We start from the raw sequence: 144179 nt of genomic DNA, 5'->3' as shown, positions 1-144179 counted from the left end.
AGTTGAATTTTTCTTTATCCAGCATTCACCAAATTAGGGCGTTACCTTTCCTTTTTTTTCTTTTCCTTCTCGCTATGCCTTGTTCTTTTTCAAAGTTCTAGCGAGAATTAGCTCGACATCTTGTGTAAGTAAAACCCTAGGGTTAAATCTTTTGGTTGTTGCACCATGCTGGACCATGCATTTATTTTGTTTGTTGGGTGAATTTGAGAAATCATGCATTTAGAAAATAGGTTAAAATGGGAAAAGAAACCATTTTCCCTTCTCTTCCCCCCCCTTCTCTCTCTTGGGCCGGTGTCCCCCTCTAGCGGCCCATTTGGCGCGCCCCCCTTCTCCCGTGGCCCCTCGCGCCTCCCCCTCTCCTGGGCCATCTGGCCGGCTAGCGGCCCAGCTCGGCACCATGGTGCGGCCCAGCCGAGCCCCCCCCCCCCCCCGTCCTGGGTCAGCCTCGCGGCACGTGGCCCAGCCGCCCCAGCGCCCCGCCCCTCCTCGCGTTCCCCGCGCGTAGGGTGCGGGCGGTTACAGCCGCCGCCGCTGCCCCTGGTGGGGCCCACCCATCAGTGCCCCGGTCGCCCCCTGTTCATCCTCCTCTAACCCCCATGACGCGTGTCTCTCTCTCCCTCCTCTCCACGATGCTCTCGCCGCCCGGAATCACCGCCCTCGTTCCCCGCGGTGAGCTTCCCCGTCTCCCTTCTCCCCCGCCTCCCTCTTCCCCAACCTCCCTCCTCCCCGTGCTCGCAGCTCGTGCGGCCATGGCGCCCCGGCTCAGCGCGGCCTCCCCTCGCGCGGCACGGCCCCTGCCCCTGCCCCGACCCGGCGTGGCCCCGCCCCTTGCCTCGTGCGGCGGCGCTCGGTTTGGCGTGGCCCGCTCGCGGCCATGGCGCGGCTGTGGCACCCCACGGCGCACGCGGTGCGGCCCGGCGCGCTCGCCCTCCCCTCCCAGAGCCCCCTCGCCGCGTGGCACGCCCACAACCTCCCCGCTCTCGGCCATGGCGCGGCGTGGCGCGCTCTCGCCTCGGCGCGGTCCCCGCCCTGCGCGCGGCGCAGCCCTGGCCCGACGCGGCCATGGTGCCTCTGCGTGGCCGTGGTTCCCCCTCGGCGCGCGGCCATGGCGCAGCGCGGTGTGTGCGCGACTCGGCCCCGACGTGCCCTCTCGCGGCCGTGGCTCCCGCGGCGCAGCTCGCGGCATGGCGCGCTGCCCCCTGCCCTAGCGCACGTGCCCGTGGGCAGCTCATCGTGGCCCCCTGTACCGGCGCGGCCGTGGTGCCCCTGCGCGCATGGCCCCTGTGTAGCGTCGCCCCGGCGCGGCCGTGGCACCCCTACACGGCGTGGCCCCTGCGTAGCACGACCTCGGCCCGGCGTGGCTTCGGCTCACGTGGTCGCGGTGCCCCTGCGTGGCGCGGCCCCCTGCCCACAACTTGGCCCCAGCACACAGCCTGCTCGCCCGGTGCGACGCGTAGTGCCCCGCCGTGCATGTGACGTGCCCGTCTACCCCCTAGACTACCCCCGTCTAACATTAGTAACCCGCTTCACTTAGAACTGTTTACGCTAATTATTTTACATAGTAAATGACGACTAACCGAGTAGCGAACCAATCAAGACTATGTATAACCTTATTAGTGTTTGTGATTAATACCTGTTAGTATGGTTAAGTAGAGTTAGATGAGGTAATGATTAATCGCACGCCTACACGCGATACGTTTCGACTATAGCTTTAGTCGTTGCGAGTCCCTTCTTTTTTCTCTTTCTAGTAATTACGAATGCAAATCATATGTCATATGCATGTTCAATTGACCTGCTCTCTTGTATGGTGTACTGTTTATTTCCTAATTCAAAGATATGGATGTATGTTTGCACTCGCATAGATAACGGTCTGGTTGGGGAATCCAAAGAACTCGCAGCAGAAGACCCTGAGCAGCAGCTGCTTGGTGGAGGCAAGTGTCCCTTGACCCATCTATGTCCTATATATTTTATAATTCACTTTCCGCATTTACACAGTTTATACCTAAGGATTAACTAGCTTTTGTTATCATGTCCTTGCTTACCTATTTGGGTTGGGTTATTTTGGTTTAGCTTCATGCTAGTGCTTTACATTAATCAATGAACATGATGAGATCTATCTATGATACGTTGTTTTCCTTTTTTATGATGATATACTTGTGGCATTATAAGGGGACTCGAGCGGTTTCTCGAGTGCCTCTCCGTAAGGACCTGTACATTGGATGACCGCCCGGGAAAACAGTGCAACCATGAGGGTGGAATGGGACGCCCTTAGCTTAATAATTAGAGGAACTGGGGTGTAGTTCGCTTCGCCGTCGTGCCGTCATTGGGGCTCGGTGTATGCGGCTCGCTCTGCCAAGGTTGGTTCGCCCCTTGGGGAGGAGTGCGGTGCATTTAGGAAACCTAACGGGCGGCTACAGCCTCGGTGAATCTTTGTAAAGGCTACGTAGTGATACCCTGCTAGGCCACCTAGGTAGTGGTCAATGGGGAGTAGCTCTCTCCAGGCAGAAAGGGAATCACGGCTTGTGGGTAAAGTGCGCAACCTCTGCACAGTGTTATGAAACTGATATATCAGTCGTGCTCGTGGTTATGAGCGGCCAAGGGAGCTCCATTGATTAGAGATACTTGATCAGAGATATATGGTTTATAGGTGGTGACGAGGATGATGTTTATGACTATGGTAATGGTAAGTGGTATTCCTTCCGTTAGGAAAGGGTATTTTTGGGTTAACAACTTGGGTTAATACTAAAAACTGGCTCTCTCTACTAGTAATAATAATCTGACCAACTAAAAGCAACTGCTTGACTTAACCCCACATAAAGCTAGTCCACTACAGCCAAACAGGACATTTGCTGAGTATGTTGATGTGTACTCACCCTTGCTCTACACACCAACCCCCCCTTCCCCAGGTTGTCCACGTTGAAACCACTGCTCAGGAGAAGATGAAGCCGTGGAGGAAGATTTCCAGGAGTTCCAAGAGTACGATGAGTTCTAGGCGTGGGTTAGCGGCAACCCCCAGTCGGCTACCTATGAAGTCCACGTGTATCTACGTTTCGTTTTCGCACTTTGATTATTGTTAAATACTATGTGGATGTCTTAGACATATGATGTAATCGACTATTATTACCCTTTTATGTTATTATTTGAGCACTGTGTTATGATGTCCAGTTATGTAACTGCTGTGTACGTGAATTGTTGATCCTGGCAAGTACATGGTTCGCATTCGGTTTGCCTTCTAAAACTGGGTGTGACACTTTCCATTAGCTCTCCAAAAAGTACAAGATCATTAGAGTTTGGAGCCAAAAGTTATGCTCAAAATACAAGAAGGGTCGTGTTGTGAACAGGACAAGTTCAGTGCGCCATCAGACAGGTTTGGTGTGTCACTAGATAGTAGAGCCTCTAATGGATAGTTTCCAATGGCTAGTCCACGTGGAAGGCCCTGGGTCGGTCTAGTGCAGCACAAGTGGCACACAGGTCCGGTGCATACGCAGAAAGCATAAGCTTTTTGGCAACAACTATTTTGGGCTTCGAGGGCTATAAATTCAACCAAATCAAACATTTTCAAGGGTGGAGAGCTGAGAAATATAGTATATGTGTTGAGACACAATTCTATAGCTCAAAACACCTAAGTTCTCAATAGAATCATTTGGTGAATATTGTAGATGCTTTACGAAGTGTATAGGTTAGGTAGACTGTTGCATAGCGCTTACTTTAGGTTTATTCCTAGTTGATCAGAGTGAGGTTAGATAACCCACAAACCCCTCGACTCTTGCATGAGTCATTGTAATTGTACAGAGTGGGGCGAGAGTCTTGCAAGACCGCACTAACCATGTTTGTGGTATGCCCGTTACTGTGTACTAAAGGGAACAAGGCCAATGACATTTCAACTAGAAACACAATAGTGAAGAAGGTGGGGAGCATTTGAGAGAGTCCGGAAGCAAAGCACCACTAGCACATGGAGAAGGCTGTCACACCCGGTTTTGGAAGGCAAACCGAATGCGAACCATGTACGTGCCAGGATCAAAAACTCACGTACACAGTGATTACATAATTGGACATCATCACACATTGCTCATAGTAAATAGCGAAAAGGTACTTTAATTACATAAAGATGTCCAAGACATCCACAGAGTTTAATACATAGCCATAGTCTTCAGCATTAATATCAAAGTGCGGAATTACGAAACGTAGAGGATAAGCCTACACAGGCAGCTGACTGGGGGTTTGCCACTAAGAAAAACTAGAACTCGTTGTAGTCCTAGAACTCTGCAAAGTCCTCCATGTTGTCAGCATCACCTCCTGAGCATTGAGTACAGTGGGGACAACCTAGGGTGGGGGTGGTTTGTAAAGCAAGGGTGAGTACACATCAACGTACTCAACAAATGTCCCGTTTGGCTAAAGTGGACTAGTTGTATGTGGGGTTGACGTTAAGCAGTTGCTTTTAGTTGGTCAAACATTTATTACTATTAGTAGAGCCAAGTTTTAGTAATAAATCCAGTTATTACCCAAAAGCACTCCCTCCAAGAGGAAATACCAGAGATCAGAACTATAACCAACATCCTTAACCATCATCCTAAAGTAATCAAAGTTCTTCTAATCAAAGAGGATCCCAAGGCTGCTCTTAACCGTGAGCTCGGCTGGTATACCAGTTTCTAACACTCTACAGAGGTCGCACACTTTACCCACGAGTCGTGATCCCTTTTTGCCTCGGGTCGATCAAACCCTCAAACACTACCAAGGTGAGTGGGTAAGGTTTCACTATGTAGCTTTTACAAAGACTCCCCTGGTGCATAGCTACTCGTTAGGTTTCACCAGTCGTACAAACGCAGTACACCTCCCCAAGGTGGGTGACTAACAAAACCAAATCGAATGAACCTCTGCACCCCCTTGGCAGAGCGAGCACTACGCCCCGGCCCCCATTGATGGCCCTCAGGCAAATCCAACTACACCCCTAGGTTCATCTAATTAATCAGCTAAGGGCGTCCCATTCCACCCTCATGATTGCACTGTTATCCGGGGTGGTCACTCCATGAACAGGTCCTTACAGAGAGGTACTCAGGAAAATGGCCTGAGCCCCCTAGAATATCACAATATCATCATCGGGATAACATCATCGTATCATAAATAATCACATCATGTTCATTGATTAAGTTAAAGCAATAGCATAAAGCTAACCATGATAACCCAAAAGGTAAACAAGGATAAGATAAATACAGACTAGTCAACCCTTAGGTTTAAATAATGTAATGCGGGACAGTGAATTAAAAATGGATGGGACATAATGGGTTAGAGAACACTTGCCTTCACCAGGTTGTTGCTCAGGAAGATCTTCAACAACACACTCGGGAACCACGGACTGCTCGTTGCCTAAATAAAGCGATCATGCATTCAATACATTTGGTAAATGATAAATAAATAGCACATCAATCATGTACAAACATGGGAACACATCTCAAAAAGAAAAGTATAAACTCAAAAGGGACTTTAAATTAGAGGGTGAACTAATCTCATTTAATAGTTGATTATTCTTTCAATGATGTCTATCTCCATGGTTACATAATCTGATTCTATTCATTTTAATGAGACATAAAAGTTAAACCAGAGATAAATTCATGTAATACACATTATTAATCTCACAATATTAAATATTCTTTAACCACTAGGGTTTTCTTTTTACCTATTTTATTAAGTGAACAATTCAACACATACACTAACCTATAGTCTAGGTATAAAATTAGAGTGTGCAGACTATGAATGAACATAATTTATTTAAACAGAGAATATTCCTATGAACATTTTGCAATTTGAATCACTAAATTTGGAGTTCATATGCAAAAGATATGAAATAAACAAGTTTGGGAGTTTAAAAATATGAAAATAGGTCTAATTCTGTAATTATTTAAAAGCCTAGGGTTCGATCTGTAAGATTACAGGGGCATGCACGCAAAAACCAGGAACGGCGAGTTGATTCCCAACAAAGCGAGGGTCTCTTTAACAAAACTACCGCTCGAAGGGGTATCGGGTCCGCTCAACCGTTAGATCTAAAATCAACGGTCGAGATTAGATCCGCGGGCGAGCGCGTGGGCGCGGGCGCGCACTGACTAGCAGGCTAGGGCGGTCTGCGACCGAGGCGGGGAGGGCGGACTGACCGGTCAGGCCCGGTGCCAGGGGCACAGGCGACCGACAGGTGGGTCCGAACGCAGGGCGCGCGTGCGCGAAGCAGTATCCCGCGATCTCGACCGTGTGATCGGGATCAGACGGTGGAGATCAACACCGGGAGGGGTTAACGGTTGCGGGCGGTGCTGCTCCTTCTCGCGACGGTGAGGTCGCCGGAGTTGGGGCGGGTGCATGCTACGGCGGTTCCGGGGTCGCCGGGGTTGGCCAGAACTGAAGAGGAAGACTCGGCGAACTCGTTGGTGGGGTTGTGGTCATGAGACCGGTGTCAGAGAGGGGAGAACCGCGGAGGAAAGGCTCCGGGTGGGTCGAGGCAATCAACCGCGACAGGGCTCAGCTAGAAACGGCGGAGGTGGGGAAGTACTATGGATCTACACCGGGACACGGGACGGGGCTGGGTTGGCCGGACACCGTGCTGGGCGTGGCGAGCAAACGCGGCCGCACACCGGCGAGACCAAATTGGCCACGGTGAGGCGTGAATAAGGGAAACCAAGCACGGGAACGGACTTCTCACCTCGAGGCGGAGCTCGGGGTGGCTTGGCATGGCTTTCGGCGGGCTTTCGGCGGGTCTCCGGCGAGGTCGAGCGGCGTGGGCAGAGTGCGAGAGAGAGAGCGAGCTTGGGCGAAATGAAACGGGGAAGCGAGTGCGGATGCGGGCGGTGCTCAAAAAGTAGCTGGGGTGCATGGGCGGGCGACGTGGCGGGGGATCTCTTCGTGCGCGCGCGAGTGCGCACGTGTTGGTCCACGGCGGGCCGCGGGGAAGGCGGAGCTGACAAGGCGGTCCCACGGCGCAGCGAGGGGGAGCGAGCGCGCGGAGGGAACCGCTCGGTGTGCTGACGAAGCGGGCCCGCGAGGCAGAGACAAAAGGGCGCATGAGCGAGGGCAATCGGTGCCGACAACCCGGTCCCACTGGGCAGAGAGAGGGAGAGAGAGCACGCGGGGAAGGAAACTGTCGCTGACAGGTGGAACCCACCTGTCAGGCGACGCGGGCGCGCGGGCGCACGGCTTGGCTGGGCTGAGCTGGGCCGGTTGGGCTGCTTTGGCTTTTTCTATTTCCCTAGAATTTCTAATTGCTTTTCCATTTCTTTTTCTCTAGGGTTTTCAATTCAAACTGTGGCGGAACCGCCCAGATTATTCTAGCTTAAGTGCCCGAGTCACGCCTTGGAGGTAGTAACACAATTAAATTAGAATAACCCGTCAGTCCCTCGGATCTAGTCCGATGAAGCCACTTACCAAGGATCGAATACCACTAGCTCACTCGAAGGTGAGATACAAAGAAATACAATAAAGTATATTACCACAAATTTAATAAGTATCAATAGTGATTACATTATCGGAGTTTCATAAATAGTAACCATAGTTTTTAATGCAGCGAAAATAACTAACGGAGAAAACCGAGTAACATGGCAAAGCCTGGCCACGCTACTCCTCCTGGTCCTCTCCTGCGGAAGCAGTAACCCACTCGACTGTGTATACCGGTGGCGGGGATGGAGGCCAAGTCACACCATCAACCAAATTAAGGAGGTACATGCAAAAATTATGCCACAAGCAAGGCTGAGTATACTAATACTCAGCTAGACTTACCCGGTGTGAGGAGTCTACTCCTCTACCTCTAGACCATGAAGTTGTTTGGCTGAGGGGTTTGGTTTGCCAAAAGCACTAGCTGAGTCTAAAATCAAGTTTTAGCTTTTCAAGTTCTATAATAATAATTTAGATTAGATGAGTACCTAGCTATCCATCCATGGTAGCAAGCAATTTAGTCAACCAACATCTTTTGCCAGTATCCTCATTTCCACTTATTACTCAATGTAGTACAATGGATCAAGCAGTCTCATTAGCTGCGAGAAGCAGACGATTCGAATCGAGTTTTAACCTTGCAAGGTAAACCTAAACACACGACATGTAGGGGCACTCTGTCCCCACACACGACAACCGTCCCCATCGATCCCCCGTTCGCGGCCAAGGCTCACCGCCTTGGCATACAATGCTCCACTGACCCAGGTTGCCGCCGTGCGATGACCGCACTTGTACCCACCATATCCGGAATGGGAGACCATGTCTCAGGACAAGTGAGGAGGAAAGTCTGCGCCCGGCTTCACTCAGGTACTAGGCTTACCGGTTACCATATTTCCCGACATGTGTTTAGTACGTTCAAACGCTTGACACAGGTATCTGCACGTTAATCCTTATTCCAATTTTGTCTCATAGACAACGCATCCCCATGGATCTGTGTCCACAGACCATCATCATTCTGTTATCAAAATGGATACAACCAATTCCTGACCTCACGCGAGTGCTAGAAAAATCACTCGACTTCTACCGAGATCCTGATTTAGCATAGCAGCTACTCGACCTAGCATACTAGTATCCATCTCAAAAGGAATCCTGAGTTCATGCAAACAGGGTTTCAAGCAACTCCTACACTTAAGTGCACATTACAAACTTACAAACATTAAGTGTAGTGAAATAGCATATATATAACAGTTATGCATAAAACCGGGGCTTGCCTGGAATTCAACACTTAGATAGTGTTTGCTAGATGACACTCGCTTGGCGAGCATCCACTGGTTAAGTCCATCATTCTTCAGGTCGTCCACCAACTGCATCTTGTGGTTGGCACCACATCACTTGCACGATCATCATCTCTTGGTCCTAAATGAGATGCAGGATGCATATGTATGAATATGATGAAATAGCACAAGATACTCCAAGTACATGACAGCGAACTAACATTAACTAGTAAGACACATAAACATTCATACGTTAACGCTAGCTATCTATACGTCATTGGGCACAACAAGTCAACATTACTGGAAAGACGATGGATATTTCCTATATTTGACCCACCAAACACGACATCACGAGTACAAGCATTTACCATGTTCACTTTAATCGTTCATTGGCTACTTATGATTAAACTAGTTAAGTACACATAATTTACGATGACTTACACATAGACTGACTTAGTTAAAAAGTAATAGTTACTTAATCGGGTTTTACAATTGTTCGCAATACTCTAATGCAAGCATACATCCAAAGGCACACAAGAAGTGATAGCCTAATCACACTGCTTATTATACTAATCTATTGAGGTTGGTTATTTTGTAATACTCAGATTAGCAGCACAATTATTAGAAATGGTAACATCTCATTAATTTTGTTTCTCGTCCATATAGTGACACTTGCTAAATTGACGCTAATCGAAGCTAATTTCTTACTAGACATCAACCATTTAATTTACTACTGCACTAGTTACTTGTATATCTCCAATTATATAATCTACTGATATATGGATCATGAGATAATAATATCAATCATACTCAAGCAAGACAAGAGAGTAGAGCAATCAACCACAATCAACAAGATTAGGACAGCAGCACAACATTTACTTGTTTCAGTCGTAACTCACAAGATATTCATCTAAAATAGTGATCAAATACTTTTTGGAAAGTCTAAGAAGTTTTCTACAACTTTGGTATTGTCATCTCAAGGTGATTAGACACTTAACAAGGTTAAATAGTGATAAACGACAACTTTATTCAGATTTGGACAGATTCAGACTTGCGACTTCAAAAATTCACTACTAGAGATTCAGGCATCCAAACAAAATGATCCTAGACTTTCTAGAAAGATAATGAAATTGTCTACAAATAATTTATGAACATCTCTGATTGATTTAACATGTATCAAGAGTAAAAGACACTAGAAGGCTTTGCTGTCCAGAACTGGACAGATTTAGTCTTCACACTTTAAACACCTATAACTTAATCTTCAGACCACAAAGGAAAGCTTAGCAAAAGTTCTACATAACTTTTATAATCACCAAGAAGTGATTCTATGTTTAACTAAATCAAACAATACATTTTTAAAATCTATTCTGATAGTGGACAGAATACAACAACCATCTTATAAAATTCATAACTCTCAAACTATCAGATTTATTGTCATGAAAATTTAGCACAAGTAATATAAGGAAATTATCTACAACTTTCTTAGAGTGGATAGGGACTGATTCTAAACTAAACTTAAGCAAACAATGCGATCTCTGAAATCTGTATAGAAATTGGACAGATTTAGTTACTGAACTTATGAAAAGCATAACTTCTAAATGATCTGGTTTATGGCTGTCACATTTTAATACATGTAAGGTAATAAAGTTATCTACAACTTTATTATAATCATCTTAAGGTTATTTGGTGATTAACTGGCTTGAACATCTCAAGGAAACATTGCTATTTATGTTTGGACAGATTTAAACATGCAACTTTAAATAGTCATGAATAGAGTTCTATATATCCAATAAATATGGTTCTAAACTTTTTAGAAAGCTTAGGAACATTACTTAAACTCTTATAATACCCCTAAGAAGTGATTCTAAGTCTAACCCAGTCAAACAACACAACATTCAGATCTGCGCAAAAACATCCAAAAACCTTACAACGAACTTGCTACAAGCATGACTTCTAGACCATTAGTCCTAAGCCCATGAAGTTTTAGGACAAGCTAGACATCTAAGTTAACTATAACTTTTCATATAGCACATGTCTATAGAAAACACAATTTACTTTACTAGATTAACCGCACAACAAAAAATGTACGTGCAGGAATTTCAGTTTGCTATCATAAGAACACTTAACTAAATTACCAAGCCAACTCATATAGAGAAACTACCATCAATTTCTCAAGTTCAAATCATTATGACCTAGTTGTAAAGTTTCAATTTATACGAAGACGCTTAAACAATTCAAGAAACATGCACGCTTTTGGTTACTTCTAATTCGTCACTAAGTCTTCTTATAATTATAAAATGTGTGTCATTTTAGCACCATATGAAACTATCTAATTTAGGGCTAGAATTTTTATGAGGCATAGGTAATAACAAATTATGACTAATGTATAAATTTCACATGCTCAGGTTTTATATTTTATTTAATGCAAAAATAACAAATTGTTAATCCAATAAAGCATGTGAGAGCAAGTTAAATCTAAAACTATATATTTTCTGTGAATGCATGACCATGTTGAGTTTTCTTAGGCTACTATAATATCATGCAAGGACAGTGGAACACCATTTTCTATTTTTACATTCATATATTATTTATACACCATTTTAAACTACTTAATATGCATCAAAAAAGTTAAATCACTAACTTAATCATACATGCACCACAATTCATTAAATTTGTACCGGTCACCAAGCATCACACCAAGAGTCTACTGTAAAAAGTTTAATCCATTTGGAGCACTAGAGCTACAGATCCAAAAAAAACAAGCAAATCAATCTTATTTTCTCTATTTAACATGTTTTAATTAACACACCAAGAAAACAGTGAATAACCTATAAGTTTTATATTTTTCTTAGATGGAGTATGACAACATCTAACTAACAAAACAAGTTTCATCATTTTTGGATTTTTATAATTAAAACTATGGAGAGAAGCAAGTTCATTTGTTTTGTAAACCAGTTTTTAAATAAGAATTTCTACAGAAAAACTTTTCTACTAAAATATACCGACATATAGATCTAACAGATAAAACATTTCATAAGGAAGGCAACAAAATAAGTTTCGTGATTTTTGGAGCTCTAAAACTTGAGATATGAATTTTAGAACACAACACAAAAATATACAACTTTGTGTACTCACATCTCGCCTTGGGCCCACCTGTAATAGTCTCAAGGGGGGTCTTCTTCAACCTCCATGCTTCTTGTACGCGCGCAGGGAGGACAGTAGCTAGCCGACGACCGACCATGGAGCTGTGCAGGGGCGAGCAGCGGCTGAGAGGGGGAGGGATGCCTGCTGTCCATGGACAAAGAGGAGGGCGAGCCAGAGAGGGGCGCTCGCTGCTGTATGCCATGAGGAGCTCCTTGCTGCTACTTGGGCGCCATGGGAAAACAGAAAGAAGGAGCGAGCTCATGGGGAAGATGTCGAGAGAGGAGCTGCTGCTGCTCCATGCGCCCAAGAACAGAGAGGAGTGGCTGTGCATGGTGAAGGCAGGAAGAGAGAAGGGCTGGTGCTACCATTTATAGAGCAGAGCTCTCGACATGTCAGGTGGCAGTGAGCAGTGGCAGGTGGAAAATTGTTGACATTGGGCGGCCATTTTTGGCGTTTTCTGCTTGTTTTGAATTTTGGTCACATACAAAATATCTTCCTTGATCTACACTATACAATTTTTGTACATAATTGGGGTGATTCAGGCACTGGTTAGAGAGTTATAGACCCACGAAAATTGGTTTGTTAGTGGGTTAGAAATCAGTGGAAACTTGTGAAAATTGAGTATCAAAGCATGTCAAACGAAATCGGATGAATGTCATCTTTTAATATGTTGTGCCCCTATTAATTATTAACAACTTTTATATTTGGGTAAACTTGAGTTGTTCAACAAAAAATTGGGAACACGAGACGTCAATCCGAACGACACTGATTCCAGACTTAGAAGAATTTGAATCCTGAAATCAGATTTTTATTCTGTCTTGATGGCACAGTTTGAGATACTTAGATATTGAATCAAGGCTTGGTTTAAATATAATATTTGTTGTATAATACAAGTTCTACAATTTTTATTAAAGGTCAGACCTTATATCTTGAATATAATTTAAAGTTTTACTTTGGTCAAGGTAGCATCATTATAAAGCTTCAAATTATATTTTAAGGCAATCGGGGTATTTTCTCGACATTTTCTTGGCATTTTCTCTACATGAACCCTTAATAACTTTTGTTGTAGAGTTGACTGTTGGGGCGAAGGCAAAGACGCTACCCTTCGCTCTAGGCCCTCGTCACCTCGACGCAATGGAAGCTAGATGACCGGCGCAGGTCACCCTTCGTCCTTCTCACCGCAAGACGAAGGCCCACGACAAAGTCCTGCCATCCCACGTCCTCACCCAACCAGGAGGCCCACGTGGCATGGCGGCCCATCGTGACAGGCCCCGCAGGGAGAAGCGTGTTACGGGCCCGATTTGTAAAGACTTTTCTGTAATGATAGTCTGTAACCCTCCATTATGGGAATATTCTAGAGATAATTTAGGTGCCTGAGGGAATAAACGTCCTTACATGAGGACGTTGGGCACCCGGGAACCTATAAATACCCCCGTACAGTGCCCTTGAGAGGCTGGATGAACAGAGCTATTGCCATCTCGAGTTGAACCTTGTTTGCATCCTTTTCACTCCCCCGTTGGATCATCTTACCCGGGAGAGCAAGTTCCAACATTTGGCGCCCACCATTCGTGTTACGAACAAACCACCCGCGATGGCACCCAAGAGAGCTAGCTCGAAGGCAGCCCCATCCATTGACGAAGCAGCGAAGGCAGTGCTGCTAGCCGAGAAAAAGGACAAGGCCCTTGCAGACACCACCCACCAAGAAGCCTGCGAAGACGACGCCGTCAGCAAGAGACAGCACAACGATCAACCAACTCCCGAGGGTAGCCTCCGCACCTGCAGCTCTGGAGGACAGCCACAGGAACCACCCCCAGGCTTCGCTCTGCTAGAGGGCGAGGACGCCACAGAGGACGGCGAAGTCATCAGCGTTTCAGCAGAAGAACAACTACAATTGTGGGCCCTACGCATCAAGAATCGCAACCTCCAGAAGCAGAAAGAAATCCTCGAGGCCAAGCGCCAACGTGTCTCCGCGCAGGCCAATGTGCGCCAGATGATACGAGACGAGTAGCAGAGGACTCAGGAACTCGAGCAAGAAATTGCGCTCATGCAGCGCGAAGGCCAACATGATCTGCAACATGGCCCGCCCCTCCAACAGCGCGCGCCAGTCGGAGACCTATTCGTCCCTCAGCGCGGACCCTTCATCCCGCACGCCGCAGCATTCCAAGGCGTCAACTACCTTGATGAGCGGAGTCCCCTGGCGCCGCAACTGCAAGTGTCACCATGGCCCGCCAACTTCAGGGCAGGGACCTACCCCAAGTACAACGACAGCACTGACCCAGCATAGTACATCATGAGCTATCAAGTCGTTGTCGCATCATCCGGAGGGGATGACGCCACGATGGCCAAGTCCTTCATCATCGCCCTCGAGGGTCCGGCCTTGACCTGGTACACCAGGTTGCCCCCATTGTCCATCGACTCCTGGAGAAGCCTCCGGGATAAATTTCTGCTCAACTTCCAAGGGTACCGCCCAGACACCGATGCCTTGGCCGAACAGTCACTCTGCAAGAAGCAGGAGAAAGAAACCCTGCGGGAGTACTACCGCAAGTTCTTGACTCTCAAGTCACAACTGCCCTCGGTCGACGACCAAATTGCCATACACTACGCCATCAGTGGCCTTCGGGCTGGCGTCCTATACAGTCACTGCATCAGGGACCCACCCAAAAACCTCTAAGAACTCTATCAGTTTTTCGAAAAGTACGCCAGATCTAAAGAGCTCCACCAGCGCAAGGTTGAGTCTCAAAGAAAACCCAAGGACCCTCCGCAGTCCAGCCGAACGTGGACAAGACCTTCTCAGTCAGACTTCGGTCGGGACAGTCGCAGTCAGCAGCAGGTGCATAATATGCCAACCAGCACCCCACCGGCGAGACCCCTCGCCGTCAAGATTATCCCCCCTAGGGCTGCGGCAATGGCACGCGTGGTCGGGGCCGAGGACGGGCGCAGCAGTCGCGCAGATTTTACTGCCTATTTCACGACGAAGACTACACGCACCCAACGAGGGATTGCCCGGAAACTAAGGCCACCAGGGACAGGATGTCCCGGGCACAACCCGCCGACAACCCAAGAGTTGTCAACCACACATATCAACACCACCTCCCACAACCATACAACCATGGCCCCGCCCAACATCCACCTAACCACGCATACCAACACCACCAGGAGGTACAAGTTGTACCACCCCCACTTCCGCCTCCACACCCGCATCAGCCAAACATCCACCACTCAAATCACCCCCAAGCACCAAAACAGGAAGACTTTGCTGATCAGCCGTATCGCGGAGTCATTCACATGATCACTGGGGGGTCCAGCGTTGACTTCGACACGAAGCGACAGAAGAGGGACCACTACCGAAGCATCAACCATGTCGCCGTCACCGGCCCAGTCGTGCAAACGAAGTGGTCCCATGTGCCACTGACCTTCGACGCCAGAGATGTCAACCTGCGCAGCGCACCCCACATTGACGCCATGGTAATCAACTGCAGTGTGGCAGGCTGGGACCTACACAAAGTCTTAGTTGACAACGGCAGCCAGGCGGACATCATCTTCCTCCACGCCTTCGACCGCATGGGCATCAGCCACAGTTTACTTAAGCCTTCGGACAATCCCCTATATGGCTTCGGTGGCAAGGGCACCTTTCCTGTGGGCAAGATAGAGCTACCCTTGTCCTTCGGTGTAGAACCCAATGCACGAAGTGAGCACGTCACCTTCGACATCATCGACATGGTATACCCGTACAACGCCATAATGGGTCGGGGCTCCATCAACAAGTTTGAAGCGGCCATTCATGGACTTTACTTGTGCATGAAAATCCTGGGTCCGCAAGGCGTGATCACAGTCTATGGCAACCAGCAGACTGCGCGCAACATCGAAAGAGACTTCGTTCCAGGGCAACGGAACGTACACTGCCTTACGACGCAGCGCGAGGTCCCCGAGGCTACCCGCCCAACCGCCAATGGGCTTGAAAAGGCACAGCTGCAGAGCAACGATGGAACAAAGACGGTCCCCCTTGACCCGGCAACGCCCAAGCAAACGATCATCATAAGCGAAGACCTGACTTCGCAAGATGAGGAGAAACTCATCTCCTGTCTTTCCAGAAATAAGGACGTCTTTGCCTGGTCTGCCCTCGACCTGGTCGGAGTCAGTCGCACTATCATCGAACACAGTCTGCGCATCGACCCTTCAGTGCGGCCGAAGAAGCAGAGGCTGCGCAAAATGTCTGATGAAAAAACAGAAGCCGCCAAAGCCGAGGTACACCGCCTGCTTGAGGCCAATTTCATCGAACCAGTCGCCTACCCTACGTGGCTCGCTAACGTAGTCATGGTGCAAAAGAAAAGCGGCAAGTGGCGGATGTGCATCGATTTCACAAGCCTCAATAAAGCCTGCCCCAAGGATAATTTTCCGCTCCCACGGATCGACAAGATAGTCGATAGTGCAGCCGGATGCGAAGTCATGTCGCTCCTCGACTGTTTCTCCGGCTACCACCAAATATACATGAAGGAGGAAGATAAGGCCAGTACCAGTTTCATCACGCCCTTCGACATGTATTGCTTCGTCAGAATGTCGGATGGACTAAAGAACACTGGGTCCACCTTCTCTCGCCTCACCAAGACGGTGCTCGAGAGCCAAGTAGGTCGGAACATTTTCACGTATGTGGACGACATCGTCGTCGCCAGCAAAAACAAATAGGATCATCTGGCCAACCTCGCGGAGACATTCGCGAACATGCGGGATGCATGACTCGCCTAAACCCCGAGAAGTGTGTCTTCGGAGTTCGCCAGGGGAAGATATAGGGCTACCTGGTGTCGCACCGCGGGATCGAGGCCAACCCGACCAAGATCCAGGCTATCATCAACATGACGCCTCCGCAGTCAGCCAGAGACGTCCAACGTCTGATAGGCAGATTGGCTGCCCTCAACAGATTCATTTCCAAGTCCGCAGAGCGAAGCCTACCTTTCCTCAAGACGCTACGCGGCGCAAAAGACTTTGCATGGGGATCAAAGCAAGCGGCAGCCTTCGCATCACTCAAGCAGCACCTGTCAGAGTTGGCAACCCTTACAAGCCCCGACCCCTCGCTACCTCCGTTGCTCTACGTCGCAGCTTCGCCACACGTAGTCAGCACAGCGTTGGTCCAAGAGCAGGACAGAGAGGGCACAACTCGGCAGTGTCCAGTTTATTACGTCTCTGAAGTCCTCACGACTTCCAAATGCAACATGACAGAGTTGGAAAAAATTGCCTACGCAGTCGTCATGGCATCTCGCAAGTTGCGCCACTACTTCGAAGCGTTCAAGGTGCGGGTCACCTCGGACAGGGGACTCGGCAAATTATTCAGAAATCCGGAGGCGTCCGTCTATATCGCCAAATGGGCAGCCGAACTCTCCGAATACCACATCACCTTCGAGCCCAGGACAGCAATCAAGTCGCAAGTCCTCGCAGATTTCATCGTCGACTGGACAGGGCCAGCACGGCAGCAAGAAGAGCCCTTAGAGAAGGTGTGGACCATCCACTGTGACGGCGCATGGTGCCATGCGGGGGCAGGCGCGGCTGTAATTATCACATCACCCACCGGCGTCAAGCACAGATACGCAGCACGCCTCAGCTTCGCTCTGGAATCCGACAGGTGCACAAACAACATAGAAGAGTACAAAGCCGTTATCCTGGGCCTTCGCAAGCTGACAGCACTCGGCGTGACCACCTGCATAATCAAGACATACTCCAAAGTCGTTGCTGGCCAGGTCGAGAAAGACTATTCAGCAAAAGACCCCGCACTTATGCAGTATCTTACGGCCATTCACAGTCTTGAGAAACAATTCAAGGGTTTCACCCTGCACCATGTGTACTGCGCAAGGAACGAAGAGGCCGACGCGTTAGCCAAAGCAGCAGCCAGAGGCGAAACCCTGCCCTCCGACGTGTTCTACCATGTCATCGGCACACCAGCCGTCCGCAATCCAGAGGGTCTGCAAATAACCACCAACGCCAAGGGCCATCGCATCGTCAACCTCATCATGACCAAAGACTGGCGGCCCCAATAACCCTGTTCTTGCAAGGGTATTACCATCCAGGTGATGTCAACGAGGCCAAGCGCCTCAAACACCGAAGCCGAGATTTCACACTTATTGAGGGCCATCTATACAAGAAAGGGATCAGTCAACCCATGCTCAAATGTGTCACAGAGACCAAAGGCCTCCAGATCCTGTGTGAAGTCCACATCAGAACATGCGGCTCTCACTCGGGGCCTAGGGCCCTCGCTGCCAAGGTGATCTGTCAAGGTTTCTACTGGCCCGCTATAATCTGCGCTGCGAATCGAGTCACGAGGTCGTGCGAAGCCTGCCAGAAGTTTCCCCCCCCCCCCCCCCCGTTCAGGCAACCCTTCGCAATTCACAAAGCTGATCGCCCACACATGGCCACTTCAATGCTGGGGGCTAGACATTGCCGGGCCACTACCCATGGCCCAAGGGAACCTCAAGTTCACCTTCGTCACCGTCGAGTATTTTACCAAGTGGATCGAGGCAAGGGCAGTATCCACAATAACGTCGAAGACTGCCCAGAAATTCTTCTGGCAAAACATTGTTTGCCGATTCGGAGTCCCGTCCGAGCTCACAGTCGATAATGGCAAATAGTTTGACAGCCAGGACTTCAGGGACTTATGCTTCTCCATTGGCACCAAGCTTGCCTTCGCCTTAGTATATCACCCACAATCTAACGACGTCGTGGAGTGTGCCAACGGCAAGATTTTCACTGCCATCAAGAAAATGCTCCTCGACGACAAGAAGGGTAAATGGGCCGACCTGCCACTTGAAGCAGTCTGGGCGCTGAACATGACCGAGTGTCGGGCGACTGGATTCACTCCCTTTCGCCTGCTATACAGATCGGAGGCCATGACCCCGCAGGAAATAAAACATGGGTCACCACGGACAAGCGCTTCAGCCGTCCCCGACGTAGACGAACCAACCTCCAAAGACCTCATCGACGGAGACCGTGTCTTTGCCCTGCAGGCCCTCAACAAATACCAAGCTCAAACGAAGGCCTGGCGCGACCACGCAGTCGCCCCAAGAGAATTCGACGAAGGGGACCTCGTACTCGTCCGAACAACCCGGACAGAGTCACGGGGCAAGCTGGAGCCAAAGTGGGAGGGCCCATTCATCGTCAAGACGAAGGCGTCCCCAAGCGCGTACAGGGTAACAACGCCATCTGGCGAGGACCTAGAGCATTCCTGGAATATCGATAATCTCCGCAAATTTTTTGTTTGAATCCTCAGGGCCAACATGCCCTTGTAATTCACCAAACAGTATCATTCCGGCCCGCACTCTTTTCCTCCCAGGGGGTGAGGTTTTTAACGAGGCGGAGCCATGTAATATACCTGCGAAAATCCCCCGCAAAAACTAAGACACAATATGTCGAAAAAGACCGCATCGACGGTCTTCGGCATTCGACCACACCGAAGTCACCGCGAGAGGCAGCGCTGACTACCCTCGCGTGCGACACTCCGCACAAAACTCGCCTAAGGGTGCAGCCGGAACAGCACAACAAGTGCGCAAAATCGAAATCTTTTCCAAAAGACTCTCCGTGCAAAAGTCGCCTAAGGGTGCAGCCAGAATAGCACAACAAGTGCGATAATCGATGTCTTTGTAAAAGACACTCCACGCAAAAGTTGCCTAAGGGTGCAGCCGGAACAGCACAATAAGTGCGCAAAATCGAAGTCTTTTCCAAAAGACTCTTCGTGCAAAAGTCGCATAAGGGTGCAGCCGGAATAATAAGTGTGCAAAATCGAAGTCTCTTCCAAAAAACTCTCCGTGCAAAAGTCGCCTAAGGGTGCAGCCGGAACAGCACAATAAGTACGTAAAGATCGAAGTCTTTCACAAAAGACTCCATGCAGAAGTCGCCTACGGGTGCGGCCGGGTCAACGAAGGCGCGCAGCCTTATCATACAAATTACGGTTACATACACACAGCGAGGGCATCATATCTTACATTGGCTCAACCTTCGGGATGATACCCATCTCCCTGTAGTTGAATAGCATTATCCTCAATTCCTCACCCTCAAAAAGATTTCGCAGCTCCCCTTCACCTACACTCGCCCCAATCGAGGAGGACAACAATTCTCGTTTACCAGTCCCGTCCACGCGAAGACGACCACTCTCCATCTCACTACGCTGACGCCTACCACTTCGCGACAATTCACTCACTCTCTGTTTTGCCACCGCCCTTCGCCGCCTATACCCAGTACTCGCACCCGGGAGCCCCTTGGATCCCTCCACGCATGGCGAAGGCTCCGCTGCAGCCACATCTAACGCTGCAAAATAATCCAAGTCCTCATCTGAAGACTCCTCCGTCCACGCAATCGAACTCCCAAAATCATCAGACTCAAAACACTTAGACACAGAGCCAAACGAATCATCATCGGCAGCCACGGTCGAAGCCGCCACAAAAATAGTATTATCAGTGGCGGTTGCGTGCGCAGACCCAAACCTCAGAACCTGCGCAGCAACCGAGGTTCAGTATCACACAGACAAAATTTACAAACTCCTCAACACCTATTCAGCCACCTGCGACGGCCCGGCCAAGGCCGTGGGGTCTTCAGCAGCCGGCTCGGCCACCGCCTTCAAGGCGTCCTCGCCTGTCGGCGCGGGGTCTTCGCTGGCTCCAGTTGGCACTGTCGGTGCAGGGACCGTTGAGGGGCCCTCGCTGGCATCGGTTGGCGGCGCCACCTCCACCCCCGATGTCACGGGCAGCGCACTGTCTAGATCACCAAGGTCTTCGACCTCCTCGGCATGTGCCATCTGCAGAAATAGCAGAGTCAGCAAAACCACCACACTCACACATATAACCGCGCAAAATGAGCCCTCACCTGATCAATTGCCCGGTCAGACCTCTCCCGGACCACCTCCCGGCCGTGTGAACCCCACATCCTGTCGAAGAGCGCCCCCGCCGACTGCTTAAGCACCGGGTCTTCGACCTGGAAGATTTCGCGTTCGAAATTCTCGTCCGATTGGTCGGAGACCTCGAAATGCCCGCACCCCTCGCGGGACAAAGCATTCACGGCACCCTCGCAGGTGACGAGGGAGGCAAAAGACATGAGGCCCGTCACGATGGTCGGAAGCACCGCCAGCTCCTCCTGTAACCACTCGAGGAAGCGAAGGCCCACCTCTTGGTTGGGCGTTTCGAAAGCGGCGGTACGCGCACCCAGCTCCCGGTACGTGTCCACGAACTGTGCATGCGTCCGCGCGACCTCCGCGCGCGTCGAGGCCTCGGCTTTATCCACGCGATTGCGCAGGCTGTTGAGCCTTGCCTCCAGATCCTCAGCGCGTTGGCAGGCGAGACTGCCCTCCGCCCGAGCAAGCTTGGCATCGACCTGCGCAGCATGCGCATCGGCAATGGCCTTGTTCGCCTCCCGCCTCTCCTCCACCAGCTGGCGCCGGAGTTCCCCCTTCTCGACCTCCATAGCGGCCAACTTCTCCGTCAGCCTTCGGCTTTTGCTTTCCGCAGCCGACTTCTCCTGGACAGCATCCGCATGCTACACCCGGAGACGCTCGACTTCGGCAGCAAACTCTGCAGTCAGGGCACCCGACGCGAAGTCGGCAAAGTTGGCCGCCTGACACAAAAACCATGAGACTCACAACCTCATAAAACAAACGAAACATCGAAGTCCACCACAACTTACATGATTCAGCTGCTGCGACGCCCGCCTCAGCTGCTGGGACACGGAGCCTGCCACATCCTTAGCGGCGGCGGCCGACGAAATCGTGCCACTCGCGCAGAAGGCAGACCACGGGTCCCGCGAAGCCCCCTTCACCCCAATCGCTGCCGTAGGCGAAGGGGCCGCCACCGGAGTCGGGACAAGAGGCAGTTGCCCCGCATCCGAGCCTACACCATAATATTGGTTAACGACCTAAAAAACTTACCAACAAGATAATCCGACACATTGATGTCCGTGTCGAAGTCGGCGACATGGGCCCCCACCTCATCAACACGCGCCGGGGAGGGCACCCTCTGCCCCTTGACGGGCTCGCCCGAGGGTGGTTTGCCCGCGCCAGAAGAGGTAGCCTTCGCACCCGTCGAAGACTTCTTGGGCCCAGGGGCGGCCGGCTTCACAGTCGGTGCTGGCTTGCTACTGCCGGGGGCGGCAGGCTTCGCGCCCCCCCCCCCGAACCCTCTTGGCCTCGCGGAAAGGATCCCTGATCCTAACGACCGCCCGGCGCTTCTGTGCAGCGTCTTGACGATCCTTCTCCATCACTGCCGACACAACAGCAGAAACATTTTGTCCGTAAGGGAAAATCTTCAAGTCACGAGCCATACGAGACGTAAATATGTCTTCGCCAGCCGCGCGGGGGATAGGAACATTCTTTGGCCATCGACCCCCGGTAACCTTCAGCATTCGCGTCGAAGACTCCAGGAGCTCGGGCGAAGACATCCTTCCCCCGAGGGCCGCGCATGTCCCCATCAACTCCACAGCAAAACTATTAGAGACCCCCACTCCCCCCACTGCAGTACCTATTTTTCTCTTCTTAGTGGCCGGGGCAGCCTCCTGCGAAGGCCCTTCCTCGGTCACGTCCACCGGTTTCTTCTCGCGGCAAGGCAGCGTCATCCCCAGGATAGCCACCGTATGGCAAGCAGTTTAATTCGAAGACCCGATTCAATCTAACATTGGACCCCCGGATATCCCAACTCCACAGACCCTCTGTTCTCGGCACATAGCGCCCCACAATCCTCGCTGCACCGTCCTCCACTTCGCGAACGAATGCGGCTGGATCCCGTCCACGCAGATCCAACGCGAAGGCTGGACTTCGCACTCGCCGCCCGCCCAAGGAGGGCATCTCGCGAGGGCATACTTCGCCCAACGCCCAGCCATGTGCCAAGGGCCACACCCCATAACCGATGAATTCCTCAACTAAATCGCGCCCTCTACTCATGCGGACAGCGCACCGAAGGGCTCCTTCATTTTCATCATCCTCCGCCACCTCAAATTGCGGGTACGCCACATAATAATGGGAGGACATCACGGCCACGGGGAGCCCTGGGTGGTTTTTGACTTCGCTCTCAGAAACATAAAACCAGAAATCCCACCAGTTGCCCCACTTATTGCGGGCACAGGGAACTAACTCCACAACTTCCATCAAAGTCTTTCCGGTCCTCGGCGTAAACGTGCACGATCCAAACTATGCAATCTTGTGTCCAATTTTTCTTTTTTGCTAATGCAGACAGTAATGTTTGGCGAAGACCTCCATAGAAGGCTGACCGCCATACGAAGTCGCCGCCCATACATACTTCGCCAAGGCCACCACAGCGTTAAGTGTCAGCTGGTGGACCTGGACCTCAAATCTCTGCAGGACCTCCGCCACAAAGCGATGTGCAGGCAGGCGGAGGCCAGCGGTGAAAAACGCCTCAAACACGATTAACTCGCCTTCGGGCTTGGGAACCTCCTCCGCCCCCGGGACACGCCCAACTCTGCTGCCAAAATACCCTAGATGCTACATATCCTGCACGCGGTCCGAGGAAATCATCGAAACGCCGAACTCCACCGTATCACCCAGATGTAGCTCCGTTGTCGCCACATTGCTCAAGGTATCCTCAGACAATGAATTGTCCGGCGGCATGTTTGCAGCAGACAAGGAAGAAGACGGCATGGCTACGTACCGTCGGTGGCGGCGCGCGCTCTGCTTGCCATGGGCCAGATCTTCGACGAACAGGAGCAAGGAGGGTAGGCGAGCGGGCGAACGGTTTCAAAAGGAGGCTAGGGTTTTGTGGTGCACAGAAAGGTAAGAGAACCTGACCCGCACCGCCCCCCTTTTATACACAGGACGTGACGCTTCCGAAAACCCGCAGTCCAACAGTACTACGTCCGTCAACGGTCACATCAAAAACCCCTGCGAAACCACTTCGAGCGAGGGCAGCGTCTCCACCATCTAGCAACGTCTTCGGCACCAGATGACTTAGTCGAACTGGTCCCTCGAAGGGCAAATGTTGGGGCGAAGGCAAAGACGCTACCCTTCGCTCCAGGCCCTCGTCATCTTGACGCACCAACGGAAGCTAGATGACTGGCGCAGGTCACCCTTCGTCCTTCTCACTGCAAGATGAAGGCCCACGACGAAGTCCCGCCATCCCACGTCCTCACCCAACCTGGAGGCCCACGTGGCATGGTGGCCCATCGTGACAGGCCCCGCATGGAGAAGCGTGTTACGGGCCCGATTTGTAATGGCTTTTCTGTAATGACAGTCTGTAACCCTCCATTATGGGAATATTCTAGGGATAACCCAGGTGCCTGAGGGCATAAACGTCCTTACATCAGGACGTTGGGCACCCGGGCACCTATAAATACCCCCGTACAGTGCCCTTGAGAGGCTGGATGAACAGAGCTATTGCCATCTTGAGTTGAACCTTGTTTGCATCCTTTACACTCCCCCGTTGGATCATCTTGCCCGGGAGAGCAAATTCCAACATTGACATAGAGTTGTTTGAGCAAGATGACAAGGTTTGGTTGAATTTCAAAATTTGCGTTTGTTCAGACAAGCAGTTTCAAGCATGTATAGATTTATCTTTCCTGTGAGTATTTGCCTTAAACTTCTAGAATTCTTTAGAATACACTTGATAGATAGAGATGAATTATGATATACAGAAAACAAGTCGATTTGCATAAGAATTAATTAGAGGTTGACACAAAGAGATTCTGCGGGAGAATGTGGATTTAGATTAAGTATTTGGACGTAGACCGACTATCGAGAAAGCGGATTCGGACACTGATTGGATAACATAACAACTATCGAGAGTCCGAATAAATGAGTTTGGACAGGAGTTGTGAGACGATATTGACTTTCGAATTTGCATTTGCTCCAAGAAATAAAAGTTTTAACAGGCTCCAAATTTGGTTGTTCTTGAGATCGAATAATTCCAAATTTGGTGAAACATTCATAAGTAACTTGATAAATGGAGATAAATGTGATAAGGAAATAGAAATTTTCACTAAGCATCCGAGATTAGGACAAATCTCCCCACATAACACGAAATAGACACCTGGGGTGTCACACAAACTCAAACCAAGTTTCAAATTCAAACTAATTCAAACATGTGCTACAATTTAAGGAATATCTAAGCTCGGCATGATGCAACATTTCATGACTCATAATGTTTTGGTAAAAAAAATTTAATCCTTCCCTACTTAAGCTAAATCTACTCAAAAGGAAAACGAGAGAGAGAATCTAGAGAGAGATAGAAACTAGAGGAAGAGAGAGAGAAGAGTAACACCTGAATTTGGATGATAATAAGAAAGAAATTTTATACCCCAAAATTTAGGGTGTTACAGACCTATCCCCCTTAAAAAGAATCTCGCCCTCAAGATTCAAGGTTGGCTAGAAAAGAGCTCGGGGTACTTGGCTTTCAAATCATCTTCTCTTTCCCAGGTTGGTTCTTCTTCTGAGTGATGGCCCCATTTGACTTTGCACATCTTGATGGTGCTTCTCCGAGTGACCCGATCTATTGTCTCCAGAATTTGAGTTTGCTTCTCAATATATGTCAGATCTTCTTGAACTTCAAGATACTTTGTTAGCAACTGCTCTTCTGGCACTCTCAAAGATTTCTTCAGTTGAGACACATGGAACACATCATGCACAGCTGACAGATTCTCTGGTAAACTGAGTTGATATGCCACTTCTCCACGCCTCGCCTGAATCTGGTACGGTTCGATGTATCGAGGTGCTAGCTTGCCTTTGACTCCGAATCTTTTGATTCCTCTGATTGGTGACACCTTTAAGTAGACATAGTCTCCTACTTCAAAGCTCAGTTCTCTTCTTCGTGTGTCAGCATAGCTTTGCTGTCTCGACTGTGCTGCCTTCAGATTCTCTCAGACCATTCTGATGTTCTCTTCGGCTTCAAGCAAAATATCTGGACCGAACACCTGTCCTTCGCCGGGTTGGTCCCAATGCAATGGAGTTCTGCAATTCCTCCCATAAAGCGCTTCAAATGGTGACATCTTCAGACTGTCTTGATAGCTGTTGTTGTAAGAGAATTATGCGTACGGTAGCCTCTTGTCCCAACCTATCTTGTCCTGCAAGGCACAAGCTCTCAACATGTCTTCAAGAATCTGGTTGGTTCTCTCTGTTTGACCATCTGTTTGTGGGTGATAAGCTAAGATGAACTTCAAGTGTGTGCCCCAAGCTTCATGCAACTGCTGCCAAAAATGAGAGGTGAACTGAGTGCCTCTATCTGATACTATCTTCTTTGGTTAGCCATGCAAGCACACAACCCGAGACATGTATAGTTCGGCCAACACTGCACTGTTGTAGGTGGTCTTGACTAGTATGAAATGGGCCGCCTTTGTTAAACGGTCCACTACTACCCAGATGGAGTCATAACAAGTACGAGTGCGAGGCAAACCGACTATAAAGTCCATCCCGATCTCATCCCATTTCCACTGAGGGATCTGCAATGGCTGTAACAAACCTGCAGGTCTCTGATGTTTTGCCTTAATCCTCTGACAACTATCACATATAGCTACATACTCTGCTATCTCCCTTTTCATACCATACCACCAGAATCGTTTCTTCAGGTCTTGGTACATCTTCTCGCTACTAGGATGTATAGAATATGTTGTCTCATGAGCTTCCTTGAGAATCAGTTCTCGGATCGATTTGATGTCGGGAACACACAGTCTATCCTTGAACCATACCACTCCTTCTGCATCTTCATGGAAATCTTAGCCTTTTCCATCTATGATCAGCTGTCGGATCTCATTGATCTTCTCATCATCTTTCTGACCCTTTCTGATGTCTTGCTCTAGAGTGGGTTCCAACTCAATTGTCACCTTGGGTGTTGTTCAGAAATCCGAGACTCAATCTATCGAATTCCTTCGCTAGCTCATGCGGCATGGGGTGAGCGGCCAACATATCAACTTGACTCTTTCTACTCATAGCATCTGCAACCACATTTGCTTTGCCTGGGTGATAATGAATCTCCAGCTCATAATCTTTGATCAACTCAAACCATCTTCGCTGCCTCATGTTTAGCTCTGACTGAGTGAATATATACTTGAGACTCTTGTGATTTGTGTAGAAATCACACTTCTGCCCATACAAATAGTGCCTCTAGGTCTTCATCGCATGAACCACTGCTGCTAACTCCAGAACATGAGTAGGATAATTCTTCTCATGAATCTTCAACTGGCGGGACGAGTATGCCACTACTCTCCCTTCCTGCATTAACACACATCTCAGTCCGGTGTACGAAGCGTCACAATATACTGAGAATGACTTGTGGACATCTGGCAGAATTAATACTGGCGTTGTTGTCAATTTCTCCTTCAATGTCTCAAAGGACTTTTGGCATGCTGGGGTCCACTTGAACTCAACCTTCTTTGCTAACAAGGCTGTCATTGGCCTGGCAATCTTGGAGAAACCTTTAATGAAACACCGACAATAACCGGTCATTCCAATGAAACTCTTGATTCCTCAGGCGTCTTTCGGTGCTTTCCAATCCAAAATAGTTGCTACCTTCTTCGGATCCACAGCCAATCCCTCTTGGTTTATGATGTGACCCAAGAACAGGACTTCACTGATCCAAAACTTGCACTTGCTAAGCTTGGCATACAACTGGCAATCTCGTAACCTCTGCAGTACTTTTCTCAAGTGCTCTTCATGCTCTTGCTCATTCTGGGAATATACAAGGATATCATCAATGAACACCACTACGAACTTGTCAAGATAGTCCATGAACACACTGTTCATCAAGTACATGAAATAAGTTGGCGCATTCATCAAACCGAATGACATGGTCGTGAACTCATATAGCCCATACTTGGTGGTAAAGGTTGTCTTCGGTATGTCCGAAGGCTGGATTCTGAGCTGATGGTAACCTAACCTCAGATCTATCTTTGAGAACATCTCGGCTCCTCTCAACTGATCGAATAAGTCTTCAATTCTTGGCAGGGGGTACTTATTCTTGACAGTGACTTCATTCAAGGATCTGTAGTCAATGCACATCCTCTTTGTTCCATCCTTCTTCTCCACAAATAGCACTGGGGCTGCCCAAGGCGAGGTACTTGGTTTGATGTAGCCTTTCTCTAACAACTCATCAATCTGCTTCTTGAGTTCCACCAATTCTGGTACGGACACTCGATAGGCTCTCTTGAAAATAGGGGTGGTACCTAGTATAAGCTCTATGGCAAATTCAACTTTCCTTTCAGGTGGCATACCTGGCAACTCCTCAGGAAACACATCTGGGAATTATGATACTAAATTGATAGCTTCTGATGGTTCAATCTCCTCAATATGGGCGGTGACTTGGTGACAGCTTCCTTTCCTTGGTCCAGACAAGACCAACTCCACCAACACTTCTTCTCCTGATAAGGACACTAACTTCACCGTTCTCTTGTCACAGCTAAGACTAGCTTGATACTTGGTTAGCCAATTCATCCCTAGGATGACATCTATAGTCACATCCTGGTTACCCATAACTATTAGATCAGCAGGGAACTCTATCCCCCTTATTTGAACTCTTGCACTAGGACAAAATCTATCTGTTTGGATTCTTCCACCGATTGAACTAACCCTCATAGGTGGATACATGGGTGCTACTGATATATTATGTGATTCTACCCATGATGCAGTCACAAAAGAATGTGTTGCTTCAATATCAAATAACACATTTGCAGAATGGTACTCAACTAAGAACGTACCTAGTGCCACTCCTGGGGTCTCCTAGATTATGTCGGCTTCCAGGTGGTTCACCTTTCTGTACTAGACACGAGGCTGCCCACGGTTGTTGCCTCCATTTTGCAATGTAGTCTTCTTCACTGGGGCATTGGGAGCTGGCTGCTGCTGAGCTGCTTTCTTTGGTAATGATTCACCCAATGGCCTTGTTCCCCACAGTGGAAACATGCACGGCCTCCTCCTTGCGCTGGAGCTGCTTGGTTGTTCTGGTTGGCTGCTGGGGCAGGAAGGCGAGGTGCCTGGTTGCTCTGACGCTGATACTTATTTCCTCCCTGCTGGTTGTTCTGACGATACTTCTGCTACTGCTGAGGAAACTGCCTCTGGTACTGCTGCTGCTGGTTCTGACGCTGATGCTGGTGGTGGTGACCTTGCTTGAATTGCTGAGGTGCGTTACCTGAGTAGCGGGGACGACTGCTACTCCCGACCTGAGATCCACCAATCTTGTGTTTCCTATCCTCCATATCTCGACGCTTCCATTCAGTCATGATTGCTCTGTCGATCAAATGCTGGAAGGTAGGGAAAGTGTGATTCATCAGCTGGTAGTGGAGGGGATCAACCAATCCTCTCAGGAAACGGTACTGCCTCTTGGCATCCATATTGACATCTTCCGTGGCATAATGTGACAGCTGTAGAAACTTGTCCATGTACTCACTGATAGACAGGGGACCTTGCTTCAAGGCGAGAAACTCTTCCTTCCTCACTATCATCAGTCCCTCGGGCACATGGTAGCGATGGAAGTTATCCTTGAATTCCTCCCAGGTGATGGCTTCAGGGTTGGCATGGGTGGCGAGGTAAGTTCCCACCAAGACTGTGCTACTCCTCTTAGCTGACGGGGTCCATACAACACCTTCTCACGATCGTTGCACTGGGCAGTGTGCAACTCACGTTCCACGGTATGCAGCCAATCTTCGGCGTCCATGGGATCAGCTGAGTGGGCAAAGACAGGGGGATGGCCCCTCATGAATTCTGCCCGCTTGTCCCTGGGCACCTGTGGCATCTGGAATTGCACCTGAGGTTGAGGTGGGGGTGGCTTCTGCTACACCTACAGCATCGCTGCTAAGGTTTGACCAATTGCTTGGACTGCTTGGGTCTGCATCAGGAACATCTTCTCAATGGTCATCGGGGGTGGCGGTGGCAACTGCTGCTGAGCTGCATCTTCCTAGGGTGCCTGCTGCTCTGGCTGAGCATGCCTTGCACCTCTACTCCTATTCTCAGACATCTGTAAAAAGCATACACACACACATCAGATCTGACTCTGCAGTCTTTCAGCATAAGAAAAGATGTATAGAAAATCTTCATAACACTGAACACTTGATCATCCTCACTAATAGCTTCTCAGATAAAGAGGAAAGTGGAAATAAAGGGATTACCCAACTAAATAACTGACATTATTAATAACTACACCAAGTTGCAGGGGATACCCACACCTTGGTGACAATCATTACAAAGATCTGACTTCATTACAAGTTCATCATGACAAACATTCCAACATAAGATAAGCAAACTAACTCTAACTAAGAGTGACTAAGACTAAGATACTAAATTAAGCATTATTACAGACTCCGATTCCGTCGATCTATGGATCCAAATCTGGGTCCTGCAGTCAGGGGTACCATACTTGAAGCGACCACGGGGCAGTGAACGGTAAGGGTGTTGAATCCCGATAGGGGAGGGAGAACCACTATCCAAATAGTGGCGTGCTGCGCACTCCGCACGCAATTCCTCAACCTCCACCCGAACTTTGCCCGACTCGTCAAGGGCGTGGTCCAGCTCGGTGTTGAGCACAGCGGCCAGGTTGACCATATTGTTCAGCCTGGGATTGCCCTCACCAATAGGCGAGACAATCACACCTCCACCATTGTCGGTCGAACGACGAGGGTAGTACTTCAGGTCAAGGCCATCAGCTACCCCGCTGAACAACGAGCAATACTGAGAAAGTGTCCGTCGTGCTGCAACTTGCATGGCTGCCTCGGTAGTATCCCTCTCAATAATAGAATAGTGCTTTGAGAAGGCCTCTGCACCTCGGAGATCATCGTCCAAACGGCGCACCAAGCAAGTAGCCTCACACTGGTCCGGGTATAACTCACGACGGTGTTGGTAGACTACACAACGGTACTCGATAGACCAAGTGTGTCGGTCGAAGGCCCGACGCAGCAAGGTGTCGAGAGCGTCGTGGAAGTGACCCCCACGAATGGCATCACGAGTGATGGGTCTAGCAATCCACCCCTACAGCTCCGGCTCCTTCGAGAGCTCTGTGTCGTGGCTCGAACCGCCACCGGCGTCGTCGTTGTCTCCATCAGGGTCTCCTCCAGCAGCCGGGATGCCCTGTGGTGGTGCATGGGGCATCTCTGGCTGAGGTGCAGGGGAAGGCTGCTTCCCAAACTCCACCTCCTGCTGAGGCGAAGGGGAAGAGTCCTATTGCTCGTGCTCCTGCTCCTGGCATCGGCGCTCCTGCTCCTTGTGCAGGCGACGATGCAGTCTCTCTAGGTGACTGGACTGACCTGGCACCGTGCGACGCAGTGGACGCTCCGCCAGGCGAAAAGGCAAAAAGGGGATCATTGACTTACGTGCAGTGCATCTAAGACGAGCCATCTACAAAAGACATCGTAAGCACAAGAGTGAGAGTAGAACTATAAGACCAGAAAGTAACTAGAAAGAAAAGTGAGACGAAATTTTGTGAGATAAGTAAGTAACATAGAGTTGGTCAAGGTGACAACCTTTTGAAATGACTCTAAACATCAAGCTGAGAGTAGGGGTCTATAATCCTTAGAGCGACCATTCTAGTCTAGGTTAGCGGTCCTACAGTCAGCAAGGCTTTGATACCACTTAGTCACACCCGGTTTTGGAAGGCAAACCGAATGCGAACCATGTACGTGCCAGGATCAGAAACTCACGTACACAATGATTACATAATTGGACATCATCACACGTTGCTCAAAGTAAATAGCAGAAAGGTACTTTAATTACATCAAGATGTCCAAGACATCCACAAAGTTTAATACATAGCCATAGTCTTCAGCATTAATATCAAAGTGCGGAATTATGAAACGTAGAGGATAAGCCTACACAGGCAGCTGACTGGGGGTTTGCCACTAAGAAAAACTAGAACTCGTCGTAGTCCTGGAACTCCTCAAAGTCCTCCATGTTGCCAGCATCACCACCTGAGCACTGAGTATAGTGGGGACAACCTGAGGTGGGGGTGGTTTGTAAAGCAAGGATGAGTACACATCAACGTACTCAGCAAATGTCCCGTTTGGCTAAAGTGGACTAGCTGTATGTGGGGTTGAGGTTAAGCAGTTGCTTTTAGTTGGTCAAACATTTATTACTATTAGTAGAGCCATGTTTTAGTAATAAATCCAGTTATTACTCAAAAGCACTCCCTCCAAGAGGAAATACCAGAGATCAGAATTATAACCAACATTCTTAACCATCATCATAAAGTAATCAAAGTTCTTCTAATTAAAGACGATCCCAAGGCTGCTCTTAACCGTGAGCTCAGCTGGTATACCAGTTTCTAACACTCTGCAGAGGTCGCACACTTTACCCACGAGTCATGATCCTTTTTTGCCTCGGGTCGATCAAACCCTCAAACACAACCAAGGTGAGTCGGCAAGGTTTCACTACATAGCTTTTACAAAGACTCCCCTGGTGCATAGTTGCTCGTTAGGTTTCGCCAGTCGTACAAACACGGTACACCTCCCCAAGGTGGGTGACTAACAAAACCAAATCGAATGAACCTCTGCACTCCCCCTAGCAGAGCGAGCACTATGCCCCGGCCTCCATTGACGGTCCTCAAGCAAAGTCAACTACACCCTCAGGTTCATCTAATAAATCAGCTAAGGTTGTCCCATTCCACCCTCATGGTTGCACTGTTATCCCGGGTGGTCACTCCACGAACAGGTCCTTACGGAGAGGTACTCAGGAAAATGGCCTGAGCCCCCTAGAGTATCACAATATCATCATCGGGATAACATCATCGTATCATAAATAATCACATCATGTTCATTGATTAAGTTAAAGCAATATCATAAAGCTAACCATGATAACCCAAAAGGTAAACAAGGATAAGGTAAATACAGACTAGTCAATCCTTAGGTTTAAATAATGTAATGCGGGACAGTGAATTAAAAATGAATGGGACATAATGGGTCAGAGAACACTTATCTTCACCAGGTTGTTGCTCAGGAAGGTCTTCAGCAACACACTCAGGAACCACGGACTGCTCGTTGTCTAAATAAAGCGATCATGCATTCAATACATTTGGTAAATGATAAATAAACAGCACATCAATCATGTACTAACATTGGAACACATCTTAAAAAGAAAAGTATAAACTCAAAAGGGAGTTTAAATTAAAGGGTGAACTAATCTCATTTAATAGTTGATTATTCTTTAAGTGATGTCTATCTCCATGGTTACATAACATGATTCTATTCATTTTAATGAGACATAAAAGTTAAACCAGAGATAAATTCATGTAATACACATTATTAATCTCACAAGATTAAATATTCTTTAACCACTAGGGTTTTCTTTTTACCTATTTTATTAAAATTCAACACATACACTAACCTATAGTCTAGGTATAAAATTAGAGTGTGCAGACTGTGAATGAACATAATTTATTTAAACAGAGAATATTACTATGAACATTTTGCAATTTGAATCACTAAATTTGGAGTTCATATGCAAAAGATATGAAATAAACAAGTTTGGGAGTTTAAAATATGAAAATAGGTCTAATTCTGTAATTATTTAAAAGCCTAGGGTTCAATCTGCAAGATTACAGGGGGCCTGCGCGCGAAAACCAGGGACCGCGGGTTGATTCCCAACAAACTAAGGGTCTCTTTAACAAAACTACCACGCAAAGGGGTATCGGGTCCGCTCAACCGTTAGATCTAAAATCAACGGTCGAGATTAGATCCGCGGGCGAGCGCGCGGACACGGGCGCGGGCGCGCACTGACCAGCGGGCCAGAGCGGTCAGCGACCGAGGCGGGGAGGGCAGACTGACCGGTCGGGCCCGGTGCCAGGGGCATAGGCGACCGACAGGTGGGTCTGGATGCAGGGCGCACGTGCGCGAAGCGGTATCCCGTGATCTCGGTCGTGCGATCGGGATCGGACGGTGGAGATCAACACCGGGAGGGTTTAACAGTTGCGGGCGATGCCGCTCCTTCTCGCGGCGTTGAGGTTGCCGGAATTGGGGCGGGTGCGTCCTACAGCGGTTCCGGGGTCGCTAGGGTTGGCCAGAACTGAAGAGCAAGACTCGGCGAACTCCCTGGTGGGGTTGTGGCCACGAGACCGGGGTTAGAGAGGGGAGAACGGTGGAGGAAAGGCTCCGGGCGGGTCAGGGCAATTCCGGTGAGGAATTCCGACCACGGGGAGGGCAATCGACCGTGACAGGGCTGGGCTAGAACCGGCGGAGGTGGGGAAGTACTATGGATCTACACCGAGACACGGGACAGGGCTAGGTTGGCCGGACACCGCGCGGGGCGCGGCGAGCAAACGCGGCCGCACACCGGCGAGACCGAATTGGCCACGGTGAGGCGTGAATAAGGGAAACCACGCACGGGAACAGACGTCTCACCTCGGGGTGGCTTGGCACGGCTTCCGGCGGGCTAGATGACCGGCACGGCGAGCGCGGGTCTTCGGCGAGGTCGAGCGGCGTGGGCAGAGCGCGAGAGAGAGCGAGCTTGCGTGAAATAGAACGGGGAAGCGAGTGCGGGTGTGGACGATGCTCAAAAAGGAGCTGGGGTGCGTGGGTGGGCGACATGACCGATGATCTCGGCGTGCGTGCGTGAGTGCGCACATGTTGGTCCACGGCGGGGCGCAGGGAAGGCGGAGCTGACAGGGCGGTCCCACGGCGCAGCAAGAGGGAGCAGGCGCGCGGAGGGAACGACTCGGTGTGATGACGAAGCGGGCCCGCGAGGCAGAGACAGAAAAGGGCGCGCGAGCGAGGGCAACCGGTGCCGACAACCCGGCCCCACTAGGCAGAGAGGGAGAGAGAGAGAGCGGGGATGGAAACCGCCGCTGACAGGTGGAACCCACCTGTCAGGCGGCGCGGGCGCGCGGCCTGGCTGGACCGAGCTGGGCCAGTTGGACTGCTTTGGCTTTTTCTATTTCCCTGGAATTTCTAATTGCTTTTCCATTTCTTTTTCTCTAGTGTTTTCAATTCAAACTCAAACCAAGTTTCAAATTCAAACTAATTCAAACATGTGCAACAATTCAAGGAATATCTGAGCTCAACATGATGCAACATTTCATGACTCATAATGTTTTGGTAAAAAAATAAATGATTAATCCTTCCCTACTTAAGCTAAATCTACTCAAACGGAAAAGAGAGAGAGAATCTAGAGAGAGAGAAACTAGAGTGAGAGAGAGAAGAGTAACACCTGAATTTGGATGATAATAAGAAAGAAATTTTATACCCCCCAAATTCAGGGTGTTACAAAGGCCCACAACAATCTATGAAGTATTGGAGTGCTTGTCCCTCACATGGTCTTCCCTTGCGTAGGGGCACCAACAAGGATTAGTAAGAAACATGCGTGATTCTTTCTACCCTCCATTATGGGAACAACACAACAACAACACATTCAAGTCTTCCATTCCCATTTCACCTCAATACAATGAACCAGTTCATACAAAACCAATGGAGACCAGCAACCTCTCAACAATCCAATTTCCAGTCACCTCAACAAGAAGCCTCAGGGGCGACCAATCATCATCAAAGCAATCAAGAAAACAAATCCCCCACATATTCAAAGTAGACAGTGCCAATATAATAATACCAAGCAGAGGCAAAATATTAACAACCATGGTGGGAACAACATGGAACGTGAAAATAAAAACAAAGAAAAAAATACTTCTAAAGAGTAAATACCGTATTAACATATGGTTCATATAAGAAGATAAGATGATATCACTTGCCAATTACCTACTCCAAAGAAGAACTTCAACTAAAAGATTACCCACACATGGATGCAATGTTAATCAATGCAAACATAGAAGGATGGATAGTCTCTAAAGTATTAATTGACGGATAAAGCTCCACGAACACCATCTTCACATCAACGCTTATGCAATGAAAATTGACAAAAGGTATAACAACGAGTAGACAAACCTCTGTATGGCTTTAGAGAAAAAAGAATTCATGCCATAGGAAGGATAATACTGCTTATATGATTTTGAATAGTGAACAATGCAAGGACTGAGCAAAATGGCCTTCAACGTCGTGGAAATGCATTATCTTTACAATGCCATTTTTGGTGATGTCGAGAAATAGTTGGCAGTGAATTTATAGGGTGGATCGTGAGATCAAGAACTCAAGGTAAATACACAGGAGACTCGAGGATTTAGATAGGTTTAGACTCTTAATGTGAGGTGATACCCTACATCATGTGCGTTGTGGTGTCTATTGCATATGCAATATGATCAGATGATTTGACCTTTTAGAGCGCCTTATCCCTTTTGGAGCGCCTCATCCCTTCTTTTACATGGGGTCAAGTCCCTAGGCTGCGACTGAGCCCTCGAACCCACTTATCAGGGTCTTATACGTTGAAGTGCTCTTGGATATCACTAGTATATATCTTTAACAGTAGCCCTCTAGTTTGATTCAGTCAATTTATCGGCTCACGCAGATTTGACTTTTATATTGATCTTTGTCTACAAAGCTTTGTATTTGATTGTCTGGGGTGTTTGTTTTGATAGTCGAGTCCTTAGCTTCATGTTGTAGCCCCTGAGTCCATGGACTCAGCCATTTATTATTAAGGACTCGATCAAAACTCTGGACTAGCACTCTAGATTCTTCAAATTCATGTCTCTTCAGCTTCCTAACTTCTCGGTAAAGAAGATCCAGGACGCTTGGTCTTCTACTACACCATGACCCTTAGGCTTCCACAGGCCTATCACTTCTAGCACACTCATTTCCAATGCCGATTCATCTTCTCAAGCATTTCAGAAACCCTAGATTGCACAATTGTCGCCAAGTGTCGAGTTTTAGCCATGGATGCTTCGAATTCACGTGAGTTCAAGGCCTCCATTGTCGAGGGCTAACCTGATCTCTAGTGGTCATTAGAGAGCTTTAGTAAGGGTAAAAACCCTCCGTTGAGCTTCTTTTGTCAAGCTCTTTCAAATGGCTAACTCCAATAGAAATCTCAATGTGATGACCATCACCTTTAGCCTTAATATTGTCTAAACACTTTTCAAAGGTTTTTACTTGCGTCTAACCATGCAAACCAATCCCAATGCATATGAAATGTAATATCTCACCAAACGACACTAGATAAGCACAATAACAACTCATTTCATCATCTATATAATATGTCTACCGTATAAACCTAGCCATTTAGCTTACCTAATCACATGACTAGTGAAAAACAAAGTCCTATGCATATACATTTGACTTCTCTTTGATTTTCCTATTTGCACTGGTAACATTCATCAACTTTGACTCTTGAGCTTATTGAGTGTCTGCACCTTAGTTGCCTTTGGTTGGGCTTTTGAACCTCCTTTTGCTTTTGCAAAAGCCAAAATCTAACTAAGGGGTGAAAAGCAACATTTGATTTGCGACAAAAAATGATTTTACTTAGTACAAAAATGAAAATGGCTCCCTCATGGGAAGATGGACAAATTCAACAAAACTATTTATCACCAAGACACCATGTATGTATTCATATGACATGTGCAAGCTCCCACAAGACAATTGAGCACATTGGAGAAAACTAGAAAGGGATGGATTAATAGTGAGGCTAGTAACTACTCCCTCCCCTAAAAACGGGACAGTAAGCACATTTTAGTACAAAAAAAGCGAGCTTGGCGATAAACACGCCCACCAGCATTAGTTTTTTGTCTGAGCCCACCACACTTATTCATGCCGAGTCAGCATAGGCCCGTAAAAATGTGTAGGCCAAACCAAGCTCGTACCAAGCCAAAAAAATGTGCTTCAGGTTAGACTTTCAGGCTTCGGACTCATGTACATCTATAGACACAGCCTACTACAGATATTTAATATCCATACAAAATATAATATATCCCAATTGAAAATTTAATATCAATATCATATTCGCATCCAAATACTAAAATATAGATATACAAGATGTCGATACTCGGTTCCATCTTATGAACACCAGCCACTCACCTTCTGTGACATGATGATCGCTTAAAAATTAGAATAACATAAGGACCTTTTTGAAAAAGAAAACCCGGTTGCTCAGCACATCTAAGTTCTTAAAACCTGACCCCTTTTGGACGCCTCTCCGCGCTTCATGGGTCATTTGCCTATCGCGAGCCGACGCGCGTCAGATTCCTTGCTCCGGCCTCGCGCGTCATCGACTGCACGCCGCGTCTGATTCTCTTCTCTGCCTCACGTGGTGGGACCCAACGACATGGGCGAACTGCTTACAGCTTCTCGTTTTTGCACTCTTTCTCACGCGGCCACCATTATCTCCATTCTCCTCCTTTTGCACCCCCTTTCTAAAAATCCCAAACCCTAAACGACAGTGATTCCTCCTCCTCCAACCCCCGCGGTGGCGACTTGGGCGGAGGTGTCGTCCGATTCTTGTGGACGCCCTGGCATCGTCTCGCACCTGGCGGATGGCGCGGGCGACAGGATCACAACACCACCACGACCTCCTACATCGTCGAGGTTGCCGGCACGCGCATCATCCTGCTCATCTACGACGGACCCCAAGACCGCCTTCTCGAGGTGCACGTCTTTCGCACGCTCGCCTCCATTGATTTCTATCCTCTCCTCTTTTCCCTGTCCGCGTCTTGGACTCCTGGATAGGCAATGCGTCGTCAAGTTCTTGCAGGAGGGACATTAGCTTCTTCGATGTGTTCGCAAGTACGACGCACATATTCATACATGTTTTGTCGCTGACCGCGAGGAAGCCCAGGCCGAGGCCGCTGTTGCGGCGAGGGGGCTGGGCCGGCGGAAGGTCGGGCCGCGGCCGATCCGACGGCGAGACTGCGCTAGCGGCCACCGGGGGAGGCGGAGAGGCGGACGACGGGGACGGTGACGGCGAGGTGGTGGGACTGCATGGGGACGGCGAAAGAGAAGCCGCGGCGGCGGCGGCGCGCCTCCCGCGCTTGGAGGACGGGGAGGGCTGCTTCTTGAGGCGGCCATGGTTCTTGACGATGAGGGAGGTGGGGAAGCCGGTCTGGACGGGGAGGGGCCCGGCGCGGGAGGGGCAGAGCGCGGCGAGGAGGCGGCCGACGCGGCCAGAGGGGCGGTCCTTCGGCGGACTGGGCATCGGTGGCCGCGCCGTCGCCGGCGGGCATAGGAGGGATGGTGTATTTTCTTACTGGCGTATTTTCTTATCTGAATCTTCTTTATTAAAACCTGGCTCCCTTTGCAGCTCTCCCCGCGTTTCACGGCTTCGGCGCCGATCACGAGTACGGAGGCGAACTTTTCCACACAGACATGAACTTTCTAGCCTTGCCCTCAACGGCGGCCACACGAACACGACGCCCAGTCGCCCACTTCGATCTCTTCACTGCCACCATCCCTCTGCTCGTCTCCATGCTGTTCTTCCCTCGACGTAGCCGCAAGCGCTGCCCTCCTCCGGGCTCGCCTCCATGGCCGCGCGTAGGTGGGTCGCTCTCGCTCCCCACCCCGTCGCCTTCCTCCTCGTACAATACAGACAGAGGGCAGAGAGCAATTTTTTTGGATTTAGTTAGCCACTTTACTCTGGCAGAATGGGTAGTATTTCACCATTTCGAACATTTGATTGATGTTTTCCTTATTGTCCCTACTGGGCACCGTCTGCTGATTGAATTTCGTTGCTACATTATGCGGTCAACACTGTCGCAAGGGTCAGCTTAGTTGTTTAACCAGCTAAATGTAGCCACTTATGTCAAGCAAGTATGGTTTGATGATGACTGGTGATGCAAAAGGAAAAAACAAATGATCCAAGCCACTCGTTTCTCCATACTGAATGCTAGCTGATTTGTTTGTGGATTGAGGTATACATTGCCAAATGGAATGCATATTTTAAAATGTGAGGAGATACTAATTACTACAACTTTGAATAGTAATTTAGGTATTTAGCTTTACTCAACTAGAAATATAACTAAACAAACGTCAATGTCATATCCTTGCCTTCGTTTTTGGCCTTTTGGGATAAATAGTACTGTGGCTTCTGCGTCCATAGATGCATAGAGCTGCAATTATTACGTTGTTTTACAGCCAGTGTTGGCTGAATAAAAGTTAACAAGTAGTAGCACCGTCCACCACACATCCATAAGTTGATAAGCTCATGCACATGCACAAAGTCGACCCAGTTCCTCTGAGCGCCTTGATTTTACGCATTCTATTTCAAGAACTTCTAGAATTTGTTAGGTTGTTTGGTGTAAGTGGATGGTGGAAATCTGCTACTGACGTTGTACCATTTCAGATCATGATAATTGACTACAAATTAACTTACCCAAGTGGTACTGCAACAGCTGTTCTTATAAATGGATTCCACACAACTCATGGAGATGCAACGGCAAAGTATGTCGTTCTCTCGCATAACTCAACCTGCAGATTCAGATAAAATTTCAATCTATTGAATAGTTTTTTGTGTATGTTCAAAATAGGCAGCAAGTGAATTGGTTCACAAAATACTTTGCAATCAGCTTCTTTTGGAGCTTCTTCCAGTGGTTTTACTCAGGTGGAGACAACTGTGGGTTTTCACAGTTTCCCACTTTTGGACTTAGAGCTTGGAAACAAACGTAACACAAGACTTTTGGTTCATTAGTGGTTCAAATTAGTATGTACTATGTTAGATGGTTCTATGAAATCGCTATCCCTGTTAGGTCTTCATTGCTTTTTAACCTTCCATGTGACTGCCTTCAAAGCAGATGCTGCCATGGTCTCACTGCTGCATGTTTTATGACATATGTTTTTATGAGTTATTATATTACTTAACATGGAGAAGAAAGTTATTTTAACTACCTATTCCAGTGTGTGCATCTATAATCATCTGTGACATCTGCTTATTTTTAGCGTAATTATGATTGATTTCCACGAGAAGTGCAATCATGATGGAATTAAAGTGCTTATCTTTGATAATATTTGCTATATTCTTTATGTATAAGTATAACATACTATAGTAGTTAGTCTGTGGAATTCGGAAAGAAAACACGATTACTTGAAATATGTGTTATAGATTTGCTCCATGGAGTAGAGGTTGCAGTCAGTAGTAACCGAGACAAAAAAATTCACCAATGAGCTAGACCAGTGGGAATATGGGGAAGATACTATATTCTGGTTTCTATATTTTCATTCCAAATGTTTTGATTCAGCATATGACAATATATTTGAGAATCTAAATCTGTTGGCAACCATTCCCTTATGCAAATTATTGGGTTTGATGGTATGTCAATTATTCTGGAATGCTTTATATTAGTATTTGTGAATTTCTGCTAATATATCAACTAGGTTTACCCCTCCTGCTCCTGTGTCAGTCTCAGTTCCTAGCTCTGCATCTCAAGGCAGCAACATTTTCAAGACCAGGATTGAAGGTGCAAACAACGTTGATGCAGGTAATGTGAAAATATAGAGTAATGTACCAAAGTAGATCGTAAGTACCTTTATTAGTTCCTAATTCATATCTAGTTAGTGTTGGGTTGACTAGTTTTTGTTTCCTGATTCTGTGTATCAAACTAAAAAATTTTCCTCATTGTTCCAAAGTGCAGATGCTGGCGCTGCAACAGCCCAAGCGGACAAAAAGAAATCTTCAACAGCAAGAACGAAGCGGACAAAAAGAAATCTTCAACAGCAAGAACGAAACATACGGTGGTTGTTCCAAAGTCTAGGTCTTAGTTTCCTTAATCAAAGAAATGAGCATGTTTTTGTTGTGTATAGGACAAATGTTAATTTCTCTTTATCATTGGGCCTTTGTCTTTGGCAACGCGAGCAAGAGCAAGGATCCTCTTGCCTTCACAGGAAATGGACTCTCTTGCCTTCACAGGAAATGGACTGGCTCCCCACCAGCAAGTATCCTCTTTGCCCCTTTTGTAATGATGACACTAAACATGTCCTATATCCTTGTGATTGTTGGATTTGCAGTATAATGTGGCAACATATTATTTGTGTACATGGGGGAAAATTCTCATTAATACCGAACCAGTCTATTTTGTGATTGTGTATATTCTCGACTTTGAATCGCACTAAATTATGTTTGTTAATACATGCGGCTAATGGAGTAGGGCGCCGCGAAGCGCGCTTCCTTTTCTAGTTACATCTAAGGGCAACAACAACAACAACAACAACAACAAAGCCTTTTTTGTCCCAAGCACGTTGGGGTAGGCTAGAGATGAAACCCCGTATGAAAACCTCAGAGCTCAACCCCCAAAGAACAGAAAAGGGAAACAAAGGCAAAGGAGAACCGAAAACAACGAAACGGGGAAACACATAAAAGAGATAAAACCCACAAGGACCAGCAAGATCTAAAATGGACACAAGAAAAGGTCAAACGATTAAGGAGGAAAAGCGAAACTATCAATCAGGGTTCTGGCACGTGAATTGCACACTTCCACCCCTTCCTATCTGCGGCGAGCTCTTTGTCAATATTCCACTCCTTCAGGTCTCTCTTCACAGCCTCTGTCCACGTCAAAGTTGGTCGACCTCTACCTCTCTTCACATTTTCGGGACGCCTAATTATTCCGATATGCACTGGTGCCTCTTCAGGTCTTCGTTGGATATGTCCAAACCATCTCAAGCGATGTTGCATAAGCTTCTCCTCAATTGGCGCCACTCCTACTCTCTCTCGTATATCATCATTCCGGACTCGATCTCTCCTTGTGTGGCCACATATCCAGCGCAACATACGCATCTCTGCCACACTTAGTTGTTGGACATGTCGTCTTTTAGTGGGCCAACATTCTGCTCCATACAACATAGCCGGCCGGATTGCTGTCCTGTAGAATTTGCCTTTTAGTTTGCGTGGCACCCGGTGGTCGCATAAGACACCCGCAGCTTGTCGCCACTTCAACCATCCGGCTTTAATTCTATGACTGACATCCTCATCGATGTCTCCCTCCTTTTGAAGCATTGATCCTAAGTAACGAAAAGTGTCTTTCTTGGGTACCACTTGCCCATCAAGACTAACATCGCCATCCTCATACCCCATGGCACTGAAATCACACTTCATATACTCTGTTTTAGACCTACTAAGCCTAAAACCTTTTGCTTCCAGCGTCTGCCTCCACAATTCCAACTTTTGAGAAACACCACTCCTACTCTCCTCAATAAGTACCACATCATCGGCAAAAAGCATACACCACGGTAAAACTCCTTGTATGTCCCTTGTGACCTCATCTATCACCAAAGCGAAAAGATAAGGGCTCAAAGCCGACCCTTGATGTAGTCCTATGTTAATTGGAAAGTCATCGGTGTCTCCATCACTTGTTCGGACACTTGTCACAACATTAGTGTACATATCTTTAATAAGATTAATGTACTTTGTTGCTACTTTGTGTTTTTCTAAGGCCCACCACATTACACTCCTAGGTACTTTGTCATAAGCCTTCTCCAAGTCTATGAAGACCATATGCAGGTCTTTCTTTTGTTCTCTGAATCTCTCCATAAGTTGTCTTAGTAAGAAAATGGCCTCCATAGTTGATCTCCCGGGCATGAAACCAAACTGATTTTGGGTCACGCTCGTCATCTTTCGCAGGCGGTGTTCAATGACTCTCTCCCATAGCTTCATTGTATGGCTCATGAGCTTAATTCCACGGTAATTAGTACAACTTTGAACATCTCCTTTGTTCTTGAAGATTGGTACTAATGTACTCCGCCGCCACTCGTCGGGCATTCTGTTTGCCCGAAAGATGGTGTTGAAAAGCTTAGTCAGCCATACTATCACTATGTCTCCAAGACATCTCCATACCTCGATAGGGATACCATCAGGGCCCATCGCCTTTCCTACCTTCATCCTTTTTAGCGCCTCCTTAACTTCATATTCTTGTATCCTTCGTACAAAACCCCTGTTGTTGTCATCGAATGGTTCGTCCAATTCTATTGTAGCACTCTCATTCCCTCCATTGAACAATTTGTTGAAGTACTCCTTCCATCTGTTCTTGATCTCTTCACTCTTCACTAATAGTTGGTTTGCTTCGTCCTTGATGCATTTGACTTGGTTGACATCCCTTGTCTTCCTTTCACGAATCTTGGCCATCCTATAGATATCCTTTTCTCCCTGCTTTGTGTCCTATAGACATCTAAGGGCAAAACAAAAAAAGTAATATCTCCAGTGAAAGTTTATAGGCCAAAAAAATACAGTTTAAATGTTAATGTTCCTAGATGGAAACCCCTCAAAAATCACATTTTACTCTTAAAACATGACATACAGCTCATTGCCTCAGGGCAAAAGTGTGTATATATATATATGAGAGCTTACACAACAATGTTTTACATCTGCAAATCTAGCGAGGTGTACTATCCTAATAAACATGTACATTGTACAGGCTGCGGCCTTCAGATGGTTATGGTTCTGATGGTCATCTCCTTTAGTGTAGTAATGGATCTGTGGAACAACTTCAGACTACGTCCAACTTTGTCCTGCAGGTCCAATAAAAAGGTTTTAATACTCCAGATCGAATTAATAAACATAATCTATGTGAAAGCATCTGCTCTTTTAAATTTATGTTTAGCTATTGTACAACCAAAAGAATATACATAGATTTCTTGTCAAACAATGCAGCAGCATATCCCAGCATTAAACGTCTAATTTATAGGTGCCAAGAGTATGAAAGCAGAGTGAACCCCATGGGTCATGGCAGCCACCTAAAGCCCTAGTATATAGTACATATATGTGTTTTACCTCTTTCAAATGCTCTAGTCTCTCCAGCACAGGAAGGAGTTCATCAGAAAATGAAGAAAGACCTTTTGCAGAAGCACTACAAATACAGAGAAAATTATTGACTTTCTAATGTAAGAACTGAATAGTAAGCTATAGAACCTTTAGTTAAACTGATAAACATTCTTACTCGTCCTGAAAATGAATGAGGAGAATAGTAACGGCACATTCCGTTATTTGGAGTAGAAGGGTAATGAGTTGGTCTCGGTTGCCAGCCATGCAACACAAATCTATCATTGCAATGTACCTCCTGCAAACAAATAAAAAAAACTGTTACAGAACATATTGTTGAAGGATTAGCTAGACAAAATCAGTCAGCGTCAGAACCAAAGATTTCGAGAAAATTAAGAGCTTACCTTTTACGGATGTTATCGTTAGGAGATATGCAATCTTGCTTCATGCACACTTTTATTATCTCATCAACCTCCTTTCTGGACAACTCATTTAAGTCACGGATCTAGATAACAAATGCAGACAAAGTCATTGCAGAAAAAGTATGAACTGCTACAGAATTCCAGATAATAGTAAACATTTCACTCAATTCCATATCTGTATTTCTGACTTTCGAGCTTATTTTGCCAAGTACAACGTATTTTCTCCATACTTTAACCCATTAAAACAAAATTGACTAAGTAAATTTGTGACCATGCAGGTGAGAAACAGCAATACCTTGTTTAAAAGCATATATTTTTCTTCACCAACTCTTTCTAGGGCAAGTGTTGCTGAATTCAGAAGATCAGAAACCATTTGTAGTGTTGGGTGCTGCTGATCACTGTTACGGCCATATGAAACCTGCAAATTCAAGGTGTTGCAAATACTGTCAGTGTCAAAGATTTGGACATAAGAAAAACTGGACTTGCAACAACCACATTTTTATTAGCAGAGGAAAGGTTTCAAGTATTACTCACTTGAAATCGCATGTTTTTCCTTGTAGCGAGAACATAAAGGTAAGAGACAAGGCTGAAGCAAAGACCAAATGCTATCAATTCTGACTTCTGATTCTGAATAGAAGCATGCAGAAGTATTGAAAAAGTTATATGGGTCCATAAGGCCATCATTACAATATAATATTATGAAGAGGACTAAGCTCACCTCAATCATGTTTGGTGATTGCATAAAATTTAGAATCCCAAAGTCAACGCTAAAAAGAGAATGCATCAAGGAAAATAGATCTTGAATGTAGCTGCATTCCTCATTTTCCTCATACGCCCAAACCTAAAAAGTTGTTAGCACCTCTACAACAGATTACAGGTGGCCAAAATCAAATATGAAGTGAATAGCAAACCTTGCTGAGAATAGAAACCGCCATGCTAAGCTGCTCCAACGTGAGCAAATTAGTTCCAGTCATGTTCTCCCTTAAAATGCTATTAAAAACTGACTGATGCTGCTTTGCGAAGTCCACTATCTCTCGTACAATCTTGTTCTTCACCTGAATCAAGAGTTAAAACTTTATAAGGGACATTAATGAGGAAAATTCACAGAACTAAAGGACAGATACATCGTGTAAAATTCATTACCAAACAAGGTAACAACGGTGATGTGATTCCTAAGGCCAGAATCTCAAAACTTCAAATTACACAGCAGCTAAATTATTAGCATCCAGCTACCAAAACTCCTCCATATATATACTAAGATCTTAGTTGACAGAACACCGTAAAGTTAAATTACAAAACTGAGATATTAGCATCCAGCTACCAAAACTGACCCAGTAATGGACCACAGATCATAGTTATCAAGGTGTCGCCTAAGCGCTAAGGCGAGGCTCAAGCCCAAGGCCTCCTGCTCACCATACTATCTTGGCTGAGGTGTCACTTTGGGGTTCAGGGCGTCGCGCTAGCGCCTCATAGGAAGACAAGGCATCGCCCTGCAGACGCCTTGGACCGGATTGTAAAGTTTTCCACTCCCCAAACCCTTCTGTTCGCTGTCCACGTACCAGAGAAGGACGCGGTTAGGGCTTCACGTGAGGTCCAGGTGACGGCAGCTCTCAGTTCACCAACGGCGGCGGCCCCATACCGTGAGCCCGCGACCTCTCCCTCCCTGGTGAAGTCCCCTTCCCCTGCTCCCTGGTGAGGCTCCACCCCCTCCCCCTTCCGCGGCGAGCTCCCCCTCCCCCTCGGCTGATCTGCTCTCTGCCTCTCTATTCAGATTTAATTCAATTGTTCAGTTGTTCCCTGTTATATATAATATAAGTGAATTTCCCACCTACTCCTATCAGCTTAACCTTTTAGGTTGAACTGGTTGGTGCATGCAACTTAATATGGTATCAAAGCCAAAGGTCTCGAGTTCGAATCCTGGTTAGCAATGTTTACAAGTCGGGCGACCAGCTGGTCGAGTGAGAGGGACGACCAGGCGACTAATCGCGATTAGGGCGACGATTAGTCGACCTAATCGGTCCTGGTCGACCTCTGGTCGTCCGTTAGTCGTCCTATAGATTTAAGGACATAAGTATATGTATATAACTATATATTAACTATATAAACATTGTATTTCTGCAATAATATAGGCATAATTAGTAGCAGACTAGCAGTAATTCAGTAAAAGTGTAAAACAGAATCCATCCAAAGTCCAAAGTCCAAACTGAAAGTAATATTGGCATAATTACTTGCAGTAATTCAGTAAAAAGTACAGCAGGAACCTGCTGGCTGCTACCTAGAGCAGATCAGCATCCAAACAAATCGCGCTAGAGCATCCAAACTGCATTACCTGCTGGCTGGAGCACTTGGAGGCTGGAGCAGAGACGTCGGCAGAAACCAGAGAGGACAGAGGAGAGGAGTAGGGTTTCTGGCGGCTGGGAAGGGTTCTGGCGGGTTTCTGGCGGCTGGGAGGGGTCCTGGTGGCTGGGAGGGTTTTTGAAGGGGCGGGCTACTGTAGATGGGCCAAAAACCAGAGTGAAGCCCAGTACCAAAACTGCAACGACCAAAAACGGCCAGGAAGTGTTCGACCAGACGACTAATCGCCCAGGTCGACGACTAGTCGGACGACTAGAAACCCTAATCGCGTCGTCCTCCTAATCGCCCTCTTCCAGGCGACCAGCCCAACTAATCGCGATTAATCACGATTAGTCGGACGACTTGTAAACACTGCTGGTTAGCACAATTTAATAAAATAATTGTTGTTTGCTCCTATATTCCACGTCAGAGACCCAAAAGAGGCTCGACGTGAGGGAGAGTGTTAGAATATAATATAAGTGAATTGCCCACCTACTCCTATCGGCTTAAGCTTTTTGGTTGAACTGGTTGGTGCATGCAACTTAATATTTCCAATTACCTTTGTAGGTCAATGATGGAGAGCGCAGGCTCTGCTCCCGCCTCTGTGCCTGTGGATTCAAACACTGGCCCTATGGCAGATCCAAAGAGCAGAGCAAAGTCTAATGATCCTGGATGGAACTATGGATATTGCACGGAGGTTGAGAATCGAGATAAGGTCGCATGCAACCTTTGCAAGACCGTGACAATGAGAGGAATCAAGAGGTTAAAAGAACATGAAGGCATATTTGGACATATTGCATTAATGTGTTCTAAGACTATAACTGAGATTAGAAAAGAAATGAAGGCATATTTGGACAAGAACAAGAGGTCTAGGCCTATTTTCCTTGATGATCATCATCATGATGGTCAGGGGCAGCAAGGCGAAGAGGATTCCACCACATCTATGCAATAAAATAGCTCGGGGACAGCTGCCAAAAGGAAGAGAGCTGCATTTCAGTTTAGAACAGCTGCACAGCCACAGACATCAAACAAGGAAAAAGAAAAAGGGAAAATTGCATCCATGCTTCGAAGATCTCCTAAACAAGTTGTGGATGAGAGGCGCTCCTCAGGGTCACACAATCAAACCACCATGGAAACATGCACTAAGTCTAAGGCTGACAGAGATTATGTCAGCAAGCAATGGGCTATGTGTTTCTATGAGTGTGGTGTACCTTTTAACGCCATTAATTCTAGACAGTTTCACATTGCTTGTGAGGCCACTTCTCAATATGTTACTGGATATGTTCCTCCTAGTATTCATGAGATTAAAGAGTCTTTACTTGCTGAATGTGTCAAAGATGTGACTAACTTGAGAGCTCATCATGAGTTAGCTTGGAAGACTTATGGTTGCACACTTATGTCAGATGGATGGACTGACAGGAGGGGATATCAGTTGATCAACTTTCTTGTGAACAGTCATGAGGGGACTTACTTCTTAGAGTCTGTTGGTGCTTCAAGTGAAGCACACAGTGCTATTATGCTTGTTGATTTGCTTGAGAAGAGGATTGATAATATTGGCAGAGACAAAGTGGTTCAAGTAGTGACAGATAATGGCGCCAATTATAAGGCTGTAGGCAAGATTCTCATGGATCGAATTCCAACATTGTTTTGGAGTCCTTGTCTCATTGGTTGGATATAATGCTAAAAGATATTGGAAAGTCGAAAGATTTCAAGAAAACAATTGCTCTAGCCAAACGAGTCATCACTTTTATTTATAGGCATGGAAGGATCCTTAGTGCAATGAGGAAGCAAACAGGTGGCATGGACCTAGTTAGACCTGGAGCCACTAGGTTTGCCACTTGCTTCCTTACTTTGAAGAGCCTACATAAGCATAGAGATCCTTTGAAGGGTCCAAGTTTGAGTGATGCATGGAAGTCAAACAAGTTGTCAAAAACAGAGGCTGGGAAGGGAGTTTATGACATTGTTCTGGCATCAACGTTTTGGAGCACAGTTGAAGATAGCCTTAGAGCTTCAGCACCACTTCTTATTGTCCTTAGGGCGGCCGATGGTGATGAGAAGCCTGCCATGGCAGAAGTTACAGCACTAATGGATAGGGCAAAAGAGAGGATAAAGCTTAGCTTTACATCACAAAACAAGCAACATTTGCTAAAAAGAGTCTTGGGTATTGTTGAGCGTCGATGGGTGTCGCAAATGGATCATCCATTGTATGGAGCTGCATTGTAAAATCTGGGAAAATTCTTTGCCATTAAGAACAAAGCAGATGATAGGTATGTTGCAGAGCTAAGAAGCTGCTTTAATGATGTGCTTGAAAGAATGGAACCGGATGATGCTATCCGATCTAAGATTGATGAATTTGCAATGCATTATGAGGAACAACGTGGCCCTATCTTCTCAAGCAAATTGGCACTTGCAAACATTGAAACAAAAAGCCCTCATAAGTCTATGTGATTTTGTTAATTTCAGCATGCTACATGTTTCAATGTCCCTAATATGTATGTGACATGTTATTGTAGTTGATTGGTGGCATTCGTATGGTGGTCGTGCCTTCGAATTGCAAAGGTTTGCAAAGCGTGTGGTTAGTCTATGTGCTTCATCATCCAGTTGTGAAAGGATTTGGAGTACCTTTGAATTTGTGAGTATAAGTTGACTTGTGTTCATAAATTAATATTCATGTATGGTATGGCTATCATTTACTCTTCTCGTTTTTTTAGATGCACACAAAAAGGAGGAACCGATTGCTACACAAAAGGCTAAATGACTTAGTCTTTGTATCATACAATCGGAAGATGCAAAATAGGTTCCAAAAGAGGAGGGAGACAGGTGGCACAAGTTATGACCCATTAGTGCTTGGCGATTTTGATTGGGACAATGAGTGGATACACTCATCGGCTGTACACACTGGTAGGGATGATGATGAGCATAACTTGACATGGGAACAAGTTGATGATGCCATTGGAGCATCTGAGTCCCTTCGAGGCCGCAACTTTCCAAGACAAGCTCGTATGTATTCAAACACCAACCAAAGGCATAGTACAATGAGGGCGTAGGAAGATGAACAAGGTGAGGAGGATGATGGAAAAGATTCAAGCAATGAAGTGGTGGATCCACAAAATGACATTGGTATGAGTGATAGTGATGAGGCAAATAAGGCGGAAGATGATGAAGAGAATCCTACACCCCATGATAAGTTTGATGATGACCTTTGAGATTGGGCCATTGAGGCTTGAGAGATGAGTGTTATCTACTCTACTAGACTATTACTACTAGACTATTACTACTATTATCTATTACTTATGTTGAACTTTATGTCTATGATGTTGAACTTGCCCTCCTATTTGCTACTTCAATACTATTATCCCTATCTATTTGAGATATATTCGTATATATTCTGTTTTTATTGCCTATTTTTTATATATTAGTAAGCAGACACCTTACATATGTGAGGCAAAAAAATCTGGATATCTAAAATAAGCAAACCTCGAGAAAATCAGCCGAGTCCACTAGCGATGTAAAAGAGGTGACTATTCGCAGTACAGGTGTAATAAGTGACCTCTTGTCAATTTCACCAGTCCGTTCTTTTACAATTTTAGAGATTGCCCTTGGATTTACCTAACAATATACAAAACTGTTAGTGTGAATTCATAAACCATATATAGTTATATTTGGGAGCAAGTGGCACCTTTTTCTGGCCACCCATGAGGTTGCATGCTGAAAGATTTTGTAAAGCACCCATGGACAATAGAATCTGAGAGCCATGTTTGCCATAATGATGGCTTAATCTCAGCAGTAATGAAAACTGAGCATCCACAGTGCAAAACCGCTGTGAAGATTCTGATGCCAATGACGAATCCTGGAAAATACAGAGAAAACTGATGACACAACATATCTGGGTAAAATTCCAGACACGAAGAGGGGCAAGACGAATAGATTATCACAAAAACCTGCATAAGGCATTTTCTAGAGAAGCCATTTTCATTTTCAGAGTGATACATAGCTCATCTTTAGCATATATAATGTCTACTAAAAGAGGAAAATAATACAGTGTTCAGGCTTCATAAAACAACACATGTTTTTGCACCATACAACAACAACAACAACAACAACAAAGCCTTTTTGTCCCAAGCACGTTGGGGTAGGCTAGAGATGAAACCCCGTATGAAAACCTCAGAGCTCAACCCCCAAAGAACAGAAAAGGGAAACAAAGGCAAAGGAGAACCGAAAACAACGAAACGGGGAAACACATAAAAGAGATAAAACCCACAAGGACCAGCAAGATCTAAAATGGACACAAGAAAAGGTCAAACGATTAAGGAGGAAAAGCGAAACTATCAATCAGGGTTCTGGCACGTGAATTGCACACTTCCACCCCTTCCTATCTGCGGCGAGCTCTTTGTCAATATTCCACTCCTTCAGGTCTCTCTTCACAGCCTCTGTCCACGTCAAAGTTGGTCGACCTCTACCTCTCTTCACATTTTCGGGACGCCTAATTATTCCGATATGCACTGGTGCCTCTTCAGGTCTTCGTTGGATATGTCCAAACCATCTCAAGCGATGTTGCATAAGCTTCTCCTCAATTGGCGCCACTCCTACTCTCTCTCGTATATCATCATTCCGGACTCGATCTCTCCTTGTGTGGCCACATATCCAGCGCAACATACGCATCTCTGCCACACTTAGTTGTTGGACATGTCGTCTTTTAGTGGGCCAACATTCTGCTCCATACAACATAGCCGGCCGGATTGCTGTCCTGTAGAATTTGCCTTTTAGTTTGCGTGGCACCCGGTGGTCGCATAAGACACCCGCAGCTTGTCGCCACTTCAACCATCCGGCTTTAATTCTATGACTGACATCCTCATCGATGTCTCCCTCCTTTTGAAGCATTGATCCTAAGTAACGAAAAGTGTCTTTCTTGGGTACCACTTGCCCATCAAGACTAACATCGCCATCCTCATACCCCATGGCACTGAAATCACACTTCATATACTCTGTTTTAGACCTACTAAGCCTAAAACCTTTTGCTTCCAGCGTCTGCCTCCACAATTCCAACTTTTGAGAAACACCACTCCTACTCTCCTCAATAAGTACCACATCATCGGCAAAAAGCATACACCACGGTAAAACTCCTTGTATGTCCCTTGTGACCTCATCTATCACCAAAGCGAAAAGATAAGGGCTCAAAGCCGACCCTTGATGTAGTCCTATGTTAATTGGAAAGTCATCGGTGTCTCCATCACTTGTTCGGACACTTGTCACAACATTAGTGTACATATCTTTAATAAGATTAATGTACTTTGTTGCTACTTTGTGTTTTTCCAAGGCCCACCACATTACACTCCTAGGTACTTTGTCATAAGCCTTCTCCAAGTCTATGAAGACCATATGCAGGTCTTTCTTTTGTTCTCTGAATCTCTCCATAAGTTGTCTTAGTAAGAAAATGGCCTCCATAGTTGATCTCCCGGGCATGAAACCAAACTGATTTTGGGTCACGCTCGTCATCTTTCGCAGGCGGTGTTCAATGACTCTCTCCCATAGCTTCATTGTATGGCTCATGAGCTTAATTCCACGGTAATTAGTACAACTTTGAACATCTCCTTTGTTCTTGAAGATTGGTACTAATGTACTCCGCCGCCACTCGTCGGGCATTCTGTTTGCCCGAAAGATGGTGTTGAAAAGCTTAGTCAGCCATACTATCGCTATGTCTCCAAGACATCTCCATACCTCGATAGGGATACCATCAGGGCCCATCGCCTTTCCTACCTTCATCCTTTTTAGCGCCTCCTTAACTTCATATTCTTGTATCCTTCGTACAAAACCCCTGTTGTTGTCATCGAATGGTTCGTCCAATTCTATTGTAGCACTCTCATTCCCTCCATTGAACAATTTGTTGAAGTACTCCTTCCATCTGTTCTTGATCTCTTCACTCTTCACTAATAGTTGGTTTGCTTCATCCTTGATGCATTTGACTTGGTTGACATCCCTTGTCTTCCTTTCACGAATCTTGGCCATCCTATAGATATCCTTTTCTCCCTGCTTTGTGTCCAGCCGTTGATAAAGGTCGTCATAGGCTGGACCCCGGGCTCTACTAACCGCTCGCTTTGCAGACTTCTTCGCTATCCTGTACTTCTCTATGTTTTCTGCACACTTGTCATGATGTAAGCGTTTGTAGCAATCTTTCTTCTCCTTGATAGCCTTTTGGACATCTTCGTTCCACCACCAAGTGTCTTTAACTTCCCTTCTGTTCCCTTGACTCAACCCAAACTCTTCTGAAGCTATCTTTCGGATGCATGTCGCCATCTTCCTCCACATGATATTTGTGTCTTCCTCTCCTGCCCAAGGGCCCTCCACATGATAAAGGTCGTCATGTTTTTGCACCATCTTTCAGAAAAAAACAGAGAATAACTAGAGTTCCGAAAATTATGAATATTCTCTAATACAGTTACAAAACAAATATCAATCTGTTTCAAGCAAGTCCAAATATCAAAAAAACTTTGTATAGCGGCAAAATGTTAGTGTAACTTTAGCCTCATATATCCAACTAAACTTAAACATTACAACTCATTGTTCAACATATAAAGAAATAAAAGATTCATTGTTCAACAGATAAATGCCTTGAAAATCCTTAATTTTCAAAGAACGTCCTACCCTCGCTTCCCATCTAAATGATTGGCACTTCCCCCTGCGACACCTTAGCATGCACTATCCAACTTTACCAGGTCACCAATGTAAGGTATAGTTCTATTTTCACATTACCCACCGGGCATGCATAAAAAGAAAAAAAAAAGGTGATGGATTGGCAGTTCCCACTGAGACACCTTAGCATGTGTTAGACTACCCGTTTAGGGTTTGGGGTTTTTCCCATGTAATTACTATCTCAACCATCTGTAATGGGCCTGGCCCAGTTTACTCAAGTCTATTAATACATCACCCAACCCTAGTTAGGGTTAGGGTTTCCAATATGGTATAGAGCCAGTTTTTTTCTCCTCCCTCCACCCACAGCCGCCGCCACCACTCTCCTCTCCCTCCCTTCCTAGCCGTCGGCGGCCAACTCCTCCCTGCGCCGGTCGTCTCCCTCTCCTCCCACCGGGCGACGCAGACTGGACCCCCGCGCCGCCAAAGTTCTCCCGTCGCGCCCGCGCCGCCGGTTGTCTCCACCCGCCCTCGTCACGACGCGCCGCCGAATCCAACTGCGCCGCCGGCCCTCCTCCACCGCACGCGCCCTCGACGGCCATGGACCACATCCACACCGCCTCCCTTCAGAACATCGGATCCGGCGCGCCTAACACGGCCGCCCACGCCAGAGCCGACGTAGGTCTGACCCCTGTTGGCGTGCCGCAGGTCCCCGCTGCTGGCGCAGCCACCGCCGGCGTCGACGCGCGCCTGGCCGCCAGCCTCTCCTCGCCTAGTGCCACTGTTGCGGTCAGCGCAAGCGCCGCCGACCTCGTCCCCATCGGGCTTGGCCTACCGGGCTACCCGGCGTGTACAGGCGCCCTTACCGGTCTTCTATCGCCGACCCGCCTCCCCAGGCAGCCGCCCCCTAGGTTCTCCACCACTCGTCCGCTCGTTGCCGATGCCACCTGGTCTTCCACGACGCTCTCCACCGACTCCACCATGTCATCGGCCATTGCGGCTATCCAGGCTGTCGTGGCCGCCTCTCAAGAGCGCGAGCGCACCGCGTCCCTCGCACTGGCCGCCACACTGACCGCCCAGATGGCCACTGCGCAGCGTCTCATCATCCGCCCTCCTCCGGTCGACCAGGAGACACCCCCGCCCACCTCAGAGGCTCCCCACGCCCAAGCGGCCAGACTACAGAACATCTGGTCCCTTTTGTCCGTCGTTCTAGACCCGGCGTCCTCCCACTACCCTCGCTGGAGGGGGCAGGTCCTCCTCATCTTGCGGCGCTACGCCCTCGATGGCCATGTCCTCGACGACGTCGCCACCTCGCCGACCCCAGCCTGGTCACTGATGGATTTCGTGGTCCTCTCCTGGCTCCACGGAACCATCATCGTCGAGCTCCAGGACATCATCCGCGACCAGGAGGACACGGGCTGTCAGGCGTGGCTCGCCCTCGAAGAACAGTTCCTCGGGAACCGGGACGCTCGCGCCCTGCACCTCGACGCCCAGTTCCACCTGTTCTCTCAAGGGGACCTCTCCGTGCACGAGTACTGCCGCCAGATGAAGGGCATGGCGGACTCTCTCCGCGACCTCGGCGAGCCTGTCGCCGACCGGACCTTGGTGTTGAACCTTCTGCGTGGCCTCAGCCCCCGCTATGGCCACCTGAACTCCTGAAGGCTCTCATCAAGAGGACTGTTCCCTTTTCCACATTCCATGTCGTCAGGAACGAGCTTCTCCTCAAGGAGCTCACCATGGCGTCTGAGGCCCTGCTCTGGCGCTCTAAAGAGCTCCTCCCGGCGGTCAGGCACTTTCAGGGGGCCAGGCCCCTCGACCTCCGTCGACCGGGGCCCTACCCGCCCCACACCGTCCCTGCGGCCCCTCGTCAAGCGTCCGCCGCCGACGGAGGTCGTCGTTCCCGCAAGGGCGGCCGTGGGGGTGGCGGCTCCTCTCGTGGTGGTCCCCCCGGCCGGGGTGGCGGCCAGGCGTGGCCGTCATTCTATAACCCCTGGACCGGGGCCATCGCCATGTGGCCGGGCTAGGTCCCGCGTGCCTCCCGTCCCCCGGAGCCAGCCCTCCTAACTGTGCCACCCTACGGCGTGCCTCCCACGCCTCCCTATGGCGTGCCTGCATCGCATCCGGCTCCGCCCAACTCCTGCCCCCGGGGACACCCACGACGACTTGGTCCCCGCTGTCTGAAGGCTGTGACAACGCCTTCCTCGCCGCCGCTTTCAGCACCATGGCGATGACCCCTCCTTCTTCCGACTGGATGATCGACTCTGGTGCCTCCTACCACACCACTCCCACTACAAGCACGCTCTCTCGCTCCCATCCCCCCCCATTCCTCTCATCCTTCATCGATCGTCGTCGGAAACGGTTTCACTCTGCTCGTCACCTCAGTAGGTGCCTCAGTTCTCCCTGGACCGTTCTACCTCAACGACGTTCTCGTAGCCCCCCACCACTCATAATCGCCTTTTTGTTCGTCGTTTCACCACTGACAACTCCAATTCCATTGAGTTTGACCCCTCTGGTTTCTCTGTGAAGGATCTGGTGACTCCCCTCGCCCGCTGTGACAGCTCGGGGCCACTCTACACGCTCCAGTCATCCACCTCCGGCGCGTCTCCGCCTCCTGCCCTGGTCTCCACCACCTCCTCCACCACTTGGCATCTTCGTCTCGGACATCCCGAACCTGACGTCATGACCACGATTACCAGTAGCCTAGATCTTTCATGTAGTAGGGGACATTTTGAGGGCCTCTGTCATGCTTGTGAGTTAGGCTGGCATACTTGTCTCCCATTCACCACTTCTTCTCGGGCTGAGCAGGCTTTTGATCTGGTTCATTGTGATCTCTGGACCTCTCCTGTACTCAGTCTTTCTGGTTATAAATACTATTTGGTGATTTTGGATGACTTTTCCCATTTTCTTTGGACTTTTCCTCTTCGATTGAAGTCCGACACATTCACCACCCTCACACTTCTTCGCATGGGTGTCCACCCAGTTTCACCGCCCGTTCCGTGCCCTGCAGTGTGACAACGGCCACGAGTTTGACAACCACGCCTCCCGCTCTTTCTTTCTCACTCATGGCGTCCAGTTGCGTCTCTCGTGCCCTTACACTTCTGCCCAAAACGGCCATGTTGAACGCATGATTCGCACCACCACCAATATGATATGTTGCCTTCTCTTCTAGGCGTCTCTCCCTGCCAGCTACTAGGCAGAGGCCCTGCACACCGCCACACACCTTCTCAACCGTCTTCCCTCCAAGGCGGTGAGCCACCCTACTTCGCCCTGTACGGCACAGCCCCCACCTACGACCACCTTTGCGTGTTCGACTGTACCTGCTACCCTAACACTTCCGCTACTTCCCCTCATAAGCTTTCTCCTCGCTCCACCCACTGCCTCTTCCTTGGCTACTCCTCTGACCACAAGGGGCATCAGTGTCTGGACCTCGCTTCCCACCGCATCATCATCTCTCGTCACGTCGTCTTCGACGAGGATGTGTTTCCCCTTGCTGGCCCCTCCCCACCCACCGATCTTGACTCCCTCCTCGAGTCCGATCTAGTCTCCCCCTCCTCCCAGGCGCCCTGCCTTGCACTGTTACCCGCACCCCGTGCGGACTCGACGCCGCGGCTCGCGCCTATTCCCGCGCCACGCGCGGACCCGTCGATCACGCCAGCGCCACGCGCGGCCCCGTCGACCACGCCTACGCCTATTCCCGCGCCACACGCGGCCCCATCGACCACGCCTGCGCCACGCGCGGCCCCGCCGACCCCTCCCGCACCATGCGCGGCCCCGTCGACGCCCACGGCTCGCTTCGCCAACCCCGCACTCGTCTACCACCGCTGCTACCACGTCACTACCTCGGCACCTGCCGACCCGGGGCTCGTCAACGAGCCCGGTGCGCTTCGCTGACCCCGCTGTCGTCTATCACCACCGCGAGTCGGCCACGCCCGCGGCCCCCGATGTCCCGGCAGACCGCCCTGAGCCACCGGTGTACCACCCGGTCGCCATCCACCGCGACCCCGGGCACGTCCACCCGATGGTGACCCGGCGCGCCGCCGGCATTCTTCAACCTGTCGACCAGCTGATCTTGGCAGCTGATACGACTACCACTCCACCGGACGCCTCCACGGTCCCCTCCTCTGTTCGCACCGCTCTCGTCGACCAACACTGGTGATGCGCTATGGAGGACGAGTACGCGGCCCTCCTGGCCAACCACACTAGGACCTGGTGCCGTGTCCACCAGGCACCAACATGGTCACCGGCAAGTGGCTATTTCGCCACAAACTTACCTCGGACGGCTCCCTCGACCGCTACAAGGCCCGTTGGGTCCTTCGAGGCTTCACCCAACGTCGAGACTCAAATTGACTACGACGAGACCTTCAGCCCCATCGTCAAGTTCGCCATTGTTCGCACCGTCCTCTCCCTCGCCCTCTCCCTGGACTGGGCGATCCATCAACTCGACGTCAAGAATGCCTTCCTCCACGGCACTCTGACGAAGACTGTCTACTGCAGCCAGCCCACCGGCTTCGTCGATGAAGCTCGTCCGGATCTAGTCTGCCGGCTGAACCGCTCCCTCTACGGCCTCAAGCAGGCGCCGCGGGCCTAGTACAGTCGCTTCGCTTCCTACTTGGCCTCCATCGGCTTCGTCGAGGCCAAGTCGGACATGTCCCTCTTCATCTACCGCCGCGGCGACGACGACGTCTTCCTTCTACTCTACGTCGACGACATTGTGCTCACGGCATCCACCGCCGACCTTCTACAGCGCACGATCGTCGCCCTGCAGCGGGAGTTCGCGATGAAGGACCTGGGGCCCCTCCACCACTTCCTCGGCATCACCACCGAGTGTCGGCCCCAAGGTCTTCCTCCATCAGTGCCAGTACGCCATCGACATAATGGAGCGGGCTGGCATGTCCGACTGCAAGCCCTGCTCCACGCCTGTCGACACTCAGGCGAAGCTCTCAGAGGACGACGGGCCCCCGGTCGCCGATGCGACGTCCTACCGGAGCCTGACCGGCGCGCTCCAGTACCTCACCTTCTCCAGACCTGACATCGCCTACGTCGTCCAGCAGGTGTGCCTGCATATGCACACCTCGCGGGAGCCTCATCTCACCGCTCTCAAGCGGATCCTGCGCTACCTCCGCGGCTCCCTCGACTACGGCCTCCTACTCCGACCATCCCCGACGTCGGAACTCGTGGTCTACACCGACGCCGACTGGGCTGGCTGTCCAGACACGCGTCGATCCACCTCCGGTTATGTCATGTTCCTGGGCGCCAACCTCGTCTCCTGGGCCGCCAAGCGGCAGCCCGTCGTCTCTCGCTCCAGTGCTGAGGCCGAGTACCGCGTCGTGGCCAACGGCGTGGCAAAGGCCTCCAAGCTGCGACAGCTCCTCCACGAGCTCCACAGTCCCCTCCAACGCACCACCCTCGTCTACTGCGACAACGTCAACGCAATCTACCTCTCCACCAATCCCGTGCAGCATCAGCGCACGAAGCACGTGGAGATCGACCTACACTTCGTCCGCGATCGTGTCGCCGCCGGTAACGTTCGGGTTCTCAGCGTCCCCACCACGCTGCAGTTCGCCGACATCTTCACCAAGGGGTTACCGCCGAGTGTATTTTTAGACTTTCGCTCCAGTCTCAACATCTGTACAGGATAGAGTTGTGACTGCGGGAGGGGTGTTAGAATACCTGTTTAGGGTTTGGGGTTTTCCCCGTGTAATTACTATCTCACCCCTCTGTAATGGGCCTGGCCCAGTTTACTCAAGTCTATTAATACATCACCCAACCCTTGTTAGGGTTAGAGTTTCCAATAGCATGCACTATCCAACTTTACCAGGTCACCAATGTAAGTTATAATTATCCTATTTTTACATTACCCACCGGGCATGCATGAAAAGAAAAAAAGGGTCCAAGTCATTTGTTTTCAGGAAAATCCGTAATATGAAAATGGCATGAATGTGTGATAGCTAAAGCCTCCAATTAGGACAGCAGATCTCAAATTGAAAAAACAAAACAAGATAGTAGTGGCAATACATACCTTTGACAAATAGTTTGCAACATCACTCAGGCATGATCTAAGGATCCCTCGACTTTGAAGTTGATTTAGAAAATACTTTTCATGGTCAATACTAATTAATGCATCAAGAACATAAAAGGAAAGTGCTTTCCCAGCTTCACTACCATGGAAAGCATCCTTAGTAACCTGTAACAAGAATACAAAGAATGAACATAGTATCAAATTACATGTATCCTCACAACAGGTTCGTTTAATCATCTTCAAACCTCAACAAGATGTGATGTAATAGTCATAAAGTGTTAAGTTGCACGCACCTATCAGTTCAACCCAAAAGCTTAATCTATTAGAAAGAGGTCGAAAATGCACTTATACAGACTTCAACACACATTTATTTTCACGTTTAAGTTGCACAAACCAACCAGTTCAACCCAAAGCATAAGCTATTAGAATGAGGCGGGCAACGCACTTATATACATTTCAACAAAAGCAAGAGATATTGATTAGGCTATCTCCAGTGGGACTCCATATCCCACCTATCACACCTCTTATTTCAAACTCCACTCTACAATGTAAAAATAGTGATTTGCACAGTCATATGCATGATCTGCTGAGCATGGCCATAGGAAACAGATTGGATCACTTAGTTGGTTCTTATGACAATTATTATTATTAGCTGACCATTGCCCGCGCTATATATACAGAGGCATGACGCCATAGCAGCAGTCTATTCTTCCTCCAAGCCAACCCTTGCCCACCTATCTTCCTGGCAGAGTTTATCCCTAAATATCTTATACTTTGCCTTTGGATCTCAGAAATTATAATTGTGAATGTTTGATGATTAAGAACTACCTAGCTGCTAGAATCCAGGGTCAGTCAATTACAAATTAAAAAATGTAATTTGGAAAAAATAAACACAATAACATTGGAACTACTGCGACAAAACAGCTACAAATCTCGCATGCAAACATACACAGATGTCTTTGAGTTCCCTTAGCAGTTAGCACCATATCCAAACAAAATTATCAAATTGCCTATTATAGTTCTACTTTTTTTCTCGAATGCGGAGGGGAGATGTGCATCATTATATTAAGAAAGGAAGGTAGGATGATGTATATTATAGTTCTACTTTAACAATACTGTTAAGAGTATATTTGGTAGGTAGGATGTTGTAACCTAGTTCTACCATATGTGTCGGGGGAGGTGTCTTGTCTCCCAAGTCTCTGTACTCTATGGGGATGTTTGGTTCGCTCTTCGCTGCCTAACCTGTCACAGTTTGCCACGCCTAAGGTTAGATAGATTTGACCGGCTTAGGAGTGTGTTTGGTTTGTAGCCACAATTGTTAGGCTTTGCCAAGATGTGGTGTAGAATTAGAGCGCCTAATCTTAGGCAAGTGTGACAAAAAAATATATGGCAATATGTGATACCTTAGTCATACAACCAAACAGACCCTATATATAGTGCTTGAGAGGATCAATGCAATAGATCAATGCATTATACCAAATCCTTCCTGCTTTCAGATATGATACACAGCTCTTATGTGTATTCAAGTTTTTTTACTATCACAGTACGGCAGGTATTTAGAATAATCATAAACTGGACTAAAGTGTGTCAACAAAGTAGGCGGTAACTCCATTCCTGGACTAAGTGTCTACAGTTAAACAGATAAATGTACTGGAATCGGCAGTGATGTAAAATAAACTGATAGGGACCAGGAGTTATCTTTAGTACATTGTTCAGAATTGTATTGCACTACAGAATAAAAAAAATGTGATGTAACACACAGTCACACATATTTTATTTACCGATTTGTTAACAGGAAACAGCTACGGTTTTGTTCTAGGAATGCACAGCTTTCATATCCTTAATTTATATACTTGTCAAGAGACATGAAACCTTTTAAGTCTACATGAATGCCTTTTGTTGTTCATCTCATATTGTTACTTTATTAGTGCAAATTGCTGTTAAAATTTGGGGAAAATTATGGTAGTTGCATACTGTAACCAGTGTTAGGTTAGAGTGTCACATGTGATGACAGGCTGAATTTCTGATATCATCAATGCATGGTGCAGCGGTACAGCCTACCGTCTGTAACCGGAAGGTCCAGGGTTCGAGCCTCATCCTCTGCAAATTATGCAGGTAAGGGTTGGCGCTTAAAAATACCCTTCCCCAGACCGCGCACAGTGCGGTAAGCCTACGGCACTAGATACGCCCCTTTTTTTTATCAATGCATGACATCAGGCAGACATGCTAAATATTTACAGTAAGTTATGTTTCGCTTGCACAAACATATTAAAAATGTGAGTGTCACATGAACAGAATGGTATACCAAATCAACGATAGCTTGAGCTTCCTTCCTTATGATGGAAAAGTTGGCATGTGCTAATTCATTGTGCTCCTTGAGAACCTTTAGAAGGACAAAGAACTATCAAGCAATAGTCACTACATAAAAGAAAGTAAGGTAATGCAACAGAGAAGGACCTTTTGAAGAGTGATGTCCTCATCATCACCATCTTGCTCCTCCAGTAGCAAGAACCGAAGAACAGATGGAGGGACATCAGAGTCCAGAATGCTGCTACAATACTGAAAATAACTCAGTAATAATGCATATTGCCTGCAGAGGGCAACCGAAGGTCAGCATTCACAGAAGGTGAAGAACATTGAGTCATTGACACAAGGACTCAATTAGTGGAGCTAACAGTCACAAACTACATCTACATTACCGTCTTCTCAAGATTTCAGATGATTCATTTCTTAATGTTGCCATCACAAGCTTGAATAACAATGAGTTACAAGCTGCATTTGGTAGCTGCTTTGACGAAATAATGTCAAGGCAAGTAACCGCATCAGAATCTGTACCAGCTGGGCATATGAATCTTTCATCCCGCAGTTTCGCCATACAGGTCAACGATACCTTAAAATGACCACCCAAATAAGTTAAGAACAAGCATTTGATGTGGTACAAGACTAGGAGAATGGAATTTACCAAATAAGAACAAGCTTCTTACATTAGTTAAAACATATGCCATTTTCACTGAACAATCTGGAGATGTTGTGGCATTCAACGAAGCATCAAGCAGTCTGCATAAAACAATATCAGTACAATTATCAAAACAATAGTTTTTCATTTTGCATCAAGGCAGGCATCACTCACTCAAACAATAGCTGAGAACAGTCCTCGAATAATGACATCCTTCTTGATACAGCAACCTGGTTCTCATAAACAGAAATCAGTGCATCAAATAAAATTTTATAACCTACACAAATGATAAGCAAATGAGCATAAACCCAACTCACCTCAACAATCTGTGACCAGCCAGTCAACATGTGAAGTTGGGCAGCCTGCTCTTCAAGATTTTTGTTATATCGCCACGCCCATTTGAGCAAATGATGAACTGATTCTTTTAGTCCAGCTTTCTCAGGCTCGGTTAATTGTGAGTTCAATTCTTGTGAAATCTAAGTAACAAAAATAATTCATTAAACACGAGATCAATTTTGGAAAAAAAAAATGAACAGAACAAGGACACATAAGAATGAACACAGAACCTGGAGAAGTTTTTCACGGAAAGCATCAAGATCAATCAGTCGGTCACCTCTCTCTGAATAATAATATACACCACCATTTTCGAAAGTGGCAGAGTTCCTTAGGATCTCTTCAATCTGTGCACCAAGATGTAGTGAGAACTAAAAAATCTATGGAACTGGAAGTTTAAAGGCCATACCTTCGATTCGATTCCCAAGCTGGAAAGCAGCTGTGGATACTTCGTTGAAGTATCCGGACATCTAAACTGTAGAACCTCAAGCAAGTCCAAAACCTAAGTGCAACGTTTCAAGTGATATAAGGATCTTGATAATGGCTATGTAGATCAAATATCATACTTGGCTAGCAAATGAATGAGGTTTTAAACTCTCGTCATGTAACTAGTTTTTAGAAAATATATATGTTGTGCAACTAATTTTTAGAAACATATATGGTGTGCATGTCACTGCATATTACACTGCCCACATGAAAGCAAGCTTAATAAGGACCACGAAAGTATACAGACAGACCTTTGCACAAATAAAACATTAAAAGGTTAGAAAATCATTAAAAATGGTATATATAAAGACACGATTTATTAATCACCAAGATAAAAACATCATACTATTAAGTGATTAAGTCCCAAGCAATTTGGGGCAGGTTAGAGATGAAAACCAACAAGAGACGGCACTGACAAGTAACAAATGTCTAAAAGAAAAAACATAGAAAGGAGAGTGATTAGCTAGGTTATGGATGCTGGTTTCCATTCAACAACCTCCTATCCAAGGAGTCGCCACCTTGGAAAAAAGAAGAAAATGAGGGGGTGGGGGATAACAGATGGCTAATGTTACCTTGTTCCTCTTTGCTGGTACATCGCTAATGCTAGTCAAAGCATCATGTGAATGGATCAAGCTTGTGCTCTGGAAGTTCTCAGCACACTGACCAAAAGTATGATAAAGAATAGCCATGCAGGCTTCCCTGTATACAGATGATGATATATCGGATATATGTAATGCCAGTGCTAACATCTTTAGCAACCATGCCCTCTGAAAATAAACAAATCAATGTTTACACAGAATGAAAATTACCCAACAACCAACATAGTTAAATATGACAGGAGACCATCATAAGCAATAGAGCCTAAAAACAGCCATGCATCAAAAAATGCTGTACAAATGCAATTTATAATAGCAGAATTTCGATGTATCCTAAGCGATTAGGACTTTGACGAAAGAAGAAAACTCGATGTATACCTCATGGAGCATGCTGATTCGAAGAGATTGGTTACTGTTCCTTTTTGGAAGCGGTGTCACTCCAATGGTTCCAACATGCTGACATTAGTGGGCAAGGAAAATATGAGTTCCAAATAAATGTAGTTATAATGATGCAAAAGAACACAGAAGAAATTAAACCTTAGAAAAGAACTGGTACTTCTTTGTACTCAAGAGATCCATAACAGGTCCGCAAGTTAAAGGATCAAGACATAACTCATAGAGAAGCTGAATTAAGATGGAGAAACTCCAATTATACCATAAAATAAGATGAAAAGTCTCCCATGTGAGTACTAAGACAAAGAAAAAACAAACCTGAAAACTGAATTCGTGCAGTAAGGAATTTATATCCGGCTTTGTCGCTTTTTCAAGATTGTCCAAGATTATCTTCAAACAACTGAGATACAACGAGGTGAGTCAAATAATAAAATATATTACTACACATAAAGGGTTTGTGTTTTCTTCTATCTTAATGAAATGACACGCAGCTCTTCTACGTAGTTCGAGAAAAAAAAATCACTACACATAAAGGCAGTGTCTGGAGTTAACCTGTATTGAGATTTTGGTTTTAGAACTGTTTGCTCAATGGACCCATTGACATCGAATCCCAAGAGCAAATGTGTAATGTTTGGAGCTGGACGACAAATATTGTCAACAAGCAACTGCATATATATAACTGATTAGCATAATTAAAACACAGCATGTTAAATGGATCTCCAAGATCAAAGGAAATACAAATCACAACCTGCAGTGTTAGAACCCCAACATCATCTTTCGTGTCTTCTATGACCTGAAAATCATCAAACCGGAACTCCAAGCAAGCAGCATAATCTTCTATTACCATTTTTCCAACATCAGCTTTCAAAAGCAACTGTACCAAACCAACTATTCTAGAACTGCCAGACATAATAACACAAATAAGCAAACTAGCATACTACAATTTGTTACAGAAATTTCACGTGTGGAATTAAAAGTAGACATTTAATAGCAAAGTGACAGTCAGCACTAAGGAAAAAAACATAAATAATTTGAATATACCTTAGGATGCCCATAATTTTGATAGAACACTGTTGAATTTGGGGAAGATAATCATATCGTACAAACTCTAGCAATGCTACAATCTGTCTATGACTTTGAGCCAATATAACATCCAATGGCTGCATAATCACAAATGAAAGCAGATAAGCAGTTAAATGAAATTTCAACCAGGAACAACCCCACAATTGAGATAGAAGTGCAAAACCTGGTAGAGCGGCCGAAAAACATCAGCAAGAGCAAGATCTCTCTCCATGACAAGAATAAATATTTCAAGAGATAGAAGGACAGTTCTCTCCAAAATGATACCGTATGTTTGGGTAGTTCGCTCATTGATAATAGAGTCAACACCCACTAATATGATGTTCATAATATTCCGGAAAGCAACTTTCCCACTCATGAAATCCTGTGTCAGAATTCACAACCACAAATTATACATAATGTACAAATAGAGGTGGAACAGAAGTTAATGCAAAACTTCAGTATCTTTGAACAGACAATCGTACATGGGACAAAACATATGCCACAAAGAAAAGGCAAACAAGCAAGCACTTATCTACCAAAGCAAAAGATATTAATTCAGGTGATCTGAAGGACAAACATATATTTCTATGCTAAAGATAAAGAAAAACTTTTGAAACAAGAACATCACCATAAATATTGTGATTTGCATACATGAAATATCAAATCGACAGTACGTTCTAGAAACAACATTTGTTTAGCTAATACTGCTGCTGTGAAGTATACGTGGAAAGAACCTCACAGCTCACTATTTGACTGGTGACTAGTGCTCTCTGGCCTACTACTCTGAATACAGCAGATAATATGTATCCGTCTATGTTTGTTAGCAATATTCAGATAAATAGCCTTCCAAGTTCATACATAATCCTAACCATAGCTCCGCCTCTACTATGTGATCCTGCAAACACACTAAATGCCTGTCAACACTAGCAAGGCACATCAACGAGGGAATCTTCAGTAAGGAGTGTGCAACATTTGCAATGAAAAGTGTTCCAGTAGCAACATGATTTCCATTCGACATCCAAGTGGTGTACATAATCCCAGACTGAGCATCAGTAATATGTTAACAATTAGGGCGTCTAAAAATCAGTACATGGCCATACTTTGAGTAGTTCTAGCAGAGGGAGTTGTCTCTCAAGAGAGGAAGGAGCTAATGTGTTCACAGAAGCATAAATATCATCATCCTTTATATCATACATGCTCAAAACCCTGCATAAATAATCAAGTAGTTACCATTGGACAGCTGCATTTTTACGGAAAAACAAGAGGGATTGGAAGATCAAAGAAGTTATCCTGTTATAAGGGTTGAGTCATCAGGGTTCGTGTTGCATGGTTCCCCGTCCACAATAAAAAAGATAAGCAATCAAATTTTCAAACAAAATCATTCTACTCACATGCGAAAATGCTCCAAGCAAGCAAGAGCAAGCTCCCATTTTTCCAGGGGGTCAGCATAAGCTCTTTGAGGAAAAGGACCAAAGACATCCTCATAAACAAACTTAAAGATACCCATGAACCTGTTAGAAAAAGTATCTTACTCTCAAATATGTTGAAGGTGAGGATATGAAACAACACAATCAGTTAAAAGTATGCACCTCCGGCCTTTGTCACTTATGTTTCTTTCTTCCACAATAAGTGCATTGATCAATTTGAGGAAAGATATGGTCGAGGGGTAACTCTCCCTTCTCGCTTCTACTTCATTCAACTCAAACCTCATATCATAGACCTACCACCAACATAGAATAAACACAATGTTCATTAGAGATTAAAGTTTTCTCAAATAGATTAGAGATTATATTAGTATTTTTTATATGAATATTAGTAGACCTCATATAAGATTCCGCTGCTAGTTGATTTTACACCAAAGATCAAACAAAATAAAGATGACCACATATCATTTAAGGGTTTGGCCAGAATAGATTAAATTTAAGTATTCCATGTATTAATTGACTTATAGATTGAACAAAAAAATAGTAAAAACGAATTGGGTTGATACGAGTATGAATTGCACTATATTCAATAGAAGGGTACTAGGCCCGAATATATACACTGATACAAGATAGAAACCGTGCAGAACAAAGACTATATATGAGACCAAATACAACAAGGACACATGCAAAGGATCTCAAACATATGTTGAGATCTAGTATGCGCCTTCATGAAGAAACCATCCAACTGAAGCTCTAAAGGCACATAGCAAAAATCAATCATATTGTCCTAAACATGTGCATGCGTGTAGTAGGCATCAACAACTATATGCTTAGTAAGCTCATGGTTGACAGGATAACAAGCAACACCAATAGCACATGTATCGTCAGACAAAAGAGGCATCGTAGAAATAGAAACACCAAAATCCTCAAGCAACCATTGTAACCAAGTTACCTCTGTAGTCACAAGAGGCATAACACGCAACTCAACCTCTACACTCAGAACAGCAAGCTACTACCTGGTTCTTAGTCTTCCAAGCAACGAGAGAACCACCAAGAAAAAACACAATAGACAAAAAAATCGGTGATCAGAAGAATCACTAGCCAAGGTAGCATCACAATAAGCCTGAAGTTGGCATCTAGATCTCACCATGAAGATATCGTAGGGCACAAAGCAAGTGGCTATAATGGAGTTGGGTGGGAACGAAAACAAATTGACTCAAAATATATATAGAATATGAAATGTCAGGGCAAGTGACACCAAGGCAAACAAGACTACCTACAATGTGTCGATAATGATTAGGATCCGCAAGAGGTTCACCACCCATGACAAACATTGAGTTGACTCCATAGAAACATTGTTTTCAAGTCGACTGATTAATCGCGATTAGTCATGATAAATTGTCTAAGTCGGTTTGCACCAATCACGACTAATCGCTCAAGTAGTCCGATTAATCATGATTAATCGCGATTAATCGTCCAAGTCGGTCAGCCAGAACGACCAGCAAGTCGTCCCATTTGAAAACAATGAGTAGAAGTCAATTGTTCTTTGTCCAGTAAGAAAAGCCCGATTGTTAGAACCTCGTTAGGGTTTTAGGCTAGTCCCCTTGTAATTACCTACATACTGCTGTGTAATGGGTCAGGCCCATCAACTCTTGGTTTATTTAATACAACACCCAGCCCTGATTAGGCCAAGGGTTTACCACATGGTATAGAGCTAGGTTCCACTTCTCTCTTCTTCCTCCCCCCACAGCCTTCGACCCTCCTCCGCAGCCAATGGCCTCCCTCCCCTCCCCCGCCGCCCCCATGGACACTCCAACTGCCACTGCCACCACGAATTGCTCGTACCCTACAATGTCGTCGTCGCCGCATCCGCGTGCAGCCTCCTCCCCGCCACTACCGCCTAGAGCGCAGGGAGCCTCCTACCCTCCTCCCGCACCAGCGAGCACGCCAGAAACAGGGCCCCTTCATCGCCGGCCTCGGCCCTCACCATAGAGCCCTCCCTGTTGGCTCTGTTACACAGCAGCGCATCCGATGTTCCCCTGGGCTTCGAAGCCCACCACAATGCCCTCGCTGAGCCCACATGGGCCGACATCGTCGTGTCCTCGTCGGCCTCTCCACCCATCTCCTCCGAGTTGGTTGCGACCATCGCCACCATAAAGGCGGTCATCGCCACCTCTTAGGAGCGCGAGCGACTCACGTCCCTTGCCTTGGAGTAAGAGCGCACCATGGGCGCCGCCTTGACCACTCATATGGTCGTCGCGCAGGGCCTTCTCTCCGGTCGTAGCCCTACCCCCCCCCCACTGGTCCCAACGCTCCGGGTTCGACGCCGACACCATCGCCGCCATCCACGCTCAGGTCACTGACTTTCACAACATCTAGTCCCTCATGTCAGTCGTGTTGGACCTGACGTCGCCTCACTACCCTCATTGGCGCACTCAGGTGGTCCTCACGCTCCTGCAGTTTGCGCTCGTCAACCACGTCCTCGACGACGCCGTCACCCCGCTATCCCCATCCTGGTACCAGATGGACAGCGTGGTTCTCTCGTGGCTCAGCGGCACCATCACCGTCGAGCTCCAGCCTCCAGGACATCGTAGGCGACCAGGATGGCACCGCTCGCCAGGCTTGGATCGCCCTCGAGGAGCAATTCCACGCTCAAGAGGATGGGCTTCATGCCAAGCCCGTACGAGGCGGCCATCTATCGGCGGGGAAATGGAGAAAATGTCCTGCTGGTGGGTGTCTACGTTGACGACTTGGTGATCATCGGCGCCAAGGATGCAGAGGTGGCAGCGTTCAAGGAAGAGATGAAGGCCACCTTCCAAATGAGTGACCTAGGGCATCTCTCCTTCTACCTGGGGATTGAGGTGCACTAGGGAGACTCCGGAATCACACTTCGCCAGACCGCCTACGCCAAGCGCATTGTTGAGCTGGCTGAGCTCACCGACTGCAACCCAGCTCTCACTCCGATGGAGGAGAGGCTGAAGCTAAGTCGCGACAGCACGACGGAGGAGGTGGATGCTACACAGTACCGGTGTCTTGTGGGGAGCCTTCGCTACCTCGTCCACACACGGCCTGACTTGGCATACTCAGTTGGCTACGTTAGTCAGTTTCTACAGCGACCGACGACGGAGCATGAGCAGGCTGTGAAGAGGATCATCCGCTATGTTGTGGGGACTCTCGACCATGGTCTCTACTACCCGATGTGCCCTGGGGAGGCACACCTTGTCGGGTACAGCGACAGCGACCACGCCGGTGACATCGACACTAGCAAGAGCACAAGAGGGATCCTCTTCTTCCTTGGCAAGTGCCTCATTAGCTAGCAGTCGGTCAAGCAGCAGGTGGTGGCCATGTTCAGCTGCGAGGCCGAGTACATAGCGGCCTCCACTGCTTCGACTCAGGCGCTCTAGTTGGCTCGACTGCTCGGTGATCTCCTCGGGGGAGACACTGGAGCGGTGGAACTCAGGGTAGACAGCCAGTCCGCTCTGGCATTGGCCAAGAACCCCGTGTTCCATGAACGGAGCAAGCACATCCGGATGAGATACCACTTCATCCGAGACTGCTTGGCAGAAGGGAGCATCAAGGCGCGCTACATCAGCACCAAGGATCAGCTTGCAGACCTGCTCACCAAGCCCCTTGGGAAGATCAAGTTTCTTGAGCTTTGCTCCAGGTCCGGGATGGCCCAACTTTCCCACAAGACAACGCCCAAGACTTAGGGGGAGAATGATGGAATAAGTCTTGAGCATCTAGAGGACAACAATCGCTTTTGACTGTCCTCTGTAGTCTCTTTAGCATCTAGAGGACAGCAGTCGCCTTTTTGACTGTCCTCTGTAGTCTCTTTAGCATCTAGAGGACAATCTTGTTGTGTAGTGTGTGTGAGAAGGTGTGGTAGTGCAGCCTCTAGGGCTATAAATATGTGTCTCCAACCCTTAGATGGGTATGGCATTGTGTAGTGTTTGAGGAAATAAACAGAAAAATTGTCCCAACTCATAGTGGCATCCTCTTGATGAGAGTTAGAGTCCCTCTACTTACAATTGGTATCAGAGACAAACTATCCTGCAGCCTAAACATCTCTTGCTCATCTCCTTCCCACGCCTCTCCCCACACTCAGTCGGCAGCAAGAGCTCCAACTGTTCCTTCCTCTCCTGCTCAGACGAGCAGCCTTTCGTCTGAGACAGCATCTTCCACACGCAGCGACCCCTCACTAGCGCACCATGTCCCTACGCTCGGTCACTTCGAGTGCACGGCGCCAGCAGAAGGCCGTAGTACAAATGGCATTTTGACATAGTTCATGTCCGAGATCATTTTCATTGTCCTGACAATTCGCGCTCAAGGACCAGACAGTCCCCGATATGCTGATTTGAGATAAGATCTATGAAGTATTTTCTGAGTACCTGAATTCATAACTTAGCAAACAGATTAGCTCAATTGGTTGTGATGGTCGTCAATTACCAAAACAAGTGAGAAAATGGTTTTTAAGCCTATTTCCCTTTCAACATCAAAGCTCAAGTGAAGCCTTCTTACCCTGGCAAGACTGACAGGTATCTAATGATAGTTGGAAACCAAGAGTATCAAGCTGACGCCAAATAGCAAACATCTATATTTTAATTTTTAACCTTTTTCAATTAATATTCCAACAATAAGAGTAACAACAACAAAGCCTTTTAGTCTCAAGCAAGTTGGGGTAGGCTAGGGTTAAAAAACCAACAAAACCCACAAGGTTCGAGCACATGGATAGTTGTTTTCCATGCACTCCTATTCAATACTAAATCTTTGAGTATATCCCATCCTTTCAAGTCTCCTTTTACTACCTCTTCTCATGCCAACTTCGGCCTTCCTCTCTCTCTCTCTTCGTGTTGCTATCGCGTCTTAGGATCCTATTACGCATTGGCGCCTCTGGAGATCTCTGTCGAACATTTGCAAATATTAATATTTTTAAAATAACTCACCTAAAAATACATTTGCAAATCTAACCCTTTTGACTATGCCAAGCGACTAACATGGCACCGATCTTATCGCGTTGAAGGCTTTGATGCAACAGCGTTGTAGTGCTAGTATGCAACCACGGTTAAAATGCTTCTCTCCACGCGATGCTCATCTACCACTTCATCTCTTTTTCCTGCTATTCACGTTGCTCGCCAATGAATAGACCAAAAGACTTAGCCTTGAATAGGAGTGCATATTCCCTCCCCGACCGAGTTTTTGAATAGGAGTGCATGGAAAACAACTATCCAACTTTCCATGTGCCTGAATCTTGACTTGTGGTTTCTATTGGGTTTTAACTCGAGCCTATATCAACTTGCTTGGACTAAAAGGCTTTGTTGTTGTTGTTGCCACGCCAGGTGGACTGGCACGATAGCGCTAACCCTCCAATGTGTTTGACACGACAAGCCAGGCACCATGTCACCTAGTTGCACCAAAGTGGGAAATTGCCGCACCAATGCCTGTGGAGTAGCAGCATAATCCTCTCGCACCAGGACGCTTGGCACGGCCAAACATGTTAGATTTGCAAATATTTTTCGTGGGGTTATTTTTAAAATATTGATTTAAAATAAGGTTACAAAAAAACACTTCGTCCCTAGTGCGAAAACAAAGATCGAAGACTCTATCCTCACTTTGATATTGTTTTCATATTGAGGGGGTCGAAGGCCCAGGAACATCACTCCTGACTAGGGTCATTTTCAACCTTGCCATGTAAAAACCTCTTCTGAGTAGTATATCATGTATTCATGTGCCCCAACCTCATTGACGGGAGAAGTGGGGAATTTTGTGACTAGGCTCTAGGTATAAACAAACTTTAATTGATGCTTCCATTGTATCAAGCGATGGGTACCAAGCCTTTCCTTAGAAGAAGACAAGAAACTGACCAGCCAAGAACCAGAATTTACATTACCTAACCTAAGTGCTTGCTAGTTGTCACAAATAATTGGCATTCTAAGAAAGTCGTTTCAGAGATAAGGTATTAAGGCAACCAAAACAAGATAGAACAAGAGACTAAACATCAAATAGTACAATCATATAAACTGAGAAATAGCTCAGTCCCAACTAAAAAATATAAGCCATAATCAAACATAGTAGCGTCCAGATGAGAGCACCAAGGGAGTAAGGCAAATGATAGACTAGAGACTAAGATGCAAGGTTGAGAGCTATATGAAAGACTAAATGTGTTAATATGAATATTATGCACAGATTCATTGTTTGTGACAACAGAAGAAAAAAAACTGCACAGTAGTTTAATTTCCTTATATCATTTATTAATGAAGTATGTGAAAAAAAAAGAAGAAAATAAGATTTTTTTAAAAAAAATACTCTGTCCAGCCAGAAAATAGTGTCATTTGGGGTGACATTCGGTGAACATGTTTCAACTTTGACCACAAACGTTGCTTTTGAACCTATCGGTTTAGATTTTTTTAGAAAAAATGTATAACTAGATTTTATGTTGAAATAATGTTCAAAAAAAATGACATTACAGATTTAATATTATCGAGATGTATGTTTTACATAATAAATTAGTGGTCCAGGTAGTAGGTTGATGGTTATGTCAATGCCAAAAACGACACTTTTATGACAAGGAATTATGTTGCTTTGCTTGAGAACCAAAATGAGTTTGAAAGTAGCCAGCAGAATTAGGGGGTGTTTGGTTTCTAGGGACTAATTTTTAGTCCCTCCATTTTATTCCATTCAGTACCTAAATTACCAAATACGGAAACTACGTATTTAGCCATTTAGAGACTAAAATAGAATAAAATGGAGGGACTAAAAATTAGTCACTAGAAACCAAACACCCCCTTAGAAAATTAGTGAAATGATCAACATTAAGGGTACCTGTGTTGCTGTATGGTGACCTAATGGAGCTGTAACCACCGGAAGATCATATTGCTCAAGATAATTCCAAATTGCATCCTTTAGTATGGGTGACACTTTTATAAATGCAGTTATTGAATTTCGCAAAGCCCCCTGCACATATTATGATAAAACATAACTGCCACCCAACCAAAAAAAAGAAAAAGATGCCTGATGTACAGATGCACTCAAAACTTATACCTTCAAGTATGGAGGCACATTTTCATAGCTGAGAAGCTTGAATAAAGGTTCAATGTCAGGGAACCACTTCCTGCGTTCCGTAAGATTCCCATTTTCCACCACCTACAGCATGTACACGAATTTAATGATTTATCTAATCATGTAGACAACTCAAAGCAGCTTCCTTTGAGAAAACACAGTAGCAACAGAATCATTATGCATGATGGAGAGAACACTTTATTAGACACAGTGTATCTGGCACAACAAGCAACTTAGTAGTAGTGGTGGCTGTGGTACTCATTTATGGCCAGTACAGGCGTACAGATGAGAGATCAGAAGTGTATTGATTCATTAAAAATTCTACTAAGCCTCCAAAATCTAGATGCAGCTGTAAGCCAGTAACGAACCTCTCAATGGGTATAAAATAAGCAAGAGTGATATGGTGAGACAAAGGCTGATTAAATTTTCTGATTTTTCAAAGAAACTTGCATAGCTGATGATGTGCAGTCACAACTACAGAATTGAAGTGTAAAAGGGATGGAGGAACAAAATCATGAAATCGACAACGTAGGATAGGTGCCACACCTTCAGAATGATGAGATAGTCATGGAAAGTGGAGGGTAATGCTAAAGGTAAAATATAGTGATTCCAAAACCATCATCGTCAGAGATGGAAATCCAGTTTACTGTGAACAAAGCTGACCAAGACAAGCAAAACAAATGAATAAGTACAAGAAATCTCACACCTTCTGAAGAACAGCTAAATATGCAACAAGCGCTTGTGCATCCCCCTCAGGAAAATCAGGCAGTATGTTTGCAGAAGATTGAATTGATTTTTTGAACTTCTCCTCATAGATAGATAAGCAATCAAACAAAGTGCTCCAACCAACTGAACGGTAAGTTTTTCCCTGGAGCAGCTCATAGACTTTGGCAGCACCAACTTCAGTGGAAGCCTGACAAGTCCAGTTGTTCAGTCGGCGCAAAAGCAAACAATGAAAAACTGAAAAGAGCAGTAACAATAATGCATACCAAAGTACTAAGAAGTCCAAGAAAGGCCACAAGAGTTTGTGTGTTTGTGTGGTCTTCTCCTGCATATATAACAAAAGTCCACAATTCCTCATTTCCATTCCCTAGCTCAGGCACTTTCTGAATAGAAGAGACACATGCAAACAAAAAAAATGTTATTGCCATGTAAACTTCTCAAACAAACAAAAAACACAGTAAAGAACATTTGAGAGATCATACAAAATAGTAGACTGAAAAAGGCTAATCAAATAGTATGTGTTCAAAACAAATGTAGTAACCATACGGACATCAAATGCGCTTTCATAATATCATTACTGCTTCATGAACATTTATAAGATCAAATCACGGGCTTCAAAGTGATGATGAAACAATACTTAAATTCCACTAATGAAAATCCATGATCGTACTTCTGATGGTCACAATCACGACAGATGGAAGCAGTTACTAGACTAGAGGAAGAAAATCTTAACCTTGAATTGGAAACGAGCCAAGAATCTACAAAACAGTCAAACTAAAAGGTGCATTACACTACAAGGACCAACAGTGGTTGAAATGGATGCATCAATTACATTTCATAATGTATCATGATTGCATAGAACCTTCAACATGAACACAGTTGTCTGGTTGCCTCAGGAGTTGAGAGAAAACCACCATATTAGTTAAGTGTATATCCTCCAGAGGAGGCCGTATGATGTATATTTATATGAGCAGAAACTGCCAATAAGTTGAAGTCCAACTCAGTTACAATAGTGGTAACCCATCAAGATTCTATATCTAGTCCTGTTCGGTTACAACTCTATCTATAATTAAAATACATCTCCATCTATACAGAACAAGGCATGCAGGCCTGAATAATTAATCCTTCTGTATTCTAACGGGGGTATCGAACTAAATAAAAGAAATATCGATCATAAGAAAAAAACAACAGTCAAGCTTGGGACACATGTTGCCAGAATCTGACTGGGGCTCAAGTTCACAAAGCAGCAAAAAAATGAACAGTGTGTCCTAGTAAGCATTTGATAAAGGGCGTACCCAGTGCCGTAGGCTTCCCGCACTGTGCGGGGTCTAGGGAAGGGTATCTTTAAACGCCAAGCCTTACCCGCATAATATGCAGAGGCTGGAGCTCGAACCCGGGACCTTCCGGTTACAGACGGTAGGCTCTACCGCTGCACCAGGCCCGCCCTTCAAAAATATGTAGTTGTGAGGGTTTGAACACACAACCTAGTGTATGAAAGACACCCATCTAGCCATTGATACCCAAAATGACTCGTATGAGTGCAGAATGTTGTGTGCACATGCAGAAAGTTTTTAAAAAATCCATTTTACCGAGGACAGAGAAGCAAAAAGAAAGTTTTACTTTTTGCTTTGGAACACTGCATTTGCATCTATTGTCTGGGAAGTAGTAGCCATTACCAAGTGGTCACAGAAGATGGCATAGATAATATCGTTATAAAAACAAAACAAGACTAAAACATGGGAGGACGCAAGACTCATGTCAACCTAAATCATAGGTGCTTTCAGGTCCATAAATTTGATTTGACTATATAAATGACAGAAGCATTACCTGATAGATTTCTCTAACCAGTTCCAGCAGGGATACAAAAGGCTCCTTAGTAGGCTGATCAGCTTGTTCCCCATTTCTACCAAGATCTTCTCGTTGACCTCGTGGTGGCTCATATGGACTGAGGGCAGTCATTGCTTTCTCCTTGATTTCCTTTATCTGTTACACAGAATTAAGGAAGTTACTTGGCATGTTATCCTCATCGTAGGACACTAATCATATAGTGACCATCAGAGGCTGCAAGACAGGAAAACTGGATAATCCCTCCTTGTTCAAATATATGACAGCACTAACTTTTGCACATAATGGAACTATTATTTATTTTGTTGTGACTTGTTATATCATTAAAGATACTGACAGCATGACTTATATTCTTGCATATTTGCATTAAATATTTGAATAAGACGAGTGGACAAAGTTTGTGTGCAAAAGTAATAGTGTCATACATGTACGGAGGGAGTATTTTACTTTTTTCTCGGGAAAGACTATTCTACTAGGTTATTATATGTTTTAATGAAGTATTCCTCTAACCTTATCTCTGGAAGTTGGGTGGGAAATAAAGCACATCATTAGCTTGTGAGTGTAGCCAGTGTACATGTAGACAATGTCCTCATCATCATTCTGCATTAGACGAGAAGAAATAATAATCCAGGTTAGAAAAGGCGCTAGGCGGTGTCCCATCACCTATAGCCTAAGCAAACCTAGGCCTTTTAAAGTGATTTTCCTAGGCAGTGGCTAATACTACCTCCGTTTTCGAATATTTGTCGTCCGCTAGTTTATTTTTTAACTAAAACGCGACAAATAAAAAAGAACGGAGGGAGTGCATGCATATGTACTTTAAAGAAAAAAAATAGGAGATCAGTGATTATGGAATGGGGAGACCCTCCCTCCCTCACGTCTGCTGCCGCTAGTTCTTCTCCCTCTCCCGCAATACTCCCTTAGAGTCTCAATCCGCACCCACCGTTGGCGATTCCTCTCCCTCTCCCACATTCCTCTCAGTCCATGCTCACGCCGTCGGCTCCTCTCCATCTCCCTTTCTCTCAGTCCATGCCGCCGTCCAACTCCACCCAAGGCTGCTCCTCCCCCACCAGTGACCTCCATGTGATGTCCCTTCCTCCTCCACTGCCTAGGGTACTGCCTACCCCCTAGGCAAGGCGGTACCCAACCGCCCAGCACAGAGGTGTGCCTAGGCGAGCGCGAAACACCACCTTTTTTAACACTGATAATGATAGCCAAGAAAAACATTACTCGGAAACCAACTTTGACCGCTAAGGCACTGACACATGGGAATTATCAAGATCAACCACAAAAAATACTAACACATCTTTGGGTGGGACCAATTTATGACTCTACATATGTTGGTGAACAAGCTTTGATAGGGAGGTAAATACAATGGAAATGGACATGAGAATGTTCTGTTGCCATTACAAAGGGTCGGGATCAATGATTGTAAGTCGTTCAACTAATCGCGATTAATCGTTATTAGTCAGGTTGGTCGCCTATTAACGCCTGATTAGCCGAACGACTTGATCTGGGTGTCTGGTTGTCTAGATCGTCCAATTAGTCATCAATCAGGGCGATTAGTCGTCCAAACCCCCCCCCCCCCTTCTCTGTAGTCTGTAGTTATGTCTGTGAATCTGTGATGATAGAGAGATGAAGAAATGGAGATTAATGGGATGCCAGGTTCAGGTCAGTCACAACTCACAACAAAGCAATCTGTTATTTTGTATATCCTGGTTGTTTGTTCTAATATACATACATATAGATAGATATATATTTATATTTACCTATATAAGTATAACTACTAGTTTAAAAGGCCTAGGACGACCAGGGACCGACTAGTCGCCTGGTCGGTCCCAGGGATCGACCAGGCGACTTGAAATCATTGGTCAGGAAGCAATGAAACATTTTTGGGGGTTAACTGGATGAGACTGCATTGAAATCCAGATTTGGTATAAGACTGCATTTAACCCCAGATTTGCTATACCTGGTATGCAGCTGTTTTCAAAACTTGCTCCCGCAAAAACTCAAAAGAATTTTGACGACAGATAATTTCCAGGCATGACCAAATATCTGACGTTTCTCTTGAATTACTTCGATCTTGAGTTAGCATCAAATGAACAGACCATGCAAGCCGCACAACACCAACAAACCCTTCAATAGTCATATTGTTACCTGTCCTCATCACCTTAAAGAAATCATAGTGTGTCATGATAAAACATTTATATGTCCAATCAAAGTATTAAACAGTGATCAGTGAAAATGCACATATCAAAGCTTACAAGTTCATGAAATTCACGTCTAAATGAGGAATCAGACGATGACAATGATGCTTTCTCAAGAGAAGTACTTAGGGCATCAGAAATAAAAGTTGCTACAAGAAAGAACAGAAGTCCATAGGTGATCTGCAATGATAAAGTTAGTAACTTTGTGTATCAAAATCAGATTATACAGATGCACACAAACAACATGTCAACAACCATCATGTCATTCCAGAGTAATTTGTTCAAACTTCAAACCTGGAGCTCCACACTGCTATTTTGATTTGCTTCAGCTGCACAGTCTTTCAATATTGAAAATACATCCTTAACCTCTTTGGGGCCTAAATGAAATTGAATAAAGCATTAGTGCTTGCTTCCCATAAATTGGAATGTCCAAAAGGTTAAACAAGCACAGTATGAAGGCTCATGCCACTGAACAATTAACATTACCTGGCAAGCGCTAGGAAAAAAAGGCCAATTTGATAGAGGCAATTTAACACAAGGTTTAACTTACTCGTTAGTTTAATAAGTGCAGAAAGGGCAAGGCAGTGGCTCAAACTTAATCTCTCTCTCGAGACAATTGCCCTTCTTTCCACAAGAGCCCCTCTGAAATCAAGCACATAACGCTCAGAGCTTGGACTGCCAATTCCAGCTGGTTCTTCCCTGTTCAGCTCCTTTATGGAAAGTTAAATATACCTCAGTCATCATTACTCACAAAGAAAAAGGACTAAACCTTTGAAGGTGCATTTTTAAAATGGTTTTTAAGCCATACTAAATAGCTGGAATTAACTAGCTTCAGATATAACTGCAAAGAAAATGATGGAACAGGAGACCAGGGAGAAGCCAACACAAAAGCAACTTAAGCCCACCTAATTTAGTGCAAAAGGTCGACCCCTGCCCATGTACACTACTCTACATGTTGTTAAGCGTTTAAAGTTCAAACTTGAGCCCAAAAGGTTAGCTTAGAACCGCTCTTTGAGTGCTGAGTTTACAGGATGTGGCCTTAACATCACCATGATTTTTAAAAAAAAAATGCCCAATTAAATTCGTTGAACCAAAAAAATGAAAAGGCATACAAATGGTGTATTCAAGTTTCATCAGGTCCAACCTTTACAAGAGTAATTATCCGTTGTCGGAGACCATCATTGAATAAAGGTTGGATTTGATCCTCGATTTCAGACATCAGATCGGCATCAAGACCTTGGTCAAGTGCAACAGACTACAAAAGACATGGAAAACATATCAAAATCATCGTTCAAGCAAAGTTATTCCACAATTGGAACGAAAATGATTAGTATATTACTCGCAACAGAATGTACAGAGCGGTTATAAGATCCCTTCTCTCCATGTACCAAAGGCCAGCTGCGAGTCTATATATTTCCAATGGCTCTCGCCCATAGAGAACCCACTGAAAAATCACCACATGGATACATGTAAGAAGATCAAGTAACAGTTCAAACTTGGTTGATAACAACAGAGCACTACATTTGAATCCTGCAAATGTTACCTCTCTGTTAGCATCAACTAGCAAACGAACACACTCAATCTCATTAAGATTGAGTTCATCACTCAGCTTAAGCGCCTGAAAAACACATAGATACAAATTTGAAGTCTTTAAAAACAGAAGTGACACTGCTAAATACTGCTGCCATACATCAAAGGCATAAGTAGATCAATAGATAAAAGTACAAATCATGCTCTTGTGGGGATTCGTAGGAACAAACAATTTGTGCTCTCATGGACATTCATAATTGTAAAGAGCACGTGGTAAATATTTGTGGGTGCAACCACAGATAAGAATCCAGATAGCACAGTAAAGTGCAGAATATACTGCACTTGTTTTATTACTAATAAATCAAGACATACACTGTTGTTGACTTGTTGCTTTAAGCATGTGATGTGAAAAGATAAAAGCCTACAGGAAAAGGTGGTAGTTTGAACATTGCTCTCCACTTAATAGCAGTGGCAATGTTGCATCAAGCCAGGAATTTCTAAGCATGTTCATACTTTTACTATCGGTGTCCAAGTTAGCAACATCCTAGCACTTAACTAGCAAGACATTGATGATGTGTTTTCAAGTCGTCCGACTAATCGCGATTAGTCGCGATTAGTCAGGCTAGTCGGTTAGCAGAGCTCGATTAGCACAACCGACTCGATTAGAGCACCTAATCGCCCTGGTCGTCCGACTAGTCGACGATTAGGGTCGATTAGTCGCTCAATTAGCCGGTTCTGCGCGACTAGGTTTAGGATCCAGATTTTTTGATTTTGTGGGCTTTTTTGGCGGGTGGCCCGGCTACAGGGAGATGGAACGCCATCCGTCTCTACTCTCTACTAAACCGACAGTTCACATCTCTACTTTCCTGGCTTCTCAATCTCTTTCCTTTTCTTCTCTTCTTCTCTATTTCCCTACCGGCTCCTAGACTTCTTGTTCTAGAATCTAGACTTCACCTCACCAGTACACTCGCGGTTACAATCAAGACACGCGCAAATCCAGTTCCAAGTTCCGGACTTCACCGACCTAGATTTCTCGTCCAGAGTCCAGACACTCGTGGTTCCAATCCAGACACGCGCGGATCCAGAAATCCAGAATTTTTCGTCGGCATGAGTTCATCTTCTGGAGGTATTCTTTTGTGTAGTTCTGTTCTTCAATCTTCATCCTTCATCCTTGTATTGTATGTGTTGTGTCATTCTGGACTGGACTTCTAAATTTTTGTTCTTGTACTCCATCAGTCCATCCTATTCGGCTATTCCTGTAGAGTGTAGACTTGTAATCCATCGTCCATCCTATTCCTTATTCATTTGATACATTACATACAGAGTTTGGTGCTGCAGGTGATGAATTTCAGTTGGATGAAGATCTTCTTTAGGTAACTGGGTGGTAATGTGTGTTGTGTGGTATCTGGGACTTGTAGTATTAGTAACTAGTAAGTGTTTCTCTGTTGTTTTCAGTATTGCTGAATTCATGCCATGTTTACCCTATCCTTCATAATATAGTATATGAAGTTCATATATATTATATAGTTATATAATTATATACTATATAGTATAATAGTATATATTATATAGTATATACTATATACATAGGTCCTGGTCTCCTGGATGAACAGGACGACTAGTAAACGACCAGGTCGACCAGAGATCGATTAGTCGACCTAGTCAGCGACTAACCGAGATTAGTCGTCTGGTCGGCCCCCCAGTTCGACTAGCTGGTCGAGCGACCAGAAAACATAGCATTGATGTGATAAACACACTATTTTATCAATCCGACTGTCAAAAGTGGTATCAATCCATCATCTTAAGAAGTACCAAAAGACAACCTATCTGTCCACAGAACATTGTAGTAGAAGCCACATCCACCATCATCCCCAAAAGCCAAAAAACAGCAGACACTAAAGTCTCAAGCAAGTTGTGGTATGGATGTGTGATAGAATTGAAACTGAGCTTGACCCACAACATAAAAAGGGAAAAGACGAAAATGAAATAAGGATATATATATATGGCACAACGAAAATACTAATCCACCAAAACATATAATCCTAATACTCATCCATTCCAAAATGTAGGTCATTTTAGTTTTGGTCCAAGTCAAACAACAACAACAACGAAGCCTTTTTAGTCCCAAGCAAGTTAGGATAGGCTAGATGATGCGGACATCAACACCAACACGAGCACATCTACACTAGCAGCACCTTCTCCAGCCCAGGCGCCACCCCTTCCACCTGGGCCAGTGACTCGGGCCCGTGCAAGAGAATTGAACTACATCATGTTGTTAAGGAACGAAGGCCCGGAAGAATAGACGACCAGCCCAATTGCGGCCCATAATGGGCGACCTAGGGTTGGCCGCCCCTAGGGGCTGCGCCCCCTCTCTATTTATTCAGGAGCTGCGCCTCCTTTATTTGGCGAGTTTTGTTTTACGTTAGCCTTAGCTACTCTCGAACACGCGCAAATCTGCGCTGTCTTCGTGTATTCAGAACTCCACCCTCGAGTAATAGATTAGATTGCTCGCTTCTTTTTCTTGTTCGTTCTTCGATTGCGCACAGGAAACGATCTTCGTGATCAGGCCGATCTCGCATCAGCAAGGTCGGTAACCACAGGGAGTTGGTTCAGCGATTGCATTGGCGCCTCGGGCTTGCTCGTCGTAGTCGGATCGCAAGGGTCATCTTCCGCCAAATCGGAATTATCTCTACTCGCCGAAAGATCGGGCACCTCAGCTTCATCAATTGGTATCAGATTTCCAGGTTGATCGGTGAGTTTATCGAGCGTTTTTTTCCTACAGTCCACAAAACCACATAAAAATTCAGGTTAGATCTTATCCCAGCACCTTTTGAGCCTCGCACTTTCTTTCAATAATCTGCATTGTTGAATTTGTGTGCTTTCGCGTCATTTGTTGCTGGTTGCATTGTGTTCTTCCACCATTCAAACCCTAGCGCCGCCACCATCTCCCGTTTGATCACGCCACAAATCGAGTCAACATTGTTTCCTTGTTTTTCTCCTTCGGTTACGTCAAAAAAAACAGAAAAAAACAAACCGAGTCAACGGCCGTTTCCTTGATTTTCTCCTTCGGTTACAAAAAAAACAGAAAAAAAAAAAAACAAACCGAGTCAACGACCGCTTCCTTGTTTTTCTCCTTCGGTTACATCAAAAAAAAACAGAAACAAAAAAAAAGAAAACGAAGGAGAAAGGATACGGTTGTTTCATCCCGGTCGTTTTTAAAACATAACTTGAGGTACCTTCCGTAAACCGGGCATAACTTTTCGCTCGGGTGTCCAAAAAATCTGAAATTTTTACAGGAGCTTGTTGACACCATTCTGAGCCCGGCCAAACTAACCTTCGGTCTGTTTGGTTTCGACAAAATTGTCAAAAAAATTCAGGAAAATAAAGAAAAAAATTCAACAAAGTTCTCGCACGCTTTTCAGAGAACTTCCTGATTTTCTATAGACCACATCTGATTTCTGTTTTAGGTGAAACTTCGTGTAGCTCCTATCTTGTTGCTTCTTGTGCTGAGAAAAATATCAAAAAAATCATACAAAAAAAAGAAAAACAAAATCACCTGTGTTTTCTACTAGTGCCTTTTTTGCATCACTAGTACAATATTTACGGTACTGTCATTCTGCTAGTTCCATCCATCCTTTGCACCTGTGGCCAGCAATATAGTTTCGTGTTTTGCACTATAATTCAACTTTGCATTATTGTTTGATCGTGCTAATCCTTGACTTGAGTGCAGCCTACCCAAAACTCCACATATTTCTACGACGAGAAGGTTTCTGTTTCTCCAGGCAATCGCTCATCCAATCTTTCACCGGTTCCACCTGTTGGTTGCAGTTCACCACTGTGGCTTGGTAAGAACGGATAAGAACTTGATAACAGCACTAGTGTGAGCGCCTTGTGAGCAGTACACCCCTGTTTTTGGTCGTTGGTTTTTTTTCTCCTTTTGGTGTTTTGGTGTTTGCGCTAACTATGGCAAGAGCACACGACATGGTGGATGCCCAGTTGCAGGAAGTACGGGGACAAGTTGATGGACTTGCTGCTGACATTAGGACGATGCATGAACGGCTTGATTCAACGATCACTTCGACGACCGAGCGTTTCAACCAACTTGACCTTGCTCAAGCGGCGACTCGCACCACACTCGACACCATCCTGGCACGCCTTGATGCATTGACCACAAAGATGGAGCAGGAATACGGCGGTGACACTGAGCTGGACGATGGAGATCGCCGTGGTCGTGCACGTCGTGTTGTTCGTCATCCCCCTAATGACTTATTTTCTAAGATTAAATTTAAAATTCTATCTTTTAATGGTAAATATGATCCTGCTGCATATCTTGATTGGGAATTGGAGGTAGAACAGAAATTTTCATGCCATGATATTCCTGCTAATAGCCAAGTGAAGGCTGCCATTAGTGAATTTACTGATTTTGCTTTAATTTGGTGGCGTGAGTATAAACAAAAACTTCCCATTAACAGTGTCATTACTTGGACCCAATTAAAAACTGCCATGCGCCACAGATTTGTTCCTTCCTATTATGCTCGTGATTTGCTTAACAAAATGCAGCGTTTTCAACAAGGTTCACTATCTGTTGAGGAATATTACCAGGAGTTACAAAAGGGTATGCTTCGTTGTTGTTTGGTTGAGTCAGATGACGCTGCTATGGCGCGTTTTCGTGGTGGTTTGAACAGGGAAATTCAGGATATACTTGATTATCAGGATTATTTTGATATAACCACATTGTTTGAATATGCTTGCAAAGCTGAACGTGAAGTGCAGGGACGACGATCAAAGACATATACTAACTCTTTTGCAGGCCGGGGTCCAACACACAGCTCAACTCCTTCCAGCCCTGCACCTTCTACGCCTAGCACTACATCGCGCACAGGGACGACCAAGCCAGTGGCGCCCCCTGCCAAAGGCGCCGCTTCTTCCACAGGACGTACACGGGATATTCAGTGCCATCGTTGCAGAGGGTTTGGGCACATGATTCGGGACTGCCCAAACAAGCGTACCTTGCTTATACGTGACAATGGTGAGTACTCTTCAGCTAGTGATTCTGAGGAAACTGGTCATGCTATGATTGCCACTAACCATGCAGAAAATGAGGAAGTCCACGTTGATCCCATCGACGCCGATAGGTATGAGAGTCTTGTTGTGCAGCATGTTCTCAGCACACAGGTTGCCCAGGCCGAAAAAAATCAGCGACACACTCTATTCCATACCAAGGGTGTCGTGCACGAACGGTCGATTCGCATCATCATCGATAGTGGCAGCTGCAACAATTTGGCAAGTACAGCGTTGGTAGAGAAATTATCCTTGCCCACTCGCACACATCCACATCCGTATCACATTCAATGGCTTAATGATGGTGGTAAAATAAAGGTAACACGTTCGGTACGTGTCCCCTTTTCGCTGGGTTCTTATTCTGATTATGCTGATTGCGATGTTATTCCTATGGAAGCATGCTCTTTGTTATTGGGTCGACCTTGGCAATATGATACTGATAGTTTACATCATGGTCGTTCAAATCATTATTCTTTCATGTTTAAAGGCCAGAAAATAATTATACATCCAATGACCCCTGACCAAATTTTGAAAGATGATCTTACTAGGGCTGCTAAAACTGCACAACAAGTCAAATCGACATCAGCCGCACCTATTAAATCTGAAATCAAGTTGCACTCTCCTGTTTTACTTGCTACACGTGCTGATTTTGATGATCTCCATGAAGCTCATATGCCCTGTTATGCACTTGTATGCTCGTGCATGCTTGTTCCGCTTGATGATGCACCGTCTTTGGATATACCCCCTGCTGTTGTTAACCTTTTGCAGGAGTATGCTGATGTTTATCCTACGGACTTACCACCGGGTCTTCCTCCCCTCCGTGGCATTGAGCATCAGATCGATCTCATCCCCGGCGCTTCTCTTCCGAACCGCGCCCCGTACCGTACAAATCCAGAGGAGACGAAGGAGATCCAGCGCCAGGTGCAGACGCTGCTTGATAAGGGTTACATTCGTGAGTCTCTTAGCCCTTGCTCGGTTCCTGTTTTACTCGTTCCAAAGAAAGATGGGTCATGGCGTATGTGCGTAGATTGTCGTGCTATTAATAACATCACAGTTCGTTATCGATATCCTATTCCACGCCTTGATGATATGTTAGATGAGCTTAGTGGTGCCGTTATTTTCTCTAAGGTTGATTTGCGTAGCGGTTACCATCAGATTAGAATGAAACTCGGTGATGAATGGAAAACGGCTTTTAAAACGAAATTTGGTTTATATGAATGGTTGGTTATGCCATTTGGATTGACTAATGCTCCCAGCACCTTTATGCGTTTAATGAACGAAGTTCTACGGGCCTTCATAGGTTTGTTTGTTGTTGTTTATTTCGATGATATCCTTATTTACAGCAAGTCTATAGAGGAGCATTTAGAACATTTGCGTGCTGTTTTTGATGCTTTGCGTGTTGCTCGCTTGTTTGGTAACATGGAAAAGTGCACATTTTGCACGCAACGTGTCTCGTTTCTTGGTTATGTGGTTACTCCGCAGGGCATTGAGGTGGATAGCAGCAAGATTGCTGCCATTCGGGAGTGGCCTACACCGACGACGGTCACACAAATTCGGAGCTTTCTTGGACTTGCCGGTTTCTACCGCAGATTTGTTCGTGATTTTAGCTCCATTGCAGCGCCTCTACATGAGCTTACAAAGAAAGATGTGCCGTTTGCTTGGAGTGATTCGCAGGAGGTAGCGTTCAGCACTTTGAAAGATAAGTTAACTCAAGCTCCCCTCTTGCAATTGCCTAATTTTAATAAAGTTTTTGAGCTTGAATGCGATGCTAGCGGTATTGGGCTAGGTGCTGTTTTGTTACAAGAAGGAAAACCAGTTGCTTATTTTAGTGAAAAATTAAGCGGTGCTAGTCTGAAATATTCTACTTATGATAAGGAGCTTTACGCTTTAGTGCGCACTTTGCATACATGGCAGCACTATCTTTGGCATCGTGAGTTCATAATTCATTCTGATCATGAGGCTTTAAAACATATTCGTACCCAAACAAATCTGAACCGTCGTCATGCTAAATGGGTCGAATTCATTGAGTCCTTTCCTTACATTATTAAACACAAGAACGGGAAGGACAATGTTATTGCTGATGCTTTGTCTCGTCGCTATACCATGCTGTCACAATTAGATTTTAAAATCTTTGGTTTGGACACTGTGAAGGATCAATATGTTGACGATGCTGATTTTAAAGATGCTTTCAGCCATTGTATTAATGGGATACCATGGGGCAAATTTCACATACAAGATGGGTTCTTGTTTCGCGCTAACAAGCTGTGTGTTCCAGCTAGTTCGGTTCGTCTTTTGTTGTTACAGGAGGCACATGGAGGCGGTCTCATGGGGCATTTTGGCGTCTACAAAACGCATGAGGTGTTGGCTGCCCACTTCTTTTGGCCTCGGATGCGCGCTGATGTTGAGCGCCTTGTTGCACGCTGCACTACTTGTCAGAAAGCTAAGTCCGGTTGAACAACCATGGTTTGTATATGCCTTTGTCTGTCCCTTCTTCTCCTTGGCTTGATATCTCTATGGACTTTGTTTTGGGCTTGCCTAGAACTAAGAAGGGGAGGGATAGTATTTTTGTGGTTGTTGATAGATTCTCTAAAATGGCTCACTTTATACCTTGTCATAAAACTGATGATGCTAGCATTATTGCTGAATTGTTCTTTAGAGAAATTATTCGTTTACATGGTATTCCAAAAACAATAGTCTCTGATCGCGATGCTAAGTTTCTAAGCCATTTTTGGAGATCTCTTTGGAATAAATTGGGAACTAAATTGTTGTTTAGCACTACTTGTCACCCTCAGACTGATGGACAAACTGAGGTAGTAAATAGAACTTTATCTACCATGCTTAGGGCTGTTTTAGACAAGAATTTGAGACGTTGGGAGGATTGCTTGCCTCATGTTGAATTTGCTTACAATCATGCCACGCATTCTTCTACAAAGATGTGCCCTTTCCAGATTGTTTATGGTTACATTCCTAGGGCACCTATTGATTTGATTTCACTTAATGCTGCGAACGCCCCACATGTAGATGCTTCTGCACATGTTGAACAAATGATTACCATACATGAACAAACGAAACAGAACATTGCTGCTACTAATGCAAAAAATCAGGTTGCTGGTAGTAAAGGAAGAAAACATGTTACTTTTGAACCTGGTGATATGGTTTGGTTGCATTTGAGAAAGGATCGTTTTCCTACTTTGCGCCGTTCTAAATTGATGCCTCGTGCTGCTGGTCCTTTTAAGGTACTAACCAAGATTAATGATAATGCTTATATCCTTGACCTGCCTGCGGAGTTTGGTGTTTCCACTAGTTTTAATGTTGCAGATTTGAAACCGTATGCGGGAGAAGATGAGGAGTTGCCGTCGAGGACGACTTCAGTTCAAGAAGGGGAGGATGATGTGGACATCAACACCAACACGAGCACATCTACACTAGCAGCACCTTCTCCAGCCCAGGCGCCACCCCTTCCACCTGGGCCAGTGACTCGGGCCCGTGCAAGAGAATTGAACTACATCATGTTGTTAAGGAACGAAGGCCCGGAAGAATAGACGACCAGCCCAATTGCGGCCCATAATGGGCGACCTAGGGTTGGCCGCCCCTAGGGGCTGCGCCCCCTCTCTATTTATTCAGGAGTTGCGCCTCCTTTATTTGGCGAGTTTTGTTTTACGTTAGCCTTAGCTACTCTCGAACACGCGCAAATCTGCGTTGTCTTCGTGTATTCAGAACTCCACCCTCGAGTAATAGATTAGATTGCTCGCTTCTTTTTCTTGTTCGTTCTTCGATTGCGCACAGGAAACAATCTTCGTGATCAGGCCGATCTCGCATCAGCAAGGTCGATAACCACAGGGAGTTGGTTCAGCGATTGCATTGGCGCCTCGGGCTTGCTCGTCGTAGTCGGATCGCAAGGGTCATCTTCCGCCAAATCGGAATTATCTCTACTCGCCGAAAGATCGGGCACCTCAGCTTCATCACTAGAGTTGATAACCAACGGAAAACACAAGTAAAGATTGAGGCACATAGATAGTTGTTCTCCATGCACTCTTCCTCAACGTTAAATCTTTGGGTGTATTCCATCCTTTCAAGTCTTCTTTTGCTGTCTCTTCCCATGTCAACTTCGGCTCTCACATGCCTCTCTTCACATTGCTATTGCGCTTTAAGATCCCACTACACACTAGTGCCTCTAAAGATCTTCGTTGGACATGTCCAAACTATCTCAACCGGTGTTGGACAAGCTTTTTCTTCAATTTGTGCTATCCCTAGCTTATCATATATATATATATATAGTTTCGGACTCGATCCCTTCTTGTATGGTCATATATCCAATGCAACATACACATTTCCGCAACACTTACATGTTGAACATGTCGGCTTTTAGTAGGCAAACATTTTGCACCATACAGCATAGCATACAACATAGCAGGTCTAATCACCGTCCTACAAAATCTGCCTTTTTAGCTTCTATGATACCCTTTTGTCACATAGAACGCAAATGTTTGACGTCACTTCATCCACCATGCTTTTAATTTTATGGCTAACATCTTCATTAATATCCTTGTCTCTCTATAACAATGATCCTAAATACCGAAAAGTATCCTTCGTGGCCATTACTTGACCTTCCAAACTAACATCCCCCTCCTCATGTGTAGTGCCAAAGTCACATCTCATATATTCAATTTTAGTTCTACTGAGTCTAAAACCTTTGGACTCTAGAGTCTCAGCCACAACTCATGTTTCCTATTTACACATGGCCAGCTTTCATCAACTAGCATTACATTGTCCGCAAAAAACATACACCAAAGGATAACCCCTTGCATATCCCTTGTGAACTTACACCCATCACAAAGGCAAAAAAAGGTGAGGGCTCAAAGCTCGCCCTCTTTGACCCTTGATGTAATCTTATCCTAATCAAGAAGTCATTTGTGTCGACATCACTTGTTCGAACACTAGTCGCAACATTGTTGTACATGTCCTTAACGAGTCAAACGTACTTTGTTGGAACTTTATGTTTGTCCAAAGCCCATCACATAACATTCCTTGGTATTTTGTCATAAACCTTCTCCAAGTTAATGAAAACCATGTGTGGGTCCTTTTACTCTCCCTATACTACTTCATCACTTGTCTTATTAAGAAAATGGCTTCCAAGGTTTGACCTTCTGGGCATGAAAACAAAGTGGTTCATAGAAACCCTCATTATTCCTCTCAGACGATGCTCAATAACTTTATCTTATAGCTTCATAGTATCGCTCATCAACTAAATTCCCCCAATAATTAGTACAACTTTGAATATCTCCCTTATTCTTGTAGATCGGTACCAATATACTTCACTCGTCAGTCATCTCGTTCGACCGAAAGATATGGTTGAACAGCTTGGTTAGCTATACTATAGCTATGTCCTTGAGGCATCTCCATGCCTCAATTGAGATATCAACAAGGCCCATCGCCTTACCCCTTTCATCCTTTTCAATGCCCCTCTAACCTTAGATTCTTGGATCCTACACACAAAGTGCCTATGGTGTTAGTGAAAGAGTAATCCAACTGAAAGGTTTTGTCCCCATTCTCTACATTGAACATATTATCAAAATACTCTAGCCATCTATGTCTGATCTCATCCACCTTCACCAAGAGATGCTCAGTTTCATCCTTAATGCACCTAACTTGGTTGAAATCCTTTGTCTTCCTCCTACGAACCCTAGCCCTCATATATATGTCCTTATATTCTTCCTTCGCACTCAAACATTGGTAAAGATCCTCGTACGCCCTACCATTTGCCACAATTATAGCTCGTTTTGCAGTCTTCTTTATTACCTTGTACTTCTCTATATTATTCACACTCCTATCATGATAAAATGTCTATAGCATTCTTTCTTCTTAATAGCCATTTAGACTTCCTCATTCCACCACCAAGTATCTTTAGTTATGCCCCCACTACCTGTGGTTGCTTCGCACACCTCTAAAGCCGCCTTTTGAATGCAGGTTGTCATTTTCTCCCACATGGTGTTTGTATTATCTTCTCTCTTTGATGGCCCTTGAAGATTTCCGATGTCTCCCCTTTCAACTTACACCACTTTGTTCTCGCAATCTTGGCTTGCTTATCCCTACGAGCATGCACCTAAAAACAAAAGACTGCCACCACAAGCTTATGCTTAGAGCAATCCAAGCATGTTCGTTTATCCTATTCTTATGAGAACAAAGTCAATTTGACTAGAGCGTTTGCCACTACTATAGGTCACTAAATGGGATTCTCTCTTCCTAAAGTAAGAGTTGGCTATCAACGGGTCAAAAGATACAGAGAAGTCAAACACTTCCTCTCCCTCCTGATTCCTACTACCATACTCAATACCTCCATGAATCGTCTTGAAACTTGCACTTGGTGTACCTACATGCCCATTGATATATCCTATAAAAAGCTCCTCACTAATAAGTATAGCTCTAACCATGTCATCTAAGTCTTCCTAAAAAAGTCCCTTAGCATTGTCATCGTGGCTACTTGGGGGCATACACGCTTGAATAAGATAATCATATATCCTCACCTTCTCACATCCACTACATCGCTCTTTAGGCTCTTATTAATCAAAACTCCTCCATTTCTAGTTGCAATTGCCCCTGTGTACCAAAGGTTGAAGTCGGTATTGTCCACCTGCTCCGCCTTCTAACCCTTCCATTTAGTCTCTTAGACATATGTAATATTTACACTTCTAGTCGTTGTATCAACTAACTAGCTTAACTTACCTGCAAGAGACCCTACATTCCAACTACATAAACTAATCCTAGTTGGTTCAACTAACTTCCTTACCCTTCGCACACGTTGATAATGCGAAGACCCATGCACATTTTTCACTACACCTGAGTGTCGATGTAGCACACTAATAAGGAAGCAGTTATTCGATCCTTGCTCACTTGACGTCGTGACCAGACATGGCATGTCACCAAGGGCGTGCCAACCCGGCTCTAGCCCATTTAAGACTGTTGTTATTAAGTCCTGTTTCCTAAGCACTCTCCTAGTTACTTGTGCTAGTTAATTATAGTCATTAAAGACCTTGAGCAGCTCAACAGGTGTGTGCGGCTGCCAAGGCTCCTATCTGATTAGCTAAGCTCTAATGAGCTGTTATGTAATCAATGTGACTCATCTCATCTTTCTATATAATCAAGCAATGATGGCTGAGGTTAGCACCTCCGGCAAAACCACTCTGTTTACCTCTAACATTTGGTACCAGAACTTAGGTTAGACACCTGAGAGTCTCAAGGCCGACTCCTCTCTTCTCTACTCATGTCGACCTCTGCTGAGCGCGCTGCCAGGCTCAAGGCCAAGGGAACCAGCGAGGGAGAGTTGGGCGACTTCTCCAGCCGGGCTGCACGCCTGAAGGCTGCAGAGGAAGCAGCGGCGCTGGCAGTCCAGGCAGCGAAGCAGGCAGCGGCTGCAGCAGAGGCAGCGGCAAGGACGGCGCAGGAGCTGCGGGCCGAAATCGCCGCCGAGAAGGGAGAAGATGAGGAGGACTGGGAGGAGGAAGAGGAAACAGAGAGGAACAGGCGGATGAGGACTCCACCGCGAGATAGGAGGCGCTCGCAGTCACCACTGCGGGACCGAAGGCGCTGCCGTGGCGGCGCTCGCTACGAGTCGCCGCAAGGAAGGGTGGTGTACCGCGACTCCGGCAGCGGCACGTCGTGGCCAATGCTGGACAAGACGAACTACTACGAGTGGAGCCAGACCATGAAGCTGAGGATGCAGGCGCGCGATCTTTGGGACGCCATTGAAGGCGGTCCTGTCCAGTTCCGCGATGACAGACGCGCACTGGAGGTGATCGTCGGGGCTGTACCCAAGGAGATGGGTCTCCCACTGCTCGACAAGGCTACGGCGAAGGAGGCGTGGGACGCCATCGCTGCGACCCGCATCGGCGTGGACAGGGTCCGTCGAGCAACACTGCAGCGCCTACGCCGTGACTGGGAGAACATCAGCGTCAATCCTGGTGAGCAAGTGGATGACTTTGCTGTGCGGTTGTCAACTCTGCACCAGCAGCTTGTCATCCATGGCGATAGGGACATCACCGAGGAGCGCGTGGTGGAGAAATTCCTGCGCACGGTGCCAGCCAAGTACTCGCAGATCGTCGTCGCCATTGAGCAGTTCCTTGATTTTGAGGCACTGACTCTTGAGGAGGTGACTGGAAGGCTTAAGGCAGTGGACAATCGCGAAGAACAAATACTGACCGAGCCGGTGGCCATCAATGGCAAGCTGTTGTACACTGAGGAGCAGTGGAAAGCACGATGCAGAAAGGAAAAGAAGGGAGACGATGCATATGGCTCTGGTTCCAGGAACCAGCGTGGTGGCGGTGGACACAGCCGCGGTGGTGGACGAGGACGAGGCAGAGTAGGTGGACGTGGTGGCGGACGAGGAGACGGCAATGTTGCTGGCCGTGTCGGCCCCAACACCTGCCTCAACTGCAACCAGGAAGGCCACTGGGCACGTGAGTGTCCGCAGCCGCGCCGTGAGGATGCAGAGCGCGGCGGTGGCGGTGGAAACCGTGCTGGCCGCGGCGGTGGCAACCGTGGTGGAGGTCGCGGCGGTGGAAATCAGGCTGGACAGCGTGGCGGGAACCAAGGAAGGCATGAGGCGCGCGTCCAGTACGCCGAATGTGAAGAAGATGGTGCTCTGTTTCTGGCACAGGGCTTTATCAGCCTAGAGCAGAGCACGCCGGCGCACAGCTACACGGCGCAGCACGTCGAGCTCTCTGAGCCACGTGCCTGTGCCTACCTTGGCGTGAATGGAGAAGATATGGACAGCGGTTGGTACCTAGACTCTGGCGCAACACATCACATGACCGAGCGTCAAGAACTCTTTGCTGATCTGAACACTGGCGTTCGAGGAACGGTCTGGTTCGGGGATGCATCGAAGGTGGAAATCAAGGGAGTTGGATCCATCATTTTTCAAGCCAAGACCGGTGAGCAGAGAGTTCTTCACGGCGTTTACTACATTCCAGCGCTGAAGAACTCCATACTAAGTTTGGGACAGCTTGATGAAGGAGGGTCCAAGGTTGTGATTAACCATGGCGTGCTTCACATTTGGGACAATCATCACCGATTGCTGGCCAAGGTACATCGAGGAAAGAACAGATTGTACATTTTGCACCTCGAGGCTGCACAACCTATCTGTCTCGCGGCGCGCAAGGATGTTGAGGCATGGCAGTGGCACGAACGTTTCGGCCATCTGAACTTCGATGCACTCCGACGACTCAGCAAGGAGGAGATGGCACGTGGGATGCCGGTGGTCGATCATGTGGAGCAGGTATGTGACACTTGTGTCACCACGAAGCAGAGGCGGCGCTCTTTTCCGGCTGCAGCAGCATATCGTGCCCAGAATCAACTCGAATTGGTGCACGGTGATCTGTGCGGCCCAGTCACGCCAGCAACACCGGTGGGCAACCGCTACATCCTGCTGCTCGTCGATGATGCCACCCGTTTTATGTGGGCTGTGTTGCTGCCATCCAAGGACGCAGCGGCAGAAGCAATCAAGAAGATCAAGGCGGCAGCAGAGGTGGAAAGTGGGCGCAAGTTGAAGGTCCTGCGCACCGACAATGGCGGGGAATTCACCGTCGCGGAGTTCGCCGCATACTGCGCCAATGAAGGTATTAAAAGGCATTTCAGTGCTCCTTATTCACCGCAACAGAATGGTGTGGTTGAGCGCAGGAATCAAACTGTGGTGGCCATGGCACGAGCTCTGCTCAAGCAACGCCAGATGCCTTCTCGGTTTTGGGGGGAGGCTGTGATGACGGCTGTGCATATTCTGAATCGATCTCCAACAAAGGCACTGAAGAATGTAACTCCGTATGAGGCATGGCATGGTCGCGCACCAACAGTTGGCCATCTCAAGGTATTTGGTTGCGTAGCTTATACCCGGCAGCTTACTCAGCTCCAGAAACTTGATGATCGCGGTAAGGCTGGAGTGTTCATTGGCTATGCAGAAGGGGCCAAGGCATATCGTGTATTTGATCCAGTGTCCCAGCGCGTGCGAGTCAGCCGTGATGTGGTATTTGATGAAGGACGTGGCTGGGACTGGGCATCAGCGGCAGCAGGTACTTCAGAGGCAGCATGCAGCGATTTTGTTGTTGAGTTTCCATGGGCAGAAGAGTTTCCTGAAGCAGAAAGTTCAGTGTTACCCTCACCACCTCTTCAGCCACATCCTACATCACCTAGTCTCCCTTTGGTGAGTGCAGGAGAGTCTGCAGCAGAAGCAGAGGAATCCGCAGTGGAGACAGAGGTGCCTGTGTCACCTAGAACACCTACACCAGCTCCAGCAAGCCCGCAGATAGAGCATGTGACTCCTCTGGAGAATGATAGTGAAAGGGTGGATGCTTATCATGATGGTGAAGAGCTTCGTTATAGGAAGGTCCATGATATTATTGGTAATCAGCCAACCCCTTTGCCGGCACAGAGGTTGTTTGCAGAACTAAACCTCACTCATGCCGGTGAGCCCACAAGCTATGAAGAGGCAAAAAATGATCCAGATTGGCAGGCAGCAATGAAGGAAGAGCTGAGCTCAGTTGAGCGGAATGGGACTTGGGAACTTGTTACTCCTAGTCCAGGTCATCGCCCAATTTCATTGAAGTGGGTGTTTAAATTGAAGAAGGATGAACATGGTGCTGTGATCAGGCACAAGGCAATACTTGTGGCCCGTGGCTTTGTTCAGAAGGAAGGGATTGACTATGAAGATGCCTTTGCACCAGTTGCAAGAATGGAATCAGTACGTGTTTTACTTGCTCTAGCAGCACAAGAAGGTTGGACAGTACATCACATGGATGTGAAGTCTGCATTTCTGAATGGAGAACTCAAGGAAGAGGTTTATGTTACTCAGCCACCAGGTTTTGAAGTATCAGGAGAAAAGAAGAAAGTGTACAGGTTACACAAGGCATTGTATGGCCTAAGACAGGCTCCTCGGGCGTGGAATGCCAAACTTGATTTGACTCTCAAGCAGATGGGTTTTGAGCAGAATGTATATGAGGCTGCCATGTACAGGAAAGGTTCAGGCGATTCTTTGCTGATAATTGGAGTCTATGTTGATGATTTGATCATCACTGGAGTCAATCAGCAGAAGATTGAAGCTTTCAAGGCAAAAATGAAGCAGACATTCGAAATGAGTGATTTGGGTATGTTGTCTTTCTATCTTGGGGTTGAGGTAAGACAATCAGAGGGAAGCATTACTCTGAAACAGACTCATTATGCTAAGAAGATACTTGAGCTCGGTGGTATGGCAGACTGTAATCCAGCTACCACCCCCATGGAAGAAAGGTTGAAACTGAGCAAGGAAAGTACAGCAAAGGAGGTAAATCCAACTCAGTATAGGAGACTAGTTGGTAGTCTGAGATATCTATTGCACACAAGGCCAGATTTGGCTTTTGCTGTAGGGTATGTTAGCAGATTTCTGGAGAAGCCAACAGCTGAACATCTTCAGGCTGTAAAAAGGATCTTGAGATATGTGACTGGTACTCTAGATCATGGGCTATGCTATACTAGAATGACAGGCAAGGCAAGGCTTGTGGGTTATAGTGACTCAGACTTGGCTGGAGATATTGATACAAGTAAAAGCACTACTGGATGTTTGTTTTTCCTTGGAAACAGTCTGGTCAGCTGGCAATCTATCAAGCAGAGAGTTGTTGCATTGTCAAGCTGTGAGGCTGAATATGTGGCAATGACAACAGCTGCAACCCAAGCCTTGTGGTTGTCAAGGTTGTTTGCAGAATTATTGGGAAGAGAAGTTGAGGTGGTGGAACTTAGAGTAGACAATAAATCTGCTCTAGCTTTGGCAAAGAATCCTGTTTTCCATGACAGGAGCAAACATATTAGAATCAAGCATCACTTCATCAGGGACTGTGTGGAAGAAGGTAGCATCAAAACAGAATTTATTCCCACTGCAGATCAGCTTGCTGATATACTGACCAAAGCTTTGGGCAAGACCAAGTTGGAAGATATGAGAAGCAGAATTGGGATCAAGGAGATCAAGATCAGTTGAAACAGGCCTTAGGGGGAGAATTGTTGTTATTAAGTCCTGTTTCCTAAGCACTCTCCTAGTTACTTGTGCTAGTTAATTATAGTCATTAAAGACCTTGAGCAGCTCAACAGGTGTGTGCGGCTGCCAAGGCTCCTATCTGATTAGCTAAGCTCTAATGAGCTGTTATGTAATCAATGTGACTCATCTCATCTTTCTATATAATCAAGCAATGATGGCTGAGGTTAGCACCTCCGGCAAAACCACTCTGTTTACCTCTAACAAAGACCATACCTAGGTTCCGATATGGCATGTCCCTAAGAGGGTTACACCCCCCAGAGGTCTAAGTCAAACATATCTTAATTTTATCAAGTTTATAAGAAAACATTACCTGTTACTTCAATTGTTCTGGTGGTACGTAGCGGTAGTAGTAGTATTTGATTAATTGGTTTGATTATTCCAGGATTTAGGCCCAGTTTGGCACAGCTTACCTTCACTAGTCAAATTTCTAGCAACTTTCTAGGTGAAGCTAAGCTGTTTTGCAAGAAGTGTTTCGCAAAACAGCTTTACCAACAGCTTAGAGAAAAATGAGGGAGAAAATCATGAAAAGCTACTTTTCCCAGCTGAGCATAAAAAATAACTTCACCGATGAAGCTGTTTTGAAGAAAAAAACAAGTGTTTGGCAAAAAAAAAGGTCATGAAACTATTAGTGAAGCTGTGCTAAACAGATACTTATTCAGTTTAGCAGGATGCAGGAATACTTGTTCTGATGACCCGTAGCAATAGCTACTTTTATATTTCGTACAGTGTATATGTACTACAATTTTGTATATTGATTTATACAGACTACTATTATCATATATTATGTACTTATGTAAATCGGTCTAAAAATATAAAACCAATTACTAAAAATGTAACAAGAATAAATGTTGATGTTAAAATAAAGGTTACGCACCCAAAAGTTGAAGGACATTCCTTGACATATCTCATTGCTATGCAATACGTTTGTAGCACCTATATGCTATCAGTAATGGTTAGACTTTGGCACAGGACCCCGAATTTTGGTGAGAACCCTGTAGTTTTCTATGCAAAATCACATCTTTTAGTTATCATGTTGTATTTTGGATGGTTCATGTATGTTTCAATGTAATCATTGTAAACTACTACATTTGACTTTGTAAGGGACATAATATATTTATGTCGGTATAGGAGGCTTCAATTTGTTCAACCCCCACCACCATTTTCCCTGGATCCACACGCTGCCTAGGACTAGTTATTAGTCCGCTAGTTAGTAGAACTATTTGTTAGGTGACTAAAGTTTAGCTCAGGGTGTTTGGATACATGGACTAGTAGCTACTAGTCCACTTTAGGTATCGCTTACCAACTAGCTAGCTAGCTGTTAGTAGAGATATGGACTAAAGTTTAGTCTAACTGTTAGTCCATCAGTTTGGATGGCCTAGAACTGAGCTTTAGCGGTATACAAACAGGCCCTAACAAAACAGAAAACAAAATACTAAGAAAAATATAGCCCATCTCAACAGAAGTCAGAAATCACAGGCTTACACATGATAATTTTTTTAAGTTCTTTATCAGAGACTAGTTCGAACAAACAGGTTTGCACTTTGCACCGTGATGTACGAGCTAGAGGATAAAGCAGCATTCTCATTCCAGAGCTCTATTCAAGAGAACAAGCATTCGATCGGCCTTTACATAGACAACATAATCAAGCGACACTAGCTAAATGACTGTACACTACACCAAGTTACTGGGAAGTGGGAAGTATGAAGGAAACTTACGGTCCGCACGTCTGTGTCATCAAGAGTGATGGGAGGCATGCCCGGTAGCCGCACTTCCTTGCTCTCCACCTGAGTCCGATCCGACGCCTTCGGCACCTGTCCAGACACATGTCACACACACGCCAAGAACCAAGCCTAATCAAACCGGTTTCTAAGGCAGCCCTAACAAATCCTAGTACAATCGAGCGAATGTCCAGCATAGTGGGTGCACCGGATAGGAGAGTAACGTGCGGAACGCGGGGGCAGCATCGCGGACGGCGTGGAGGAGCTCCACGCGCTGCGCCGGCGATGGCGCCGTGGAGCCCAGCAGCGCCGCCTCGATGACAGAGAGGAGCTCGCGCGGCGGAAGCGGTGCCATCGCCGGAGAACAAACCCGGTCGGCGGTCGGAACCCTAGGAGTCGGCGGAAGGGAGGGTACGGAAGGGATTCAAAACCCTAGTGAGTAGTGAGCGCACGGGCAGGCGGCCTGATGGGTTTTAGGCGGGGCTGTCTTAGCTTGCACCTACCTCCTACCTCTCGTGTTAAGGGTTATTCGTAAAATTAGCTATCATTGTTAGATGTTCTAATTTAAAATATATATGTGAGCACGATATCCATTTGAGCACATAATATATTCCTGGTTTAGGCGGAGGGCTAAGAGAACCTTGGTTCGTGGACTATATGCGTTAGGAATTTGAATTGTGTCATTATTAAAAAGTTCCCTCACATAATCATCCAAAATATTGTTTACAATGTAGACTAACTGCAATGTTTGTTTAATAAAGTTTGAATATGAGTATAGATGGGTAAACTACTAGAGATAGCCTCAGTCGATCGAGTACAATTCGCCCAAATGTCATTATAAAGTTGTTTGTAGCCTACCATTGAAAATAGGGGGATTCGCATCATGGATTTAATGCAATTTTATGGACATTACACCTCTCCTTTGTCCTCATCTGTCTTAGGTGGGATGTTGGGGAGAGGGAGGGAGGCGTCGGGGCCAGGGAGTGATGACAGCGAGGAATGGACGGCCACGACGACGGGCGAGGGTTGTTCGACGCTTCAACCTCCACTTCCATCACCAGAGCGCCACCCTCAGTTGCGTCATGGCCTTCTCTGTCTACCTGTCTTCGTCCCCAACGTTCAAACTATCAGTGAGTGTGTCACATCCCACGTTCCCTATCCTCTCTCCATCTCTCGGATAATATGTGTTGATGTGGTGCCGTATTGATGCTTTGTAGGTGATGTACTAGCTCTCGGTCCTCATTGTTGCACTCACCCACGGTGACAACCTGAAAGTCGCTTAAAGAGGATGAATAGGCGAAAACTAAAATTTATCACTTTAAACACAAACTCAAACCCCCGTTAGACATTAGAACGAAAAACAAGTCGAACAGAGTGATAGAGAGTTCTTCTTGCAAATGTTTCTCAATATGATTGTGGAAATAATTAGGAGCAATACAATTGATTTGGGATCAAGTGCAAGCAAGAGACCTACAAGAGGGAATGGAGAAATAAACCACAATCACAACATAACACAAAAGCGGCAATTTATTTACTAGAGTTCGGTTTCACAAGGAAACTTCCTCTCTGTTGAGGTGTCCACTTAGGACGGGTCCCTTTCAACCATTTCCCTCTCTAAACCCAGTCACTTAGACCGCTTGAGTGTTCTTCTCAAATCAAAGGATACAAAGTCCTCGCAAGGATCTCCACACAATTTCGGAGTCTCTTGCTAACTCTTTACAAGTGTGAGAATGATAATAGAGGTGAGAAAGAAACTCAAGAACACAAGAACCAAATGCAACAAGCTCAAATGAAACACTCCACAAGGCACTAGCTCAACTCTAGTGATTATGGCACCTGTGAGGAGTTTGGAGACTTAGAGTTGTTGTAAGCAATGAATGTGACTTTGATGTAGCTCTTGTGTGTCTTGAATGCTGGTTGGGTGTATTTATGGCCCCAACCACCCCACATAGCCATGGGAGTGAAGTAGAAATATATATACCTTCTTGCGTGACACCGAACCTTAAACAACAATGGTTTGGTGCGCCACCAGACCCCTGTCATATTGTGCTAGCATGTAGTCGTTCTGATGGGGACAGGTCTTGTTAGGGGCACCAGACCGCTCCATTGTGCCACTAGACCTCCACCACATCAGTAGAGTCATTGGAGTTGAAGATGATCATTGAGCTGTCAGGCGGTCCGGTGAACCACCAGACCAGGTCCATGCGTCAACCTTCCAACTGCTCCAAAACAACCTCTCTAAAAAATGGTCTGTCGACCCACTAGACCAGTCTGATATGTCAGCCTCCCGAAACTAGTTATAGCCCTCTCTGCACACTCGGCCTAGTGCCCCACCGGATTGGTCCAGTGCGCCTCTACATAGCCCAACCTAGAAATCTTTTGCAAATTTTCTTGAAATGAGTTTGGATGTACATGAGGGTGTTTGAAAGTCACCTAGAGGGGGGTGGATAGGCAGAATCTGAAATTTACAACTTTAAACACACTACAAGCCGGGGTTAGCGTTAGAATAAAATCTGAGTCCAAGAGAGGGGGGGAAAACAAATCGACCAAGAAATAAAGCGGATGACACGGTGATTTGTTTTACCGAGGTTCGGTTCTAAAGAACCTAGTCTCGTTGAGGTGGTCATAAAGATCGGGTCCCTTTCAACCCTTTCCCTCTCTCAAACGGTCACTTAGATCGAGTGAGCTTTCTCCTTAATCAATCAGGTCACTTAGACCCTCACAAGGACCACCACACACTTGGTGTCTCATGTTTTGATTACAAGTGTCTTGAGAACAAGAATGAGGAAGAAGAAAGCCAACCAAGCAAACAAGAGCAACAAAGAAACACAAATTATTCTCTCACAAGTCTAAATGTCCTAGAGTTGAATTGGAGACTTTGAGCGGATCGATCACTTGAATTGTGTCTTTGGAGTGGTGTCTATTGCTCTTGTATTGAATGTGAAGTAGTGAATGCTTAGATGGTTGGAGTGGAGGTGGTTGTGAGGTATTTATAGCCCCCAACCACCAATTCAACCGTTGGGGTGGCTGCTGTCGATGGGCGCACCGGACAGTGTCCGGTGCGCCAGCCACGTCACCCAACCGTTAGGGTTCTGACGGTTTCGACCATTGGAGCTTTTGTCTTCTGATGGCACCGGACAGTCTGGTCCCGCACCGGACAGGTACTGTGCACTGTCCGGTGCGCCTCTAGCGACTGCTCTGACTTCTGAGCGAACTGTCCACGCACTGTAGCGTTGCAGGCGACCGTTGCAGACGACCGTTGCGCTGGCTAGTCGTTGCTTCGCTGGTGCACCGGACAATCCGGTGGCACACCGGACAGTCCGGTGAATTATAGCGGAGCGGCGCTTCTAAAACCCGAAGGTGGCAAGTTCAGAGTCGTACGGCCCTGGCGCACCAGACACTGTCCGGTGGCACACCGGACAATCTGGTGCGCCAGACCAGTGCACCCTTCAGTTTCTTTTGCTCCTTTCTTTTCGAACCCTAACTTGATCTTTTTATTGGTTTGTGTTGAACCTTTAGCACCTGTAGAATATATAATCTAGAGCAAACTAGTTAGTCCAATATTTGTGTTGGGCATTCAACCACCAAAATTAATTCCGGGAAAAGGTTAACCCTATTTCCCTTCCAATCTCCCCCTTTTTGGTGATTGATGCCAACACAAACCAAAGCAAATATATAAGTGCGGAATTGAACTAGTTTGCATAAGGTAAGTACAAAGGTTGCTTGGAAATAAACCAATTTATACTTTTACTTAGATATGCATGGTTGCTTTCTTTTATTTAACATTTTGGACCACGCTTGCACCACTTGTTTTGTTTTTGCAATTTATTTTTGGAAAATCTTTTCAAAGTCTTTTTGCAAATAGTCAAAGGTATATGAATAAGATTTCGAGAAGCATTTTCAAGATTTGAAATTTTCTCCCCCTGTTTCAAATGCTTTTCCTTTGACTTAAACAAAACTCCCCCTTAATAAAATTCTCATCTTAGTCTTCAAGATGGTTTTAATAGATATCAATTGGAACTTATACTTACAATGCTTTTGAAAATGTATCAATTGAAAATCAACATACCAATTTGAAATATATCAACTAAAAATTTTCATCATAAGATACCAATTGAAGAGACAAATATAAATCATCATTTCGAAAAATTTTGAAGGTTGGTGGTGCGGTCCTTTTACTTTGGGCTAATACTTTCTCCCCCTTTGGCATTAATCGCCAAAAACGGAGTCTTTTGAGAGCCCTTGAAATTTTCTCCCCCATTGGTACAAGTAAATATGAGTGAAAGATTATACCAATTTGAGAGGATGTGGAGTGATGGCGAAGGGTAAATGATACCGATAGAGTGGAGTGGAAGCCTTATCTTCACCGAAGACTCCATTTCCCTTTCAATCTACGACTTAGCATAGAAATACACTTGAAAACACATTAGTCGTAGACATAAAAGATATATGATCAAGGGTATATAAATGAGCTATGTGTGCAATGTTTCAATCAAAGTTCCAAGAATCAAGTATATTTAGCTCATTCCTAAGTTTGTTAAAAGTTTTCTCATCTAATGGTTTGGTAAAGATATCGACTAATTGTTCTTTGGTGCTAACATAAGCGATCTCGATATCCCCCTTTGTTGGTGATCCCTCAAAAAGTGATACAAAATGTCTATGTGCTTAGTGCGGCTGTGTTCAATGGGATTATTCGCCATGCGGATTGCACTCTCATTATCACATAGGAGAGGGACTTTGCTCAATTTGTAGCCATAGTCTCTGAGGGTTTGCCTCATCCAAAGTAATTGCGCACAACAATGGCATGCGACAATGGCTTCGGCGGTAGAAAGAGCTACTGAGTTTTGTTTCTTTGAAGCCCAAGACACCAGGGATCTTCCCAGAAACTGACAAGTCCCTCATGCACTCTTCCTATCAATTTTACACCCTGCCCAATCAGCATATGAATATCCTATTAAATCAAAGGTGGATCCCTTGGGGTACCAAAGTCCAAACTTAGAAGTATAAACTAAATATCTCATGATTCTTTTCACGACCCTAAGGTGAACTTCCTTAGGATCGGCTTGGAACCTTGCACACATGCATACGAAAAAGCATAATATCCGGTTGAGATGCACATAAATAAAGTAAAGATCCTATCATCGACCGGTATACCTTTTGATCTACAGACTTACCTCCCGTGTCGAGGTCGAGATGCCCATTTATTCCCATGGGTGTCTTGATGGGCTTGGCATCCTTCATTCCAAACTTGTTAAGTATGTCTTGAATGTACTTTGTTTGGCTGATGAAGGTGCCTTCCTGGAGTTGCTTGACTTGAAATCCCATAAAATACTTCAACTCCCCCATCATAGACATCTCGAACTTTTGTATCATGATCCTACTAAACTCTTCACAAGTTGATTTGTTAGTAGACCCAAATATGATATAATCAACATAAATTTGGCATACAAACAAATCTTTTGCAATAGTTTTAGTAAATAGAGTAGGATCGGCTTTACCGACTTTGAAGCCATTAGTGATAAGGAAATCTCTTAGGCATTCATACCATGCTCTTGGGGCTTGCTTGAGCCCATAAAGCGCCTTTGAGAGTTTATAAACATGGTTAGTGTACTCACTATCTTCAAAACCGGGAGGTTACTCAACATAGACCTCTTCCTTGATTGGTCCATTGAGGAAGGCACTTTTCACGTCCATTTGATAGAGCTTAAAGCTATGGTAAGTAGCATAGGCAAGTAATATACGAAGTGACTCAAGCCTAGCTATGGGTGCATAGGTTTCACCGAAATCCAAACCTTCGACTTGTGAATATCCCTTGGCCACAAGTCGTGCTTTGTTCCTTGTCACCACACCATGCTCATCTTGCTTGTTGCGGAATACCCACTTGGTTCCTACAACATTTTGGTTAGGACGTGGAACTAAATGCCATACCTCATTCCTCGTGAAGTTGTTGAGCTCCTCTTGCATTGTCAGCACCCAATCCGAATCTCTTAGTGCATCCTCCACCCTGTATGGCTCAATAGAGGACACAAAAGAGTAATATTCACAAAAATGAGTGACTCGAGATCGAGTGGTTACCCCCTTATGAATATCACCAAGAATTGAGTTGACGGGGTGATCTCTTTGAATCGCTTGGTGGACTCTTGGGTGTGGCGGTCTTTGACCCTGAATTTCTTGATCATCTTCCTTATCTTGATCAACTTCTTCTCCCCCTTGATCATTGTCCTCCTCTTGAGGTGGCTCATCCTCTTGATCTTCATCTTCATTGTCTTGAGCCTGATCCTCATCTTGAGTTGGTGGAGATGCTTGATTGGAAGATGACGGATGATCTTGTGTTTGTGGAGGCTCTTTGGATTCCTTAGGACACACATCCCTAATGGACAAGTTCCTTAGCGCGACGCACGGAACCTCTTCATCATCTAGTTCATCAAGATCAACTTGCTCCACTTGAAAGCCATTAGTCTCATCAAACACAATGTCACAAGAGACCTCAACTAATCCAGTGGATTTGTTGAAGACTCTATATGCCCTTGTGTTTGAGTCATAACCAAGTAAAAAGCCTTCTACAGCTTAGGAGCAAATTTAGATTTTCTTCCTCTTTTAACAAGAATAAAGCATTTGCTACCAAAGACACTAAAATATGAAACATTAGGCTTTTTACTAGTAAGGAGTTCGTGTGATGTCTTTTTGAGAATTCGGTGAAGGTATAACCGGTTGATGGAGTAGCAAGCAGTGTTGATTGCTTTCGCCCAAAACCGGTCTGGAGTCTTGTACTCATCAAGCATAGTCCTCGTCATGTCTAGTAGAGTTCTACTCTTCCTCTCCACTACACCATTTTGTTCAGGTGTGTAGGGAGAAGAGAACTCATGCTTGATGCCCTCATCCTCAAGAAAGCCTTCTATTTGTGAGTTCTTGAACTCCGTCCTGTTGTCGCTTCTTATCTTCTTGATTCTCAATCTGAACTCATTTTGAGCCCGTCTCAAGAATCCCTTTAAAGTCTCTTAGGTCTGAGATTTTTCCTGCAAAAAGAATACCCAAGTGAAGCGAGAATAATCATCCACAATTACAAGACAGTACTTACTCCCACCGATGCTTATGTAAGCTACCGGGCCGAATAGATCTATGTGGAGTAACTCCAGTGGCCTGTCTGTCATCATGATGTTTTTGTGTGGATGGAGGGTACCAACTTACTTTCCTGCTTGGCATGCGCTACAAACCCTGTCTTTCTCAAAATGAACATTTGTTAGTCCCAAAATGTGCTCTCCCTTCAGAAGCTTGTGAAGATTCTATCCCAACATGGGCTAGTCGGCGATGCCAGAGCCAACTCATATTAGTCTTAACAATTAAGCAAGTATCGAGTTCAGCTCTATTAAAATCAACTAAGTATAGCTAACCCTCTAATACTCCCTCAAATGCTACTGAATCATCACTTCTTCTAAAGACACCCTCTAATACTCTCTCAAATGCTACTGAATCATCACTTCTTCTAAAGACAGTAACACCTAAATCCGTAAAAAGACAGTTGTAACCCGTTTTGCATAATTGAGAAACAGAAAGCAAATTGTAATATAGAGAATCTACAAGAAAAACATTGGAAATAGAATGGTTAGATGATATAGCAATTTTACCAAGTCCTTTGACCAAACCTTGATTTCCATCCCCGAATGTGATAACTATTTGAGGATCATCGTTTTTCTCGTATGAGGAGAACATTCTTTTCTCCCCTATCATGTGGTTTGTGCATCCGCTATCAATAATCCAACTTGAGCCCCCGGATGCATAAATCTGCAAAATAGTTTTAGGCCTTGTTCTTAGGTACCCAAACAGTCTTGGGTCCTTTCACGTTAGAAACAATCACCTTGGGTATCCAAACACAAGTCTTGGAGTCCTTGTGTTTGCCCCCAACATATTTGGCAACTACTTTGCCTGATTTATTAGTAAGCACATAAGAAGCATCAAAAGTCTTAAATGAAATATTAGGTTCATTTGATGTAGTAGGAGTTTTCTTTTTAGGCATTTTAACATGGGTAGAATGCCTAGAGCTAGATGTTTCATTCTTGTACATAAAAGCATGATGGGAAACAGAATGAGACTTCCTAGCATGAATTCTCCTAATCTTGTGCTCAGGATAACCAGCAGGATATAAAATGTAACCCTCGTTATCCTGAGCCATGGGAGCCTTGCCCTTAACAAAATTAGACAATCTTTTGGGGGCATTAAGTTTGACATTGCTTCCCTGTTGGAAACCAATGTCATCCTTGATGTTAGGGCGTCTCCCATTATAGAGCATGCTTCTAGCAAATTTAAAATTTTCATTTTCTATCTCATGCTCATTAATTTTATTAGTTAATTGAGCTATATGATAATTTTGTTGCTTAAATAAAGCAAGGTGATCATGAATAGCATCAATATTAACATCTCTACATCTACAACAAATAGTAACATGATCAACACTAGATGTAGAGGGTTTGCAAGCATTTAATTATTCTATCTTAGCATGTAATATGGCATTCTCATCTCTAAGACAGGAAATAGAATCATTGCAAACATTTACGACGTGTTTGGTTTGCAGGTTGGACTGCTTCCGGAGTCATCCGGACCTACGTCCGAGCCTACATTATCATTTGGTTTGAATAGCGGAACGATGTCGTCCGTCACTGCGTTGTTCTACTAATATACTAACACGTGGGATCAACTCACTCCACAAGAAAGTGCAAGACCGCTCCGTCCAGAGCCAGGCCATGATGGATGAGCCAAACCATCAAACCAAACACGTCGTTAAGTCTCTAGCCTTTGAAATTAAACTAGCATTTTCAGTTTTAAGGCTAGAAATTGATTCATTCAATTTATCAATCTGAGCAATTAAACTAACATTCTCAGTTCTAAGGTTGGAAATAGTGTCATGGAAAATGCTAAGCTCTTTAGTCAAGTTTTCACATTTTTCTATCTCCTGAGCATAAGCATTTTTATCTTTAACATGCTTTCTGTTTTCCTTAATAAGGAATTCCTCTTGTCTATCCAAGAGTTCATCCTTCTCATGAATATCACCTATCAATTCATTCAATTTATCTTTCTGTTGCATGTTAAGGTTGGCAAAAAGGGTAAGCAAATTATCCTCATCTTCACTAGAGCTACCCTCATCACTAGATGTTATATATTTAGTGGAGGCTCTAGATTTTACCTTCTTCCTTTTGCCGTCCTTTGCCGTGAGGCACTTGTGGCCGATGTTGGGGGAAGAGGAGACCTTTGTTGACGGCGATGTTGGCGGCATCCTCGTCGGAGGAGGAGTCGATGGAGCTCTCGTCGGAGTCCCATTCCTGACACACGTGGGCATCGCCGCCCTTCTTCTTGTAGTACTTCTTCTTTTCCTTCCTCTTTCCCTTCTTGTCGTTGTCCCTGTCACTATCACTAGACATAGGGCATTTAGCTATAAAATGACTAGGCTTACCACATTTGTAGCACACCCTCTTGGAGCGGGGTTTGTAGTCCTTCCCCCTCCTTTGCTTGAGGATTTGACAGAAGCTCTTGATGATGAGCGCCATCTCTTTGTTGTCGAGCTTGGAGTCGTCAATGGGGAGTCTACTTGATGTAGACTCTTCTTTCTTCTCTTCCATCGCTTTGAATGCGTCGGGTTGCACCTCGGGTGTTGAGGTACCGCCTTGCTCCAAGTCAACAATATGTTTGGAGCCTTTGATCATCAACTCAAAGCTCACAAACTTTCCTATCACTTCCTTGGGAGACATTAATTTGTATCTAGGATCCCCACGAATTAATTGTACTTGAGTGGGATTGCGAAAAACAAGGGATCTTAGAATAACCTTGACCATCTCATGGTCATCCCATTTTGTTCTCTCGAGGTTGCGCACTTGGTTGACCAAGGTCTTGAGCCGGTTGTACATCGCTTGTGGCTCCTCCCCTTGGTTGAGGACGAATCGATCGAGCTCCCCCTCGATCGTCTCCCGCTTGGTGATTTTGGTCACCTCATCCCCTTCGTGTGCGGTCTTTAGCACGTCCCAAATCTCCTTGGCGCTATTCAACCCTTGCACTTTATTATACTCCTCTCGACATAGAGAGGCGAGGAGTATAGTAGTGGCTTGGGAGTTGAAGTGCCGGATTTGGGCGACTTCGTCCGAGTCATATCCATCGTCCCCCACGGATGGAACCTGCACTCCAAACTCAACAATATCCCATATGCTTGCGTGGAGTGAGGTTAGGTGATGCCTCATTTTATCACTCCACATACAATAGTCTTCACCATCAAAAACCGGTGGTTTGCCTAATGGGACGAAAAGTAAAGGAGTGTGTTTGGAAATGCGGGGATAGCGTAGGGGGATCTTACTAAACTTCTTGCGCTCATGGCGCTTAGAAGTGACAGACGGCGCGTCGGAGTCGGATGTGGAGGGCGACGAAGAATCGGTTTCATAGTAGACCACTTTCTTCATTTTCTTCTTCTTATCGCCACTCCGGTGCGACTTGACGTGCGGAGGTGATTCCTCCCTTCCTTTGGCACTGGACTCCCTTGATGGAGCCTTGCCGTGGCTTGTGGCCATTTCCATCTCCCTCTTGGCGGATCCTCCCGACATCACTTCGAGAGGTTAGACTCTAATGAAGTATCGGCTCTGATACCAATTGAAAGTCGCCTAGAGGGGGGTGGATAGGCGGAAACTGAAATTTACAACTTTAAACACACTACAAGCCGAGGTTAGCGTTAGAATAAAATCCGAGTCTGAGAGAGAGGGGGAAAACAAATCGACCAAGAAATAAATCGGATGACACGGTGATTTGTTTTACCGAGGTTCGGTTCTAAAGAACCTAGTCCCCGTTGAGGTGGTCACAAAGACCGGGTCTCTTTCAACCCTTTCTCTCTCTCGAACGGTCACTTAGACCGAGTGAGCTTTCTCCTTAATCAATCGGGTCACTTAGAACCTCACAAGGACCACCACACACTTGGTGTCTCTTGTTTTGATTACAAGTGTCTTGAGAACAAGAATGAGGAAGAAGAAAGCCAACCAAGCAAACAAGAGCAACAAAGAAACACAAATGATCCTCTCACAAGTCTAAATGCGCTAGAGTTGAATTGGAGACTTTGAGCGGATCGATCACTTGAATTGTGTCTTTGGAGTGGTGTCTATTGCTCTTGTATTGAATGTGAAGTAGTGAATGCTTGGATGGTTGGAGTGGAGGTGGTTGTGGAGTATTTATAGCCCCCAACCACCAATTCAACCGTTGGGGTGGCTGCTGTCGATGGGTGCACCGGACAGTCCGGTGCGCTAGCCACGTCACCTAACCGTTAGTGTTCTGACGGTTTTGATCGTTGGAGCTTTGTCTTCTGGTGGCACCGGACAGGTACTGTGCACTGTCCGGTGCGCCTCTGGCGGCTGCTCTGACTTCTGCGCGAACTGTCCGCGCACTGTAGCGTTGCAGGCAACCGTTGCGCTGGCTAGCCGTTGCTCCGCTGGTGCACCGGACAGTCCGGTGGCACACTAGACAGTACGGTGAATTATAGCGGAGTAGCGCTTCTGAAACCCGAAGGTGGCAAGTTCAGAGTCGTACGACCCTGGTGCACTGGACACTGTCCGGTGGCACATCGGACAGTCCGGTGCGCCAGACCAGGGCACCCTTCAGTTTCTTTTGCTCCTTTCTTTTCAAACCCTAACTTGATCTTTTTATTGGTTTGTGTTGAACCTTTAGCACCTGTAGAATATATAATCTAGAGCAAACTAGTTAGTCCAATATTTGTGTTGGGCACTCAGCCACCAAAATTAATTCCGGGAAAAGGTTAACCCTATTTCCTTTTCAGTGTTCCTATGACTTAGACAAACATATATAGTGACTTTCCAACTATTCTAAATCATGAAACATGGTTAGTTTAAATCATCTAACTCATATTCCTATTTAGGCTCAATTTTGCTCCAAAAGATGAAGCTTTGATTCTGAGCTTTCTAACTTGTCTAGATGTGTCAAATAGGTTCCTATGGGCATTTCAACTTATCCAAAGTGTTGAAACTATTGCAAGTTCATATTTTCACATTTACCCCTCTAGGGCTGGATTTTGAGCTGATTTGGACTTAGAGACTTATAATTTGATTTTATGAACCTGTGAACCATAAACTCAGCAAAACTAGTTAGTCCGTGTGATATAATGGTCATCAAACACCAAAACAAATATAGAAAAGATTTGAGGCCATTTCCTTTTAATCTTCCCCTTTATGGTGATTAGAGATGGCAACGGGTACAAACCCGTTGGGTTTTGCCGTCCCAAACTCGTACCCGTGAAAATATCTATGCCCATTAAAAAACCCGTACCCATGACGGGTTTGAGATTTTGCCCAAACCCGTACCCATCGGGTTAGCAAGTACCCATGGGTTACCCGCGGGTTTCATCTCCAATATACTTGTTCTTCTCATAATCAATAAGTATCGTAATGATTAATGATATCATGATCCAAAATCTATGTAATAAACAACGAGTTCATGATTTGGTATAAAAATTATTAATAGAGGGAATGAAATACAAATAATAAGTTGTATAATTAAGTGACCTTGCACTAAGTTATCCATCCACCACATATATAACGCTAGTAAAACTATAATAGCAAGCAAGCAACACTCTCACCGACTATTGATACATTCACCAATTGATAAAAAATATGAAGTAAATAAGGAATAACAAGTTCCTTGTTCGTTTATAAAATAAAATGACAATGTGCACTAAGTTTGGTCGGGTTTAAAAAACCCACGGGTTCACGGGTTTAGGTACTATAGGAACAAACTCGTACCCATAAACCCTTCGGGTATAGATTTATACCCATTAACAAACCCATGGGTATGAAAATTGACCCAAACCCGTACCCTAATAGGGTAAAAACCCAACGGGTTTCGGGTTTCGGGTACCCGTTGCCATCTCTAATGGTGATTGATGCCAACATAACCAAATCAAATAAGAAACTTCAGAATTGAAACTAGTTTGCAAACTTTCAAGTATTCATAAGATACTAAGTTAGAATAGTTCTATGTTGAATATGAGTTGGTTTGAATAATTGATATTTTGGACCATATTTGCACCATACAATATTGATTTCGTCGATGTAGGCTTCCACCCGCGTGCCCAGTGCTTCGACAGGCATGTATGGATGGTGTGTCAATATGTCACCCGACATTTTTCAGCCTGAAGGACATGGAGGTGTAGCAGAATGCCCAAACTGCATAATGAAGGTCATATTATTATGATCTTCCTTGGCCAGACTGATCTGATGTTACCTCAAGTAACAATCCATAAAAGAGAGAAAGGAACATCATGTGGTGGAGTCTCTGACTTAATCTATTCTAGGTAGTCTGAAGGGATCCCTTGTTTGTTGAGATCGGTATAATCAACACACATACATCAGTCTACTTTATTATTATTGAGTACGATTATGGGATTTGCCAGCCACTCGGGATGCATAACCTTCTAATAAACCCACCAGCTAGGAGTCGTGCAAGCTTTGCATGGATCACCTATCTTTTGTCAGGAGTGAATCGACACAACTTCTGCTTGACTACTTTGCGCTAGGGTAGACCTTGAGCTTATACTTGGCCAACTCCTTTGGGACCTCAGGCATGTCAGCTAGCCTCCATGCGAACATGTCCTAGTTGTCCTGTATGAGCTGAAAACGTGTCTTCCTATTTGGGAGGAAGGGTGGAGCTTATGATGACCGACTTGGATGTGTCAGGGAGGCCAAGGCTGACCTTCTTGGTCTCTCCAGTCGACTGCAATGTCGCGGTTGGGGTCGCTTCTAGAGCTAGAATTGGTAGGCTATCCTTCGGGAGTGTGGTCGCGTCCGCTACAAGTCGCTTTTGTGCGATTGAAGTGCTCACTGCGAGGGCCATCTAGACTGCTTCTTGGGTGCACACCATTGTGCCCTTGAAGTCTGCTGTAACACCTTGAATTATGGGTATAAAAATTTCTTTGCTCTGTACATAAAATTCAGTTGTTACCCTTTCCTTTATTCACTTTTTCTTCTCCATTTATCAAATCAATAGAGGGTTATTTTGGTTCTATATTAGCGCGAGCTCTAGAAGTGTCATGATTACTGCATTCATGCTGCGACATAGAGTTTCCAAGTGCAAGAAGTGTTTGAATCATGTCAACATGTCTTGTAGAAGTTTCCAGTAAATTTTCGTTTTTTCTGAATATTTTTCTATTTTTCAAAATTCAAAATATATTTATTTGAGGTACTTAAAAACAATTTCAAAAGTTCTAAATATGTTTTTCGAGTTCATTGGGGGCCAAATCATGTCTAGGAATGTTCCTAGATTTTTTGGAGCCTTCGATATATACTTTTGGAATATTAAAAACGATTTCAACCTTTTTTTTCTAGAAATGATTTTAATTTTAAAAAATAGGATAATTACGAAAAATAAAATATCTTCAAACCCTAGCAATATATATGGTCGGAAACCTCTCGTCGAGCCCTTTCCAAAATTCGAAACCCCACCCTCAGATTCGATTCGAAACTCCCGGAATTGCTCGCCGAAGTTTGGGACAGTTCCAACTCGGGCAAGAAATTACTTTCGATCTATGCGTCGTCGGCAGAATCTGAGGGTACCGTTGCGTTCGTCTCGTCGAGAGCTTTGTCCCGGTGCCATCGATTCGCCGATCTGATCGACAATTCGTCCCCAATCGACGAATTTGTGCTCGGCTCCGGCGAGGGTCGTCTTCTCCTATGAGGCTCCACCATTGTTGTACCTAGGGTTTCTCTGTTTTCCCATCCGTGTATGGCCTCCCTCTCCCTCCCCTCACCTTTCCCAACGGCGGTGCCCCTCCCCCTCCATTTTACCCCCAGCGGAGGCGGCCGCGCCCGTCCGCGCGCCGCACCCGGTCGGCCGACCCGGCTCGCCCCCCCTATGCAGCCCCCTCCTCTCCCCTCCCATCCCATGGTTGAGAGGAAGGAGAAGGAAGAGGAGGAAGAAGATGATTTTTTGCAAATTAGTCCCTGTTTCATTTAATTCGTACACAGGAATTTAGTTCAAATTAAAATTGTGATAACTTTTGTGTTTTAAATCCGATTAACTTCGTTCAGTTACGTTAGATTCGTATTAAAATTGTCTATATGTTAAAAGTAATATTCCCTATTGATGCATATTTTATCAAATTTATTTAAACATTTGTTTGGCCGGAGGTTGATAAAACGACGTTTTATTTTATATCTAATTTATGAATTCGAAAAGCGCCTTTATAAGTCAACATCAACGTAGTTAATCTTAACCAAACTATTCTTATTAAATAATTGTTTAGTTTAATCATATTACCTATTAACTAGTTCTCGCGTGTAGTGTCGGCCCGTGCCCCGTACGCGTGCTGTGCGTGTACTGTGCACTTGCTGCCATGCTGCTTTTGCGCGTGGCGATTTTCGTCTCGCTCCGTTATTTTGTCTCGCTTATAATCGCTAATGTTATTTGAATTATTTATCTAACTGAAAGTTGTTAGCGTAGCAAACTAATTAAAACTAGGCGACAACTTTAATTGCATCTAATAAATGTTGAGTAATGCGAGTATGTCAAATTAAATGTTCTATTTCATACTCGTATAACATAGACGCAATAATTTCTCGCAGAAGTCCAGGAACTTTTTCCCAGTGAACTGTGTGCCATTGTCGGTGATGATGGAGTTCGGGTCCCCAAAGCGATGGATGATGTTTGTGAAGAACGCCACCGCCTGCTCGGACCTGATGCTGGTTAGGGGTCGGACCTCGATCCACTTGGAGAATTTGTCGATGGCGACCAGCAGGTGCGAGAAGCCCCCAGGTGCCTTCTGCAAGGGACCGACGAGGTCCAGACCCCATATGGCAAACAACCAGGTGATGGGTATTGTCTGCAGGGCCTGAGCGGGCAGGTGCGTCTGTCTTGCGTAGAATTGACACCCTTGGCAGGAGCGTACAATCCTAGTGGCGTCGGCCACCGCGGTCGGCCAGTAGAAACCCTGTCGGAAGGCGTTTCCGACGAGGGCTCGAGGTGCTGCATGGTGACCGCAAGCCCCCGAGTGTATCTCTTGCAACAGCTCTTGTCCTTCGGCGACGGATATGCATCATTGGAGAATGCCCGAGGGGTTGCAGTGGTAGAGCTCCTTTTGATCACCCAGTAAGACAAACGACTTGGCGCGCCACGCCAGTCGCCAAGCTTCAGCCTTGTCGAGGGGTAGCTCTCCTCGGAGGAGATACTCCAGGTACGGGGCCTGCCAGTTTGGGTTAGGCGTGACCCCATTCCGCTCTCCCTCGACGCGCAGGGCCTCACCCTCGGCGGCCGAGGATACCTCGGGCTGGACCGAGGCCTCCTCGGGCTCGGGCGTGTCGTCGATCTTGACGGAGGGTTGATGTATGTCTCTAGAGAAGATGTCCGGGGAACCGTTGTCCGCCCCGAGGCTATTTTAGTCAGCTCATCCGCAGTCTCGTTGTACCGTCGAGCGATATGGTTGAGTTCAAGCCCGTAGAACTTGTCTTCTAGGCGCCGAACTTCGTCGCAGTAGGCCTCCATCTTCCGGTCGCGGCAATGGGAGTTCTTCATGACTTGGTCAATGACAAGCTGCGAGTCGCCACGAGCGTCGAGGCGCCGAACCCCTAGCTCGATGGCGATGCGCAACCCATTAACCATAGTCTCGTACTCGGCCACGTTGTTTGACGCCGGGAGATGGAGGCGCAACACGTAGCGGAGATGTTTCCCGAGGGGTGAGATGAAGAGCAGGCCCGCACCTGCTCCTGTTTTCATCAACGACCCATCGAAGTACATGGTCCAAAGTTCCGGTTGGATCGGAGCTGTTGGCAATTGGGTGTCGACCCATTCCGCTAGGAAATCCGCCAAGACTTGGGATTTTATGGCCTTCCGAGGGACGAATGAGAGTGTTTCGCCCATGAGCTCTACTGTCCACTTTGCTATCCTACCCGAGGCCTCTCGGCACTGGATGATCTCCCCCAGGAGGAAGGATGACACCACAGTCACCGGATGAGACTCGAAGTAGTGTCGCAACTTTCGCTGCGTCAGAATTACTGCGTACAGTAGCTTCTGAATTTGCGGGTAGCGGATCTTGGTCTCGGATAGCACTTCACTGATGAAGTAGACCGGCCTCTGGATGAGCAGTGCATGCCCTTCTTCTCGTCTCTCGACTACGATCGCGGCGCTGACCACCTGAGTGGTTGCGGCTACGTAGATCAAGAGGGCTTCTCCCGCAGCGGCGGGCACCAAGATGGGCGCATTTGTAAGGAGTGCCTTTAAGTTTCTGAGGGCTTCCTCGGCCTCTGGGGTCCAAGTGAAGCGCTCGGCCTTCCTTAAGAGGCGGTACAGGGGTAATCCTTTCTCACCGAGGCGCGAGATGAAGCGGCTCAGAGCCGCAAGGCATCCCATGACCCTCTGTACTCCTTTCAAATCTTTGATAGACCCCATGTTGGTGATGGCCGCGATTTTCTCCAGGTTGGCCTCAATGCCCCGCTCGGAGACGATGAACCCCAGGAGCATGCCTCGGGGGACTCCGAAGACACACTTCTCGGGATTGAGCTTCACGCCCTTCGCTCTCAGACACTTGAATGTCGTTTCAAGGCCAGAGAGGAGGTCGGAGGCTTTCCTCGTCTTGACAATGATGTCATCGACATAAGCCTCGACCGTTCGGCCGTTGTGCTCTCCGAACACGTGGTTCATGCACCTTTGGTATGTCGCACCTGCATTTCTCAAGCCAAATGGCATAGTAGTATAACAATACATGCCAAAAGGTGTGATGAAAGAAGTCGCGAGCTGGTCGGACTCTTTCATCTTGATTTGGTGATAACCTGAATAGGCGTCGAGGAATGACAGGGTTTCGCACCCGGCAGTGGAGTCCACAATTTGATCGATGCGAGGCAGAGGGTAGGGAACCTTCAGACATGCTTTGTTAAGACCAGTGTAGTCTACGCACATCCTCCATTTCCCACCTTTCTTTTTCATAAGCACAGGGTTAGCTAACCATTCAGGATGGAATACCTCTTTGATGAACCCCGCAGCCATCAGCTTGTGGATCTCCTCGCCTATGGCTCTGCGCTTCTCTTCGTCAAAGCGGCGCAGGTGCCGCTTCACGGGTCGAGCTCCAGCTCGGATATCCAGCGAGTGCTCGACGACATCCCTCGCTATGCCCGACATGTCCGAGGGACTCCACGCAAAAATTTCGGCATTCGCGTGGAGAAAGTCGACGAGCACTGCTTTCGATTTGGGGTCGAGCTCAGAGCCGATCCGAACCTTCTTGTCGGCGTCGTTTTGCTGGGGTCGAGAGGGACAAACTTAACCGCCTCAGCTGGTTCGAAGTTGCCGGCGTGGCGCTTCGCATCAGACACCTCCTTGGAGAGGCACTCTAGGTTGGTGATGAGGGCCTCGGACTCGGCGAGGGCCTCATCGTACTCCACACATTCCACGTCACATTCGTACGCGTGGCGGTACGTGGACCCGACGGTGATGACTCTGTTGGGGCCTGACATCTTGAGCTTGAGGTACGTGTAGTTGGGGATGGCCATGAACTTGGCGTAGCACGGTCTCCCCAGCACTGCGTGGTAGGTTCCTCGGAACCCGACCACCTCGAACGTGAGGGTTTCCTTTCGGAAGTTGGAGGGAGTTCCGAAGCAGACGGGCAAATCGAGTTGTCCAAGGGGCAGGACGCGATTTCCGGGGACGATCCCTTGAAAGGGCGCCGCACCGGCCCGGATCGTGGACAGATCGATCTCCAAGAGGCCGAGGGTCTCAGCGTAGATGATGTTGAGGCTGCTGCCTCCGTCCATGAGGACCTTGGTGAGCCTGGCGTTGCCGATGATGGGGTCAACAACGAGCGGGTACCTTCCTAGGCTCGGCACGCAGTCGGGGTGGTCGCCTTGGTCGAAGGTGATGGGCTTGTCGGACCAGTCGAGGTAGACTAGCGCTGCCACCTTCACCGAGTAGACCTCCCGGCGCTCCTGCTTGCGGTGCCGAGCCGAGGCGCTCGCCACTTGCCCACCGTAGATCATGAAGCAGCCGTGGACCTCGAAGAACTCCTCTGTCTTGTCGCCCTCCTTCTTGTTGTTGTCTTGGCCTTTGCCATCTCCTGCCGGGGTCCCGACTTTATGGAAGTAGCGCCGAAGCATGACACATTCCTCAAGGGTGTGCTTGACGGGACCCTGGTGATAGGGGCACGACTCCTTGAGCATCTTGTCGAACAGGTTGGCCCCTCCGGGAGGCTTTCGAGGGTTCCTGTGCTCGGCAGCAGCGACAAGATCTGCGTCGGCGGCGTCTTGCTTCGCTTGCGACTTCTTCTTGGCCTTCTTCTTCGTGCCACGCTGGGTGGACGCCTTGGGGACGTCTTCCTGCTGCCGTCCCTGAGGCTGTTTGTCCTTCCAGAAGATGGCTTCGACCGCCTCCTGACCAGAGGCGAACTTGGTGGCGATGTCCATCAATTCGCTCGCCTTGGTGGGAGTCTTGCGCCCCAGTTTGCTCACTAGGTCGCGGCAAGTGGTGCCGGCGAGGAACGCCCTAATGACATCTGAGTCAGTGATGCTGGGCAGCTCGGTGCGCTGCTTCGAAAACCGCTGGATGTACTCTCGCAGGGATTCCCCTGGCTACTAGCGGCAGCTTCGGAGGTCCCAGGAGTTCCCAGGGCGCACGTACGTGCCCTGGAAGTTTCCAGCGAAGGCCTTGACCAGGTCGTCCCTGTTGGAGATCTGCGTAGGAGGCAGATGCTCTAGCCAGGCCCAGGCGGCGTCAGAGAGGAACAGGGGGAGGTTGCGGATGATGAGGTTGTTGTCGTCCGTTCCTCCCAGCTGGCATGCCAGCCGGTAGTCCGCAAGCCACAACTCCGACCTTGCTTCCCCCGAGTACTTGGTGATGGTAGTCGGGGCCCGGAACCGGGTCGGGAACGACGCTCGTCGTATGGCCCGGCTGAAGACCCTCGACCCTGGCAGTTCGGGCGAGGGGCTCCAGTCCTCCTCGCTGTCGTAGCGTCCTCCACGCCTGGGGTGGTAGCCTCGGCGCACCTTCTCGTCGAGGCGGGCTCGACGGTCGCGGTGGTGGTGCTCCTCGCCAAGGCGATCCGGGGTTGCAGGCATCCTGTCCCGCGTGCGCCCGATGTGGATCGAGGCCTCCCGCATGAGCCAGGAAGTCGTTGCGCGATGCTCTGGGGGGCACCCTTGCCTTCAGGAGGGGCCCGTCGGACCGTGGAATCCTCCAAGAGATTCTTGAGTTATCCCTGGATACGCCGCCCCTCGGTGGTGGATGGCTCCGGCATTGCTCGGAGTAGTATTGCCGCTGCAGCCAGATTCTGGCCAGCCCCGCTGGAGGCCGGGGGCAGCCTTGCCCTGGCATCGTCAATGATACAGCGTTGGACGTCCCAAGCCCGATGACGCGCTTCTCTGGCGAGTGCTCGGCCTGCCCACTCCTGCTCGATGTTTTGCCGGAGCTGCACAAGTTGCCCTGCTTCCTCGTCGAGCTTGGCCTGCATCTCGTGGATTTGCTCGAGCTGTGTGTCCTGACCCCCCACAGGGACTGGGACCACAGCTAGCTCCCACGGGATGTCAACGCGAGAAGCAGGCCCAGGGGGATCGTCATTCTCCGGCATACCGAGGTGGTTGCCTTCATCGCGACCCCCAGATCGACATGGAAACATTCGCGACTTGGGCCACAACCTTCGCCGTCAAGGCTGCGGCCATCATCAGAGCAACTGGAGAGGCAGTAGTCACATGCGGTCATGAAGTCTCGCATGGCACTGAGATCACGGAGCCCGGAGAAATCCCAACCGGAGTCGGGGTCGTCTTCTTCCTCGGAACCCGGGGGCCCGTAGGTTGAGACGGCCGTCAGTCGGTCCCAAGATGACCACATATGGTACCCCGGAAGGTTAGGATATGCCTTTACGAAAGCGCTCCCCGAAGCGGGGTCGCTTGGTGGATCGAAGCTGAATCTAAAAGGCACAGGGTGGAAAACGGACAGTACCTCTTGATCGATGGACGGTGGTGAAGTCGCGTCGGGGGCGGATTGCACCGTCATCTCAGGTACGAGGCTAACGCCTAGCAAGTCCTTCGCGAGAGTGCTGGCGTCATTAGTCCGCTTGGGGTTGGCACGTTGCGGGGAAACGACATTCGTCGTTGTCTCAGGTGCGAGGACAACACACGACATGTCCCCCGCTGGCCATGGTCATTAGACCGATAGCCGATGAGGTGCCGCCTCCTGCCTGGCCATGGTTGCCCCGTCTCCTCCTCCTGCGGCGAGGAGGGTGGCGGGACAAACTCGGATGCTGCTCTTCCGCCACGGGGGGAAGACGTCGTTGAGTTCGCCGCCGCCGGGCGAGCTGACGACCGTCGTTGTTGCTGTCGCGCTGCGGGGGGAGGAGTACCATGTCGTAGCTGCCGTTGAGGGACATGAACTTGAGACTCCCGAAGCGGAGCACCGTCCCGGGCTGAAGAGGTTGCTGAAGACTACCCATCTGGAACTCAACGGGAAGGTGTTCGTTAACACGCAGCAGGCCCCTACCTGGCGCGCCAACTGTCGGTGTTTCGGACCCGGGGGGTCCCTGGACCGATGAGTAAATTTGTCGCTGCGTGCCCCTACCCAGATGGGTTAGCGCGAGATGGAACACAAGGGGGAATGCAGCCTGTATTATCTCGCACCAGGGGTGTGCTTGTAGTAGGGGTTACAAGCGTTCGCGAGAGAGAGAAGGAGAGTGAGCCTGTTCGTTAGCTCGTTCCCCCGCGCGACCCCCCTCTAGGAAGGCCCTAGACCTCCCTTTTATAGATGCAAGGAGGGGTTCAGATGTACAATGGGGGGTGTAGCTATACGCTAACGTGTCTGGCAGAGGAGTGCCTGAGCCCTGTGTACATGCCAACGTGGCTGTCGCAGAGGTGCTTGAGCCTTGTGTACGCGATAACGTGGCCGTTGGAGAAGTGTCTGAGCCTTGTAGAAGCACAGCTGTCGATGCCGCTGGGATCCTGCTGACGTCTCCTTGCTTCTGTAGGGGGCTGAGAACCACCGTCGTCATCGACGCACGCGGGGAACCATCATTACCTGTTACCGGGGCGAGCCAGATGGGACGCCGGTCTTGTTCCCTTGTAGCCTGAGCTAGCTAGGGGTAGGGTAATGATGTATCCCCCGTGGCACGGTCGGTCCGAGCCCAAGGTCGGGTGAGGCGGAGACTTCTCCTGAGGCCGAGGCCGGGGTCGGGCGAGGACACGATTCCTCCCGAGGCCGAGGCCTAACGTCGGGCGAGGCGGAGCTTCCTTCCGAGGCCGAGGCCCAAGGTCGGGCGAGGCGGAGCTTCTTGTTGCGCCCGAGGCTGAACTTGGCTGTTGTTAGTCTCACCCTGGTGAGGGCACAACAATCGGAGTGGGGCGAGCGGCGCTGTTTTCCTGCCAGGTCGGTTAGTGAAAGGGCAAAGTGACTGCGGTCACTTCGACCTTGCCGACTGAGACACGCATGTCAGGATAAGGTGTCAGGCGACCTTCGCATTGAATGTGCCTGCGATACGGTCGGTTGGTGAGGCGATTTGGCTAAGGTTGCTTCACAACGAAGCCTGCCCGAGCTGGGCTTCGGGCGAGTCGAGGGTGCGCCCACCGCCTGAGGAGGCCCTCGGGCGAGGCGTGAATTCGTCCGGGACTATTGTTCCCGCCCGAGGCCGGGCTCGGGCGAGGCGAGATCGTGTCCCTTGGTAGACGAGGCCTTGACCTGAACCGCGCTCATCAGTCCTTGCAGTTTGTGCTGATGGTGGTTACCAGCCGTGTTTAGGAGTGTTGGGGGTACCCCTAATTGCGGTACCCGACACTAACCAACTAAAAGCAACTGCTTGAGCTTAACTTCACATAAAGCTATCCACCTCAGCCAAACGGGACATTTGCTGAGCACGTTGATGTGTACTCACCCTTGCTTTCACAAAACACCAGGTTGCCTTTGGTGCAATCTATGCTCAGGTAAATAAGAAGGCGTCAAGGTGGATTTTTGTAAAGGCAACGTAGTGATACCGTGCCAGGCCACCTAGGTAGTGGTCAATGGGGAGTCGCGCTCCTCGGGCAGAAAGGGAATCATGGCTCGTGGGTAAAGTGTGCAACCTCTACAGAGTGTTAAAAACTGGTATATCAGTCATGCTAATGGTCAAGAGTAGCCTTGGGATACTCTTTGATTAGAGATACTTTGGATTCAATTATGTTGATGGTTTAATGATGATGGATATAACTATGTTATTTGGTAGTTTCTTCTTGGAGGAAGTGATCTCTTTTGGGAACATCAACTTGGGTTTTACGATAAAACTTGACTTCTATTAATGATAAATACCTAACCAACTAAAAGCAACTGCTTTGAGCTTAACCCCACATACAGCTAGTCCACTTCAGCCAAACGGGACATTTGCTGAGTACGTTGATGTGTACGCACCCTTGCTTAAACACCAAACACCAGGTTGTCCCTATTGCAAGCATTGCTCAAGAGAAGATGAAGGAAATGCGGAGGATTTCCAGGAGTTTCAGGACTTCGAGGAATTCTAATCTAGACTAGCGGCAAACCCCAGTAGGCTACCAGTGAAGGCCTTATCTTACTGCATTTCGTTCAACCGTTTGATTTATGTTTAAGTTAATGACTATATGGATGTCTTGGGCATCATGATGTAATAAAGTTATACTTATTTTCGCTGTTATTCGAGCATTGTGTGATGATGTCCAATTATGTATTTGCTGTGTACGTGAATTTCTAATCTTGGCACGTACATGGTTCGCATTCAGTTTACCTTCTAAAACTGGATGCGACATAAGTGGTATCAAAGCCTTGCTGACTGTAGGACTGCTAACCTAGAGTAGAATGGCCGCTCTAAGGATTATGGACCCTTATTCTCACCTTTATCTTTGTTGTCTCTTCAAAAGTCAGTCGTCTTGGCCAACCCTATGGTTCGCTTTGTATATACTATACCTTGATAAAACTTTGTTTTATTTTGTTTCCTAATATGTCTATGGTTTACTTGCTGATCCTATTAACTCTAATCTCATCCTTATGCTTGCAGTGTCTTTTGTAGATGGCTCGCCTTAGACACAACACGCAAATCAGTGATTCCTTTTCTGCCCTCTCGTGGAGCGTCTGCTTCACCGCACAGTGACCAGTTAGTTCAGTCACTTGGAGAGGCTGCACCATCGCTTGTTAGATGTAACACCCTGAATTTGGGGGTATAAAATTTCTTTTCTAATATTCACCAAATTCAAGTGTTACCCTTTCTTTTCCTTGATTTACTTTTCTTTTTCTAAACTATGGGGAAGAATTTTTGCTTTATATGTAAGTGTCAAAATGGAATAAAATAAAACCCTAAAAGAGTCATGATTGTTACACAACATGCTGGATCATCTTTTCTTTTTGTATGTTGATTTATTCTAGTTGTGCATTCACGTAGTCCACAAATTTGTGTTTGAAGTTGAATTCAAAAGAAAATAGAATAAAACAGAAAATAGGAAAAGGGCCAGCCCTTCCCCAATCTTCCCTACATAGCCCAACTTGCTTCTCCTGCGCTGCCCCCAGCTCAGCGCGCTGGCGTGGCCCATGTGCATCTTTCCCCTCAGCCTACCCCCGCGTCAGCCCAGCTGCGCGTCGTGGCCGGCCCAACCCCAGCGCCGTGCTTCGCCTCGCCCGCGGCCCACGCGCTCCATGCCGCGACTCGCGTCCGCGAGCTGGCCCACGCGTGCCTGCTCGCTCCTCCCTCGCGCCCGCATGGACGTGCGCTGCCGTGCCCCGTCCCTGGCAGGTGTGCCCCACCAGTCAGCTCGGCCTTCTTCCCCAACCACCTACACCCATGACGTGAGAAACACGTCCATGAGTCCTCTCTTTCTGCTCCTATGATCTCTGCCCCACACTCGATGGTTTTGGCGAGAGCTGTCAATAGGGAACGCACCTACGTCCTCTCCTCTTCTTCGCTCGCTCTCTGTCGTCGAAACAGTAAAGCGCTGATGTCACCGTTTACCAAAATTCGTCGGGCTCGCTCCATCTTCATCCAATTGGTTGCGCGGTTAGCTTCCCCAAGTCCTTCTGCATCTTCCCGTCCTCTCACTTTTGGATTGGTGACCTCTGGATCCCTGGTCACACGCAATTGTGACCTCCGTTCGCCGACCATGGTGGACGGTCCGTGGAACTCCCTTGTCCGATCATTTTGCTGACCTAGCCGAGTTCCCCATCCCCCCTCTTTCTCCTCGTGTCTCAAATTCTTCAAATCGTGGACCGCATGCCGTTTTCCACGTTCTTCAGCAGGGTGTCGTCGTCGGCCATGGCGCACGGCGGCGCGGCTGGCGCTGCCCTCGCGCGTGCGCCGGCGGGACCCGCTGTCCGCGCCTGGCGCGCTTGGACCGGCCATGGCGCGGCGAGGCTAGTGCCCTGGTGTGGCCCGTGCGTGTCCCCGGCGTGGTCTCGCGCTCACGCCCGGCGCGGCCCGCGTTTGTGCCCTAACGTGGCCGGCGTGGCCTGCGCAGCCCCGACTCTGCTTCTGTGCGGCCATGGCAGCCTGGTCGTCAGCTGCCTGCACAACACCAGCGATCGCTGTCCGCATCCACATCTTGCCGTACTTTGTCGACTCGCCTCATCGTCTGCCCGCCCGGCACGCCTCGCCGTCCGCCGTCGTTGCAAGGTGAGAATCCCGTGTCTATCCCCCTGCGCTGATTAATTTCCTACTTAGTTGTCAATCATTAAATTAAATACTCAATGAGATCAAATTTATTATTTTAATTATGTGATTTTAAATACATGGTAATGTGATTTTAATAACTTAGATGTTGTATTTAATATCTATTTAGTGTTTAGTATAAAAACAACATTTAGTTTGTGATTCTCACGTGTTCGCTTGCTGCTTCACGCGTCGCTCAGGCAGGTCGCGCGTTGTCCGCGCGCTACCTGCCTATACTGTTCGCGTACGCTGTAACCGCTCATTTCGCACGTGTCGCGTGCTCTGTTCTACGCGTACCACGTGTTCTATCCGCACGACGTTCGCGCGTGCTGTTCACATGTCGTTGTTGGGGACTTATTCTCAAATGCTATGAATTAAGAACAAGGCAACACAAAAATAGGTTAATGGTTAATGCCCTTCGTCCTTCGAAGTATTATTTCCCTAAGGAAATAATGATCTTCAGACGAAGGTTATGAAGGACTTACCTTCATCACCATAGTATATATTAATGAAAGACGAAGCATACGAAACATAGGAAACAACATGGATAATCATATGACATCATAACATATCTTATATTATATAATCATAAATGAATAAGAACAACACAAGATTACATTGGTACCTTCGGTTTGACAAAAGGTAAAAGTACAAGCGTGACGCACGAGCGAGTACAAGTCAGTGTGAACAGTACGGGGTACTGTTCATCTATTTATAGGCACAGGACGCAGCCTGTGTAAATTTACATTCATGCCCTTCATATTTACTATTGACTTATGGATAACCCAATGGGGACTATATAGCCTTTTCCCCTTTAAGTCGGTTCCTTTTTCCGCCATTGCGCCAAAGCTCCCTTGCGCGTAGCTTTAGAGCAACATCAGCCTTCGTCTCGACCATGCTTTTCACATCGTGTATGGTTTTAACCCGAGTCCGAAGGTACCTGTTCATATATTATACTTGGAAAACATTGTTAAATCATGTTTTTGAGGACCTTCGGAAGACGAAGGCCCCCAATAGTAGCCCCTCGCAGTATTAATTTGTTAAGATAATGAATTCAGACTGCGACATGGACGAAGGCCTTAAGCCGAAGGTCCGAAAAAACACCTTCCCTTTGCTAGAATAGCAATTATCAATGACAGTCGGGGCCCTCCAATTTGCAGCGCACTGGGCGTATAAATATGGACTCACACCAGTTGCATCTGATACACTATTTCTGCCATTTGCATTATTTTCTCAATCTTTTAGCTCCCGCTGACTAGCGCTCACTAGATTTTCAAGTTCTCTGAGCTTCGGTTTACAAGACGCGTTTTCACCATGTCTGGTAAAAAGATGTCCCAGGAAAAGAAGGTTGTTGTGGAAACGAAGCAGACTGAAGAGGCGAAGCTATTCAAGGAGAAGAAGGCTGTGAATCCTTATATTGCTGGATTTGTTGAATCAATGGCAAAGACAAACACAGAGAAGATTACTAAAGAGATACTGGAAGGTTTATCTGAAGATACTGGTGACAGCGACAACTATGATGTGGAAAGTGGAGGCGAAGATTCTGAAGATCGGCCCTGGCGGCCAAGCCATACAATCTTTGGAAAATCAACAATTAAACAGAGTCATCTTGACAATATGAGAGGAAGGTACTTTCGAGACATATCTATCGTGAGAGTTGGCGGAGACAACATCGCACCTGCCCCTGAGGAAAATGAAGTTGTAATTTACCAAAGCTTTTTCAAGGCTGGACTTCGGTTCCCTTTGAGCAAGTTCGTAGTTGAAGTGTTGAAAATCTACCAGATTTTCCTCCATCAGATCACCCCCGAAGCTATAATGAGGATGGGGATTTTTGTCTGGGCAGTAAGGAATCAAGGACTAGAGCCGAGCGTGAAGTGCTTCTGCAATATGTACGAACTTTTATACAAGACGAAGGCCATTGGTAAAGAACAGTACCACAACAACTTTGGTTGTTATGGGTTCATTGCTCGACCCAACACAAGCCACCCAGTGCCAACATTTCAGAAGAGATGGCCCGGGGCCTGGATGGAAGAGTGGTTTTATGTGAAGAATGATCTAAAGACGAGGGAAGACATAAAAGAAATGATTATGCGCCCCATCTGGTCCCGCTTCGGCCTCCGAAGGCTGAAGGTCGAAATTGATGACGCCGCTGAAGCGTGTCAGAAGGCCTTCAGTACTGTTTGCTCCTTCATTGGCACAAGAGATTTAATTCAAGAACATATAGCATTCAGAGTATGGCCGCTTGTGGAAAGCTGGGAAATGTCGAAGGAGACCATCACTGACTCTAGTGAAGGTGGTTTGGTCCGGCTGAAGTATACATTCAGGTTTGGGGATAAGTTTGATGAACCAAATGATGACTGGCTGAAGTGCATTGAAGCTACTAGCGATGAGTTATGTTGGGGACTTGTTCTCAAATGCTAAGAGTTAAGAACAAGGCAACATAAAAAGTGTTAAATGTTAAAGTCCTTCGTCCTTAAAGACATTATGTCCCTTCGGATATAATGAATTCTAGACGAAGGTTACAAAGGAAAAGACCTTCGTAAGTTCGATAGATGATGAAGAAGAACACATATATGAAATACGAATAATAATACAAATATTATCATTGACTTATTTTTATTATCAAATTCGTAATAATGAATTGTAAATGTACCTCTGGATTGATGAAAAGTAAAGGTACAGGCGTGATGCAAAAAGCGAATGCCAAGTCAGCGTGAACAGTACAGGAGTACTGTTCATCTATTTATAGGCGCGGGACACAGCCCGTGTAGAATTACATTAATGTCCTTTACATTTATCAATAACTCTATAATAATTCTTCGAGGTCTAATTTGGCTTTTCATCTTTAAGTCGGTTCCTCTTTTCTGCCGTCATACCGAAGCTTTTCTGCACATAGCTTCGTGATCATCTTATCCTTCGTCATGATCGCCTTTCGTCCCGCTCAAGCTTCATCTTGACCAGACACTTGTATACCCGTAACCTGATTCCGAAGATACCTGTTCACATATTTCACTTGGAAAACATTGTCAAATCATGTTTTTGAGGACCTTCGGAAGCCGAAGGCCCCCAACAGTAGCCCCTCACAATATTAATTTGCTGTAATGATAAATTCATATTGCGACATGGACGAAGGCTTTAAGCCGAAGGTCCGAAAAAACACCTTCCCTTTGCTAGAATAGCAACAGTCATTGACAAGCGGGACCCTCCAGTTTTCAACGCACTGGGTGTATAAATAAGAGCTCAACACGATTTTATTTGGCACGCTCTCTTGCCATATTCTCTTGCTCAACCAACTTTTAGCCTGTGCGCAACAACACTTGCTTGGCTTTTTAAATTTTTAAGCTTCGGTTTCGAGAGCACTTTCTCAGCGTTTGTGAAGATGTCTGAAGATAAGAAAACTGTTGCTGAATCGAAGCTGAGCCTTTCTGAAGAGATGCATCTTGGCTTTCTTCAGTCAATAGCAAAAACCAATACGGAGAAGATCACTAGGGAGACCTTGGAGGGTTTATCTGAAGATACTGGTGACAGTGACAGTTATGTTGTAGAAAGTGTGGGTGAAGACTTCGAAGATCGACCGTGGCGACCAAGTCACACAGTCTTCGGTAAACCGAGCATTAAGCAGAGTCATCTTGATACCATGAAGGGAAGGTATTTTCGAGACATGTCTATTGTGAGGGCAGATGATGGGGAGAAAACTGTGCCTACTCCCGAAGAGAATGAAGTCGTAATCTTTCGAAGCTTCTTGAAGGCTGGACTGCGATTTCCCTTGAGCAATTTTGTTGTGGAAGTACTGAAGGTATTTGAAGTCTACCTTCACCAACTTACTCCCGAATCAATCATAAGGATGGGCATCTTCGTCTGGGCCGTGAGAAGCCAAGGTTTAGAACCAAATGCAAAAAGTTTCTGCAATATACATGAGTTATTGTACGAGACGAAACCTTGGGGTAAAGAGCAGTATCACAACAATTTTGGCTGCTATAGCTTCGGCGCCCGATCTGGGTCAAGTTGTCCCGTGCCAACCTTTCGGAAAAGATGGCCCGACAACTGGATGACAGAATGGTTTTATGTGAAGAATGATTTAAAAACTCGAGAAGATATTAAAGGTATCATTATGCGCCCTATTTGGCAACGCTTCGGCCTTCGGAGGCCGAAGGTGGAGATGGATGAAACAGCCGAAGAATGCCAAAGAGCCTTCGGCGTAGTGTGCTCTTTTATTGGGACAAAGGATTTAATGCAAGAACACATTGCCTTCAGAGTATGGCCACTTGCAGATAACTGGGAAATGCCGAAGGAAACCGTTAAAGAACCTGACGAAGGTGGACTAGTCAGGCTAAAATACACATTCAAGTACGGAGATAAGTTCGTTGAGCCAGATGATGACTGGCTAAAAAGCATTGAGACCGTAAGTGATGAATTGCTTGGGGTATACTCAAAGGCCGAAGATACTGCATTATCAGCGACCTTCAGAGGCCGAAAAAAGAAGAGGCTCAACCGAGTATTTAATGCAATTGGGTTTGTCTACCCCGACTACCGTTATCCAGCGCGGGGTCAAAAAAGAAAGAATAAATCTTCTGCGAAGGAAACTGCTTCAGCCGCTCCTAGCGAGCCGGCGCCGAAGAGGAAAAGGGTAAAGGTTCTCACACACCGGCCACGTTATATTGAACCGGCCACAGTGTCTGAGTTTGCCGGTGAGACCTCTTCGGCCACCGAAGCTAAAGAACCAACTTCGCTGCCATAAATCGAAGAGCTGGCCGAAGTGCCAGCAACAGAAAAGATAGAAGAACCAAGGACTGAAGAAACAAAAACATCAGAAGTCTTAAGTCCTCCAGCAAAAATTGAGGTAATAAAAAGCCAAAAGGGTCCAGAAGTGACCCCGAAAAGAAAAATGATGGTTAATGTGCTGGATATTTTGGAGACAATTAAGTCTTCAAGCACAACTCCGAAGAAAACTGTTGAAACTTCTGAAGTGCATACTGAAGCCCTTGTTGCCGAAGCTTCAAAGCAACAATCTGAAACTGAAGCTGGGCCTTCAGAGCCCACCAAGGTAAAACCCTTGGAAGCCGAAGAAACAAAAATGGCAGAGCCAACTTTGGTTGAAGCAACTGACACTGCTGCCCCTGAAGCATCCTCCAAAGCCCTCGATTATATTGTACGACATGCTTCGGGAAAAAGGTTATCTGAAGAAGAGATTTTTGAGGCTAATCACTATGCCCGAGAATTGAAGTATCCAAAGGGGGCCTTAGTATTCAATGGCACAGACGAAGATGACTTCTTATACTGCCTCCCAGACAACAAAGAATTATCTGTCTGCCGGGAGATGGCTAGAAGTATGGGGTTCCCGAAGCTTGAAGCTAGCCTCTGCGCTATGACAAAGGACGATCTTGCAGATAGCCTTGCATATAATAGTCTGAAGGTATGAAAATTGTATATTTGGAAATTTATAATTTTTGAATTATTCTTTTATTCTTATACTAATTCTTTTCATATAGGGTTTAATACTTAGCAACGCTTTGAGAGCGCAAAAGAATGCTGAAGACGAGAGCTATAATATTGCTTTTAACAACCTACAAACAGAGGTTATTAAGCTAAGAAACGAAGCTTTGGAAAAAGATAAAATTCTGCTTACATTGGTGGATAAGATAAAGGAAGACGAAGCTGCTTCTAAAGCTCAAGCTGAGGCTCAGAAGCGCGAAATTGAAGATCTTCGGAAACAGTTAGCCAGAGCTAAAGAAGAGCGCATACTTGAAGAGACGAAACGAGAACTCAACGATCAGTGGGCAAATCATTTAGAAGGAAACATTGAAGAGCTTCGAGCATCCAAGAAAAGGTGCTATGATAAATCTATAGAATGCGCTAAGAAAATAAAAACTAGCTTCGCCAGCGTTGGCGCATTCTCGAGCGAGGAAAACTTCACAAGGGGTAACCCCGAAGGCCCGATTGAATGGATCAGTCACGAAGCTAAAGCTTTTGAGGAAATTTTGAATAGCCACGGAGACATATGTGCCTTTTCGGGTGCCAGAGGGATTGCTACTATTCTGGAGAGGAAAGGCTGTGAGCATGTAAAATCTTTAGCACAATCCGAAACTGCCTTATCCTCCAAAGATATAAAAGACCCCTCGGCCAAAGCAAGCCTGGTCGGTGGAAAATTTTTCACCGACATCTGGGACAATGGCGGCCGGGAAATGGCCCAAGAAATTATTCAAAAAAGCGAAAAAGGCATTCATGATGCTAGAAAAGTAGCAGAGGCTACTGAGAAAAGCGCAGAGCCCGAAGAGCAAATAGGTATTAATTAGTGGTTTTTGACTCTTCGTTGTAATTTTTTGATTTCGAACTTGTTCATGGTTTGTAATAGTAATATATCCGTATCTTCTCCTCCCTCAGAACCTGCTGAGCTATCTCTGGCCCCCCACACGAAGGGGGATGACGAAATTAGACAAATGGCCGAAGCCATAATGGATAAAGTTGTTGATCAGCTTCTAAACGAAGCTGCAGAAGTAGTCTTAAGGGAAGATTAGATGCTGCTGTAAAAATATTTAGATTGTAATGCTTGTTGAGAATCATGTTTAATATTGTGTAACTTTGGATGTAATATATATTAGCTGTTTATAATTCTATTCTTTACGATGCATGAAACATTAGATACATACCGTTTTTGAGCCTTTGGCAAAAAAACACCTTCCCTTCTTTTCATGCTTCGTAAATAATATCCGTGTTCTCATAAAATCAGTAACCAATCCTCGTAAAATCAATAATCAATAAATTTTTCCATTTCAGAGTTTTGACGAAGATATAACTCTCCAATGGCTATTGTTTGTGCCGTGTCACTATTTCTTCAAAACGATCTTCGGATAACAATTTTGAGACCCCCCTTCTTTGCGTTGTTGATGCACTATGATGTATGATGTTATGCTATGCAAATGATGTAATGATGTGATGTTATGCAAAAATGATATTTGCCGAAGGTCGATATCTATTTTTCACTGTAAGCCTCCCTTAGGAGCTTCTTCGCCTTTTACTTCAGCGGAATCAACGTTTATTTTTCGCTGTAAGCCTCCCTTAGGAGCTTCTTCGCCTTTTACTTTCAGCGGAATCAGCGTTTATTTTTCGCTGTAAGCCTCCCTTAGGAGCTTCTTCGCCTTTTACTTTCAGCGGAATCAGCGTTTATTTTTCGCTGTAAGCCTCCCTTAGGAGCTTCTTCGCCTTTTACTTTCAGCGGAATCAACGTTTATTTTTCGCTGTAAGCTCTGCATTCCCTTCGAAACGACTTTTGAGCAGAAAACTTACACTGCGCTCCCTTAGGAACGACTTTTTACTGTTTCGAAGAAATTGCACTGCGTTCCTTAGAACAAATTTTTGATAATTCGACGGTCCTCCGTGCCACCATAAATTCTTATGCTTCGGCAACTCAAGCCTATGGAGAAGATATATTTTTATTATGGTAAAAAAGCTAAACTGTTACAAGAGATTGAAAAACAATAAAAGACACTTAAACTTCCCATAATTGTTTCTTACTAAAAAGAAAGTAATACTGAATGCGAAAATGCGAAAAACTGCTGTCGAGGTAGGATATTTGTCAGTAAATGTGCTTCGACTTTGGCACAGTGCTGTTGACTGTGCGAGCTTCGGACTCCTCTCTGAAGTCCCGCTGGAGGTGAGTATGCTGACTCCCTTCTGGCTGCTGACCTCGTTGTGTTGGTGGTGGCGGTGGAGGCTGTTGCCAAGATGCTTGGGGTTGGCTTGCCGAAGCAACAGAAGCTGCACGGTGATTGCCTACATATTTTGGAATGTAAGGCGAATGGTACGAAGCAGTATGCATGACCTGCTTCGGCTGACTCTGTTGTGCTGCAGCTTCTGCTATCTCCTTTTGCTTCTGGATGGTAACATGGCACATCCTGGTGGTATGGCCCTTGTCTTCACCACAGAATAGGCAGTAAATTTTTCTTGGTTGATCCCCAAATCTTCCCCCGAAGCCCCTGGCGCCTCTGCCCCTTGGCGCTTGCGGCCGGAAAGAGCTTTGCTGCTGCCCCGAAGCTTGCGAGGAGTATTGTGGCCTTTGCTGTTGACTCCCTCTATCATCAGTTTGAGTAGAATTGTGAATTGACCTGACGTGCCTCGGATGGAATCTTCCTCCGAAGCCCCTGGTCATTTCAGAGAACCTGAATGCTTCCTCCCTTCTTTGGCGAAAGTCATTGTCAACTCGAATATACTCGTCCATCTTCTGGAGCAGCTTCTCCAAAGTTTGGGGAGGCTTCCTGGCAAAGTATTGAGCTGAAGGTCCCGACCGAAGTCCCTTAATCATGGCTTCAATGACAATTTCATTGGGCACTGTTGGTGCCTGTGCCCTCAGACGCAGGAACCTTCGGACATACGCCTGAAGGTATTCTTCGTGGTCCTGGGTGCACTGGAATAAGGCTTGAGCAGTGACCGGCTTCGTCTGAAACCCTTGGAAGCTGGTTATCAACATGTCCTTCAGCTTCTGCCATGAAGTGATTGTTCCTGGCCGAAGAGAAGAGTACCAGGTTTGTGCAACACTCTTGACGGCCATGACGAAGGACTTTGCCATGACTGCAGTATTGCCACCATACGAAGATATGGTTGCTTCATAGCTCATCAAGAATTGCTTCGGGTCTGAATGACCGTCGTACATGGGGAGCTGGGGGGGCTTGTAAGACTGGGGCCATGGTGTAGCCTGCAGTTCTGTTAATAGAGGAGAAGCATCATCAAAAGCAAAATTTCCATGATGGAAATCTTCATACCAGTCATCCTCGTTGTAGAAGCCTTCCTGATGAAGCTCTCTGCGCGGAGGCCTTCGGTTCTGGTCATCTTGAGCAAGATGACGAACTTCTTCCGAAGCTTCATCTATCTGCCTCTGTAGGTCAGCTAGACGAGCCATCTTTTCCTTCTTTCGTTGAACCTGTTGATGGAATATCTCCAAGTTTTGGATTTCTTGATCCAAATCATCCTCCAGAGGCGTCGGACTGGTGGCCTTCCTCTTCTGGCTTCGGGCCTCCCTAAGAGAGAGGACATCCTGATTGGGATCCAGCGGCTGTAGAGTGGCAGCCCCTGTGGCTGAAGCTTTCTTCGGCGGCATGACGAAGGTGATGCTTGCCGAAGGTGTTCAAAACTCAAAAAATGGACGTGAGTTCACCGGAGGTGGGCGCCAATGTTGGGGACTTGTTCTCAAATGCTAAGAGTTAAGAACAAGGCAACATAAAAAGTGTTAAATGTTAAAGTCCTTCGTCCTTAAAGACATTATGTCCCTTCGGATATAATGAATTCTGGACGAAGGTTACAAAGGAAAAGACCTTCGTAAGTTCGATAGATGATGAAGAAGAACACATATATGAAATACGAATAATAATACAAATATTATCATCGACTTATTTTTATTATCAAATTCGTAATAATGAATTGTAAATGTACCTCCGGATTGATGAAAAGTAAAGGTACAGGCGTGATGCAAAGAGCGAATGCCAAGTCAGCGTGAACAGTACAGGAGTACTGTTCATCTATTTATAGGCGCGGGACGCAGCCCGTGTAGAATTACATTAATGTCCTTTACATTTATCAATAACTCTATAATAATTCTTCGAGGTCTAATTTGGCTTTTCATCTTTAAGTCGGTTCCTCTTTTCTGCCGTCATACCGAAGCTTTTCTGCACATAGCTTCGTGATCATCTTATCCTTCGTCATGATCGCCTTTCATCCTGCTCAAGCTTCGTCTTGACCAGACACTTGTATACCCGTAACCTGATTCCGAAGATACCTGTTCACATATTTCACTTGGAAAACATTGTCAAATCATGTTTTTGAGGACCTTCGGAAGCCGAAGGCCCCCAACAAGTTACTTGGGGCGTATTCCAAAGCCGAGGACAATGCCTTGTCCACAGCCTTCGGGGATCGGAATAAGAAAAGGTTGAATAGGGTATTTGATGCTATAGGCTTCGTATACCCTGACTATTGTTACCCGCTGCGAGGGCAAAGGGTAAAAAGAAAGATTGCTGCTTCTGGAAAGGTTGCCGCTTCGGCCATCACAACTGAGCCGAAGGGCAAGAAGATGAAGGTTCTGACTCACTGGCCGCGTTATATTGAACCGGCCGTGATACCTGAATTTGGCGAAGGGGCCTCTTCAGCTGCCGAAACAAAAGAAATTGTTCCGACTGCGTAGAGCACTGAAGAGCCGGCTGTAATGCCGAAGGTGCTTACAGTCAGGCTAGTTGAAACGAAGGTTGATAAGGCTGAAGGGCCAGAAATTAAAGAAATAATAAAAATGCCAGAGATTTTGAGCCCTCCAACAGAGGTAACTGTGCCGAAGGTACAAAAGAGGTCTGTCGTAACTCCTAAGAGGAGAAGATGGCGAATGTGCTGGATGTTGTGTTAGAAACAACAAACACCTTGAGTCTGCCGAAGCTGCCAATGCGTGACTCGAAGCTGATACCAAGCCGGCAGAAATCGAAGCTGCAACAATTTAGGCTGAAACCGAAGCTGGGCCTTCGGTGCCCACCGAGATGGAGCCTGCTGACCTTAAGGAAAAATCAACATAGCGGATTTCAACTGAAAAAATCGAAGCTCCTGCTTCCGAAGCTTCGAAAGAAAGCACTGAGTACATCATTCGTCATGCTTCAGGAAAAGAACTATCTCAAGAAGAAATGCTAGAAGCACGACACTATGACCAAAAATTGAGATATCCGAAGGGGGCATTAGTGTTTAATGGGAGCAATGAAGATGATTTTCTATACTGTCTCCCGAACAACAAAGAAGTATTCGTCTACCGGGAGATAGGTAAAAACATGGGATTCCCGAAGTTGGAAGATGGCCTTTCAATTTTGTCGAAGGATGAACTTGCTGACAACTTAGCATATAATAGCATAAAGGTATAAGAGTTAAATTTGAATTTAAAAATGGGGTATTTTATTTTTCATACTTATTCTTTCCTCCACTTGCAGGGCTTGATTCTTAGTAATGCCCTTAGGGCACAGAAAAATATAGAGGATGAAGGCTATACAATGGACCTGAACAACCTTCGTTTAGAGGTAATTGAACTAAGAAACGAAGGTCTCGAAAAAGACAAAATCTTATTCTCTCTGGTTAACAAAGTCAAAGAAGATGAAGCTAGCTTCAAAGCCCAGGCCGAAGCCCAAAACATTGAAATTGAAGACCTTCGGAGGCAACTGGCCGAAGCTAAAGAAAAATGCGCGCTCGCAGAAGCTAATCGAGAAATCAGCGAATATTGGAAAAATCATTTAGAGAAAAACGTTGAAGAACTTCGCACATCCAAGGAAAGATGCTTTGAAAAATCCTTGGACTGTGTGAAGAAAATAAAAACCAGTTTCGCCAACGTGGGCGCCTACTCTACCGAAGAAAACTTCATACGAGGCGACCCAGAAGGCGTTATTGAATGGATAAGTGGGGAGGCCGAAAGCTTCGAAGAAATCTTAAGTGATCACGAGGATGTCTGTGCATTTTCTGGTGCATGGGGGATTTCAGCTATCTTGGAGAAGGCGGGATGTGATCACATCAAGACCATGGCCCAGGCCAAAGCTGCCTTCTCCGCAGACGACACGAAGGATCCTTCAGCTGAATCAACCTTGATGGGCGGAAAATTCTATAATGATGTCTGGGTGAATGGTGGCCGAGAGATGGCTCATGAAATTATAAAGAAAAGTGAAAAAGACACCCATGACGCCCGGATAGAAGCGAGACAAGCTGAAGAAGCTGCAGAGCGTGAAAAACGTATAGGTATTGTTTCTTGGCTTTTAGCTTCGGCATTGGTTTTTATGGCTTTGGACTCATTAACTTTTCCTATTTCGGCTGAATTATCTCTGCCGCCGGAACCGTTCAATCCCCTGGCCGATCCAGAAACGAAGGATGCACTGGAGATCATTGATATGGCTGAATCTATTGTTGACGAAGTCGTCAATAAATTGCTAAATGTAGTTGCGGAGAAAATCCTGAAAGAAGAGTAGCACTTATTGTAAAAACATTTTTAAATGGCCAATGTAAGAGACACTAGAATAGACATTGTGCTTCTAATGTAACGAAGCTGTAATATTTGATGTGTGTAACTTTGGATCGAATATGTAAATTATTGTAATTTATTTCTTTACGATGCATGAAACTTACATACATACATACCGTTTTTTAGCCTTCGGCGAAAAAACACCCTCCCTTCTTTTCATGCTTCATAAAGAAGGAAGATCTGTGGTTCGTAAAAATAAAGATATCCATGCTTCACAAAGAGAGATCCCTCTTTTGTGTGCAGGCTGACGAAGCTGTAATTCGAAGCTTACTTCGTGTAACTTTGACAGAATATTTTCCGAAAATCGGGTCTGTATTCCATTCTTGTGTCATTGATGCAATATGATGTATGATGTGATGCTATACGAAATGATGTGATGATATGATGCAAGATGATAATGATGTCGAAGACACATAGTCACACTCCCACACTGGAACACACAGTCTCTGCATTCCCTTAGGAACGACTGGAATCTCTTTGCCGTTTATTTTTTGGCTTCACCGTTTATTTTTTGGTGTAAGTTCTGCATCCCCTTAGGAACGTCTTTTGAACTTCTTCGCCTTCTATTTCGGTGCTATAAGTTCTGCATCCCCTTAGGAACGTCTTTTGAACTTCTTCACCTTATATTTCGGCGGTATTTGGCTCTGCATTCCCATTGGAACGACTTTTGAGCAGAGAACTTACACTGCGCTCCCTTAGGAACGACTTTTTTGTAGCTTCGGCAAAACTTACGCTGCGCTCCCTTAGGAACGACTTTTTTTGTAGCTTCAGCAAAACTTACGCTGCGCTCCCTTAGGAACTACTTTTTTGTAGTTTCGGCAATTTTTAGCTCTGTATTCCCTTAGGAATGACTTTTGAGCTTCGACAACTTTTGAGCTTCGTAAGTCTGTGAAGAAGATATATTCCATCTCGATAGAGGCAAAATTATTACAAGGAATTAAAACTATATTTACATTGCTTGTTTCTTATTGAAAAACGAAAATGACATAAAACATGAAAGTATTTCAGAGGTAGGATATCGCTCAATAAATGTGCTTTGATTTTGGCACATTACTGTTGACTGTGCGAGCTTCAGATTCCTCCCTGAATTCACGTTGCTGTTGGGAGTGCTGGCGCCCTTTTGGCTACTGGCTTCGGGAATAGGTAGGTTGCAGTGGTGGCGGGGGTGGGAGCTGTGGCCAGAAAGCCTGTGAATGGCTAGCCGAAGCAGCAGAAGCTACAGGATGATTGCCTACATATTCTGGTATGTAGGGAGAGTGGCACGAAGCAGTGTGCAAGTCCTGCTTCGGCTTCTGCGATCTCCTTTTGCTTCAGAATGGTGATTTGGCACATTCTTGTAGTATGGCCCTTGTCCTCACCATAGAATAAGCTATAGATCTTCCTGGGCAGATCCCCATATCTTCCTCCGAAGCCTCTGGCGCCTCTGCCCCTTAGAGCTAGCGGACTGAAATAGCTTTACTGTTGCCCTGAAGATTGTGAGGTGTACTGTGGCCTCTGAAGCTGGCTTCCTTTGTCGTCATTCTGACTGGAGTTGTGGATTGACCTGACATGCCTCGGGTGGATTCTTCCTTTGAAGCCCCTGGTCATCTTCGAGAATCTGTAAGCTTCCTCCCTTCTTTGGAGGAAGTCGTTGTCGGCCCGGATGTACTCATCCATCTTCTGAAGCAGCTTCTTCAGAGTCTGGTGGCTTTCTGGCAAAGTACTGAGCCGTAGGTCCTGGCCGAAGACCTTTGATCATGGCCTCAATGACAATTTCATTGGGCACTGTGGGCGCTTGTGCTCTGAGTCGCAAGAACCTTCGGACATACGCCTGAAGGTATTCCTCATGGTCTTGTGTGCACTGGAACATGGCCCGAGCTGTTACTGGCTTCGTCTGAAAGCCTTGGAAACTGGTCACCAGCATGTCCTTGAGCTTCTGCCACGACGTGATTGTCCCTGGTCGAGGCGAAGAATACCATGTCTGGGCCACGTTTCGAACTGCCATAACGAAGGACTTAGCCATGACAGCTGCATTGCCTCCGTATGAGGATATTGTTGCCTCATAGATCATCAGAAATTGTTTTGGGTCCGAGTGCCCATCATACATGGGTAGCTGGGGTGGCTTGTAGGATTGTGGCCATGGGATAGCCTGCAATTCCGCTGCCAAGGGAGAAGCATCATCAAAAGTAAAGGTATCATGATTAAAATCATCATACCATCCATCTTCGTTGAATAGGCCCTCTTGACGAAGCTCCCTGTGTTGAGGCCTTCGGTCTTGGTCATCGAGCAAGCTGACGCACTTCCTCAGTAGCTTCATCGATCTTCCTTTGAAGATCGGCCAGCCGAGCCATCTTCTTCTTTTTCCTTTGCACTTGTTGATGGATGATTTCCATGTCCCTGATCTCTTGGTCCAACTCCTCCTCCTGGAATGTTGGACTGGTGGCCTTTCTCTTCTGGCTTCGAGCCTCTCGGAGAGAGAGAGAGTCTCCTGGTTTATGTCCAGTGGCTGCAGTGCAGCAGCCCCTGACGCTGTTATCTTTTTCGGCGGCATGACGAAGGTTAGTGCTTTGCCGAAGGTTGTGGAAGTGAGTACACCGGAGGTGAGCGCTAATGTTGGGGACTTGTTCTCAAATGCTATGAATTAAGAACAAGGCAACACAAAAATAGGTTAATGGTTAATGCCCTTCGTCCTTCGAAGCATTATTTCCCTAAGAAAATAACGATCTTCAAACGAAGGTTATGAAGGACTTACCTTCATCACCATAGTATATATTAATGATAGACGAAGCATATGAAACATAGGAAACAACATGGATAATCATATGACATCATAACATATCTTATATTATATAATCATGAATGAATAAGAACAACACAGGATTACATTGGTACCTTCGGTTTGACAAAAGGTAAAAGTACAAGCGTGACACACGAGCGAGTACAAGTCAGCGCGAACAGTACGGGGGTACTGTTCATCTATTTATAGGCACAGGATGCAGCCTGTGTAAATTTGCATTCATGCCCTTCATATTTACTATTGACTTATGGATAACCCAACGGGGACTATATAGCCTTTTCCCCTTTAAGTCGGTTCCTTTTCCGCCATTGCGCCGAAGCTCCATTGCGCGTAGCTTCGGAGCAACATCAGCCTTCGTCTCGACCATGCTTTTTACATCGTGTATGGTTTTAACCCGAGTCCGAAGGTACCTGTTCATATGTTATACATGGAAAACATTGTTAAATCATGTTTTTGAGGACCTTCGAAAGACGAAGGCCCCCAACAGTCGTCGTTCGCGCGAGTCGCTATTCGCGAGCTTTAAGAAAATTGTTTATTAGCCACGAATTGTTAGCTATTCAATATATAATGCGTCATAAACCCGTTTCTATTCGCTTCAGTCGCGTCAACTCTGTAGCAACATCGATTTTGTAGTATTAATGTTATCTAGTCATGTCGCAAGTTTAATTGATTAATTAATTATCTATATTTTCGGTATTGTATAGTTATTCAAAAACGACCTTCTAATTAAAACTAGGTGGTAGTTTTTAACTCGGGCTTTTATAAATATTAATGTTAATTAACTTGATTAATACCAGCTTAAATACTTTAATTAATTATTTGTTTGTTGTTGTTCGCGCACGACATCGTTTGCACGTCATTGTGTTGTTCGCGCGTAGTCGCGTTGACTCACGCGTGTCGCGAGCTGTCGTGCGTATTGTCTCACGTGCCGCAGTGTTGTTTCGCTCATGTCGTCGCGTGTCGTTCGCGAGTGTTGCGCTGCCGTTCGCACGCGTTGTCGCGCGCTGTTCGCGTGTGTCGCGCGACGTCTGCGCGTGATAATAAATTGTTTCGCTTATAAACACTCATGTTTATTACGTTAATTCGTCAGGTCATATATTTTAGATAATTTACTTAAGGTTTGCTCACTAATATTTATTAGATTAATATTCTAATTAGATTAAATGTGTAGTGTTCAACTTGCGCTTTTATAATAAACATTAGCATGGCTAATATTAACTTAACTATTTTTTTATTTAATATTTGTTCAGTATAAACGCGTCACCTATTTAGTTGTTCTCGCCTGTCGCGCGCACTGTTTCTGGTGTCGTCAGCGTGCTAGCGTCGTTTGCACCATGTCATGTTGTTTCGAGCGTCGTAAATTCGCCTCGCTTAGAACCTCTCGTGTTAATTAAATTACTTATTTAAATAACAACCGTTAGTGTAGCAGATTAATCAGAACTAAATAGTAGATTATATTTGATAAAGTCGAGTTAAATGTTATAGTTAATACATGTTTGGCGTGAATGTGATAACTTCTCGACCGTAGCCCCGACTGTTGTGTTTCTTTCCCTCCCGTGACCGTAAGAGCACTCACTATTTTTTTATTGCCTGTTTTTATATCGGTTTCCTTTGTATGGTGTAATGTTCTTATGCCTGTATACGTTTGTTTGCTTGTGCTTGTTCGTCTTTGCTGTGTGTCGCAAGATTGTGATCTGTTCCTGAGCTTCGAGGAATCGACGATCAAGGCTTGATGAACCATTGGTCCTGAGATCAAGCTCTTCGAGTTCTATGAGATTGAACACCCTAAGCATTTGTTTGGTGAAGGCAAGTGTCCTCTGACCCATTATGTCCCATTCACTTTTAATTCACTGTCCCGCATTACTTAATTGAAACCTAAGGATTGACTAGTTTGTATTTATCTTGTCCTTGTTACCTTTTTGGGTTATCATGGTTAGCTTATGTTATTGCTTTAACTTAATCAAAGAACATGATGTGAATATTTATGATATGATGATGTTATCCCGATATTGATCTTGTGATACTTTAAGGGACTCAGGCTGTTTTCCTAAGTACCTCTCTGTAAGGACCTGTTTGTTGAGTGACCACCTGGGATAACATTGCAACCATGAGGTGGAATGGGACGCCCTTAACTGAATAATTAGATGAACCTAGGGGTGTAGTTGGCTTTGCCGGAGGGCCGTCAATGGGGGTCGGGGCGTAGTGCTCGCTCTGCCAAGGGGGTGCAGAGGTTTATTCGTTTTAGTTTTGTTAGTCACCCACCTTGGGGAGGTGTACTGCATTTGTACGACTGGCGAAACCTAACGAGCAACTATGCACCAGGGGAGTCTTTATAAAGGCTATGTAGTGATACCCTGCTAGGCCACCTAGGTAGTGGTCAATGGGGAGTAGCTCCCTCCTGGCAGAAAGGGAATCACGACTCATGGGTAAAGTGTGTGACCTCTACAGAGGAATAAAACTGATATATCAGACGTTCTCAAGGTTAAGAGCGGCCTTGGGATCCTCTTTGATTAGAGATACAGATGATCTGAGATACAATGATTCTATTGATGGTTTTGGTTCGATGATGATAACGATGTTTCCTCGATGAGGAAATGGTTCACGGGTTGGTTATATGATAAAACTTGGCTTCCACTAATAATAAATACCTAACCAACTAAAAGCAACTGCTTGAGCTTAACTCCACATAAAGCTATCCACCTCAGCCAAACGGGACATTTGCTGAGCACGTTGATGTGTACTCACCCTTGCTTTCACAAAACACCAGATTGCCTTTGGTGCAATCTATGCTCACGTAAATAAGAAGGCGTCGAGGCGGATTTCCAGGAGTTCCAGGATTTCGACAAGTTTGAGGATTAGGCTAGCGACCTCTCCCCGTCAGCTGCCTGTGGTGGGTTAATTTACGTTGGCTACGTTTCTATTATGTGCACTTTGATTTATATTATGTAAATGACTCTAGTCTTTAATATTATTACTTACTCTTTATTGTTATTCGAAGCACTATGCTATGATGAGTCATTTATGTAATCGCAATGTACGTGAATTTCTGATCCCGGCACGTACATGGTTCGCCTTTAGTTTACCTTCAAAACTGTGTGTGACATTAGAGGAGTAGGAGCGTTGACGATAGGAGATGGAGTAGTAGGATTCTTCGTCCGCGCCACATCAGGAGGTGGAGTTTACGAGGCGTCTCTCCCTATACCACCGCTGGAGGCGCCCCCTACACCACCCAGGGCATCCTAGCTGCAGGAGGAGTTGATGGAGGAGATCCCGATGGTGATGACGACGACGGTGGGAGCTCTAGCCACATCACCGCGCTTTCTAAGGAGCAGGAGCTAGAGGGATGGATCGCTTGGCCCATCACTCGTTACGCCGCTCGTGGATGTCACATTCACGACGCACTCGTCACCTTGTTGTGTCAGGCCATGGACTGACACACCTGGTCAATCGAGTACCGTTGTGTAGTCTATTAGCATAGTCGTGGGTTATACCCGGACCGCTGGGAGGCTACTTGCTTGGTGCGCCGACCAGAGGACGACCTCTGGGGTGCAGAGGTCTGCTTAGAGCATTATTCTATCTCTGAGAGAGACACTACCAAGGAAGCCATGCAGGATGCTGCACGACATGCACTTTTGCAGTATTGCTCGTTGTTCAGCGGGGTGGCTGATGGTCTTAACCTAAAGTATTACCCCCGCCGCTCGACTGGCAGTACTAGAAGCGTGATTGTCTCACCAGTAGGTGAAGGCAATCCTAGGTTAACAGCACAGTCATCCTAGTCGTTATGATCAACATGGAGCTGGACCACACTCTTGAAGAGATGAGTAGGGCTCGTGCTGAGATCGCAGAGTTGTGGGCGGAGCGCGCGTAGCGCCGTCATCAGGAGTATGGTTCTCCCGCCCCCGCTGGGATTCAGCACCCGTATCGCTCACTGCCACGAGGGTACCATGCTTATGGCACGCTTGACTACAGAACCAAGATGGATTTGGATTATTAGACCGCTAGCATCGGAGTTTGTAATAAGTCTTAAATCAAGCATCTTAGTTTTAGTTAGTCAGGATAGTTCGCTTATCCTGTGTTTTATGCTATGTCATGGTGAACATGTGATGATTTTGGATCTTTGTAATGTCTGTCACCAAAATGTGGGTGTTCCATGCAGTTTGGTTTTATTATAGTGTTAATAAAGTTAGATATTTAGTTGGGCATTATTTTGCTTCCAGTTTCCTCTTTATCTGAGTAGCTGTGTTTGGCTATGTTGAGAATCAGTGAAGATGTTTGTTCATTCAGTATTGTGAAGATCTCTGTAAGTCTTTTCTTATGTTGAAAGATTTCAAGGCTAGTTCTGATGTGTGAATGCATTCCACAAATATCTGATAATAGGCGCCGAGGTGGAAGGCATTCTTAGCAAGAACAACATGCCCCGTAGGATGAGGCACCACAGTCGCAGCTGCCTCCACTGCCACCCTCGAGGACAATAGAGCAGATGTTTCTTAGGCAGACTCAAGCAATGCTAGCAATTGGGCAGACCCTAGCAGCCATGCAGCAAGTGCAACAGCAACCTCAACCCCTACCGCAAGTGCAGATGCCTCAGCTACCCAGGGACAAGCGTGCAGAG

General features: G+C 46.2%; 1 protein-coding gene across 2 annotated transcripts; it reads right to left on the bottom strand.

Moving 5' to 3' along the window:
* Nucleotides 1–43745: 43745 nt before the first annotated feature.
* LOC103626805 (nuclear pore complex protein NUP205) lies at nt 43746–99722 on the bottom strand. 2 transcript variants are annotated; one of them, XM_008647152.3, is made up of 45 exons: nt 99354–99722; nt 99143–99238; nt 80331–80405; nt 80127–80231; nt 79932–80042; nt 79338–79497; nt 79082–79164; nt 78845–78967; nt 78550–78750; nt 77094–77183; nt 76566–76721; nt 75005–75121; nt 74722–74928; nt 73998–74099; nt 73779–73910; nt 67125–67255; nt 66927–67046; nt 66636–66741; nt 65720–65917; nt 65515–65633; nt 65222–65372; nt 65026–65138; nt 64792–64873; nt 64618–64704; nt 64459–64536; nt 64057–64251; nt 63408–63500; nt 63232–63345; nt 62983–63141; nt 62840–62895; nt 62694–62766; nt 62409–62599; nt 62167–62299; nt 62015–62092; nt 59710–59874; nt 50743–50913; nt 50541–50672; nt 45641–45784; nt 45448–45570; nt 45264–45356; nt 45025–45147; nt 44712–44812; nt 44486–44605; nt 44320–44395; nt 43746–44057 (listed from the first exon to the last, which is right to left on the bottom strand). In XM_008647152.3, the coding sequence occupies exons 1-45, from the start codon at nt 99498–99500 to the stop codon at nt 43974–43976; spliced, it is 5514 nt and encodes a 1837-aa protein (XP_008645374.1). In that variant the 5' UTR covers nt 99501–99722; the 3' UTR covers nt 43746–43973. The 2 variants fall into 2 exon arrangements, with proteins under 2 accessions (XP_008645374.1, XP_008645375.1); XM_008647153.3 differs by lacking the exon at nt 50541–50672.
* Between the last annotated feature and the right edge of the window lie 44457 nt (nt 99723–144179).

This window comes from Zea mays, chromosome 5, assembly GCF_902167145.1.
Source record: "Zea mays cultivar B73 chromosome 5, Zm-B73-REFERENCE-NAM-5.0, whole genome shotgun sequence".
NCBI lineage: Eukaryota > Viridiplantae > Streptophyta > Magnoliopsida > Poales > Poaceae > Zea > Zea mays.
The sequence above is the reverse complement of the archived record's forward strand: the minus strand, read 5'-3'. Positions and strand labels throughout refer to the sequence as shown.

What these genes read in the sequence shown, in the direction of transcription:
- LOC103626805 (XM_008647152.3), bottom strand. Translation starts at nt 99,500, where the DNA reads ATGGCACCGCTTCCGCCGCGCGAGCTCCTCTCTGTCATCGAGGCGGCG. An exon ending in GCTGGTCACAGATTGTTGAG is followed by an intron (nt 62,896 to 62,982) that starts GTGAGTTGGGTT and finishes TATGAGAACCAG; the next exon opens with GTTGCTGTATCAAGAAGGAT. An exon ending in GGAAAAACATGCGATTTCAA is followed by an intron (nt 45,148 to 45,263) that starts GTGAGTAATACT and finishes TTGAATTTGCAG; the next exon opens with GTTTCATATGGCCGTAACAG.